The sequence below is a fragment of the Podarcis liolepis genome (assembly GCF_965112155.1).
Source record: "Podarcis liolepis genome assembly, chromosome: 7".
NCBI classification, from domain to species: Eukaryota; Metazoa; Chordata; class Lepidosauria; order Squamata; family Lacertidae; genus Podarcis; species Podarcis liolepis.
In genome coordinates this window covers 48,003,060-48,147,238 of record NC_139561.1, presented here as the reverse complement: position 1 = coordinate 48,147,238, position 144,179 = coordinate 48,003,060, and the positions used below count along the sequence as shown (strand labels likewise).

General features: G+C 41.7%; 1 protein-coding gene across 2 annotated transcripts; it reads right to left on the bottom strand.

Annotated features, from left to right (window-relative positions):
• Nucleotides 1–24,399: 24,399 nt before the first annotated feature.
• Nucleotides 24,400–131,821, bottom strand: CDH11 (cadherin 11). 2 transcript variants are annotated; one of them, XM_083514961.1, is made up of 13 exons: nt 130,880–131,821; nt 90,245–90,365; nt 56,716–57,126; nt 53,347–53,641; nt 52,565–52,684; nt 49,577–49,744; nt 44,194–44,381; nt 42,581–42,834; nt 40,618–40,754; nt 37,074–37,195; nt 36,038–36,155; nt 26,465–26,716; nt 24,400–25,756 (listed from the first exon to the last, which is right to left on the bottom strand). In XM_083514961.1, exons 3-13 carry the CDS (start codon nt 56,941–56,943, stop codon nt 25,260–25,262), a joined length of 2,379 nt encoding a protein of 792 aa, XP_083371087.1. In that variant the 5' UTR covers nt 56,944–57,126; nt 90,245–90,365; nt 130,880–131,821; the 3' UTR covers nt 24,400–25,259. The 2 variants fall into 2 exon arrangements, with proteins under 2 accessions (XP_083371087.1, XP_083371088.1); XM_083514962.1 differs by having other exon boundaries at nt 90,245–90,361; nt 130,880–131,078.
• Between the last annotated feature and the right edge of the window lie 12,358 nt (nt 131,822–144,179).

Here is a 144,179-nt window from a genome sequence, read left to right as displayed (position 1 = left end):
AGGAAAAAAATCTACATGTTATTAGGGAGATGGACCCACTTTGCTTGCCAAACTAAGGGCTGTTTTATGTGCAGGGAATGGGCGAACATTTGATAATGTAGTACACACACACAATAGGAATGGTGTAGAATTTGACTCTATTTGCATTTAAAGGCAAAGCTAACAATATGTGAACCAAAACACAGCCATCCTTTGAATCCTGCACTTCTCTGAATTTCACAATGCAGTTTTTCAGCTAAGTAATGTGTATAGAAAAACACGTTTGTGTAAAATGTGCATTAAAACACACATACTAGTGAATATTCCACACATAACTGTGTTACTTTACAGAAAAAGGCTTTGAAAAATTGTCCAGGTTCGGAGAAATTGACACAAAAATCCTGATTAATTTTCATGAGAAAATAAGGAGAATTGAACTTTACTGGAAAGAGTGAGAAACTGAAAAAACTATATTCACAGATTAGTCCACCCCTAACACACTCATATACATGTTTACAATAGTACAGTCATCAGTTATTACTTCAGTGCAAACCTAGCCAAAGTCTCTGTGTCTGACACTCTCCTGTGTACCAATAGGGAATTCATTCTTTGAGTGCTGGTCCTTCTGGTTAGGGGAAAGTGACATGAAACTGATGTCTCCCAAACCACATCCAGAAACCCCTACCCACCCACAAAGAAACCCGGATGACAAGGAGTCCTTCAGGGTCTTTTACAGGAGTTGGATTTTCTTGCAGAACAAAAAGCTATTGTTTGAGTACATTAAACTTAAAAATGATGATGGGTGGCAACATGCCAAAAAAATACAGAAAACCCCCAGCAACTGTACCACTTTAATATGGGTGTATTAAGCCTACAACTTTTATTATTTTTTGTAATTTCTGCATAGCTTGGGTTTTCTCTGTGCATGTTAATATGTCCCCATGGCCCTACTTACTACTACTACTACTACTAATAATAATATAGGTGGAGATGACGTGCTGGCAATTTCATCAATCTTTCTGGAAAGAAACTTCTGGGAAACTTAAGAAAAAAACTTTTCAAAAATAACTGTGAAGACGGTAGCCATGAAGACACAGTAATTGTTGTAATGGAGCCAAAACCACCTACTTCTCATTATTATCTACCTGTGAATCCTGATAGCGTGATTGGATCCAGTCCTACTTACTATACATCATTTCCATATCCTATTTTTTTTTGCACATTCAAATCTAATCATTTTCCAAAATGAGGTATTTTGAGTGGAACATATTTCATTTTAAAATTACACATCATTTATAAAGAATTTTAAGAGGAAAACTTTGCTCTGAAGGATATGTAATGGTTTCATAATGTTCTCCTTTTTGAACAGACATCCTATAAGAGAGAGAGAGAGAGAGAGAACACTAGCTCATGTCAGCTTGGTAAAAAAATTGAATCACTTCTTATTTGTAGTGTAGTTTCTACATTCAATCACTGTATAATACTTCTTCAGTCATTCAGAGAAGAGACCCAACCATAAGAACATAAGAAGAGTCTGCTGGATCAGGCCAATGACCCACCTAGTCCAGCATCTTGTTCTTCAAGAGGCCCATTGGAAGTCTGCAAGCAGGACTGAGCACAACAACAGTCTTCCCACTTATGATTCCAAGGCACACCACCACTGACGCTGGAGATAATATAGACACCTATCTCTGACAAGGGAAGCAGAACATTGCCATTGTGTCTAGTAGCCTCATCTTCCATTAACTTCTCTAATTCTACACTACATCTTGTGGGAATTACTACATCTTGTGGGAATGAATTCCATAGTTCATGTTGTATGAAAAAAATATCTTCATTTGTTGGCCCTGAATATTCAAGCAGTCAGTTTTGTTAGGTGTACCCAAAGCCCCATATTAGTGGTAGAGTACATATGGAAGATAGGGAACGGCCGTAGCTCAGTGGTAGAGCATCTGCTTTGCATGCAAAGGCCCCAGTTCAGGACTGGGAGAGGCTATTGTCTGAAATCCTGAACAGCCACTGCTAGAAGTTGTAATTATTGCTCTAGATGGACCAATGGGCTGACTCATTATAAGGCATATTCCTATGCTCCATTTGTGGCATCCTCAAGTTAAAGAGATGTGGGGAGCAGGATGGGAAAATATTGCTGCCTCAGACTTTGGTGAGATCTCACATTGGGTGAAATCAGGTCAGTATGTTAGAGGTGTTTAAAATTATGCATGACGTGGGGAAAAGCAGACAGAGATAAGTGTTTCTCCCTCTCATAAATAAACACTAAAACTTCAGTCATCCAATTAAACTTGATTGACAGGAGATTCAGGGTAGAACAAAGAAAGGACTTCCTCACATAATGCGTAATTAATTTTGTGGAATCTGCTGCTGCAAGATACTTTCAAAGGGCATTCAGACAAATTCACAAGTGAGGCATACAACAAAAACATGTTGGGTACATCAGGGGAAGGAATCAAGAATGAAACTGCTACTATCACAATGCTATTATGCAAGTCTGTGATGTGACCACACTTAGAATGCTGTGTGTCCAGGTCACTGCACCTTATAAAGCACAACATAGAGCTGGGAAAGTGCTGCAAGAGGCAGCCAGAAGCCTAAAGGACCTGGATCAGTCCAATAGTTCATTATTTTATCCCAATGGGGGACCAGTAGATTGTAGGACATGTCTGAAGAACTGGTAATATTCTAAGCCAAATGCAACTCATCACCCATATACTTCACCACATCTAGGGTCTCAGTAAGCAGCCTGATGGAATGAGCAGTTTGGCTGAAATTTCCAAACAGATCCATATAATTTCCAATGAAAGTACAACCTTCCCTTGCTTCTAAGTCCAAGGGAAGCAGACAGAAGAAGAAACGCCAGTGCAGGAGACTTACCAGTACCCTGGTGGGTCATTGTGCATAACTGCATTTGCCTTAGGGAGTCTCAAGTTGTATGGGCCTGGTCTGTGATCTCCTGAGAGCAGAGAGTGTCTCATATCATCTGATAGATGTGATTGGTGTAAGAATCCCAGTGTCAGTGGAAGGGAACATGATTACCCTACCCTGATCCACTGGCTCTGTTGCATGAATTTCAGCAGATGATTGCAGTTTGAAATACGACAGTAGTAACTGCAGGACACCAGGAACTGGAAATCCACCAGGGGTCTCTTCCTCTTTCCCCTCTACATAAAATCCAGCCTACTGCATCATTTTACTTTCCCATGAAATGCCCATCAAGTTACTTTTTGGGGAATTAAAACAGTGGATAGGCTCAGCTGATGGTTAACGTTCAGGCTGCGGCTCAGTGTTCTGTTTGCCCACTGCCATGCATTACTACTAGGTAAGAACCCAGTAACAGAGAACTAAAATAAATTTTGCAAAGGACCCTGTCAAACTTGGAGCAGGACCCAAATAGCAGTGTAAAGTTGGAATAGTCCAGTAAATCTGTACTCCATAGCAGACTTGAAAGGAGGCTCCAATGACACCAGTGGGACTAAGAATTCATCTACACATAGAAGATATGACAAACAATAACCATATCATGTAAGTAGAAGCATTCAGGCTTGAATTAACAACTAGGACGGAAGCATCCATCCACTCTGCTGGGCATGTGAACAGCCACTTGACTCCCCAGCCAATGATTGGGATAAGATAATCCCCCCTTGCTAAGCAAGGGCAAAAATCCCCCCCCCCGCATTGAGGGGGTGTGGCATCATTTGACATCACATCTGATGTCATGCACCCCTCAGCGTGCCCCATCCCCCACCCCGTGCATGAGTGTTCGCCCATGGCAGTGGCGGGTAGGCAGTGTGGTCCCAGTGGCGGCGGGCTGTGGGAATAGTGGCTACCTCAATACTGGAGGGAGGGGCTCAACCCCCTACCCACAAATATTGAGGGGACTGAAACCCCTTCCTCCCCCTATAGTTTGTGCTCCTGTTGCTAAGTGAGCCTTGGGTATGTAAACCCAATATGTGTACCCAGACCATTCACCAAGGTGTGCACAACTGGCCCAAAGGGCATTCCCAAGGACCTCATAAACTGAAGGCTGTGGAAGGAGGCTTGAGGGTGCCCTGAACCCAACAGTGCCTCAGGGAGCCTGCCAATTAAGTTTTGACACAGCTAATCCAAAGGATGAAGTTTCACCGATAACAAAACTGTTCCAATTTACTCCAAATGATGAACTCTTTCTGAAAAGGGATGCTTATATAATATTTAACCAGCCTTTCTCACTGAAAGCCCAAACAGATTCTCTATGAATGCAGCCTAGATGTTAATCCCCCGTGGCACCAATTTCCTTTCACTTTAATGGTGCACCATAAAGTTTTTGCCAATCATAAGCATTTTCTTAAAAGCCTGGAAATGCAAATTAATAGTTTGCTAGTGAACCCAAACTGATGTAGGAGAGAAGCAGATGCCATATTAAAAAAGATACTGATGGAGAATGTTAAACTCAATTTAAAAAGTAGCAATGCAATTAAGGAAAAGGGAAATGCTGAATGAAGGTAATTGGTGAAGAAGATTATGTTTCTCAAATCTTGCACATTCTGTGGAGAATTTGTAAGTACTTCTCATTGATCAATAAAGATCAGTTCTTTTACAGCTGAAGGATATTAAGGAAGGATCTAGAAAACAGATAAGTTTGAGGAAAATGGAACTAAAGTTTAGTTCCAGATCACCCACTTATTAAGCACTCATCCTGGTTTGTCTGTGGAAAGGATATAGAACCCTCGAGTGTTTATTGAGAATTCATTCTTATTTTTGCAGGCAATTTTGTGGGGTTATACAACATTGCATCAAGCAATTGTCATCTCAACTTTTCCAGTGCATTCCCTTATCACTTTCTTTGTTGCAAAACATCTCTTCCTCCCCTTTGAAAGTTGGTTTGATCGCAAGTCCTCTGTAATTGCACAACCTGAATTTGTTGGAATGTGATTGAATCCCACCTGCAAAATAGCAACAGTTTGGAAGCAGCCAGTGTAGAGACTGTAACCAACACATATCCAGTGGCCTGTTGTTGTTGTTGTTGTTGTTGTTGTTGTTGTTGTTGTTGTTTTCTGTGTTCACTTTAGACATTACACATTTGGGAGTGGACCATTGCTCAGGAGAGCATGTGCTTCCAGAAGGTCCTAGGTTCAATACATAGTTTATCCAGTTGAAAAGTACTTTAGGTAGAAGATTTCTAAGGCATTGGCTAGCTACTGCCAGTCATAATAGACTGAGAGATACAGAGATTGGCAGATACATAGATCCCAAGTGGGGACAGCCTAGAGGGGAAAAATAAGGGCTGATGGACAAATTGGGGGCTGGGGTGGCACAGTATAAATGTATTGTTGAGAATGGAAAAGGGAAGCCCTCTGAAGGCAATTAGTTCACATTTCTGGAAGAAAAGGAGCAGGAAGAGACAAAATGATGGATCAGTGGAAGGATAAGTGACGGAAAAGCAGGGTATAAATCCTCTACGTACTTACAGATATAAACTAGGGCTGTGCAACCACTATGGATGAATCCCAAATTTCAAACTGAATCAGACACTGAATTCAAGATTCATCAAAAGTGGTTGCACAACCCTGAGATATATGGAGGGAGCCATATGAAAGCAATCAGTTCTTACTTTTGGCAAGATTGATCTATCCCTCCTCCCACAGCCTACTGCAGGAGAAGAAAGAAGATGGAAATTGTCAGAAAGTGAGTACCACCACACACTTGCAGCTCTGGTCCTGCTCACATTTGACTCTGGCCCTACACAAAACAGTCTCAAGCCCTGAATATCACTAGCATTCAGTCTTCAACAGAATAAAGTTCCTTGCCCCTGGAGCAGGCCATACTTGAAAGAATGGGCTGGGAGTCTGGCTCAGTACAAGGTAGTTTCTTGTCAGTGTGCCCCTAAGAATTGTGCTCCTAAATGGCCACCTACAATATGAATGCAGCAAGTATGCTGCTATGTATTATTGACTTTAATCTATTTCATTATGTATAGCTTTTACTTTGTAATCTGCCTTTGAGGCCATTGGTGAGAAGACAATGTATAAATCATGCACCTACATGAGATGTGTGTCTTCCGGGTAGCACTCCCAGGTGAATCATATACTAGGGGAACTGTTCTCATTCACATGGTATGATTTCTCTAGGATGCGTGGGGAAGCTGTGGCCCTCTCAATGTTGCTGGACTCCATCTCCGATCAGCATCAGCCAACCTTGCCAGTGGTCAGGAATGATGGGAGTTAATATCCAGCCATGTCTGGCAGGTGACAGGTTCCCCAACCCTGGCCTAGGAAGTCCTGAATACTTCAGACAAGCACTTGTGTCTACTGTCAAGTTACACTCACCCCCTGCCAATAATACAAAGATAGCTAGAATTTGCTTGATCTGACAGGCTTACTGGAAGTCGTTTACATCCCTGATACATGCAGATGTGAGGGGTATGATTTATAATGCAGGTCTTTCAAAATAGCTTCCAGACAGGAAGAGGGCCTTGATTTATTTGTCCTATATAAATGGTTTCCTGGAAACAGAATTGTGTTATGTGTGCATGAGAGCAAAATGTTTGAAAGAGGGCTTGGGATTCTGGTTGTTGTCTTCCTTCCAGCTGACTCATGCCAAAAAGGCAATTTTCAAAAGGGGCTGAGGTTAGCTACAACTCTCCTCTTGCTGCAGGATGTTGTCATGGCAAAGGGATTCCATGGATATGTACTGAAGACAGAAGGAAAAGCATAGCCAAAGTGTAGTCTCCAGGCTGAGGGACAGTAGCGCTGGCTACAGATGGCAATGATTAACAACAGGGGGAAGATAATGCCTGGTTAGATGAGCAACCAGAATGATCCAGCATGCTGATTTTTATGTCCTTATGGTTTACTGCTGTAGCAGCCATTGCCCAGCATTTTAAAAAATAAAATAAAAGGCCTATAACCTCTTCGCTTTTTTGACCTTCCAAAGAAACAGTGTTCATAGAGGCATGTGAATTTATGCACCATATGGGATTCTACATTGTGCAACAGGGTCCCACATTATCATGGTCTATACATGCAGTAGATGAGGGCACAGAAACCTGACATGGTAGAGGTTTACTTCAGGAGGCTATTAAGGGATGCTAGTTGTTGTATTTCAGGTCCTTCCATATGAAAATAAGCCATCCTGAAAATAGCACATGTGGAAGAAGGAAGCACCACCCAAGCTGGCTCCTGAGACCCCGGGGAGTTGCTATCAGTCAGAGTACATAATATTGTGCTAGATGGACTAACAGTCTGATGCGGCATAAGGCAGTTTCCTATAAACCTGGGGAATGAAGAAGATTGCTTATAATTACTGGCTTCTGGCATATCTTTCTGCATTGTCAACATATTTTCAAATCTAATGGGTGGGAAACAAGGTAGATTCTAATTCCGAATGAGATTATTCACATCAGGGAAAAGGCAAGTCTATTCATTTTGAGGATTATATTTATATTTATCTCTTTCAGTGCTCCTCATTTGTTTTGAGGTGCGGCATCGAAGAAAATAATGTCATCGATACCCTTGGCTCTGTATCCACAGAGGCATGACCCTCTTCTCCTAAGCTGGTTTCTTGGAGGCAGTGACGTTGTTGTGATGGTACTGTACTTCCCAATGTAAACTGAAATTGCATATTTCAATCTCCAGGCTCCTTCTGAGACATAAATGTTTAATTCTCAATCTAGTCATCAGTCATGTTAGTTGATCTATGGAAAGTTATCTCGCCATCGGAAAGCTCCCTCTCGCTCCCTCCAGATGTATTAAGGGTATACAGGAGGCTTCTAAGGAGCTGATGTCAGAACAGGTCTGTTGATTAATGGGTCCCTAGGACATTCTGACACCTTTGTATGGATCGGAAAGATAAGAGACAGCGAGAGTCTGCCAGAGTGCATTGCTTTATAGCACGGAGCCAAAAGGTTAGAAGCATTGTAGAATTCCAGAGAGAAACATTAGACATAGAGTTTCCTCTGGGGCAGGATAATGGCCTGCAAAGGCTACCAATAGAGTGAAAGATCATTTTGTAGTACTCAAGCAAAAACCAGAGACAAGACAGATGATGCTAAAGGGTGAGAGTAAAAACAAGAATAAAGAATCCACAGAGAAATGAAGCTTAACATATGTCAGGAATGGGGGTGGGGTGCTTTCCTGAGTTCCCTGAAAGTATGCCTTAATCTATCAATAGTGGGAAGCAAGGTTAGCTGTAAAAAATGACACATTTTCGGATTTAAAACTGGGATGAGGACCTGTGGTTCTCCAGATACAGGTGAACTCCAGATCCCATCATCCCTGACCATTGGCCATGCTGGCTGAGGCTGATGGGAGTTGTAGTCCATAAGGTACCCTGCTGTTGCCTTTAGAGTGGCTATTTTAAGGGAAATGGTTTGTGTTGATAGTAAGTTAAATCATTCATTGCGGCAAATTTTTATTTGACAGAATGCCTAGTTTTAATAATTATTTTAACTGTGTGATTTGTTTTGTTTTGTTTTATGTATCTTACTTTGCAGTGGTTTCAGCTACACAAATAAATATATAGATGAATAAATATTCAGAATAAGGTAGCTTCATGTGTAACAGCTGTACCAAACTATTTACTCAAGTCTCGAGCCATAAATGGAGGCTTTTAAGTTGCTTGACCCTGTCCTACAAAGCATTTCTGCTGTTTTCACCAGGAAGCAAAACAGGGGTGCTTATCAAAACCTTGGTAGGTTGTCAGGTAGGTGCCAGTCTAGTGGCAGAACTCACATCACGTCAGCACTCCATTAGAGAGCTGCTGAGGGCCCAGCACCTCACAAGTTCACAGCAGAAGTCACAAATACAAAATTCCTCATGCATTCCTATTCACAATGCAACCAAGCATTCAACACTAGGTAAGTTTGTATTCAGAGTGAAGTAGGATGGAATCTCTTTTATCAATGGGTGAGAAATTTGATTCAATTCACATTTAAAGGTGAACTTGACAAATTTGCACTTTCCAAAACAATAGGCAAACCAAAACACAGACATCCTTCAAAATTTGACTTTTTCTGACAGTTGTAATATGTACAAAAAAGCATATACTAAAGTATGCATAGAAATACATATAATTGTGGGGGGAGTAGAAAAATGTATTAGGAAAATCGCTTTGTAAAAATGTGTCTATTAGTCAAAATTGCAAATGAAAATGTATTATCAGGAGAAATTTTCACAAAAATGCTGTTGAATTTTCATAAGGACTTTTAAAATTGAAAACTGACATGGAAATATGAGCTGAATTTAAGGCTGGAAAAATGAGAAACTGAGAAAAGTGAAGTAGATTTGCTCATTTGTATCATATTCACAGTTAACTGGGTGTGTCCCGTTGAATTAAATGGGGGTTATTGCTTAGTATACATATGTAGAATTGTCCCCACTGGCAGTAACCATCTGCTTGTTGCAAGGCTGTTCCTAGATAATGAGATGATGATACTTTATCAAGACAAATAATTTTAAGCTTCAGGACCAATTATATCATATGGATTTTTTTTATTTTTTAAAAAACCATTATGTTCAGTGAAGACCAATAAGGCAAATGGGACACCCTCTCAACATTAAACTGCCCTAAACCCATTCTACTTGCCTGACATCCTTCTTTCAACCTTCTTGGGTCAAGGGGAGTAGCTGCCAGCTTTCCTCTCTTTAGCCTATTTGTTGCCCTTATGGTATTCAACAGGGAGGAGGATGGGGATAAAACTATAAGTAGTTGCTTCTGCCTGTCATGAGTTCTGCCTTTGCATATCACTGGCTCTGATTCCACCTGCAGGTGGGCTTCTTGCCTTCCACCCAGCCAGTCCTTCTGGGCACCAGCCACCACTGATTATATTCATGAAATAAACTGTAAGATTCAGTGACACTTGGCTGGTGCTGTGGTTCTTTTACAAGACAATCTTTCTGGTATGGAAAACACCTATGAAGCTACATTTTGATCTAAGTTTGGAAATAAAGGGGGAAAGCTAATTAGTTTTAATTGGGTCAGACCAGGTAGGCTGATTGCCATAATTAACATCACCTAATGAGCATCCCGAGGGATTGTTCTTCAGGATGCACCAGGTGAAAGTGGGAAGCTTTTTGGTCTCTCACAAAGGAAGAAGGGCAGCTTCACACTAAGGTGAGCATAACATCCAGGGAATATGTGTATGAGGGAGCATTCAAAAGCTCTGTGCAGAAAGCTTAGGGGAAATACAAGACGGTGTGTTGGAAGGGGATTGTGGCTTAAGTTCAAGAAGTTTTGGTCAAGAGGCAAATACATGAGAAAGCATCAGGGGATTTGAAAGCTCTGTGTCAAACCTGCAGCTTGCTGGGCTTAATAAAAGCTGAATTATCTGCAGTGAAGATGTGTTAGGTGTGCACAATATTTGTTGCTTTTTTAACATTGATATTGACGAGCTTTCAGATGGCAGCCACCTGTAAGATGCTGCCAGTGCATTACAGCCTGTTTAATGAGCACTCACCCCAATTTGCTTGTGCAGAGCTTACACAAAGGTTAGACTATGGTCTTTATTTAGCCAATTTGTTTACAGGGAGGCTGCAACCCTGGGCTCCTTCAGGAGAAAGGGTAGGGTATAAATTGAATAAGTCTGCATCTGTATTGGAATTGTGTTTGTTTGTTTTTTAGATTTTTAAATTGTTTTATCTGTTGTGTGTTTGCTACCATCCTGTGGGACGAAGGGTGGTTAATAATAATAATAATAATAATAATAATAATAATAATAATAATAATAATGTGTTAGGGGAAGGGTAGTACTTCTAGTGGGGAACATGCCATGCTAATTCTGGGGTAGTTTGTCCACCTTTGGTCCCCACCCTGCACTCAGCTCTCACCTATGGCTCCTAGAAGCTGTCACTATGCAACAGCAGCCGCACCCTGGGAACAGCTTCAACTGACCAGCTAAACCAGTGAGAGTAGCCAATGGGCCTGAAACCCTTGGTGAGTTAGGGACTTCCACTGCATGCAAAGACAGGCTTCTGTGGATTGAGCAGATGAGACCAATCATGGATCCAATGCTGAAGAAGGCAGTTTCTGCATGTGCTGTAGGGGGAGGTGAAGGGCTGGTGGGGCTCATCAACCTGGGAAGGTAGCCCGTCTAGGAGAAGGAAAACTCTGACCCTAAACCTCCAGTGAGCGCTGGGCCAGAATGTGCTTCCCCTCAAGTTTTGCATCTCCTTTATTCAGTCCACAAAGTTTAGTTGACAGAGGTTTAGTTAGTGAGTTTTGGGGACTGTGTATATCCATACACACAACTCCATGGCTCTGACCTGACCTGGAAAACACTTGATTCAGCCCTGAATAAATGTTTTTGAGTGAACATTTAATTAGGGTTAATTTTATATACCATCTTCACTCAAAATGGTCCCTGGCATCAAAAGCTATATGCAGATTGCCGCTTCCACCTATTGTTGCTAGGTTTGGTGACAATCTCTCAAGAGGCATCCAAGTTGGATGTGTCACACCAAAAATCAGGTGAAGTCATGCCAACATTGCATTTCAGACTGCCATCTTTATTCAAAATAGAATCCAGCTTCCCAACATTGATGAAAGCCACTGTTCCCACCTCAGGAACCCTCCTGCAAAGTTTGGAGATGATATCTCAGGAGGCATCTGAAGAGAACAGAGAACAAGCATAAAAACCATTTTCCAGAATATATGCTAGATACTTGTATAATAATAATAATTGATTATTGATTATTGATACCCCCCCAATCTGGCTGGGTTTCTCCAGCCACTCTGGGCGGCTTCCAACAAAACATTAAAATACACTAATTCATGAAATATCAAAAGCTTCCAAAAACAGGGCTGCCTTCAAATGACTTCTAAAAGTCTGGTAGTTGTTCTTCTCTTTGACATCTGGTAGGAGGGCATTCCACAGGCTGGGTGCCACTACCGAGAAGGCCCTCTGCCTGGTTCCCTGTAACTTGGCTTCTCGCAGTGAAGGAACTGCAGAAGGCCCTCGGCTCTGGACCTCAGTGTCCAGGTAGACCAATGGGGGTGGAGACACTCCTTTAGGTATAGTGGACCGAGGCCATTTAGGGCTTTAAAGGTCAGCAGCAACACTTTGAATTGTGCTTGGCCAATTGTGTATGGCCCATAAAACCCATAGTCTTCACCCATAAGCATAGTTATTGCCCATGAATTCAAAATAACAGCTGCCCTTGGCAGAACAGTTTTGTAGAACTTTGATCAGCCCCATCAAGCATGACCAATGGCCGTGATGGGAGTCATAGTTAACAATAACTGGCAGACACCATGTTGGCTACACCTTTTGTACATTTGCATTATGAGCTTCAGCTGCCGATTTCCTGACCTGGACAACACTAATCACCTCTGGCCCCATCAGAATGATGAATGGCTTCCTCCAGACCCTGAAATCTACACTACCACTTGGGCCTGGCAGATGCTATCAGTGTAAGCTACTTTTTTTAAATAAAAAAAAGCCTTGTGTCAGTCTTGGGTTGTTTGTAGCTCCAGTGTTCAGCCAATTATCAATGTTCTCTATCTCAAGCACAAAATAATCCCAAGACATAACTTTCAGTTTAATTACATCCTCTTTCACATATTTCAATGACATTTTCCAGATCACCGGAATATCCGGGCTGTGCAAAAATATGAAAAGCCAATAGTTCAGTGTGCATGATTTCCATGTTATTGAAATCAAAAGCATATGTTTTTCCTTGTGGGATGCTCTCATTTTACATTGCAGGGCATGGTAGACATACTCTCACACACTCATAGGAATGTATTTTCACCCCCTTGAGTTTTTGTTTTTAAAGCAGCTCCAGCCCTCATTTGCTCCATATGCACAAAACCCTCACTCATTTAAGAAGGGTTTCATGTCAGCAGAGAATCTCTGAGAATCAGGTTGCAGCTCACACCTAACTTAATGATCCACCTGGAAAAGAAATCCCAGATTGTCAAAGAAAAAGCTGCCAATCTAAGCAAGGAGAAACCAAGTGCTATGGCAGGGAGCTATTTGCAATCGTCAGATTAACAGAAGCAATGACCTTTACACACTCCAGAAGAATCCATATGGGCCCCAGAGCACAACAACACTTCGTCAAGCAAAATATCTCAGTCGTATCTAACATGGGAGGAATATCTAATTCTGCAGTCAGCACTGGAACAAACCTGGCACGAAAATCCTGAGCTTTAGCCACCCCTTCGTTGCTAAAAGAGCCACCAAGATTTGTGGTATCCAAGCAGCATTGTTTTCCAGGATTCTTCCTCTCTCTTTTTTGAACAAAATGTTCGCTTAAAATGTTGGCCTATCAGTTTTTGAGGATGGAAAACAGATGGGCTACAGTCAATTCCATCAAGAATCCAAATTAAATCCATTGGCTTGTTCTTAGTTTGAATTAATGAAAGTTGAATAATATGCACTGGCAGCCTGTGAAGCTTCTATGATTTCTGGCAGTGTAAGATCACAGTGCATTAAATCCACATATAGCCAACCTCATCCCTGGTGTAATTCCACTGACTTCAAAGAAGTAACCACATGGATGAGTTTGGCCTGTTGAATTCCACCCACCCACCCACTTCCCTGCTATTTTATTACAAGCTGTCAAGGCCCACGTGAGCCACGTAAATTGTGATATTGCACTTTGACAACACTACATTTAAACAAGGTTTGGGACTGTTTCACACATGCATGCCCCCTTGATTTTCTTTTCCTGCATATGGTGACTTCCAGTTGAATGTGCAAAACCCATAGATGACATTGTAGACTTACACTATTCACTGAGCATAGGTACAAGCTGTCACTACACACGTACTCAAGTGCTTGTGTGACAGAGTGTGCACCTGTTGATTTGTACACAGATGATAACTTGTTGATCATTAAATGTGAATAACTGCACAAGTGTACAGCTCAAATATTTGTGTAAGCATTTATATAAAATGTACACCCGTGGAATGTAACTTGTGAACCCCCTTCTGCTTGCAATAGTAGAAGAGTTCCATCTGTAACCTACCAGAGCAAATTCAAGGTCTCACCATTGGTATATAATGTCATTAACAACTTGGGACCAGTTTCCTTGAGGGGTCAGCTTTACCTCTGTGTGCTTACTTGACTGCTTCAGTCTCTTGAACTTGCACTCTTGCAATTATCATATGAGGTTTGCTCTACACCTGTAAAGTGTGGCAGCGCCTGCACTCTGGAATGCTGTTAATATTAGCCAAACACCCTCAGTGTGTAGACACTGGCTAAAAAACAATTTGTTTTGGCAAGCCTTTCTAGATGTATAAGAAGACAGATAGATAGATTAGATATATTAGATAGAATATATATATATATATATATATATATATATATATATATATATATATATATATATGCTTTCGTAGATTTTCACGGGTACAGGAATGCAGGTTTTGGTGTCTTCGGGTGTCTTCCCGTGTAAGAGTTGGGGTGTCTAGGCGACGTTTCGACGAGGTCTCACTCGTCATCTTCAGGCTGGTGCTTTCGGCTTCTTGTTACTGGAACAGAGCAGGATCTCAGTGTTTGAGTTCCTATAAATACTGTTGAGGGGGTGTGGTGTATAGCCTCCGACGTTCTGGGCAGAGAGGAAGTTCCCAGGTTAGTGTGACTTTTCTTCTTTTGTTCCTTAATTACTTGAGGGATATCTTGAGTGATTTCTTGAGTGATATTCTGAGTACCACTTAGGAGGGTCATTAAGTGTGGATTAGTTGCTAAAGCTTTCGTGTCTTGACCTCTTGAGCTTGTGAAGAGTTTTTCTGAGAAGATGGCTGTACTGCACTTAGTTGTGTTCTGGCTTGGCTTCGTGTATAGGGGCGAGCTGTGGTTTTGTGCCCTGTGCCAGCCAGATCTGTGTAGGGATTGCAGGGGGGTGCAGCATCCGGAGGTGCCACTATGGTTTGGCTACTGGATGGTGTCTGTAATTTATCTGTGGAGAGGGTCTGGGTTTGGGTCTGGTGTGGTTGATTGGTGATGGCGTTCTGTGTGCCTCTGGTTCTGGTGTCGGTTTTTGTGGGGAGGGCTAATTTCCAGATGTCTGGCAGGCGGGACGTGTCGTCACGCTTGTTCATGTTGTGAGGGTGTTTCTCTATCTCGATGGCTTCCATGATTATTCTCTTGTGGTGATGTTCCATGTTAAAGAGCAATTTGGAATCTGCAAAATTAATTTCGTGTCCTGTTTCTTTCATGTGTTGGAAAAGAGAGGACGTTTTTTCTTCTTTTTTGACGGCATTCTTGTGTTCTGCGATACGTGCATTTATTCGTCTGTTTGTTTGTCCAATGTACGTGGCTGGGCAGACTTTGCAGGGTATTTCATAGACCCCTTGGTTTTCCAACTGGATTTTATCTTTGGGGTTTCTGAGGATATTGGCTATTTTTTGGTTGGTGCAAAAGGCTGTTTTGATATTGTGTTTATGGAGGATTTTGCTAATTTTATCTGTAGTGCCCTTGATATAAGGAAGGAGGGCCATGCCATTGTTTTCTTCTGTGTCTTGGTTTTTGGGGGGTGTTTCTTTTTGGATTAGCTTCGTAACCCAAAAAGAAACACCCCCCAAAAACCAAGACACAGAAGAAAACAATGGCATGGCCCTCCTTCCTTATATCAAGGGCACTACAGATAAAATTAGCAAAATCCTCCATAAACACAATATCAAAACAGCCTTTTGCACCAACCAAAAAATAGCCAATATCCTCAGAAACCCCAAAGATAAAATCCAGTTGGAAAACCAAGGGGTCTATGAAATACCCTGCAAAGTCTGCCCAGCCACGTACATTGGACAAACAAACAGACGAATAAATGCACGTATCGCAGAACACAAGAATGCCGTCAAAAAAGAAGAAAAAACGTCCTCTCTTTTCCAACACATGAAAGAAACAGGACACGAAATTAATTTTGCAGATTCCAAATTGCTCTTTAACATGGAACATCACCACAAGAGAATAATCATGGAAGCCATCGAGATAGAGAAACACCCTCACAACATGAACAAGCGTGACGACACGTCCCGCCTGCCAGACATCTGGAAATTAGCCCTCCCCACAAAAACCGACACCAGAACCAGAGGCACACAGAACGCCATCACCAATCAACCACACCAGACCCAAACCCAGACCCTCTCCACAGATAAATTACAGACACCATCCAGTAGCCAAACCATAGTGGCACCTCCGGATGCTGCACCCCCCTGCAATCCCTACACAGATCTGGCTGGCACAGGGCACAAAACCACAGCTCGCCCCTATACACGAAGCCAAGCCAGAACACAACTAAGTGCAGTACAGCCATCTTCTCAGAAAAACTCTTCACAAGCTCAAGAGGTCAAGACACGAAAGCTTTAGCAACTAATCCACACTTAATGACCCTCCTAAGTGGTACTCAGAATATCACTCAAGAAATCACTCAAGATATCCCTCAAGTAATTAAGGAACAAAAGAAGAAAAGTCACACTAACCTGGGAACTTCCTCTCTGCCCAGAACGTCGGAGGCTATACACCACACCCCCTCAACAGTATTTATAGGAACTCAAACACTGAGATCCTGCTCTGTTCCAGTAACAAGAAGCCGAAAGCACCAGCCTGAAGATGACGAGTGAGACCTCGTCGAAACGTCGCCTAGACACCCCAACTCTTACACGGGAAGACACCCGAAGACACCAAAACCTGCATATATATATATATATATATATATATATATATATATATATATATATATATTCTATCTCCTTAAATATACTGATTTTATTATTTTATTTGTATACTAAGAATTCAAAACTGAAGCAGTATTTTTGCAAAGTCTGCAACTCCTCACCCAGAGTCAGTTTTAATTTGTCTGAGGTTATCCCAGTGTAAAAATCACATTTTATAAATATTTATCTCTTCCGCTTCTCTTGGTCTTACAGATCCACAGTGTCACTTTATTAAAATAATTTATGCTGGGCACATTTTTCATTACTCACTCTATTTTATTCATATCCTTCCTTTGCTTTTAATGAAGGGGGGGGGGACTTGAGTTGGCTTAAATGAGGTCTGCAGGCAATGATCCATCCAGGCATAGACCAGATCCAGAGCTGGTGAGGTGCAACAAGATGGTTGCATCATGTACTTTCAGGAAATGAAAGAAATTGTGTGGCAGGTAAAAGCGGCATAGGAAGGGGACAGAGTGCTTGCAGGGCCTTCTTGGTAGTGGAGATCCTGTGCTCTATGGGAAAATGGGGGGAGAGGGGGGGAGCTCCAGACTGACTGCAGTGGCTCTCAAGGGTGCACATATCCTTTGTCTACCTGGAGCTTCCCTGATTTGGGTACTGCCTTGCTCCATCCCAGTGAGCATAGCAGTACCACAGGGAGGTTGCCAGTGCCACTCCACCTCATCCCTGCAGGTGTGGGGATACATCAGAGGCTTTGGGGGAGGGATATGACAAGGTGGCTGAGGGTGTCACCCTCACACCATTTTTATTTTCACTTAAAGCAAAGCTAAGCTGAAAGCAGCATCTTATTGCATAGAAATGTTGTCTACATCATCAGCTCTGGTCCTCCTTTTCAAGTGAACAGTGGCTGCAGCCAAGCTCTGCTTGGGGTGAATCATAGATCAGAGTTGGAATGCAACCCTGAGGACCATCTAGAAATATGCAGCTGAGACCTTGGTGTTATCAGCGCCATGCTCTAAGTCTAACCAACTGAGCTTGCAAACAAAGTGGTGCCTTAGCTTTCTTTTAAGGAAAAAACAGGAATGGCATTGGGGGTGGAGAGAGAGAGAGAGAGAGAGAGAGAGAGAGAGAGAGAGAGAGAGAGAGCCCTCAACTACCTTACTGAATCTAAGCAACTAACCCCCTCATCCAAATGTGGAATGACTTTCACCCTCAGCCAATGGCTTGACAACTTCTGGGAGGGTTTTTTGCCCCTCCACAGAAGTGCTGGATGGAGTGGGGGAACCTCAGCCATATAACTTATTCCACAGCTAGTTTAATCTCTATTCCCTAAATATGCTTTTCGTTTGTTCTTCATGGCCAGTTAGTCTCTGACACCTTTGGAAAGGATGTTAGTGAAGATGCCAGCTTTGATTATGATTTTGGAGGAGAGTCCTTTTCAGTTCTCATAACGTAAGTATCAGACATCAGGTGGCTACAGCTTTGACATATTAGTGAACTGAAATTAATAAATATTAGGAAGTTAGCTGAAGAAGCAACCGGGCTAAAGCCATTTCCAGCAACCCCGTTTTAATTCAAAGGTGAAGCCAACCAGCCAAACAAAAAATAATCCTTAAGAATACAAAAGCCCTGTTGGATCAGGCCAAAAGCCAATCTTGTACAACCTTCTGTTTCCACAGAGGGCAAACAAATGCCTATCAGATGACAACAAGCAGAACATGAATGCAACAATGGTCTCCCTTACACAAAAGGATGTCAGCTAAGTCAACAACCCATGGAAAACGTCATCGTCCCCCCCACCAGAAATGGAGAAAGAAGGAATCAACACTAGCCAGCTACAAAACTTACTCTGATAAGTAAGTCAAAATAAAAATATAAAATGATTTTTTAAAATGTAAGATGAGCATGAGCTAAATATGCATATACTTGATTGATTACTATGTGCCTACTTTCCTGGTAATTGGGAATGGTGGTGCAGAGGCTGAAAAGTTGCATTTGATAGATCAGGGTTTGGGAATCTGATGTAGGTGCCAAATGCAGCCCCCTAGGTCAAGGAATGTGTCCTTGAACTTCAATAATGCTCCTGTCTTGCCTGGTGAGCTCTGGCTAGCAGTAATGGTGGCGGCAGCAGCAATAGCAACAGCTCTGCTTTGATCAGTATCATGCAACTGGGAGATAAGCTTTAAATCACCCCAGACATAGTGTTGCTGATGGGCATTGTGGGAAATAAAAATTGTGGCTCCCAAACTCGTCCACTTGGGAGCCCAGGGCAAGCATCTGCGGTGGGCTGTGCCCATGTTGGCTGTGGTGTATTGATGCCAAGTCTGAGCATTAGTTACTTAAACTGAATATCATCCTTATTGGATCATCTGAGTGAGCAATCTAGTCTAGTGACCTGTATGTTAACCAGGGTGTAAGAGTGTTCCAGATCTCTGATTGCAGTGGTAACTAATCGAATCAGGTTCAGCTTTTCTCTTTGGGCACGAGATTCACCTTCAGTCAGTTGTAAAAAAAAGCAAAGCCTGTTTTTCCCAGAACACTTTTAAGCGATCCTTCCGATAAGAGTTGACAGGCCGTCGTGCGGATGTAGTCAGCATGTATCTTAAGTGGTGAGAAAGAGCTCACAATAAATAATGTATTTGATGAATGTAGCTTCATTTTCTGCCCAGCTATGCGATATGACGTGACAAAAGAGCTAAGCACAGGAAAGGAGGATGTGGATGACACAGTGGAGATGTGTGCTAATGAAGCTCTTTTAAGCCCTAGTCAACTACAAAGAAACACATTTCGTTTTCCAACATAAGGAAGTGAATGCTAGTGATGTTACCGAAGTTGGCTGGGAATACAAATCTTCTGATGGTCTCCTCTGCTCCTAGGTGAGCATCACAGAAGTAGAATTGAAATTCTAATGCCCTTGCCTTTGCAGTGGGATTAGAAAATGGCTCCTAATTCAGCCTGGAATTAGTCAAACTATTTTCCAGTTCTTTAGGAAACTAACTCAGCTAGCCAAACCTAAATCTGAATTAAGCACATCTGGGTATGGAATAATTTGTTAGTTTCCAATCCTAAATCCAGTTCCCCACATTTCTGCAGCAATGCATATTAAGAATAAATCCTAATGCAAATTCATTGTTTTAGTGCCATTTTTTCCTAATACATTTTATGCTGTTTTGACTAACATACAGTGGTACCTCGGGATAATAACTTAATTTGTTCTGGAGGTCCATTCTTAACCTGAAACTGTTCTTAACCTGAGGTACTACTTTAGCTAATGGGGCCTTCTGCTACTGCCATGCCACAGCCACACGATTTCTGTTCTCATCCTGAAACAAAGTTCTTAACCCAAGGTACTATTTCTGGGTTAGCGGTACCCAAGGTACCACTGTACACAGTTTTGCAAGCCATGTCCCACAATACAATGCATTTTATGCAAACTTTCCCCTAAAATAGAGATTTTGCTACACATTGCATAAAAAACAGCATTGAAAAAATCAGAGAAGTGCAAGTTTTGAAGAAAAGTTGTGTTTTGGTTCTATAAGTGGGAACTGGTTAGTTTCTCATTAAAACTGAGTTTCTCCCCCACCCCGGAGACCAACCCAGGGTGTTTTCCCATCACTAGAAACCACTATTTGCTGTTTGACATCTGTTCTTTTTCTTTAGAAAAGTCGGTGGGAATTTTTCTCCCTCTCTCTATAATATTCAGGCTCAGTAGCCTTCTGGTATTTATTCATACACTTCACATTGTGTAGAGGAATAAGTGGGCCTCCCTATCACCACACATGAATTGTGTGTGGGGAAAAATTCTGGCAGCAAGAAGCCCACACAAGTGTAGAACATCTGTTTGGCATGCAGAAGACCCCAGATTAGATTCCTAGCATGTGTAGGTAGGCCTGGGAATACTTCCTGTCTGAAACTCTGGATGGCTGCTGCCTGTCACTGCAGACAATAATAGAATAAGCCCTCCTTATAATTAGAATTTAGGAGGAATGGAATACAGAGTACAGTGAACCAGAGTCACAGTAATGCAATGGATCTGAGAAAATTTCATAGGGAAACATGTGTTAATGGAACAAGCAACAACCCTCAAGTGTTAAATCAAAGCAGAAAATTATTATTATTATTATTATTATTATTATTATTATTATTTTATTTGTACCCCGCCCATCTGGCCGGGTTTCCCCAGCCACTCTGGGCGGCTTCCACAGAAACAAAAAATACACTAAAATCACACATTAAAAACTTCCCTTAAGATGTCTTCTGAATGTCAGGTAATTGTTTATTGCTTTGACATCTGATGGGAGGGCCTTCCACAGTGAGGGCGCCACTACCGAGAAGGCCCTCTGCCTGGTTCCCTGTAACTTGGCTTCTCGCAGTGAGGGAACCGCAAGAAGGCCCTCGGTGCTGGACCTCAGTGTCCGGGTAGAACGATGGGGGTGGAGACGCTCCTTCAGATAAACTCATTACAATACAATGGATATGTGTGAGCCTCTTATTTCCAGCTATAGTAAAAGCCTTATCAGCCCACAGAGCTTATTGCTAGTCATCTGCAGCAATACGTCTCCTTGAATCACCATTTATTTTGGATTAATTTGCACTGATTTTCATTGTCTGTATTCTGAAGTAACGAAAGGGGCCTCTTTACAGTGCCCTGCCTAGTGAGTTGCTCCCATGCAAGTCAGGATCCATATAAAAGCTTCCTTCTATTTCTGATAGTTCAGGTAGGAACTGCAACGGAATGTTACAGTGTGCATTGCTCTTGTTCAGGATTCCAGTCAATCAGCCATGCCATTTTCCAGCACAGTCCATTCCATTTCGTTCCTCTCCCCACTGCCTGCCACATTTCATTCCTCCCTCATTTCACGCCCAACAAGCAAATAGTCCCTATTGGACTGTTTTTGTCCCCATCTACATATTTTTGGTACTTCATCAAGCCTGTAGGGTTTCCACAAGGCTGCTGATCAATGGTGGCTGGCGACCACTGAATGGAAGGCAGGGAAATCAACAGTAGGTGGTACCAGAGTCAATGACAAGCAGAAAAAAATAATTCTAATTTTCATAGAATTATAGAGTTGGAAAAGACCATGAGGGTCATCTAGTCCAGCTCCCTGCAATGAAGGAATATTTTGCTTGACATGAAGCTGGAACCCACAACCTGGAGATTAAGAGTCTCATGCTCTCCTAACTATTTCACTGTCCCCATCTTACTCCTCCTTGCTAATTCTATAAGGGGGAAAGGAGACTAAGGAGGATGGCAACCAATGACATCCCCTGGACTGGTAAGAAGACAGGCAGATGGGGACTGGCTGAGAAGAGACAGAAGTTGGTGGGGCAATTCCCCATTAAACCTAATGGACTCTATGGCAATTGCTACCTCCCTCTCATGGATATTTCTGTTTTTGGCACATAAAGGTCCACACTTGTAGAAGCAGTGGTTGTCAACCTTTAGGACCCCTTGGCATATTTACAGAGGAAAGAAACCATTACGAGCCCCAAACACAGACACACGCACCCTGGACCAAGCATGCACCAGAGCCAAATCTATTAGCCACACCAGAATGCTTCTTTCAACCCTAATTTCAGTTGGGTAGATGGTGGGAGGAGATCCTGCAGGCATCAATAAAGGCCCATGGGTAACAGAGTAGCAATTCTTGGTGTATAGAACATTTAGCATATCCTGCAAGTAACTCTTTTCCCCCTGAAAGGTCAGGAATAGCTTGCATCCTTCATGAAACACAGTAGCAGAGGAAATGGAAGCCTTTACACAGACCCAGACTGCTAGAGAAGGAACCACATGAAGTGGGCAGCCTTCATGTGGGGAAAGGAAGTCTTAGCCTTAAATTCAAACCGAAAGATAAAAGGAAACATGAATGATTCCTGCTGGTCATTGTTGAGATGGCAGCAAGTAGTCCACATAACTCTGGAACGTATAATTAACAATATTATTGGTGAGTGTGTTCTAACATTTTAGCAAGGATTTCAGTGATTTTGTAGGTTTAGGAAGACGGGAATCTTCCTTATACTGAGTCAAATCATTGGTCTATCTAGCTCTTCTTCTCTATACTCACAAGCGCAACTTTCTGGAGCTTCAGACATGAAAATTTCAGCTCTGACTAGAGATGCTGGGGGGTTGAAATTGGGACCTACTGCATGCAAAACACTCAGCTACTGCCTTTCCCCTAGATAGTATCATCACAAATGTGCCTTTTGATTTTGAATGTTTAAAAAGGGGGTTCCTACAAACAGATTTGTTTTCTGACAGCTAAATTTAAAAAAGACAAAACTAGCCGGGAAAGTAAATTTATTTCCAACCTTATAAGTGAGAAAGAGAGAGAACCACAGACAAAAGAAAACCCCCCAAATATTCAAAATTATGAAAAAGTAATTGACAATACTTGTTTCCCTTAAAAATTAAACAGAAGCATATAGAAAAGGTGTTACATTTTTGCCTAACAACGCAGTAAAAAGTACATTATCAAGTAGTGAAAATTATGATGAAAATTATTGTCATTTTGAAGATAAAGGTGGAAATGACAACTTAACAGCAAGTTCACTTTTCCTCTATATGTTAATATAAATTGCGAGCTTTCAAAATTTTAATTCATATCACGGAAATGTGCAAATCTAGCAAAATAGTCTTTGGATTATAAAAATAGGAAAATAATAATAACAATAATCAAAGAACTCTGAACGAAAGAGTGTGAAAGTATATAGAATGTGCATTCTGTTAAAATGCAGTATTGAAATAGGACATGATATAGTAGTTACATTTTTTCCTTACACTCAAGCCTACTAGTGGGGCATCTACTAATCTTAGACCTTTAATGGCAAAAGACAACTATACTGAAGTGATTAAATTTAAATCAACATCTTTAAGTTAAAACAAAAAGTACCATAAGCAATGCATCTCTCGCCAATATTGGCACTCTTCACAGCCAGTTGAAGACAGAAGCAACATTTATCCCCCTGTCCAATTTCTCTGGGACATTAAAAATGGGTTTTGCTGATGATATGGTTGTTTTCTATATTACATTTTCAGACCTCTGACCTTCCCCTACCGGCTATCTAATATCTAGCTTGCTTACATTTGTTTCCAGATGTTAAACAAATAGATGAACATAATCTGGTCTGTTGTCTAAACTAATCCAGAACTAATCTATAGTCCCTTTTAAAAATTGATTAAATCAATACATTGAAAATATTAAATAAAAAAAGCTATGTATTTATTTTTCATTGTTTTATATTCTAAACGTTGAAGCAGCAATACCTGCCCGGCGAACTAAAATAAACAACTACTAAAATATCAAAGCACTAATTAATATATTTCTTAGGTAGAAGTTGGGTAGAAAATTGTTAGTGGGCATGCACCCCCAAATTGGGTCAGGCTGAGATTTAAGTCTCTTGCAGTCCACAGAAGGCTAAAATGGATAGTCAGCTTAAAAAGCACTGAGTAAATTATAAGTACAGTGCATGCCTGCACATTTATAAAGTCATTTGTGAGACTGTCAAGAGGAAAGATAAATGCATATAACAGGGCAAAAATACTTAGGAAAACTGAACTGAATCCAGAGCTGACTCATTTTGCATTTAAGGTGCTACTGCATTCTTGGAGCAGCTGCCAGCTTGCCAGTATTTTGCTAAAAAACAACTTGTAATTGATTTTAAATAATCACTTAACAAGACAACTTGAACTACAAACGCATAATAAATAGGGCTATTAAAAGGTCAAATGGGTAGTGAGGGGAGATATACATATGTAAATGGGCATTAGAAACAACACTTTCCCTTTAAATTTTTAATAAACAAAACCAGAAGTAAAAAAAGAATCATTTTTTTTATTTCAAAGTCTGCTTCATATATTGAAGCGCATATTAAAGCAACAGTACAATGTTCATAAAATATAAGTGTGATGTAACATTTCTTACATGTCAGAATACTGATATTTGTATGTATACTAAAAATAAGAACTTTAAAATTGTACAAATAGATACATTTAAAAATGACATAGAAATAGGGCGCCTCTCACTGCAACAAGACAGAGTTTTATATCTGGCACGTATTAGATTAAGATGAAAGTATAAGCAAAAAGATTTACAAGAGTCAGCAGAAACAAGTCGGATGCTCAAGAGACATTATAATTGTACATTGTCCTGTACATACATCATATGTGTTTAAGCTGGCTGAATATTATATATTTCAAGTTTAAAAATGCACTACATACGGAGTGTCCATAGTTTAAGGCGAAATTACAGCTCAGAACTGTTATCCTTTCTAATTTGTGGAAGCTTCTTTGACATAAAAGACTTAGTTGTTCATCATACATACAAAGATTGCCCGATTGTAGGATGATTTTTTTATTTTTATTTTTTAAAAAGAGTTTCCCTTCACTTAAATATTTTGTATTTCACAAGTGGTTATTTTTGTCCCCCTTCTAGTGAAGTTGATAACCAACTCCTATATTTGCCTTTTGCATGAAAAGGTTCTTCACAGTATTTACCACTTTTTCTTAACATCCGTTTTTAATTTAAGGACTCTCCTGAACCCCACCAAACCAAAAATGCTTTATACGAACCTTTTCTTGTTTTATTTTAAAAAAATACCTGCTTACATTTCTTCTGATTTCTTTTTCTCAGAACATTAGACACAGTTCTTAAGGCCAAATTTTAACTTTATTGTTAAGAATCGTCTTCAAAAGTGTCTTTGGAGCCATATAAGTCTGCTAGTTTCTTAAAACGAGGTCCCCAATTTTGTAGATAGTCATAGTCCAAATCGGAATCTGTCGTTGCTGACTCCAACGAGCTAAGTGAACCAGCCACTGAGCCTCTTCCTTCATAGCCATAGATCTGGATAGAGTCATAGGGAGGAGCTGTTGGGTCATTGTCTGCTTCTTGTATTCTTGTGTTGATAAAGTCATCAACATCAACACTGTTTGGAGCAGGCCGAAGCCCTGGCCGTGGCATGTACTGGTACTCCGGCTTTATGTCTTTGCGAGGAATAAATCCATTGATGCCGTCGGGGTTTTGCAAAGTAGCAATGTCAAAAGCTTCAGTGTCTTCTTCCCCGCCACCTTCATCATCATAAGTAATGATATTCTCTCGAACATCTTCTTCTTCAAAAACAATAAGAGGCTCTTTCTTCTGACGTTTAAGTGTTACAAATAACACTACAATCACTGATGGAGGAAATGAGAAGGTTATTATTATTATTATTATTATTATTATTATTACTACTACTACTAAAAAGCAAGTGAAAGAAACAATCTTCCTGTGCACTGGACAAATCTTAGAATAACAGGCAGAAATACTGGGTTGAATCCAAAGATTCCATTCCATTCACATAATGAGCTTCTGTTCTAAGAAAGTGAGTTCTGCTTATGGAAGGCCTTCTTTTCTCCTTCCATTCACAAAATTCTTCTATGCATGAAAAGCCTTTCTGTGAACAGAACAAAACTTTTGGATCTAATCCATTTTGAACAGAGATGTGCAGAGCTCACTGCAGGGTGAATTTGTATTTTAACAGGTTAATTTCCCATATGCCTGCTGGATGTCTGGAACACAATCTGAGCTCCTTTCTGGATTTGAAACACACCAGGCTCTGACACTCTGATCTGGTGCCTATATGAGCCCTCTCCATCAAGGGGATGGTGGAACTCCTGAGATTATGCTGGGAAATCTTGAGACTCTAGACACTAAAGGCACATGGTGCCTGCTCGGCACTACAAAAAATCGGGATTCACCAAGATGTGGCTGCTGTGCTGTGCTCAGTTTGGTGTATACTGAGTTCAACATATTTTTGTAGGATCACACACCATATTTCGATGGAGAAGGGAGAAGGAGAAGCAAGAAAAGGGAGAGGAAAATAAATGTTAAGATTTCCTTACCTAACAAAATGACAATACAAGCAAGGATGGCAATTAAAGCTCCAGTGCTAAGTCCGGCATTGAGGACGTAGGCTTCTGGGTTGCAAGAGGTTAATTGTCCATTTCCATCACAACCACACACCCGGATTGTGAGTGTGTTGGTACTGCTCTGTGGCGGGTTCCCACCATCACTTATCACGATGGGCAGATAATACAAATCCTTCGTCTGCCGGTTGAAGCTTGTGCGTTTCGCATAGACACTTGCTGTGTTATCTGTTGTAAATAAGATAATGATCATTATAAGGCTTCTTCCAGCACCAACCCCTTTGTAAAAAGAATTTGCATTTGCCCTTTTGTCCAAAATAAACACAGAACTTCGGTCCTAATGGCATGACAACATTTTAACATTATGTCTTCTGCATATTGTTGTGCTCTCATCATTTCAGTTATTTGAGAATAAAATGCAGTGGTGAAAAGAACAGAAAGTGGGTGAAGAAAATAAAACACATAACTTTGCTCATAATATTATGGACACACCCATTTATGGGTATTGATTACTGCACAGAGCTTGTAAAATGTGAGACACGCATCCCTAAATGGCAGGGGTATGAAAGAGACGCATACCAAGAACATGGATAGGTAAATCTGTCAATTTTGGTTCCTTTCCATTTCTATTTAATTCTAATTTTGAATCCCGGGCTCCACATTTCCACATCCATTTGTGAATTTATCTTACTTTGCACATTTTGAAATGCATTTTTTCTAGTACAAACATTTTTGTAAAGCAATTTTCCATAATACAAGGCATTTATGAATGTTATATTCACAAATATGTGCATTTTTGTGCACATTACTTGGCATGAGAACTGTAGTGAAAAAAGAGAGAAGCAGGGATTTTGAAGGGTGGTTCTGTTTTCACATTGTTTGAGACAGTGCAAATTAGTTACATTTGCCACTGAATCAACTTTCTGCCCCATCCCTAGTCAAAAAGCACATGTCCAATGTTAGGAAGTTTCAGTCAGTCATTTTCAGGCAGAAAATACACGTCCCTCCTTTGTAAGTCCTTTAATACATAGTTAAGGTGGGGAGTAGTATAATACTTGGAGGCTCATCCCTGCCCTACACATGTTCACACTCTGTGCAATTTAAAAACCTGAAAAGGTTGGATTTGCAAAGATGTGGAGCAAGTCCCATCTGTCTACAGCTGCATGCAAGTAGGCTATGTTCAACCCTCAAAAAAATGCACATAGATCAGAGAAGAGGCATATTTATTTGAATTGTTTATATGCTGCTTTTAAAAAGAAAACTTTACTCAGGCATCTTCCAATCAGCAGAATAAAAATCTCTTAAATCAGTATATTTAGAAACAAACAGAAACAAAACAAACAAATAAAAGTCATATACAACAATCCCAAATAAGCAGAATGAAACTATTTCTAATCCTGATGGGGGAGAAAATGTTACAATTTAAATAGACAATAATACCAGTTTAAATATCCAGCTCCTAATTTGACCAAAGGCACACGGGCAAAATAATCTTTAACATATGTTCCATAGATATGGGGTCACCACTGAAAAAGCCCTGTGAGCAAGGCATCAGTGGCTGATCTTAAACCCTGGGCAGGGTCAGGCAATCCTTCAAGTAACCAGATCACAAACTCTTCATGGTTCTACAAGTTAAAATCATTACTTTAAACTGCGCAGGGGCACCTCCTTCTCATTTGATCACCCTTTTACCATGTGAGCATCTAAACTATGAGCTTTTTTTTTTTTAAAAAAACCCACAATATTTAATGGTGGGCACTAGATGGCTTTACAAGAGATTTACAAATGATGGGCATGATGGCTGCCCCCAGGATCAGAGGCAGTATGTCTCCATGTACCAGTCATGGAGGTAGGAGTGAGCTTTGTCCTGTTTGTGGGCTTCCCAGAGGGAAGCAACTCGACTTGGCTTTACTTGACTTTACCTTAGCAACTCTGAGAAATTAGATGCTGGACTAGACAGGCTTTTGGTCTGATCCAGCAGGGCATATGCCTGCTGAAGCTTCTGGTTCATCTTTACAGGCAGACTCACAAAAAGTACATTTTAGTAGACTACAGTGGTACCTTGGGTTAAGAACTTAATTTGTTCTGGAGGTCTGTTCTTAACCTGAAACTGTTCTTAACCACTTTAGCTAATGGGGCCTCCCACTGCTGCCGTGCTGCTGCCACGCGATTTCTGTTCTGATCCTGAAGCAAAATTCTTAACCCAAGGTACTATTTCTGGGTTGGCGGAGTCTGTAACCTGAAGTGTCTGTAACCCGAGGTACCATTGTATTCTGTATGTGATCCCCCTCCCATGTCCATTGGCTCACCCCACATTTGTATCTATAGTTTGCATGTCATTTAGGAAATGTACCTCATTTCAAAACATACATTACTAGGTACTCTCTACCACATCAGATTATTTATCACCTACCCACTAGTGTTCTTGTACCTTTATTGGAAGGGTCTCAGGCAGGGGATCTTTTCCATCACGTACCTGATTTCTTTAACTGGAGATGCCAGGGATTTAATTGGGGCTTTCTGTGGAATAGAATCTCCACCTCTTCCTAATACAATCTTTGTTTTTGCTGAGAAACAAAATAGGTGTGGGGAATCTTTGGCCTTCCAAATGTTTCTGAACTACAACTCCCATCATCCCGGTCATTTGCCATGTTTGCCATCTTAAGGCAATCCTGTATAGGGAAGTTTTTTAATGTTTAATAATAATAATAATATTATAATAATAAATTTTATTTATATCCCGCCCTCCCCAGCCGAAGCCGGGCTCAGGGCGGCTAACAACAGTCAAATAATCAGTCAAATGCTTTATTGTGTTTTTATCTATGTTGGAAGCCACCCAGAGAGGCTGGGGCAACCCAGTAAGATTTGTGGGGTATAAATAGTAAAATTATCATTATGGAATGGGGTGTCCCTATTTTCATTGGAGGGTATGTATCAAAGTACTTAAATTTAAATCACCATTTCATGCATATCCCACTGAATAAATGGAATCGTTCAGACTGCATGGCAGTCTGCAGAACTATACCCTTGAATTTAAGCTATGGTGTTGTCCTTTAAGTCATAGTAGTCAAAATGAAAATGACTCATGTGTTATGGCTAAATGGAGCTAAATACCTATCTAAATTTAGCTGTCAAAATAAATATTTTCCCTCTTTATATTTTCAGTGTATTGCCTTTGGCAGACATCATAGTATTCAAGCACTTGAAAGAAATGGCATTTATTCAGACATAATGTCACTGGGCATAATTCCAATAAAGCCAGTCCTGGAACTAAATTTGGCTCGACAAAGAAGCTAATTCGTAATGCTATCATTTCCTCAGACTTTATTTACTATTTAAAAGAGGTGGGTCCAAGCCAAATATTACTGTAATTTTTTCCCACCCTAGACATGTGATTGTAATCAGATGTGGTAAGTTTATCAGTACCAGGATAAATATCTGTGGATTCCTTCTTTAAAAGAGGGCTGCTAATAGTGTGATTTCCGTTTTTCCCTTTTCAAAGGCCATGAAATCCTTATATGCGTACACAGGGGGGAAATAGCAATTCTAAATTTCATGATTGTGTACTGCAAAAGGCATGTGATCCGCACACACAGAGGTGTTAGATCAAGCATAAGTAACCTGCAGCCGTCCAGTTGTTGTAGGGCTCCAACTCCAGTCAGTAAGTACATGTATTACTCCAAGGTCTATAATAATCTTAATTCTTGCATCCCCTAGAATCATGAAGTTGCCACTACTTTTATTATCCACTCTGAATGTACTGTAGGAGAAGAGCGCGCACGCGGGGGGGGGGGGGAATCCATTCCAAACAACTTCAAATTCCATTAATGTTGTTTTCCTTTCAAAAGCACCAGCAGGTGGCTGCTATCTCCTGTTCCGATCCTTCTTCATAGATTGGTTGCAGTTCTTTTATATGTTTATGGTATTTCCAGAAAGACTTATTTCCTCCTCTTTGATGCTTCTCTAGACACCTTGGGAAAAAGTCTGTGGGTTTGTTTATTCATTGAAATGCCCTTTCTTTTTCATTTTAAGCAAGTCAACGGAAGTTTGGTACAGATTATTGAATTTTACCACCTGCTGTACAGCAGACCAAATATCATTGACTGTACTCCAACAACAACAACAAAATGCATTAAAAAAAAAGCTTTCCCGAGCTCAGTAAGATAAGAGTGTGGTGGCCTGGGCATGCATGGAAGTCCACAGCTTGGGGCTGGCAGCTTTAGCACATTCACATCTAGGGTCCACTTCACAAATATCAATCCGTGTTGCAGAAGTGGTCATTGTTGTTCACATATGTCAGGATTCTTACAATGGTTAGATGGATGTGGTTGGATGCAATTATCTGTTAACACTTCTGAAATGTCTAGTTGTAGGCTAGGAATGATGCAGTAGTGGCTTCATAAGAGCAAAGCTATCATTATCTTCAGAAAGCATTTCCATAGTGTAGCTGAACTCCACGCTAAAGTTGTTCAATTAACATGGTGCAATTCATACTTATTCATTCTTTTCCATTTGTTTTCTCTTCTCTTCTTTTCTAGCTTTTGTGTGAATAATTGCCTTCATGCCAGGTAATGGAAGAAGGTAGGACTAGATCTAATGAGCTTACAAGAGCCAAACTTTGGGATGAACTTCTTGCTGGTAAGACCAATAAAGCAACGACCTGGACAGGTGATTGGCTTTTCCTTGATGGAAGTCTTCAAGTAGAGGCTGAATTGGGGATCCAGTGCATTAGTGATGTTCTAGCTCTGGGTTTTCAGCATTGCAACTAGAAGCCAACAAGGACTCCTCCAATTCTACGTTTCTATGAATTTTGCCACTAAACAAATTAGGCCACATTGATAAAAGTAAAAAAACATAGACAATTCATTATGGTACAGTTCTCTAACTATCCTTAAAAGCCTTCCAAAGGAATTCACATGCTTGGTCTGTGTATGAAACAGCATCATATAATACTCTTTGTTTTTTATATAAAAAATCAATAATGCTTGGAAATCATGTAATAACTCTTTATATAATATATTGTGTGTTTGTGTCTGGATAGAGTAGTCACTGTTCCAGGAGAACCTTGACATTATTTGTTTGTTTTGTTGTTGTTTGTAACAGAACAGCAACTCTACATAGCTGCTAGGACTTGCTACCCAGGCAAGACTAATGTTCCAACAGTTTACACCAGATACCTTTAGGTCAAAGAATACCTGATCTCTCTCTCTCTCTCTCTCTCTCTCTCTCTCTCTCTCTCTCTCTCACACACACACACACACACACACACACAGGGGGGGGGAGAGAAAGAGAGCATTTTGCTCATAAGAGTATGCCCATCTAATCCAGGATCCTGTTCCCTTAGTGTCCATTCAGATGTCCATGAGAATCCAACAAGCAGAATTCAAGTGCAACAGTTCCTTCCTCTTCTGCAACTCCCACAAACTGGTGTTCAGAGGCACTCTGCCTCTTAGAGTGCAGGCAGAATATAGCCACCGTGGCTTTTGTCATTCCTGCCTATTGATAAGCATCCCCCCCCACCCCAGCTTGGAATGATGTATGTCCACTCCTGAAGGGTTTGATGGCTGAAGATGGTTATGTACACATTAGATTCCTGAAAAGCTGCAAAACACTTCTGCTGCATGGCAGAGACCCATGCAAGATGATATTATTATTATTTGTTCCTTCTTACAGCATTCCTGGACACACATTTAAGACACAGGGCTAAAAGCACATGTTTTTTCTCATGTAGGCATGCTGACCATTAAAGGCTAAAGGGGCACTGCTACTGCAGTGGAATTTCTGCTACCCATTATCAGTGAGGCCAGTGTCATGTACACAAGAATATGGCCTGACCATAAAACTGGTAAAACTGGAAAAACTGGGAAAACCTAAGCGCACAAGAAGGGATCTGCATGTACAACAACAACAACGTGTGTACAAGGATTGTGTCTGGATGAGAGATGGTGAGGAAAGGGGATGGCAGAAGGTGGCTGGGAAGAGGATGAAAAAGCCAAGGCGATGCATGTTTTGTCTGTACAGTGTGTGCCCTAATGGAAAGTCCTTGCAGACTCTCCCCTGTAGTACATTATTGAATAAAGTCTGACTGATTGGGAATTGGGTATGAGTCTGCATACTTGAACCCCAAAGGGGAAATTTCCGCCACAGTAGAAGGGAGTTCATTTTTGTATGAAGAATCCGTTTCAACTGACTTTTAATGCTGTGCCTCTGATCTTCCTGCAATACTGGTACATTCTGTCCCAAACTGTCATGGGAATTAAAAATGATACCAGATGTATAGAGAGAGTATGAAGTAAGAAGATGGTTGTCTATTAATATGATGCAAAGTGAGTAAACACCCTGAATGAAAGCAGTGTCGTGCTTTATCACAGCATGAAATTACCCATTATCCCATGCTTTCTATAGAACCAAGCTGGGCTTGAGAAAGCCGGTAACGCCACTGACTATTAACAGGATGTAAAATGTGACTTTTTTATTATTTCAATATGTAATTACTTTTGGGAAACGAGTAGAAACTCTATTAAATGATCATTATAGGATGGTATTCACTTTAAAACTTCTGGCAGGGGCCTAAACATAGGAGTTTTCATTAACTGGTTTTGCAGTTAATAAAGCCATTTTTCTTTTAAAGTAGTGAATTCCTTAAGAGTGTGGAGGCATGATACAAAGATTACTCTGATTTACAAATGGCGGGAGGGGAGAAGGAGAAATTTTAAGTTATTTGACTTGCAAATCACAAGACATTCTGTCACCAGGAAAAAAAAGGTTACTCGCTAGAAGCCTTTAGAATTCCTGCTATTCACTTTGACTCTCTAGCTTAACCTTTTAAAAATGCACGCACATACAAAGAATTAAATTAACTACACTGTGGGTCCCCCCCCTCCCGCACACACACACTCATGAAAATGACATGAATATATTAAAGAATTTATCATTTAGCTGGAGAATTGGTAAAGTAAATGAAAAGCTCATACCGCCTCCCCAATCCAGATAAATTCAATTGACTTAAATTGTTGAGTTTTTTTTAATATAAAAAAACCCCAAACTGCCAGAGTGCTGTCTGCTAAAGCTACTCAGTTGAACAGATTATCAAGTATCTGTGTTAGGAATGTTATTCAATTCACTGCTTGTTTTGATTGAAAACAATGAAAAAAAGGAAACCAGTGGTGCCAGCCCAGAGAATGAATAGCAGCTTGACACAGGTTAGCTGTAGTTCAGTTAATACATGACCCAACTAATGGTCCACGCCTCCCATAAACAACCCAGACATTAAGTGATTATTTGGATGGAAGCCAGTTTTTAAAATCTATAACTTCTAATGGGATACTTGCCATTAAACATCCCAAAGGCAACGCTAAATGAAAAAGTTGGACCAAGGTACAGGAGTTCATAACTACATAGTTGAAGGTAGTTGAATATGGTCTTTCCCCTTATTCATTCAAAAGATCACTGCACTCTGAAGGGGAAAGGGGCTTGTGAAGATACCATCTCATCAGGAGGTTCATTCTGTACAGTATAGGAATTGGGCCCTTAGGATGCTGGTGTGTGTGTGTGTGTGTGTGTGTGTGTGTGTGAAATAGCTTTAGGATGTTTATGGGGAGTGAGTTGTAAGAGATCAAGAAAATAAAAGTCAAAAGAAGATGGGGACCTCCTAGACTCTCTGCCTATTATAGGTCCAACCAGCCTGCCTTGAGAGAAGTCATAGCTCAGCAACATATTTGGCATTCTTGTGGCCCCATGTTCAGTCCCTTTCCCTTGTATTTCGACTAGCTGCCTCGGGAAGCAGGATTGGTGTCAGTGGTTCCTGAGATTCTGTGTATCCTGATGTGATACAGTGTAATTGTACACTGTAAGAACAGATTTGTTTTATAGATTTTTATTTACACTGCTTTGATGGTTTCAGGGTTTGAAGCAGTTTTTTTAAAAAAATATGGGGGGGTATTTTAATAATTAAATAAATATGTAATTTTGGGTTATAAGGGACCAGTGCTGTAACTTGGTGGTAAGGTTTTCCTATTTTTGACAAAATCAAGAAGCACAGCTCTAAATTAGTGTTTATGCTTTTCTCTTCCTCTTTAACTGCTTTAACATAGTTAGTCCTTCCCTCTATTCCCCCTAACATTACAGGAAAAACGAATTGCAGGGATTTTTTTCTATAAATGGCTCAGGATCTAGAATCATAGGGTTGGAAGGGACCCCGTGAATCATCGTATCTCAACCCCTGCTGTGCAGGAATACGCACCCATGACCTTGTGACCATGCAATTTTTAAAATATAAAAAGTACAGGTGTGTGCATGGGGAGGGGTGACTGTGGTTGACCCCGCAACACATGAGGAAGCTTAAATCTCCTTCCCCCCAAAAAAACCTGGTAAAAAAACCAATTGCCACCCATGTGCAGCAATTAGGATAAGGAAAATGAAACTTCCAACTGGTGCTAGATTCCCAGAATATTCCACCACACCAGTGATAATAACAATAACAGTAGTGGAAAGAATTGCATAAGAACATAAAAGAAGAGCCCTGTTGTATCAGGCCAAAGGCTCAAGTCCGGCATTCTGTTCACACAGGGACTAACCAGATGCCTTTGGGTAACCCTTAAACAAAACCTGAGCCCAACAGCACTCTCCCCACCTGTGATACCTAACTAGTATTCAGAAGCACACTGCTTCTGACAGTGAAGGTAGAACACGGCCACCATAGCTGGCAGCCATTGAAAGCCTTATCTGCCATGAATTTATCCAATCCTCTTTTCATCATTGCCTCTTTGGGAGGTAAGTACCATAGTTCTTCTGCCCTTTATCATTTTTTTTTTCTTTTAAAATTCATCCTCCCTCCTATTGGAAGCAACAGACCATTCTCCTACAATCTGATAGGCCCCAGCAAATCAGAAGGCTGCCATGTGACCATTTTATTTGTGTTACCAGCCAGTGGCATAGCTAGCCGCTCAGGTGCTGGGTGTGGCCCGTGCATCACGCAGCTGGGGGCAAGACCAGTTGCCCATGGGGGCGGGGCATGCTGCATGCAGCCTCTCCACTGCCTCCCCCTCAGGGTAGGAGACATGTGGCTCAGGCACGCTGCAGGCCCCCGCGGTAAGTGCTGGCCCCCGCTGTGTGACAACCAGTGCTAGCCATGTTTTGTTACATTTGTTGACTGAACTAAAAAGTTTCATGAGCCCATTTTTTAAAAAAAATCTTTTTAGTGTGTGTTATTTTGTCATCCCCCTCAGTGATAACACCCGGAGCGGCCCACACCCCCTACCTCCGCCACTGTTACCAGCTCAGAGATGATGTGCTAGCAGATGTTCCTGAAATCGCTACAGCACTTGCAATCCCAAGGCATTAATCTTATAGATTCTATATTGCATGTATTTATTAGGATAAATGCTGGTGGTGATGCACTAAAGGAATGCCTCTGAACATTGTTTTCACATTTCACCCCACTGCCCATCCTTTGCAACAAGTCTCAGCCCCAGATAGGCGGGCATGGATAACTAAAGTGTTACAGTATGGCATGATAAGAATAATTAGTTTGCTCCTGTCTTCACAAACCTCGGTTATCTCGGAGAGTAAAATTAGGCTTCTGGATCATATCAGGTGGCAACCCAAAGATAAATCTTGGCCCATTAGCTGCATCATCCTTGTCCTCTGCAGTAATTGTTATTAATGGCTGTAAAAGAAAGGCTCTTGTGAGCATGCAATGCATCTAAAAAGTCATTCCTCTTCCCATCCCACCAAATTGGCTCTTGAGTGCAAATTGTGCAGCTTCCTTTAGGGTGTAATCTCATAACTATTGCCCAGCACATCTTACATCATAAGAATGTAAGCAGAGCCCTGCTGGATCAGACCAAAGTCCTTTCCTGTCTAGCAACCAATTTCACAAAGAGGCCCGCAAGCAAGGTGCATGGGCAACTTTCTTCTTGCACTGTTGCTTCCCAGAAATTGGTTGTTCAGTGGCATTCAGCCTCTGAACCTGGATGCAAAATGCAGCCATCATTGCTTGTAGCCATTGATAGACTTTCCCTCCACGAATCTGGCCTGGACCCTTTTAAAGGGGAAAAGGCTACAGCTCAGTGGTAGAACATCTGCTTTGCATGCAGAAGGTCCAATGTCCAATCTTTGGCATCTCCAGATAGAGCTGGGAAAAAACTTTTTGTGAAACCTGGAGAACCATTGCCAGTCAATGTAGACAATACTGAGCTAGAACGAGCTGTGATCTGGTTTAAAACAGCTCTCTATATTCTAAAAGGGGGGATGTGTGTGCTATAATTTTAACTTCCTTGAAAAATATGAATAAAACTTAACCTGAAATATTAACCTCTAAAAAAAAAGCCCTCAGATAGGCAATATTGGCTCTTCTAAGAAACTTGGCAACAGGTTCTTTCCAAAAGGGATAATTTATGAGCTTCAAGTCTGGTATTAGAATACATTAGAGATGCCCTATGTCTTGGAGAACAGGATATTAACCCCCCAGAAGCCAAACCTATGTTGAACTGAATTTTCTTTGCGACTCTGCACTTAAGAAAAATGAACATCCTCATTTAATCTCTCCCACCCACAAATGAGAGGTTTGTGTGGCAGAGGTTACCTCACTGGTCTGTGGTTTCTCACAAACAACTGTTTCATAGGAAGACGCCAATTTTGGAGCATTGTCATTTACATCAAGGACCTTGATCGCTACTGGAACTTTGGCTTCCTGGTGCCGATTATCTACAGCAGTTATTTAGAAGGAAAAAAGTCACAACATGGGGTAAAAACACAAGAAACAAAGTTAGCTGCCCCGCCCACACAAATCCTATCCTTGACCACTGATATCAGGAGTAGAGTAATAAATCTCTTTTCCTGCCTTTCCCCAAAACCAAAAAGCCCTTTGGCTCCTTTAAGACTAATAAGTTTTCTTAAGGCATATGTTTACATAGACTAACATAAAAGCATAATTTCTCAGGAGTCTCTCTCTCTATATATATCTGGGCACTGGTGAAATAGCCATAGTGTTAGCCTGGACATTCAATTCCCTGCAGAGCCGCAAAGCATATTTGATGAGTTTTCTGCTGCAACCTAACCAACTTCAAAGAGCAGATAAAAACCAAATATAACAATAATTCTACCTGGGAATCAAGGAATGCATTAATTCAGGTTGTTAGTCAGGATGTGGAGGTCACCCAACTCTCACAAGTTCAGAATGTCCCATCAGCAGGAACTGTTGGTGAGGAGGGATGGTGCTGTGCACTGGGCCTCCTACCACCAAAGTTGCTGCCAGTTACTAGGACAGGAGCAAACTGGTGAGTGATCAGTGCTTTGTGGGCATATCAACCCACACAGTGCTGAGCTCCTCACTGACATGCCCCTCTCCTAGTAAGCAGCAGTGACTCCATTGCTGGGAGGTCAGGTGCACAGTGCTGTTCCCTTCTCACTGACCACTCCTGCCCTTCAGGAGACATCAATAGGCAACAAGATCTGAATGGGATTAATGATTCTCGGGAGAAACAAAAGTTTGCCCATTCCCCCCCCCTAGAGTTTCCATACATTAGGAAGCTTTTCTTTTTTGATTTTTGTATACATAAAACAGCTTTTCTGTTCATGTGAGACTGTATTGGAGCAGAATAAATACAGGTCAGGTAAAGGTAAAGGGACCCCTGACCATTAGGTCCAGTCGCAGACGACTCTGGGGCTGCGGTGCTCATCTCACTTTATTGGCCGAGGGAGCCGGCTACAGCTTTCAGGTCATGTGGCCAGCATGACCAAGCCGCTTCTGGCGAACCAGAGCAGCGCACAGAAATGCCGTTTACCTTCCCACAGGAGTGGTACCTATTTATCTACTTGCACTTTGACATGCTTTCAAACTGCTAGGTTGGCAGGAGCAGAGACCAAGCAATAGGAGCTCACTCTGTCGTGGGGATTCGAACTGCTGACCTTCTGATCGGCAAGCCCTAGGCTCTGTGGTTTAGACCACAGTGCCACCCACATCCCAAAATACAGATCAACTGGGTTCTAATTAGAGCTATATGCAAATGGCCTCTTAATCTCAAATTTATGCCCTATTCCATGCCCAATAAGCACTCTGGCCCAGAGGAGATTTCACCCCTCCCATATCCAAGAATCTCCTGAGGAGTCTGCTGATTCTCCAGAGAGGAGGAGGCGTGTTCTGCTCTCTACTTATTCTGTGCCAGCACCACATCAAAGAGTCAGTCAGTCAGTGTGTCGGAGAGAGAAAGTGTTAGAGAGAGATTGTGTGTTTAGATAAGGTTGCTGCTAAGAGCAGCTGCAGACACTCAGTGCGGTTCAGCATTCATTTATGCTTAGACCTATTTAGCTCTGTATATAGTTGTATAATAGTTGTAGATAGAATAAAGAAGATATTCTACAGAGCTGCTCTCCGAGTTGTTTATATACTCTGCTAGACTCTGCTATACTCTGCTGTGTGACGACTGTCTTCTTGTGGAAGTGAATCCGGTGCTCACAACTCTAAGCTGTGAGTCCACAGCACTTTGACCTGTTACTGTGCAGAAGGTGGTCTCTGGAAGTGCTACCCAGCTCGCCTAGCCCAGTCGGGGCTGAAGTGGATGAGTCCTGTTGGTGGCACTGGCTCAAGGGCGATGCTGACAGGCCCAAGGTTTTGTCCAGTATCTTCTCTATGTGATGGGCTCATGGGGAAAAGCTGCCCCATGAGTCCTTGCTGCAGAGTGGAGGGGAAGCCTGTATAAGGCTGCTTCCCCTGGAGCTCAGAGCCATTTTGCTTTGATAGCTTCCCACCTGCCCACCCTCGGGTTAGAGCCTTCACTGAGCAATTTTGGGTCACTGGTTGACAGGGCCAGAAAGGATTTTTTTTTCTCTCAATCTACTACAGTGGTACCTCTGGTTACGAACTTAATTCGTTCCAGAGGTCCGTTCTTAAGCTGAAACCGTTCTTATCCTGAGGTGTGCTTTCACTAATGGGGTCTACCGCTGCGTGCACACCTTTGGCAGAATTTTCGCTTGCATCCCAGGACAAAGTTCACAACCAGGAGCAGCTACTTCCGGGTTAGCGGAGCTCGTAACCCGAAGCGTGCATAACCAGAAGTGTTCGTAACCAGAGGTACCACTGTATTGGCACTTGGTCAGGGTTTACTTCACCTTAGTGAAATTACGACTTCCCTTTGTTTGTATGAGGGTGGAGATGGCATTGGTCAGGATCAACATAGTACAGGGGTCCCCCCATAAGGTGCCTGAGGGGAGGATTGACTATGACAAACCCAAGCGGAGGTTCGGTATCTGCCTGGTTGGAATCTGCACCCTGGTCCCCCAGTGAGACCTTACTTGCTTGGCTTGCACCACGGCAAGGTTCAACACTGGCTGACTCCCATCATACCAGTTTGGAGCGATCCAAACCCAGTGGATCCATTCTATCAACATGAGCTTGTGGAATAATGAACTGATCCTGGAACCCAATGCCATGCCAACCCTTGCCCTGCCTGATCCTGTCAATAAAGGTTTGGCCTGATTTGGTTGTACAGTCTGGCTCTCATGGGTCACATAATGAACCTGCCTGGGCAATCATGGACAAAGAAACTGGATAACATTTCACTGAATTTCTCTAAGGGTAAGTTATCCAGCATTTTCTTGTGGGTTAAGGCTCCCCGTTAGTACATTTTCTTTCTCCCCCATTAAGAATGCTCCTCAAAGTTCATTTCTTGCCATAGGCACCAACTTCTATGGCTGAAGCAGTTTCAGCCCCCCAAATATATATTTTTAGGGGGCTGCCCCCCTTAATATTCAGAGGACATTGCACAACGTCACACATGCAACATCAGGATGTCGCACAATGTCACATCACATTCCAATCCTCTTGAAAAGCTGGCACCTCTGTTTCTTTTTGCGCTGGAGGACTGGCTACAATTTTGCATCCTCCACAATGCACAGACCTAAGATGACCAACATGCACACACTACCAAAATGGTGAATAGTATCAAGAAAGAACTCTGCAGGAGTTGGGGGGGGGGGAGGGAATCTCAGAACTTTTCTTAGAAAAGTCTTCCAATAAATTGGCTCAAAATTTACCTGAAATGTACCTTAAATTTTGCTCAAAATGGAGACTGTGGCATTTTAATATAATTTATACAAAAAGTATATATAACTGTTTGATGAATACTTACGGAGTTCATATGCAAACACTGAGATATTATGCCAGGCCATTTCTTCCCTATCCAGTTTCTTTGTGGTTGTAATTGAACCATCTTCTGCGCTGATACTGAAATATCTGTCGAGGTCAGTGTGACGATCAATTATATAACTAAAACGGGATGCAAATGAAGTAATTAGAGAATTATTCAATTCATTTAGTGTCTCCTAGACAGTGTACCACATATTATTTTTTTTGGGGGGGGGATTGTTTGGAGGCACTCTGCTTAGCAAGATAAAAAATAATTAACTAAATCACCAGCATCAAAATGGATTTCCTTTTCTAATACCTACATGAGCACCATTTTTCATATCAGTTTTTTAGCAGAAAGAAACACTTACAAGTGTAGAGCTATGCATTGCCAGAGATACAGGTGGCCTATTGGTGCATTCTGAATCATGTGATTACAGTTGTGTGAAGCAGGAGGCATGTTACTTCAGGGATGCGACTGTTGGCTCCACATCTACCACTGAAACACATTATGGCTCCTTTGCTACCATTTCCATAGGTTGAGGGAATGCCTGAATAATGGACCCTCCTCTATGTACATAGCCACCCCATATTATTTGGAATCTGTGCAACCAGGGTGCCACATTACAGTGGGAACCTACATGAATAAAGCAGATTCCTCTCTTCAAACCTTCACCCAGTATGTGGACAACACGATGATATGAACAGTGCCCCGTTCCCCCATTTCATATGACGATGATCATGTGATTTAGAACACCCAAATAAGATTAGCAGAACTATTGGACTGGAAGCACCAAATGCCTCTTCCATCCATTTGCTTGTTGTGTTCTCTACAAACCCCACATGCTGTTTAGCAACACTCAATCCCGTGACATGACAAATGCTTTGGGTTCTCTTGTCACCTGCTCCACATCATTGTTTACCACTAGTGGAGTTGAGGAAATCAATGATGTGATGACATGACCTCATGGAGGTGTTATTTCGTGTTTTAGCACTTGGGTGAGAGCTGGACAATGGGGTGTGCCATTTTCAGCAGAACCCCAACCCCAATAATGTGTGTTCCCATGCTTAACTATATTGTGTGAAAAGTGAATATATTCCTCAAAGGTGGAGATATTGGGTGGTATCCAATGCTAGTTCTACTTAAAATAGATCCATTTAAGTTAATTGACATGACTAACTTGAGTTTATTAATTTCAATGGGTCTGCTCTGAATAGGACTTATTTGGATGCAACCCATTTTCCCCCACATATGTTTTCAAATTTCCCATGAAGTCATTTTGGAAACAACCAGTGTCAGCTTAATTTACATCATTTTATGCTTCATGGTTTGCCAGTTTATTGAAACATTGCTAGTTCATTAACTGTACATTTATCTATACAGCCTCTTTATTAGCTAAGATAACTGTGTTAAGGTCTTGGGAAACTGTATGCACTCTGACTCCATAGTCTTGGACATTGCAGTTGGCATCTGAACAAGTTGGATATAAAAAGCATAATAAAACTGAAACTTTTATGGAATCTGGCATCTCTTTTGATACTGTTATTATAGCATAAAACAGATGTGCCCTTTATAGTTAACATTGGTACAATGTATGTAGTGTGATGTTATCGAAGGCTGCAATTGCCTGGCTTGTTATGCCATTATGATCAGATTGCAGATCTTGGCTGCACTGAGACCACATCCCTGAGTTATTTTTCAAAGCACCCCCTGGGTAGGGGGTTACTTTCCAGTTGCAAGAATTAATGAAATTGGGGCACAGATTTTTCTTTTCTGGCCCAGATTCTTGTTGATTTTTTTTTTTGGGGGGGGGAGACCAGAGAAGGCAGAGAGGAGAGAAGGATGGCTTAACTCAAACAAGACAATGGAAATATATACAACATGGCTTTACAGGTTTTTAAATTGCCATTTGGGGGATTTCCATAAGGGCATCACTGAAACCATCCTTCCCATTTTGCAAGCATACCTTATAAGGCTGTTTTTTGCATCAGGGTCTTTGGCATGAACCCTCCCAACTGGAGCACCAGGGCCCAAATTCTCTTCTACTTCCAGAATATACGATGGTGCTAAAAATATTGGTGGCTCATCAGCATCCTCCACATTAATTTTCACGGTTACAGTATCCTTGAATGGTCCATTGCTGATGAACTTTGGGTCAATGTGTATATTGGCTGCCTCTACCTTCAAGCTGTAGGTCCTTTTGGTTTCATAATCAAGATGCTGAAAAAGACAGAAACATGGCATATTAGAATCAGTGCTATGGCAATTTTTACAGAAGTCAAGTGTGTGTGTGCGTGCGTACACAGAGTCACAAACAAAAATTCATTTTACTGCTTTTTCATGAATATATGCAGTTTTGTAGAAGTTTTGCTTGGAAAACTGCATTGCAAAATTTGGAGAAGTGCAAATCTCCAAGGATGACTGTGTTTTGGTTTGCGTATTGTTTCGGCAAACACAGACTACATCAAATTTCTCCTCATTCCTAGTACTGATATCCACTTATTTCTGCCCAGGTTTAATCCTGCTTGGAAATCTGTTCTCACAGTGGCCAACCTGATGGCCACGAGAAGCCCACAAGCAGAGGTTGAGAGCAACAGCATGCTCCCCATCTGTGATTCTCAGCAACTGCTATTCAGAGGCATACTGCCTCTGGCAGTGAAAATATAAGATGGTCACCATTGCTTGTAGCCACTGATAGCCATATACTCCATGAGTTTGTCCAATCCTCTTTTAAAGCCATGCAAGTTGGTGGCCTCTTAGGACATCCTGAGAAGCAGTCGGCCCAAGTAAAGTATACTGGGAAACCAGTTTGCAGTGTTGTTAAAAGTTTGTCATTAATGACACTGAGCATAGCTACTTTCATTTGGGATTTAGCATTATTAGATGTTCAGATTGATTTCAGCAGTGACATCAGCTGTACAATAAAAGAATTCATTTTTGAATTGCAAGCAGAAACCAGATAAGTGGCTTAGGCTGGTTGAATCTCTTGATGGGAATATAATGCCGTTCAGCCTAGGCTTCCTTTCTTCCCATCTCCCCCTTTCTTTCTCTCAGCACTGAATGCATTTGGAAGGAATATTGACAGCAGAAATTAAGTTTTCATCAGAAAAGCAGGCACAAAAAGAAATCTCTTGTAATTTTCACATTATCCGAAAATTCACACCGTACTGCCAACTTGAAAATGAATGCTTGATTATAACCAAAGCAATCCTATCATTTATTTCCAAGTTAATACGCAATAGGCTTTGAAGAACGAATGGTGTTGATTTCTCAAGTGGAAGATCAGTAAAAGAAGAATGTACTTTCTTCACTTTAAAAAGATGTTAAGAAGCTTCTATGCATCAATGCTTTCTTCTCATAATCTCTTTCCTTCCATTCTGGCTCCAGGCATTAGCAGATAACAGTAAAATGGGATGCTGGAAGTTAATCATAGCTTCATAAACAAATTATCCAAAACTGCATTTGCTGTGATTTTCTTACCATGAGCAATAATCTATGGCTATTATAGTTTCTGCAAGGCATGGGAAGAAAATGAAGTATATTATCCATTAACAGGAATGAAAGGATCGCATTGCTTACCTTCTTAAGCTTCACAACCCCTTCCTGAGTCTCATAATCGGTTGTAATTTCAAACATCTCTATACCGTCTCCATCAATAATGTTGTAAGTTACTAAGCCATTTTCTCCAATATCTGGATCTTTGGCCTTCACCCTTCCAGCTTCCTCCCCTGGGATGGCTGCTTCTGATATTGACATCTGATAAACACCTAGGCAAATAGCATTTATTAATAAATGAGCCATTATTAGTTTCTTTACGTGCATTCTTTTCACTTGCTTAATCTATATGTGCAAAAGGCAGCACTGAAAGTGCTAAAACTCAAGACATCTCAAAGAGCAGAAGTAGTCAATGTGCTGTCCTCCAGTGGACTACCATATGCCACAGCCAGCATGGCTTATGGCCAGGGGTGATCAGAATCCCACAGCATCTGGAAATAACTTATGTATGTTGGGCACTTCTGTATAGACCTACTGACAGTCTACCTGCCACTACTCATTTTCCTCTGCAATGCACAGTTACATGAAAGTGTTGAGTGTACTTAAGAATGCAGTTTCAGATCACATGGTTTGATGGTGAACTGGAAGTGCCCTCCATAACACATTCAATAATCCTCCCAAATGCATAGGAGTTATTTGGCAGACGTTCAGGGCTTTCTTGGTAGACATGTCAAAACAGATCAAATCTAGTGCAATGCAATAACAATATTATAACCCACACCAGCCCCAAACAGGCAGAGCATGATGACAACAACCTTAAAAACCTTTGGTGCTTCTCAAAGGTATTGTGATTTAGAGTACCCATTACCCGCAAACTACACATTCCATCTGACCTCCAACCTTCATTCTGGCCTTACGAAACCTCAAGGAGTTGGGATGGGTGCTTAGAAATGTCTGGCTTCTACACGATGGTTTACTCGTGAATCCCATTCCTGCACCTAAGGTGGGAGCATATTTGCCGTCACCCGGCTCTCTCTAAAATGAGGCCTGATGACCAATAGGGAAACGGGGGGAGATTGGCTTTATAAGCCTTCTCCTCCCACATTGTCTTGCTCCTTGTGAATTTGCAGCACCCTCCCTCCTTCCCTCTCTCCTTATGGTGGTCATTTGTTGAAGGGACTGAATAAGGATGTTTGTGGGGGGAGGCCTTAGGATCCCTCTATTTTTTGCGGTGGGCACTGAGTACAGAAAGATAAGGAAGTGGAAGAGAAAATTGTAGGGGAAGTGAGACATTATTGGGTTAAGGGATCTACCAGTGTTTTACACCTGACAGGGTTAGAGAGTTTCCCTTAGGCCTGGCATGTGGTTGACCACAAGAAGAGTGACTAGTGGGGTGCCACAGGGTTCTGTCTTGGGCCCGGTCTTATTCAACATCTTTATCAACGACTTGGATGATGGACTCAAGGGCATCCTGATCAAATTTGCAGATGACACCAAACTGGGAGGGGTGGCTAACACCCCAGAGGACAGGATTACACTTCAAAACGACCTTGACAGATTAGAAAACTGGGCCAAAACAAACAAGATGAATTTTAACAGGGAGAAATGTAAAGTATTGCACTTGGGCAAAAAAAATGAGAGGCACAAATACAAGATGGGTGACACCTGGCTTGAGAGCAGTACATGTGAAAAGGATCTAGGAGTCGTGGTTGACCACAAACTTGACATGAGCCAACAGTGTGACGCGGCAGCTAAAAAAGCCAATGCAATTCTGGGCCTCATCAATAGGAGTATAGCATCTAGATCAAGGGAAGTAATAGTGCCACTGTATTCTGCTCTGGTCAGACCTCACCTGGAGTACTGTGTCCAGTTCTGGGCACCACAATTCAAGAAGGACACTGACAAACTGGAACGTGTCCAGAGGAGGGCAACCAAAATGGTCAAAGGCCTGGAAACGATGCCTTATGAGGAACGGCTAAGGGAGCTGGGCATGTTTAGCCTGGAGAAGAGGAGGTTAAGGGGTGATATGATAGCCATGTTCAAATATATTAAAGGATGTCACATAGAGGAGGGAAAAAGGTTGTTTTCTGCTGCTCCAGAGAAGCGGACACGGAGCAATGGAGCCAAACTACAAGAAAGAAGATTCCACCTAAACATTAGGAAGAACTTCCTGACAGTAAGAGCTGTTCGACAGTGGAATTTGCTGCCCAGGAGTGTGGTGGAGTCTCCTTCTTTGGAGGTCTTTAAGCAGAGGCTTGACAACCATATGTCAGGAGTGCTCTGATGGTGTTTCCTGCTTGGCAGGGGGTTGGACTCGATGGCCCTTGTGGTCTCTTCCAACTCTATGATTCTATGATTCTATGATTCTATGTGTATTTTAGGTGAATGCTCAACAACAGAGAATCAGTGGACATGTTGGCTTCATACCCAAGGTTCACCAAGCAAGGATGAAATTATTTCCTCCCCAACCTTTACATGATGACTTCATTGTCTGTGACCTGCTCACCAGTTGCTATATTTATGTGCAGTGGATTAGCAGACCAACTGGAAGGTGTTATTTTATCCTCCCTTCAAAAAATAACTTCAGCTTGACCCTCGTGGTAAGGCTTAGCACAGATTGTCAGCTGCCCAGAGAGGAATTTAAAATGGAACCCATTTGCAGTGTTACTACCAGCGCTAATTTGCATTTGAAAAAAACCACAGTGCATTTGAGCTATACTTCACTTGCCTTCTTTGCTATTTTTTGCCACCATATTTTCAGACTTAAAAATGCAACAGTAAGGTCTGGAGCTAATTTTTCTTAAAATTGGGATATAAAATCATCAATGTGCTTGCCATTTTATTGAGTTCCAAAGGCAAGAATGATGAGCCAAAGAGCTTACCGCCTAAATCCCTGCCCATTAATAAATACTCTCACTGCATTATTTACAGTAGGCAGACAACTACACTACATTATTTTCAGCGTGTGCTAAAACGTTTTCTGTTCCAGAAAACCTAGCTAAGTATGCAAGTTTGGCATGTAATCTGATTTTAGTAGGCATATATGTTTTCAAATTACTGATTCTGTTTTATATTTATATTTCTAATGTTCTTGAAAAGAACCCCCCTCCCTGAGTTTTGCTTAGCCCTTATGAATATATTCAAGTCCAATGAGGTATGCTTTCCAATTTGAGATGAAGATTAAGAAGCTAGCTCTTATTAAGGTTTATTGTTTGTTTGTTTGTTTGGTTGGTTGGTTGGTTGGTTGGTTGGTTAAGTAAATTGTTATCCTACCCCTCAGTACAAGTTCTGTCAGCACAGCTGACACAACCAACAATATACCCTTGTCCTTGCTGTCCTCATAACAACCCTCTGAGGTAAATTAGAATGAGAGAGAGATAGTGATTTTCCCAAGCTTCATAGCTGAGGGGGGATTTGAACCAACATCCCACTGGTTCTAATCTGGTACACTAACCACTACAGCACACTGCATTTCGAGAATTTATTTCCAACAATCCTGACAAGAGCCTGTAAACTACACCTCATTCACCTGTAAACCAATTATAGAAAATTACCTTCCAATTATGCATGTCTTAATCTCAGTCACGAGCACTATAAGACCATGCAGAATATATTGTGACACGAAGGCTGTAATTTATGCTGCAGGTGTTACTGCAGAAATCCAGAGAAAATTACATTAAAAACAAATCACAGAACAACCTTCAACTCCCAGGGTGGTTTCAGAACATTTATTCACACCTTCTTTTTGTGTGCATTTCAAAGAAGGACAGGGCCCAAAAATTATGTTTGCACACTTCATTTTTGACATGCCATACTTTGAGCATAGATATTCACAATCCAAACCAACAACCTAACCCTCAAAAAACTTAAGAAATCAGGGCCTCCAAAAGTCAGATAATTCACAGAAAAACAGCTGATGTAATTGTTGTGCATCACTGGGACAGAAATGAAATCTAAACAGAGATTGCTTTTAAGAACAGTGTCCTTGTCAGTTTCATAGTGTGCACAAACTCATAAATATACAATCTAGAAGAAGTGAGATTCCATTTCTTTCATCCCTCTCTTGTTACAATGGATATTCCCCCCCCCCCCACAAGTATATTTTTATTGCTTTCATCCAGTGCAGTCTCAACTGTCTCATTTAACAGGTTTTTCCAGTGCTTTCCACAAAAGTCTTTGCCACATCCCATTGATCTCAGTGGGAGTATGTTTTTAAAACATCATTGTCCGGTATGTTTTGAAAGTGAGACACAAAGCACAAAACCTCCCCCTGGGTTTTAATCTTGCCTTTGATGGGGAAAACAACAACAATTCACTGTGAGTCACTAGGAAGTGGTTTAATCCTTTTATGACTAAGCTTGCCTCCCCACTTTTTAAAGAGGGTGTCTTGAGAATGACTCCTAAACTCAATTTGATATAGATGTGTCTACATATTTAAGGGTGAGGCAGAGGAGCTCAAGTGATACTGATAAATTCTGCCTAAGCTACCAGGCCAGATTCAAAGTATTAGCACTAACATACAAGCCCTAAACAGCTTGGTACCCAAGTGCTTAAAAGAGTGCTTTCCCCACTATCATGTTTATTGGGCCCTGAAATCAGTCATGGAGGCCCAGTGGGTCTTCTCAGTGTTTGTTCCCTTGTGGAATGCCCTTCTTAGTGAGGTGTGTCAGTCTCACTCACCATTTGTCCTAAACTATTCTGGTTTACCCAGGGACACGATGGCTTAAAGTCATGTCCCTGGCAAACCGGAAATAATTAGTTTGAAAGCAGAGGATTTTTTAAAAATGAGTTTTAAACTGTTTTTAGAATGCCATTTTTTAATTGGTTTTGGATTGGTCTGCAATGATCCCAGAAACTCTTACCTAAATGTAGTCCCCATTAAGATCAACGAGATTTTACTTTTGAGTAGACTTTCTAGGACTGCACTTAGGCAGGATGGCCAAGATACCCAGCTGACATTCCATGTGTTCTTTGATAGTGATTTTCTGAATACCTAACCCACTGCATTATTCTTAAGAAGGCTTGCAACACCAACTTCAGAGTCTGTTCACTACTGAATACTGCTTGCTAAAAGGGAACAGCAAGGGAAATAGATCCCTAAATGGCTATTATCCATGGCGGCTATAAGGAACCTCCTAGTTCATAGGTAGTATGCCACCAAATACTAGTGACTTGTGTGTGTGTTTGTGTAGCAACAGTGGGGAAAAGGTATTGCTTATGGGTTATCCAGAATCATCTCACTGACCATGAGAAAGAGGGTGATGCTGGACTGCACAGGCCAGGCATAGGCAAACTCCGGCCCTCCAGATGTTTGGGACTACAATTCCCATCATCCCTAGCTAACAGGACAAGTGGCCAGGGATGATGGGAACTGTAGTCCCAAGCATTTGGAGGGCCAGAGTTTGCCTATGCCTGGCATAGGCCTTTGGTATGATTCAACAGGGCTCTTCTGATGCTCTTTACTTACTCTGCGGGAACTTTGGCGGGTTGTCATTGACATCAGTAAGTGTAATTGTCACTTTGGTTGTCCCTGAGAGCCCTCCCATGTGTCCTCCCATGTCCTTTGCTTGTATGACAACATGATATTCTTCCTTTGCTTCTCTGTCCATGTTGGGAAGGGCAGTTCTAATAATACCTGCAGGTAAAAGACAGAAGGAGGGTTCAGAAAACATTCTTTAGACATCTGCTCTACACTGAGAACCATACATATTCAGATGCATCAGCACTGGTCCAGATTCCTCATAGCTAGCAACTGCCAGCAAGGGGAGAATGAGCCCAACATGGGCTGGGTAATATTCAGCTGTTCAGATCCTATCCCTTGCATCAGGAGATTTTGGTGAGAGCTTGTGACTGGTATGTCCAGCACAAGATATTATGGGCATTCCTGTGAATCCGCTAGATGAAATAGCGGAAGAACGTTGCCTCAGGAGAGTGAGGAAAATTCTCAGGGATGAGTCACACCCTGGCCGGCACTTTCTTGATCAGCTCCCCTCAGGCAGAAGATATAGAAGCATGATTAGTCACACCAACAGGGTAAAGAACAGCTTCTATCCGTGAGCTGTTAGGCTGCTGAATGAAAAAAATAATAACAACAGGGCAACTGACTTTTGGGTTTGGTGGGTGTATGTCAGTAAACGAGGAGAGTTAAGACTAAGAGAGCTGAGTGGGGGTTGCTCATGTAATCTCACTGTATACAAGTTGTACAAGTGACAATAAAGTATTTCAATGTCAATTTCTGTGCCAACAATTTCTCATTTCCCAGCTATTCTGCACCAGTTAATGAGAAAATAGATTGTATTTGAAGATTACGAAAGGGGAGAGAAAAAATTCAGAGAAATTATGCTGGGTGGGCTACTATCAAGGTGGCCAAGAGGTGTATGTGACTGTCCTTTCTTTCATCCTACAAATCATCTCTCTAGAGTCCTGTACTCTCCCATGATCTAGACTTCCCTTTAAAATAAAACCAGTGACCGCACTGAACTCATGTACTCAGTAGCAAGCCTGCCTGGCTTACGATACTTCAAATAAAGCTCAGGGGAAGACATTATCAGGTAATTTATCCCATGGGGATTTTTTGATATCAGGAAGAATAGGCATCTTGGAAAGCTGCAGAATGCTGGAGAAATGTTTAATGGGAGCACACACACACCCATAGCGACCTGAATATGATAAATCCAATCCAGTGCCCACAAAAAATATTTTTAAAAAGATTGAGTGCCCTGAGAAAGAGGGAGAAAAAATGGAAGTTTCTTTTGTGAAGAAAGAAAACTTTTGAGAAACTGGAAGTCATATATAAACAGCTCTAAACATGATAACAGGGAAGAACAATGATGAAGCCAGGATATGCTACCGGAATAATCCTGGTTAAATATAGACACACTCTCTGTTCCTGTTCTAAATTTGAGTACAGACTTTATTAGAGTACAGTTCTCCATTCAAGAAACAACGAGTACATCTTTAAAATTAAGGAAGTCTGTTAAGAATACATATTTAAAAGTGACTTTTCATGTAGATTTTTATTTAATTTATATATTCAGTATTTTAAGAAAGCAACTCCAAAGTTAAATGTGGAAATGGGATAGACAGAGGTGAAGACATGCAGAAGTGTTACGGACTAGGAAAAATACAGGTCTGCACATCCCAAGCATTTGGCAGGCTAAAATACATTGTTAATAGACGGCTTTTGCTTGGTGAATTGCGTGTTGCACAACCATTGTCTGGAGCCAGTTGTTGATATGAAATGTCAGACTGTATCTACAACTGAAAAGTAATGGTGCTGTCAAAGTTTGTAACTAGGTGGTTCAGAATATGAATGTGCCTCTCTCACAATGCTTGAATGTGTTACATATCAAATGACATTTCCCCTCAGAGATTCTTCTACAGCTCTATAGCAAAATCAGACTGCACATATTCAAAAATGTTTTTAGTTTGGATTTTTAGTCTAAGTCCAGGACATTAATTACTGCTCAGTCAGAACTAAGCAAATGCTCCCAATGGCAGATTTTAAGGTTCCTATAGACAGGCTCCTATAAATTACAAAGATAAATCACATGGTCTTTGGTAATAGGAAGAAGTACCCCCCCCCCATTGTTGGTACTTCATCCTTTCTTCTAAAGCAGCCTTCCCCAGCCTGGTTATCACTAGGTATTTTGGATTCCCATCACATGTAGTCAGTGGTCAATAATTATGGAATCTGTGGTTGAAAGCTTCTGGGAATACAGGATACTATCTTACACTGAGTCAGGCCATTAGTCCATGTAGCTCAGTCTGGAAGCGACTCTCCAGGGCTTCAGACAGAGGACATTCAGAGTCCTTTCTGGAGGTGTTGTTTGTTGTTGTTTAGTCGTTTAGTCATGCCCGACTCTTCGTGACCCCATGGACCAGAGCACACCAGGCACTCCTCTCTTCCACTGCCTCCCACAGTTTGGTCAAACTCATGTTAGTAGCTTCGAGAACACTGTCCAAACATCTTGTCCTCTGTCGTCCCCTTCTCCTTGTGCCCTCAATCTTTCCCAACATCAGGGTCTTTTCCAGGGAGTCGTCTCTTCTCATGAGGTGGCCAAAGTATTGGAGGCTCAGTTTCAGGATCTGTCCTTCCAGTGAGCACTCAGGGCTGATTCCCTTAAGAATGGATAGGTTTGATCTTCTTGCAGTCCATGGGACTCTCTGGAGGTACCAGGGGTTTAATCTGGGGCTTTCTACATGCAAAGCAGATGTGCTACCACTGTTCTATGCCATTATGTTGGTGCAGCTGTTAAAGGGTATCAGGACTTGCCACAGCAATATAAAGAATGATAGACATGCCCATTCTTTTTAAAAAATGAATTAGTATCTGGATTTTCATTTATGCTCAGGTCTGATCACCATATTTCCAGATTTGTAAAGATGCATTGCTCTGGTTACCCTGGGGAGTGCAGGAAGCACCTTTCTCTTGTAGCAAAAAAGAATTGCTCACCTGTCTGTGCTTCCACAGAAAAGTACGGCTGACCTTCAAGGATGCTGTAAACAAGTTTGGCACTATTTCCATAGGTGGGATCATCAGCATCTGAGGCAGTCACCTGAATAACAGATGTACCTGAAAACAGAAAGGTGTGGTGATACATTTCAGGATTTAAGTAAGCATGTTAAAGCTATAAATGTCAGATTTAAGCATGGATAACATTTTCAAAATTCATTTTTATTTAAAAAACAAAACTACATGATTGGGAGATTATGTACTAATTAAGCACTGGAAAACTCCAAACTCTCTAGATGAGGTCTTATTAGTGAACCACCACTGGTTACCCACCAGCTGTGGTATAGGAAATCTCTGTCCAATGAATTATTTGAATTACACTGTTCAGTAAATTATATTGAATCACCTTTTACCTCATTGGCAATTGCTTAATATTACTATTTGGGGTGTTTATTAGAGGCTCCCTCTCATTAAAACAACATTTCATGGTATCTGGCAATTATATGTATAGTAATTGCTAGATTGACTTCTCTTTGACATGAGGTTTAGAACCTAAAATTGGCAATTTCTGCTCCCACTGGTGCTTTCATCAGAATTCTCTGACATCCCTAGTCAAGACACAAGTTTACTCACGGATATCCTATTTGTGAAAAATAAGCATGAATGAAAATTTCATGTCCTAAGCGTAAACCATAATTGATGATCAGGTCAATAGCGATTGTCCTAGAAATTCATTTGTCAGCCTGAGAACTAATTGTTATTTCAAGTTTTCTGTTACTTACCTACATTAGACCTCTCTGGTACATTGGCATGGTAGTTTTCATGTAAAAATTCAGGGGGGTTGTCATTGATATCTTGAACTTTCACAATGAATTCTGAGGGTGGTTCCAGAGGTCGGTTGGTATTCCTGTCCACAGCTTGTGCCGTTAATGTGTACTGAGCTCTTTCTTCCCGATCCAGTGTCTTTGTTGCATGGATGTTCCCTGATTTGTCATCAATGACAAAAATGATTCCCGCTCCTTCACCTGAGAGAATGTATTTTATGTTCCCGTCACCAGAATCGATGTCCGAATGAAGCTGCAAAATGCAAGATATACACACATATTGTTTTCAAAGCCAAGAAAATGTTAAGTACATAAGAGCTTTGATGGATGAGGCTGAAAGCCTACCTAGTCCAGCATTCTGTTCTCAGAGTGAGCAACTAGATGCTTCTGGGAAGTCTGCAAGCAGGACAGGAGTGCAAAAGCAGTTCCAACAACTGGTATTCAGCTACATGTTGCCTCTGATACTGGAGATAATACTGACATTGTGATCTGGAGTCACTGATAGCATTACCCTCCATGGTTTTTTTTTCTTCTAATCCCTTTCTCCGAATCCCTGTAATGGGAAGTTTTTAATGTTTGATGTTTCATTATGTTTTTATTCATGTTGGAAGCTGCCCAGAGTAGCTGGGGCAACCCACAAACATGAGTCGGGCATAAATAAGAAAATTATTACTGTCATCATTACTATTACTATTACTACTCCTACTATTACTATTATTATTATTTGAAGATGCTTTTTATCAACACACTGACTTGAACATATTAATGGCATTTTTTGGGGTTCCCAGATTTCTTTTGCCCATATATTGTAAATTTATTGGGCTGAAACCAGATATGTACTCAGAATTTATTTGTTTCCAGAAACTGATTTTCCGTAGCACGGGCAGAGAGTCTGATAACCCAATGTGTCTTTCTATGGCCCCCTTGGGACTCTCCCTAGGCTACACCTTCTCCTCAGCCTCTTCCTTGTCTGGATGCAGGATAGAGCTCTGTGTGTGTGTGTGTGTGTGTGTGTGTGAGAGAGAGAGAGAGAGAGAGAGAGAGCGCTTACTGTACAAAGTAAAACCTTAACCCTTAGCCCACCACTGCCATGTGGCCTCAGAAAGGTTTGCCCAGAAGGGAATCCTAGGCTGAAAAAGGGTTCTACACTCCTGTTCTATTATGCTTCTGGGCATCTCTGCCATGGATATAATGAGCAAGTAATTTTAAATAGCCTGAAGAAAGAATTCACAAAGTGAATTAAGGATTAGTTCAAAATGTACTTGGGATTTTTTTTGGGGGGGGGGGCAATGTGGAAAGTAAAATTATTAGTTGTTGAGATTAAGAGGCAAAAGCAGAGTATCTTTTATGAAAGGTTTTATATTCATCAGATACTTTTTTTAATCTGAACTTTTTAAAAAATGAGATATGTGAAGCATGGGGCTGCAAAAAATGAACCACCCATTGGCTTCCACCTCATTTCCAATTTCTCAGCTACTTAATGCCCATTGTGATATTTTAATGAATGGGACTAAAGCAATTAAAGTATAAAATGAAATCGGAGCCCCACTTGCCTTCCTTCACTTTCATAATGCTTATAGGCATTGGCTCTGTGAATTGATATGAAAAAAGTAATGTATAAGACTGGGAACCATCTTCGCTTCCTCAAATGTTCAAGCTGGTACAATAGTGAAGAATTGTCACTCAGTGTGGTTAATCCGTTCCTGCTGTTTAATGCTGGTGCTGGTCCTTTGATGTAAGCAGGGCAGCTTACATCATTCTGTTATAACTTGGAAAAATAGGTTGCATTCTGGGTAAGAGCAAATGCAGGCTGCAACCCAAGTATGAACACAGTTTTCTTCTATCAAGGATGACTTTTTAAAGTCTGGTTCTACTGCTTTTGTGATAGAGAAGTCATCTGAGTGCTCTGTCATGTGAGCTGCCACACAAATGTTGATCATCCATCATGCTCATACACACGAAGAACCTTCCCCTGGAAAGGGGAATACAGACAAGCAGAGAAAGACTGAGGAAGGACTATCACTCAATGGTGGGTTGGCTGCTTTGCATGCAGAAGGTTCTAGGTTCAATCCAGGGGTAAATTTAGGATGGGTCAATTTCAGTTAATTTCCGTTTCTCTCATTTTTTCAACTGAAATGCATCAATAGGCATATTTAAATTTAAAAAGTCCTTACAAAGATTTGTCACCATTTTAACACACACTTTTCCAAACAGGGGTGCCAACTTGAATAAAATATGCAGGGGGCAGGAAGTCCCGCCCCACATAATTGATCACATGACACAGTGTATGCATATGATTTGAATGGCAGTGTCCATCAATTTTGGGGGCCCTACACCCTCTAATATTTATTGGGGGGACCAAAGACCACTCAAACCGCAGGAATTGGCTCTCATGTTGCCAAATATGTACATTTTTGTATGTAGTTTTGCCAAATATACACCGTTTTGCAAGCAATTTTACTTGCTATGATGCACTTCTGCATGTTATTTTCACCAATATATGCATTTTTGTGTACTCTTTCCTCTAATGGACACATTATTTGGTTAGAGGACTGCGTTACAAAATACAAAGATGTGCACATTTCAAAAGATAGCTCTGTCTCTGGAGGATATGGTCCTTGGGAGGGCATCAGAGGGACTCTGATGCAAGGCTGGCCCAGCTATGAGGCAAGGTGAGGCAACCGCCTCAGGCAGCAGAATATATAGGGGCAGCAGATAATGGGAACTGACATCCATAGGCGCCGACTCCATGGGGCCTGAGCCCCCTCAAAAATTCGTTTGGGGGGCTCTGCCCCCCCAATAATTTAAGAAAATTATTAGGCACCTTGCCAAAAACCGCGCAGGGGACTCCGGCGCGCGCCTCCCAAAGTGACCGGGAGCTCCTGAGAAGGGGCGGGCAGGTCGGTCAGTCAGAGGAAGACCCCCAGCGGCGGGACTTTAGAAAGGAATGGAGCTGCGGGGCCGAGGAACGGCGTATTCGTCGCCGGCGAGGGACCGGGGTGAGGGGAGAATGGAGGGGACAGGAGTTCCCGCCGCCGGAGCGGGGCTTTTTTTCTGGGTTCGGCTAAGGTGACGTTGGTAGGAGGGGGTGGCCGCCTCCCGGCGCGTAGCCTGGGGAGGGCAGGCCGGTTCTTGCATGCAAAAGCACCACTGCCATCCTGCCGCCAGTATGGACCCCGGTATGGCCCCCCCCCAATATTTTTTATAAGTCGGCGCCCCTGCTGACATCCAACAACATCTGGAGGACCACAGATTTATAGAACTGCAGCTTAATAGTTCCTAAAGAGGTAAAATGCAACAACTGATAAAGAATAAAGGCTTTCTTACCCTTCCCACTAAAACAGGATCAGGTCCCGTATACTCCTCTATTACAAAGAACTGGTTCCATACCCATCCTCTTTTTGAACGGTGGAGAACTTGCCCTTCCTTTCCTTTTTCATGATGACCATGGAGTGATGGCCTGAAATGATTCAATTTCCCGATCTCTATTGCAAGGCTGAAGCACAGCATTCCCAGGCAGATAAGGGTAGCATGTAAACAGTTGTCCACCTTCATTTTTGGTTAATGTATAGGCACCAGAGTATCCACAAATCTAACACTTCTTCTCACAGGGCCACCAGAAGAGTAAAAAGGAATAATATAATCCTCTTGAAATTTCAGGTGTACTTTTCCATAAATGAGATGTAAACACTCCTTAAGCGCATCACTTTAATTCTGGATAGATTCCCAAATTATTTCCTAGAGGGAGGAAAGAGAGAAAAAGAAAGAGGGTGAGAAATGCAGGCTAATTTCGCCCACTGTGTCAATTATAAGTTAATTATCATTTCGAATATGTCATGTGAAGCAAGTTAGCATGGCCAATGTGTCATACATTACAATGACATTCCTCTATTTGGAGTGTTGCCTGGTTCAGAGCTGTTTTAAAGATAAAGAGCCTTAAGAAAGGAGAGATAGACTCTTGGAGATGCCCATCAACTGTTAGCAAACTAAGCAGACACACAAAGTAACCTGGTTATCCTCTTCCTTACTATGGTGAGATGCATTGCATATCTATTTAAATTACAGTAATTATTTCTCAGTGTGCATATATATACATACATATTAAGATGCATGATTTTATGCACATCTATGCCTTCTTTTTTGATGATGTATATCCTTCCTCTCTTTCGATTGCAAGATAATAAATGAAATCGGGTAGAATAGGAAAAGAATATTATAATACTTCTTTAAAACTGCAGGTATGCATTCTAATTATAATGAATGATTTCTTTCCCTGTACTAGATTCACCGGGTTATTAGAAACATTTACAGTTCGTTTCATGATTATTGAAGAGTGGAGTTTGCTTCTGTTTTTGTTTGTTTTTTCTACTAAGAGCGTAGAAAGCTGCCACAGAAAACAGTCCGACCATTGGCCCATCTAGCTCATCATTGTTTACTCTGATTGGCAATGGTTCTCCAGGGATTCAGGCAGAAACCTTTCCCAGCCCTACCTGGACACACCAAGGATTGATGCTGGGACCTTTTGCAAGCAAGGCAGATGCTATTGTCTGTATCAAATGTGCATGACCTAATGTCAGCATTTGCTTTCACCACTTCTCAGTACCTTTTCAAAATGCAAGCATCCAGAGTTAAGGCTGCAGAACCATGATATCAACTCACCAAGTAGAGTGCATAGAAAGTCATATATACAGTGGTACCTCGGGTTACATACGCTTCAGGTTACATATGCTTCAGGTTACACATTCCGCTAACCCAGAAATAGTGCTTCAGGTTAAGAACTTTGCCTCAGGATAAGAACAGAAATCGGGCTCCGGTGGCGCAGTGGCAGCAGGAGGCCCCATTAGCTAAAGTGGTGCTTCAGGTTAAGAACAGTTTCAGGTTAAGAACAGACCTCTGGACCGAATTAAGTACTTAACCCGAGTTACCACTGTATGTGCATATTTATAACACATAGAAGCAAGCAAAGCCAAATATCAACCCACTACTGCCCTTTCCACTTTCACCAGATTACTTTCCAACAAGAATAAAACATTAGCACCCACCCTTTACTGAGTTGCTTTTTACTCCAGTCACACACTCAGCATGTAAAACCCAAATATCAAAGAATGTGACTAGATGACAATACATAGCTGGTGAACTACAGTCAATTTGGCTGAGCACAAGAGCAGGCCTTCTCCTTACACGATCCACATGAGAAAGGTGACTAAATAGGACTATACTGGGGAAGGTCCACATCAAAACTCCTCCCAAGTTTCCTCCAGCCACCACAAGGGAGTATTTCAGGGCATGTGAAAGTACATACAAAGGGAAGCTTTGGGTGTTCTTCTTCATTATCTTTGTTTGATTGGGGAGAGATATAAGAGGAAATTAAAAGAAGACAAATGAAACGTACAAGTGAATTTTCTTCCACAGACCATTAATTTTAAATGATGCCATCAACAAATGGGTTTAAGAAAATCATCAAATATTTCCAATAACAGCCAAGATGTAGTATAACTTTATTACTGGGATTATTATGTAATTACCAAGAAACTCTTTAGAATAATAGAAAAGATGTGTGGATATATGAAAGTGTTTACTATCAGTTGTTCAGGCATGAAGAACCAAACACAAAACATTAACCACATATCTAAGCCATTATCCTTAATTTACTAATTAGGGCTTAATGTGGTAATTGCCTGCAATCCCTTTCTTTGTAAATCTCTCTCTGTTGGGTAAGGAATGGGCCAGAATCTTTTCAAGTCCTGTTGTATCTGGTCTTGTTGACATGACAACAGTACCCTAGGGTTTCTTTCTAGCATGGAACACAGAAGTTTTCAGTCTGGAGAAAGCACACGGGGGTTATTTTCAGCTGACCTACAGAGAAGTGCAATTCCTGTTGGTTTACCTCACCAACTATCTGGGTTTTGCAAACATTTCTATCAAATATCTGGGCAAGAAAACACACCTTATGGGAGCATAGAAAGTTGCCTTACTCAGAGTTTGCCCACTCATCCAGCTAGCCCAGGATATTTTATACTTAATAGAAGTATGGATGCTGAAAGAAACTATTTTTGTGAATTCTAAAACTAGCTGAGCTGATCCACACTTTCCAGAATAATGGGCACAATAGGAATTAGTTATCCACTGGCTTGAACACATCTATGATGTTCTAGTGCACCTATAAACTCATTCATTCATATATGTGTGTGTGTGTGTGTGTGTGTGTGTGTGTATGAAAAATGCACGATTTGAGATAAAATATGTATTTAAGTAAGAATTTTCATCCTGGTTTGTTTAAGCATATTCATGGAGAAACAGAACAGGCTTATGAACAGAAGCATGGCATGTGACACTGACCTGAAAAGAAAATGCTTGGGCTTTATCTAACTGGAATGGCTTTCCAGGGTTTCAAACAGGTTTCCTTCCCATCCCAACTTTGAGATGACTCTGGAACCTTTACATGCTCTATCACTGAGCTGTATCCTTTTCAACAGCAGGTGTTTTTTTAAAAAAATAATAATAATATTTATTAGTAGTTTCAAAGTTATAAAGAAAAAAAATTTAAAAAACAACACTGTAATACATAGAAGGGGAAAAAAGAAACAACAATACAACAAAAAGAAAAAAAAGAAAAATGGAAAACACAAGAAAAAAGAAAACAACATAGATCCCAAGTTACATATCTATAACTTCCATTTGCTTGTTTCATTGACCTCCTCACACCTCCCTTTTTGTATTCTAGTTTAATTAATTATTTCAGCAAATTCTTTCCATCTTTCTCAATTAAAAAAATTATCTTGACAGTTTAACTTAATAATTAGCTCAGCAAATCCTTACCATCTTTCCCCATATTCTGTTATTCAAATTGCCTTAATTTATTTAACCTTATCTTACCCTAAAATACCTTAAAGCTTAAATCTTAGTTTTCAAATATACATAACTCCTGATATCATTTCTGCTAGAGTCATATAGTTTCATTCCAACATTTTCCCTAATATTCATTAATCTTTAGCCAATTCCCTAAATAAAAAGTTTCCTTTATAAATTTTCTTCCAATCTTCATCCAACGTCTCATCTTCCTGGTCTCGGATCGTGTCCAATCCTTACTGTCCAATCCATGTAGTCCATCAACCTGGAAGCCTTATGTCCGAGGCCCTTAAGTCTCTTCCATGTCCCTTCTGCATTTCTTCTTCTTCTTGTTTATACTTGCCCTTTTCCTTGTCTTTTGTTGGTCTCTTTCTTAATTCCTTTCCTTTCTCATTGAGGAGTATTTCTCTGGGGGGTTCCAACCCAGAATTGTCTCCATCTCCCTTCATCAAACCCACCCATTCCCCAAAGTCCCACTCCCCACAGTCCTCGATAAAATCCAAAAAATATTTAAAAACATATTTCAAGGTCTCTCCAAAGTTTGGAACCTCCTCAACACCAGATTCCCCCTGGCCCATTCCAACTTCAATCTTCAATGACAGCGGCTTATGCTCCTGTAGGGCCTCGGGTCTCTCCATTTGTATTATTTGAGGTGCAACCGCATCCTCCTCCATTATCTTCTGTTCTTGCCCAGTCAGTACTGATTCATGAGTTGGTCCCTGAATAATTTCTGTATCAATGTTCCCTGTTTGTCCACAGTGGTTATTAACCACAACAGTCAAATCCATTTTTTTCATTCATCAAGTCCATCTTCTCATGCATCTGTTCCAACAGGGCACTTGTCTTGCATAAGGCAAGCACCCAATCTTCCTCCCAGCTCATCTTTAGGCAAGGTCAGAAAAGACTGTTCCCACGGTCTTAATCTCACAGCTGTTGAATCCTCAAGTATACTGCTGCAACAATTTAACAAGCTCCCTCTAGAGAAGACAATTTCTATTTGTATCCATTTTTTATTTTTTTTAAGGCAAGTCCAACAAAGGAAAATTACTTTCGTTTTTCAGATATTTTCTGGCTATTTTGTTTCTTTAAGATGCAAAAGGCAACATTGGAATCAGCTTGTTTCTCTTCTTTAACTATCTGTCAAAATGTTCCATTCACAGTCAATGAACCTACAATTTCTGTCTCTGACACCCCGTTCCCAGGTTAGAGACGGTGGAAACTCATCCTTCTCGCTCCCTCTCCTGCAGGGGTTAAACAAAATCCCCCCCCCCTTTTCTCCTGCTTCCAAGGGGGTTTCAGTAGTTCTGAATGAAGGAAATTTAGACTTTTTTGACAGCTTTCCAGGCTTTAGCTTACGAAGTTTTTGCTTTAGTCTATATACAAAAAGTGGAAGGCAGACTTCCTGTTTTGAAACTTCCCGCTTCGATGCCAAATTAAGATATTTCTTGATCCAATTTTCCGTTTCTACTCACGGGTACTTGCTTTAAATCCAATTGTCCACAGGGAAAAGTCAGTGCTCTCCGGCAATGGCTGTGCGGCTTCACTCCGTGAAAGTAGCAATCAGTTCACAGCACCGCGCCGCTCACCCCGCTTCAATCCGGCGCCCCAAAAAGGGGTTCCCGGTGAGTAGGGGGGGCGCTTCTGGTGCCCTGCCGAACCCCACGTTCCCCGGCTTCCTCCGCCTGGGATTTCTAGCGGGTCCCCGCCTTTGCCGCGGCGGGAAGACCCAGTTTTCACGGCGCTAGTTCCTCCGGTCGGAGGAACGCCGCCATTCACTGATGGCGCTGACCCAGAAGTCCAACAGCAGGTTTTTGTAAGAGGAGCTGGACCTGGTCCAATTAGGCTTATAGACATCTAAGGACAAAAGCACGTGGATCTATGTTTTCATCAAAAGACATGACCTATAGTTCGATGGACCATGGATGAGCACTGCGATCCAGACTTCATGTGTTGAAATCTGCCCTGATGCATGGATCCTTCTTGCAGGATTGACACGATGTTTCAGTGGGAGTATTTGCCTGTACAAGGAAAGCATTTTTCTATTGTTGTTGTTTTTGTTCGTTACTATATTATGTATTTTTATTTTTTTATATTCTAAGCTACCTTGTGGTCCTTGGATGTAGGGTTGTATGGAAATTTAAACAACAACAAATACTGGTTAAGTGATTGGATTGTATCTTAAAACAATCGATGCATAAATTATTCTAAGTTGTGGAGAGCTGGCCCAATTTTGATTGCTACTATAGAAGTAGGATCCAGCTGAAATACTGATCAAATGTGTGCTGGAAAAACATGCAACTAACTTGAATGAACTTTCCTTTGTTCCTAAGAGTTCAGGGTGGCTTTTTAAAACTGAACATACACAATAAATGGTAAAAGAAATATTAACATATAAGCTGTCAAGGTTAAATCCCCTAAAACTTTGCAAAATCTTTTCCTATTTCCTTCCTATTCAATAAATATCTTTTTCCCCATGTTTCAAATGTTCCATCTTAAATTTCCGTAGAGGGGGTGGAAATTATAACAAATGAATCACAGACAAAAACCCAAAGAGGCAAATGGGATTATTATTTGATGACAAGGCTAGAGTCTAGGAAACCACGTCTGACCAATGGTATTCAAGCATGCTCTCTATATAGCAAATATAATCCCAGTAGGACAAAAAAAGTTTCGAGTGACTGCCTTTATTTGAAACACCATGTGCTGAAGCTCAATAGACTAAACAATCCCTTAGATTTGTCTAACCACCATGTCTGCATGATACATTAAAATAGCAGCTGTTCTGTGGGGATATGTATTTAACAAGACAGATTTCTAGAGTGTGCTATATAATGACATTATGATGGATAGCGTAATTCTGAGACAGTTTGCAGAAATAAGGGAAGTGGGATTTTCTGGCAAACAGACAGAACAAATAACTGAACCTCGTATGTAGCTGGATAAATGACTGAGTGGGAAGTGCACAGAAGACGCAGACCTTCTTCTTCATGCTTATTGGGTTTGTACCAATGGAAGGTTGCCAGACCTCCATTTTGATATTTTGGCTGCCTATAAAATTGTTACACAGCTGGATGGCCGTTCCTTTGATAGTCAAAATGCTGGTGAGAAGCTCAGAACACCCTGGTAATGTATTTTGCTGTGTTTGAATAAAATATCCACTAGAGAATTGACGGGAAACCATTGGCCCTCCAATGACTACCATCATCCCCAAGCACGCTGGCTTGCCCTCATGACTGAAGGGACTGGGGCTGCATGATGTGTGTACAATGTGCGCACACACTGCAGAGAATGCCAACATCACTTGCTCATGCTGCAAGGTAGTGCTGGCATGCCCTGCGGCATGCGCGACTGACATCAGTACTCCCCATGACATGCGTGCATGGCTGCCACAGAATCTTGAGGGAGCCCAATTCCTTCCTTGAAAATGGGAGGGGGGAGAGCTTGGGCCCCTGCTCCCCCATGACACCCCTGATCATCCCTGACCACTTGTCATATGTGATGGGGTTTATGGCAATGCCAGACTTTGGGGTTTAATATTTCAGCAGCACCCTGCACAACACCAAAATTCGGTGTCCCTCCGCCTCTCGCCTTCCATTGTTCATCATTGTTGCCCTCTTGACTTGGCACCCAGTGCACGCAAACCTGTCATACTCCCTAAATCCACCTCTGTTGATGGGAGTTGGAGACCAGTAACATCTGGAGGTTCACCACCTCTACACTAGGACTTTGGGGAAGTGGCACCTGAACTCAGGGATGGAAACATGGGTGGGTGGGTGTGCGTGGGTGTGAGAGAGGATGGTGGTGGTAAAAAGTCATAAAGCAGTTTGGAAGAGGCAGAAAGTGAATGGTGAATTGGCTGAAGGCAAAAGTTACCTAGAGGATTCAGAGAGTCTAGGGATCTAACACCGGGTAGTTTACCTTCTGCTTGTAAAAACACCTGCATTTTCCACTACTGTTTTTCACCACACTTGTGCATTTTAAAATAAAATAATTATTAGAAAAACGTTTCCAGTGTTCTCCACCAAAGAATATCAAGCCTGGTAGTACTGCCTTCCGAACTCCCCAACAGTGTGGGAAATGGGAAGCATGCAACAATACAGCATAGTATGGGTGGGAAACTGTAGGTCTAAGGGCCAAATACAGCCTTTTAGGTCTCTCTATTTGGTCCTCAGAAATCTTCTCTGGCCACATCCCTCTCCACAAGCCACTCCCTCTCCCCAGTCCTTCTTCACACATATGATGTTTTCCCCAGTCTGGAATGTATTTTTAAACTATGATAATACCTCTTGCTTGTCTGGCTGGAGGATAGAAATTAGTCTACTGTAGAGAAGTAAAATTTACATTCATTGCTCTGCCCACTTTTGCCTCTTGCCCCATCAACTGCAGGTATTCCCTTGGTCCCCACTGGAAGCTTGCCCAGAAATGAATGTAGCCCTTAAACTGAAAAAGAGGGAGATGGGTTGAGGAATGGGAATGGTAGGTGATAATAGTTCAGAGAGACAATTTTTCCAGGATTGGTTTGTTGGCCATATCAACATGGTCCCCTGTAGCTGTCATTAATGAGCTCTTTCTAGAGCTCTCAGAGTGTGTGATTTCAAAAGCAATACATTTAATGCAGTACAATCTTAAATTCTGAAGTAAACCTGGCTGAGTTAAATGAAGCTTATTCCCAGGAAAATGGGTGGAGAATTGCAGCTTTACAGTGTAATCCTATGAATCCTATTCATTGGGTGGCATTCCTACTCAGAATAGCCACATTGAAATTAATGTATATGACTAACTTAATGTTCACTTATTTCAGTGAGTCCAATGGGTTACTTACTTCCCAGGTAAGTGTGTGCAGAACTGCAATGTAAATGAATTAATTAAAAGCAAATGTTATTGAATACTGAGGATCTCATCCAGATATATATTTTACATATATTCAACAGTGCCTAGATAAACGACACTATTCTACCGAGGCTCACTGCACTTCAGCATAAACCGTTGTCTTTGTTCCTATCATCTGTCTCAGCGAACTGAAATATTATGGAAAGGTGTTTAAGTACGCTTACCTCCCGCGGAGAATTTTCATGAGATAAAGTAAAAACTGTGGCTTCAATCAGCTTAGCTATTACCAGATTTACATTTCCCTGCTAATTTAAGAATTATTTTACACTTCAAGCAACCTCAGCTTGCATGGAGGCTATATCTACTTACCCAGTGAACTCATTGTGGCTTGATTCTGAGAAGACATGTAAAAAAATAAAAATGGTTGTGACTAAGTTGCTCAAGTATGTAGTTAGCTGAAGCCAGTATGGGGAATCAGTGGCACTTCAGCTTCCACCATTCCTGGCAACTGGCCATGCTGGCTGAGGCTGATGGGAGCTAGGTGTTCAACAACACCTGGAGGGACATAGCTTTCCCCCTCTTTTTAAAAAATAAACCTTCAGTAACAGATTAAGGACACTTTGGGGGCTGTTTCTATTGTGTTTCACATGAGAAAACATAATATGGCACTAATGTGTTAATGGGTTTTTGTTACCTTGTTTTTGCATAGAAGCTCTCTTCTGTGACCTAATAACCTGAAGTTTCCTATCTCCAGTTTCTAATGGATACTTTAAATGCAGGTTGTTTGAGCTGGGAATATGTGTGCCTGTCTGTCTGTAGTGTGTGTGCATGTGTATTTGCCAATTCCTCCCACCCTGTCCACTGCTGCCCCCTCTGCCTCCCAATCTGCTTCAGAAATGAAAGCAGCATGGAGGGCTGTAGGAGAAAGGGGAAATATGTAAAAAGCAACCTCCTTCCCTTATTCATTAACAGAAATGGCTATGAGAATCATAATGATGTTAGTAGTGATGTAATCCCATAGATTATCAGATAAGAATCATGACAACTATAGTCTGTTAAGGGAACTGTAGGTCTGCAAAGGGGAAACTATAGTTCCAGGATTCTTGAGGGAAAGTCATATGCTTTATATGTGCATTGAGTCCTCTTTAAACGTATGGTGTGGCTCTGAATTGTACATAAAATGTTGGAGGGGTGGAGTGAGACTGGGACTTGACGAAAGACCAATTTTGCAAGATGGATTCAAGGCAGGGGGAGAATTAAGTGGGTTAGCACAAAGAAGCAAAAAGGGAATTGACTGGATGGAGTGCATGACCCAAATTTTCAGTTTATCCTGTGCTACTATGGGTAGCTAGAAATCAAAGCAAACACGTCCATGAAATAACTGAAATGTGGACAATCAAGCAGTTGAGTGCCCAAGAGTCACACCCTACCTGCTGCTTAGAGCTTCTCCTAACAACAGGGTGCTCTTTGCTGCTTCAGACCACAATATAATTGTGTGAGTCTAATATGCTCTGCATAAACCTCTGTACGTAAATCTTTGAAGGGATTAGAGTCTTATTCTTTTAATACTCTCCCTTTTACCTTGAAGATCTCTTGGGGCAGCTTTAAAAATTACATTCTGTGCGAAGTTATGAATGAAAATTTTAATCCCTTGCATTTAAGAATTATCTCTCTTGGCTTGGTATTGGATAAACATTTAAATCTGGTAAACTCCAACTGTTCCTAAAAATACCGTATTTTTTGCACCATAACACTCACTTTTTTCCTCCTAAAAAGTAAGGGGAAATGTCTGTGCGTGTTATGGAGGGAATGCCTACAGGTGGCATGCCTACGGATTTTCCTCCTCTAAAAACTACGTGCGTGTTATGGTTGGGTGCGTGTTATAGAGCGAAAAATACGGTAGCTTTTCATACTGTAGTTGCTTTCTCCCTGTGGTCGGTTGGATATTTTGTATATAGAACTGATAGAATAAAGGCTGATTTGAATAAAGTAAAGTGGTACCTCTGGTTACAAATGCTTCTGGTTACAAACGCTTCAGGTTACGAGCTCCGCTAACCCGGAAGTAGCTGCTCCTGGTTGCAAACTTTGCCCCAGGATGCGAACAGAAATCACATGTCAGAGGCGCACGCGCAGCGGGAGGCCCTATTAGCAAAAGCGCGCCTAAGGATATGAATGGTTTCAGCTTAAGAACGGAACTCCAGAATGAATTAAGTTTGTAACCAGAGGTATCACTGTACTATGCTTCCAAATATGAGAAGCATCTTGCAAACGATGTCTATGAGTACCAACTAGGGCTGCCAACTAATGAAGAATGTTTTGTTGCTTAATTGCCAGCCTACTGACCAGTCTTTAACGATTGATTGATTGATGGATGGATGGATGGATGGATGGATGGATTAAGTACTTAGTTAAATGCAAATGTATTTGCATATTAACAAACCCTCAATATATACTCTTTAGAAATACCGGAGAAAGTGTGGAGAGCTTAATTTGAAAAACAAAATTTATCATTTGCTGTCAGACTACTTTTACTGTTGTCTTTTAAATTCTTATTCCAGTAGCACCTCAAAAACCCCTGAAAACCCCTATCTCATAATTTTACTATCTACTTAGCTTAAAATTTCCCTCCACCAATCAACCAAACATTCGGTTGATTTGTATGCTGGTCAAACTAATTAAAGATTAGAAACTGTGGACCATAAGGGAGATGGAGAGAACTGAAGAAGCATGGAGGGAGAGAACAGAGTGATTTCTCACTTGCAAGAGTAGCAGATCTGTGGCAAGCAAGCAAGGAAGGCTATGTGGTTGTAGGGGTTGAGTGCGTGTGCATAAATCCAGAGGATACACTGTGGTTTGTGACAGGCACCTCTGCCTGGCCCCACCTATTTACAAAAGTCTAATTTTTTTGCCCAGTATTGCCACCCTAAGACAAAAGCTGTGCCTTTTGTCCTGTGTTTCAACTTAAATTGTGATATTTTACTTTCTAAATTTGCATTTACACATATTAATAGTTTAACAGAGGTGTCATAGAAATTCTTTTTCTCTGGTTTTGGTTTCATTTTCAAGCACACATAGTGTCTAGTGAAGGCACAATTTGAAAGTACAAACAAACTGAATGATTTCAAAATAGGAGAGAGAGAGAGACTAAAAGGATTGGGAAATGAAAAATGGTTGCAAACTGAGTTTTACATTCTTCAGCTGCCCTGGGGAGATGCACTTGAGATAAATGTGACATAGACTGTCTATTTTTAAGCACACACTCAGCAGGAATAGGAAAACAACCAGCATAAGAAAAGGAGTCTTACTAATGAACACAATGATTGATAGTATCATTTGACATAATGACTATGCTCTTGGAGGAGTTTACTTTAAATAATAATTGTATACTTGTGCGACTTGGAGCTAAGTGGAAAATTCATAATTTACCGTGTGCTCAAAATCCAATATCGCCCTAGCCTTTGCCCATTCCAATAGCCTTTTTTCTATTATATAAGTGAGTGGTTGTAGATGGGGCCCTGAGGGAGAAATAACCTAAGTCAAGAAGCTGCCAATTATTATATGTCACATTCACATTATAAGCCAGTTCAGAGTGCTTTTCATTTACAAGAGGGCTCGTGTTTAAGGAGGTTAAAATTAACCTTAGACCTTTTCTTTTTGTTTGCAGGTATATGCAGAAAAAAGTCTATAAAAATTTCCAGCCCCAATAGCAGCCTAATTTCAACATGCAACAAAATTTGCATGCTTTAGATCTAAACTAGTACAGAGCAAAAGGAGGTAGACTTTGCATAACTGTTTGGAGGCATTTCTTCATTTATTTTCATTTGGAACATTTATTTTTAATTTTGTTTCAGAATTAGGGGGGGGACACACAAGAAGTGATGAAGAAGAAAAAATTGTGTGTGTGCAAGCATATCAAACATATACAGTGGTACCTCGGGTTACAGACGCTTCAGGTTACAGATGCTTCAGGTTACAGACTCCGCTAACCCAGAAATAGTAACTCGGCTTAAGAACTTTGCTTCAGGATGAAAACAGAAATTGCACAGCAGCGGCGCTGCAGCAGCAGGAGGCCCCATTAGCTAAAGTGGTGTTTCAGGTTAAGAACAGTTTCAGGTTAAGAACGGACCTCCAGAATTAATTAAGTTCTTAACCCATGGTACCACTGTATAACCTTCCAAATTATAGCCTTTTCAACAAAGTCTTTTAAAGGGAGCTTGTTATTTTTATCCCACTCTTCATCTATATTGGATTTGAAATTGTTTTCATTAATTATATATTTATATCACTTCTAGCTGTTTCATTGGAAATGATTCATAAACAAGAATAAACAAATAATTAAATGGCACAGACACACAACTGCCACTGACCCTGGGGCTTGTTGGTGGTTCCTTTTTCTAATTAAATTTCTAACTCACTTTTGCTTTCCAATGGAGATGCTCAGAGGGGCTAACAAAGCAGCTAAAAAAAAGCCAATAATCTTATCATTAAAAACAAATGTATAGATACCACAATACAGCACAAAAGCGTTAAAAATAGCACTAGCAAAGATTCAAAAGAGACAGAATTTACAAATAAATAACCTTACAGAGCAAAAGAATCTAGGGATGGGAAAAGGAACATTTGGGGTCAATGATTTAATGTTTATGCAAACATATACAGGGTGAACAGCCACAGCCATTAAGACTGGAAGAGAAAATAGGAAGAGAGAAACCCAAACTGTAATATATTTGTCTGTTTTTCATAGAATTAATAGCTTATTGTCTTCAGAATACTAATAAACAAGATGATGATCTAACCTCTGGTTTCTGAAATTGGTTGACATTGACCCCTCAGGATGAATAGGGCTGGGCTGGGGTTTGAAAAGGGCCCAGGATGGAAAATACATTTGTGAAATACAGAGAAAAAAACTTCAACTAGGAACTGCGATCCTCAGAAATAAAGGCTCTGGGCATGTACAGAGTGTTCCCACACCCAGTGAGGAACCTTCACAATACAACACTATTCTCTTCTTCTTTACACATGGTAATTTTTAGTAATGAAGATTGGTGACTGAAAAATGTTGATTACATATTGGTGTTTCTTGACTTTATTTCATTTATGGTACATTCCTAAGAATTTGGGTTGGTGCTGCTGACAACTTTATAAGCTCAATAAGGGGTCAATGAACACAGAAATTTTGGAAACCCCCAACCCCTACTTCTTGAGGCCAGAAATTGCAGGCTGCAGCTGAATCCCCTGACTTGGAACTGACTGTCTTGATCAAAAGGTGCCAAAAGTCTGTTTAAAAACCCCAAAGATCTTGAATTAATCGAATAGTACCAAAGGTATCCTGCAGATTTGAATTAGGAGCAGTTTCATTCACTGAATGGGCTAGAGCATCACTTTGCATAATTGGGATCTGCAAATTCTACTTTTCAATTGCTTCTGGAGTAATTATGTAATAGGAGAGGTTGCTGCCATTCTGAGTCCTGACCCCCTTCTCTCCAAGATAACCATAAAGAAACAGCAGTTAAACTACACAGAACTATCTTTCTGCTGCGAAAATTGTTCAAGGGGCAAGAGCCTCTATGCATCTCCCATTTTCTCTGAGCTGTACAGCAACAGTCCTTTATACTATGCAGTCCCTTGTACTACAGGAGCGGGGGAAACTTTTTCAGTCCACATTCCTTTCTGGGCAACCTTCCAAGGGTCTCATATCAGTGGTGGGCAAGACCAGAGTAGGTGAAGCAATGAATGCAAATATTGCCTCTGTACAGTAATAATAATAATAATAATAATAATAATAATAATAATAATAATAATAATAATAATTTATTTATACCCAGCCCATGTGGCTGGGTTTTCCAAGCCACTCTGGGCAGCTCCCAGCAGAATATAAATATAAATATTAATAATAAGTGATAAAACATCAAACATTAAAAGCTTCCCTAAACAGGGCTGCCTTCAGATGTCTTGTAAAAGTCAGATTATTGTTTATTTCCTTGACATCTGAAGGGAGGGTGTTCCACAGGGTGGGCACCACTACTGAGAAGGCCCTCTGCCTGGTTCCCTGTAACTTTGCTTCTCACAGTGAGGGAACCGCCAGCGCTGGAACTCAGTGTCCGGGCAAACGACGGGGGTGGAGACACTCCTTCAGGTATACTGGGTTGAGGCCGTTTAGGGATTTAAAGGTCAGCACCAACACTTTGAATTGTGCTTGGAAACATTTCTAGTTTCTACACACACTCATACACCTCTCTCTAGCCTTCATCCTAACAAGCAAGAGGCATTATCAGAGCATATTATTATGACACATTCCAGCCAACCAAAACAAAACAAAACATTCAAGGAGGGTCTGAAGTAGTGCCAGAGAGTGGTATGATCGAGGGAGAGGATGTGTGGCATGTGGAGAGTTTCAAGGATCATTTAAAGAGGCCTCACACATGGACAAGGTGGCAACAAAAGACTGGAGAGGAATGCTACACACCATGGACACCATTTAGTTAGCATGAAGCACTTTTAAATCACTTGATCACCATGAGAGGGGATTAAGCACATGCCTAACTCTCCCATTAACCATACCCCATGGATTTAGATATGAAACAGCTAGATACCGGCAATGTCATGCTATAAAGAAAAAAAACCCACATGCATCATTTTCATATGTGTGAAGATGTGCCAAGATTGCTAAAGTAAACACATGCAGAATGTTTACCTATTAAGTGCAGATTAATTAAACTCTGTGAGAATTAATTGGTTCTCCACAGTCAGGTTAGGCAACCTTTTAAAGATCACACAGCTTGCACATTTTGGATTTTGAAAAGTGCAGCTCTCCTCATCAGCCAAAGCAAAGATACGATTATCATGATCACCTTCTTTGGAGGAAGCTAATTCTATAGGAGGGGAGCATATGTTTGCAAAGGTTACAAACAAAAGCGAGCAACTGAAGGGGTCTAGTGATATTATAACTGTTTGACTGTTTTGTTTTGTTTCTAGACATCTGCTGAAGAAGAGTGCTGTTTGATCCATGGGTCTTTCTTGTGACAATCAGAAGGTGTCATCCAAAATATAATGCTGTTCTACAAAACTATGGTGTGGCCACATTTGGAAAACTACAGTATATACAGATCTGGTTGCCGTACCTCAGAAAAGATATTGTAGAGTTGGAAAAGGTTCAGTAAAGGGCAACCGAAATGACTGAGGTGGTGGAGCAACCCCCTTGTAAAGAAAGGTTGCCACATTTGGGATTTATTGGTTTAGAGAAAAGCTGAGAAAGAGACAACATGGTAAAAGTTTATAAAGTATACATAGCATGGAGAAAGAGGATAGAGATTATTTTGCCCCTCCCTCACTCATTACACCAGAACTCATGGACATTCAATGAAGCTGAATTTTGGAAGATTCAAGACAGATAAAAGAAAGTACTTCTTCATGAACTACATTGTTAAACTGTGGAACTTAAATCCGCAGGGGGCAATGATGGCCGCCAACTTAGATGGCTTTAAAAGAGGATTGGTCAAATGCACGCAGGATAAAGCTAACAATGGCAACTAGCTATAATGGCTATGCTTTGCCTCCACAGTTGGGGGAAGTCATGTATTGAATAGCAGTTGCTGAAGAGTACAGAAGGAAAGAGTGTCCCTTTTGTCAGATGCTGTTTGAAAGTTCCCCACAGGCATCTACGTTGGCCACTAGATGGGACTTTCCTTATGTTTTTATGAAATATGTTTGATTATTCCCTTTGTACCCCACCTTTCCTCTATGGACCTCAAGAAAACATTATTTTTATTTAAATATGAAGTGCACTTTCATAAAGAATATTGCAAGGTGGCATACAACTTAAAAACACAACAAAATAACAACAAAATAATGTAAAAGCTAATTGGCAAAGAATCTCAAGTTTGAAAGGCTTGTCTGAATAATGCACCTTGCAGTAGACATCGAAAAACAAGTGGATATGACTCCTGTTGAACCTCTTTTGGCAAGAAGTTCCACAGGGCATGGCTCATCACACTAAAGGCTTGGTCTTTCGTGAAGGCCAGCCAAACCTCAGGAGAAGGGGGATCACCAAAGATCTCAGCAGTTGAGGTGGATCATAAGAAATTAGATGGCATTTACAGTGCTTTGGGACCAAGTTATTCAAGGCTTTGTGAATTAACACAAGAACCTTGAGCCTTGCCTGACTGCAATTTGGTACTCTCAGCAAAGGAGTAACATGTAGCCAGTAGCCTGCTCTTTTGAGAAGTATGGCCACTTCATTCTGAATTAGCTGCAGCTTTTGGACCAGATACTGTTTTACAGTAATCAAGCATTGAGGTTACCAATGTGTGGACCACTGTGGTCAGGCTATCCAAGTCCAGGAATAGGTGCAGCTGGCATACCATCTGAAGCTGGTGGAAGGCACTGCTGGCCATAGAAGTCACCTGGGCTCTCCTCCTACCCAATTTATCCTCACAATAACCCTATGAGGTAGATTAGGCTGGGAGATAGTGACTGGCCCAAGGTGACCCAAGATTTAAACCCTGGTCTCATGGGTCCTACATGAACATTGTAACAACTGCATCACACTGTATGAGTAAATAATGTGTGTGTCCCCCACTACCTTATTCCCAATGGGTGGGGAGAGCTATGGCAACCCCCATATTTGTACAAGCTATTTTTTTAAAAAAAAACACTAAAAAACTACCACATTTAACTGTATTTTAAAGGCACCTTTGTTAATCCTTCACCAATGATTAATTTCTTTACAGGGGATTCAGAAGATAAAATGAGCTGAGTGTCAACAATTCTTGGCAAGCTCTGGAGCTCTTTAATCAGTTCATTTCCATCCTAGGATAAGTGATCATATAATTATATAGCTGGGATGTAGCATAATACAGGATGCAAGAATCACAACTATGCAATTCTTGAAAGTTAACCATCCAACCTTCTCAAAAAAACATCAACAACTTCCAATGAAGAGAGTCCACCACCTTCCAACATGGTCCTCTTCAACTGTCAAAGAGCTCTAGCAAGTTCATCCTAATGTTTTCTCTGAATCTCCTTGTTGCAATTTTAATCCATTAGTTTGCTTTCTACTCTCTGGAGCAGCAGCTCTAAGTCTTCTCTTCTTCAGGCTAAACACACTAGCTTCCTCAACTGTTCCCTATAAAACTTGCTTCCCAGACCATTTATCATCCTGGTTGCTCTCGTCTGCACATGATCCAGCCTTCTTTAACTTTGGTGCCCACAGAACTGGACACAGAACTCAGAACTGATGCCTTTCATTGTACTGAATTTGCAGTTGTGGAAACAATTATTCAGAAATTGGCTTATAGCTAGACCAAAATATGTCAACCCAGAACAGAAATATTGTTTTTCGGGGCCCAGTGCAAACCTATAAATACAGCTCTGCTCTTAAAAACATCCAATAACCTCATTGTTGTTTTGAAAAACTGGATAATTGCTTGGCTTCCTTTTTGCTTTATTGAATGTGCATTGTTGAAGTGTGGCTGGAAAGGCCATACTACATATTTTGCTCAATGCACAGTGTGCTGTTACATCTCATTTTTATTTTTTTATTGAATATGTAATAATTCCCTATACCCAAGGGTCTCATTTTACTTCTTAATTATTTCAGAGATATTTGATGTGGCCAAGCCATATGTTGTGGACAACAAATCCCACCGGCCGCCGACTAACAGTCAGCAGCCAAGGGTTATGGGTGTGGGATTCTACAACATTTGGAGGGTGTGTCCCATTGACTGCCTCTGCCTTAAGTACAAATGTGGAAGGACAGTTGTTATAGTGCACAGTAGCATGAGACTTGTCCCTTATCTCCTGACCTGCAACTTGCCAACAATCTTGCCACCCATAAAGCTCCAAGGAACGTTTTTACTAACCCTGGTAGCCATGATGGTGGCCATTTGGTGGTGATGGCTGTGCGGCTGGAAAGAGAAATGATGAAGCTTTCCTCCTGATGCACTGCTGTCCTGATAGTTAACAATCCCTCCCCCCACTTGTTATTTAGTAAGGAAGAAAGGGAGAAATAGCTGTATGGTACACATTAAGCATAAGCGCACAGTTTGACCTTGATTTTCTATCCACAGCCAAACATAGCCAAGATTACTGCTGCTTTAGACCGTCAACACAAACACGTTGTTTTGTTTTTTTGTCCTTTTGTAATTCAAAACAGTGTTCTGAAACATCTAGCTGGCATATTAAAAGCCACATATTTCCATACCTCGAGACAGGAGGAGGGAAACTGGATTAATTTATCACTTAAAGGTGAACCTACCTACCTTGTACTTTCTGAAACAGAGCCCCCCATGGAAATCTGCACTTCTCTGAATTTTTCTGTGCCAAGTAATGTGCACCAAAATGATAAACCATGCATTAAAATGCATATATTAGCAATAACAACAAACAGATGCATCGTATTATTCCAACAGGCTTTTGAGCGCTGACTGATTTTAAGGAAAGGGCTGATGCTGTGTTGTTTTTATTGTAATTATCTGTATGTTTTAATACAGATAATTACAATAAACACACATACATGTTTTAATTCTTTTTTAAAAAGATTTCTCCCCCCCCCCAATGTTTTTAGCTGTTCCCATTCTATCTGTAAGCCACCTTGATTCCCTGTGAGGGGAAAGGCAGGATATAATAATAATAATAATAATAATAATAATAATAATAATAATGGCACAATACTAAGGAGAATGGTTTTGCAAAAGTGTGCATGGTAGGCAAATTTGCAGTGGTACCTTGGGTTACAGACACTTCAGGTTACAGACGCTTCAGGTTACAGACTCCGCTAACCCAGAAATAGTACCAGTAGCACCTTAAAGACCAACTAAGTTAGTTCTTGGTATGAGCTTTCGTGTGCATGCACACTTCTTCAGATAAGTGTGCATGCACACGAAAGCTCATACCAAGAACTAACTTAGTTGGTCTTTAAGGTGCTACTGGAAGGAATTTTTTTATTTTGACTATGGCAGACCAACACGGCTACCTATCTACTACTGGAACCAGAAATAGTACCTCGGGTTAAGAACTTTGCTTCAGGTGAGAACAGAAATCGAGCGCTGGCAGTGGCAGCGGGAGGCCCCATTACCTAAAGTGGTACTTCAGGTTAAGAACAGTTTCATGTTAAGAACGGATCTCCAGAACAAATTAAGTTCTTAACCCGAGGTACCACTGTACTGGGATAAATGCTGGTGAATTTTCCTAAGGTCTTAAAAAATGGAAACTCATGTAGAAATGTGGAGAAGTGAACTTTAAATTGGAAAAAGGGTGGGTGGTGGGTGGGACAAAACTGAAATTGATGCATGATAGATGTGGCTCACTGTTCAGAATATTGCATTTTCTGTTGCAGCACTTCTTGACTGGCTTCTGCTTCTGCCTGGTTGTAACAAACTTCACTAGATTTTACAAGCCCTGGATATCCCATATAGTTGCACTGACAGAGTATACCCTCAATTCTGCCACATAACCCTTTTCGCCATCTCAGTACTGCGCTTGTATCCTGGACCAAGATCCTTGAGTCTAGATAATGTGCCCATTTCCCACCCAACCACCATTATTGAGTTCTGACCCAAGCCCATCAGAGACATCAACATGCTGATTCTTACAACCGCCAGGGACCTGGGACCCAAGAGTGCAACATTTCTCTGCAGCAAGCCCATTTTATTGATGAAATATAACCATATATCCTTTGAGGGGGCAGGGGAGACAATGGCTTAGTACAGGGTCACAAACAATCAGGGAAGGAGTGTGATACTCGGCAGGCAAACGTCTTGAACTGGCTTCTGTTGGATCGTTTTGTTTATGCTTCAAGAAAGCAGCAGAAGCAGCAGTCGTGGTTGGCTGTGCTGCACTACAGCATAACAGAATCTTTGTTCAGCTCTGCTTGGTGCCATTTAAACATTGTGATTCATTGAATGGGAGGCTGCTTCCTGTAAGGGTGCCTTTTCTCCTGTGTTTACAGGCTAGTGGGGGCAGGCAGTGGGGAAGGAGAGAAAAACCAGCCCCATTGAAAAATAAAAACGGGGGGGGGATAGAGGAGAGGAAGATTATTAAAGATTAATACAACCTCTGGAAGTTGAAAAAGGTCATTGAACCAAACCATGTCTCTTCCCTGTGCAAAACAACCCTTGTGTATAATAGTGGCAGCAGGCAAAAATAAGGCAAAAATAAGATTTTAATTGATGAAAACCTTTTATGCATCCACTGTTGCAGTTGGGGAATATACTCTTGTGATGTGCAATTAAACAAAGCAACTGAAGATACTTTCAGAGTGCTGGAATGGTGTTCCAGTTAGCTTCAGCTCTGCCTTATTGCAGGGGTACCATTTTAGATGGCAGTGGTTGAGATTGGTGGTGGAGTGGGAAAGCATAGCAATATTTCAGTATGAACATAGGGACATGGGAGAAGTTTGATTCAGGTGAATCTTTCTGCTTCTCATGTGTATTTGTTTATTCATTTGGAGTATTTACTTTGACTTCCCCTGGGGATGCCCAAGCATCTACACACATAACCTGGTCAGCAGACTGAGCAGGAACACAGGTCACCCCATAATGGTGAAATGTTTTGCCTTAAATTATTTCTCAGTTTGCAAACTTCTTTCATTTTATATGCAAATCTGTGCCCTTATGTCTTCATTTTTAGATAGGCAATTTCCTCTTCCATAAGCAGGCATCCTACTAGGCAAGCTACTCACTGGGCAGTCCCATAGAGGCAGGTGGCAAAAATGGACATTTTATTGAGCACTTGAGCAGCCACCAAGCACAGCTGGCTGGCAGCTTGGTGGATCCCAGATTATGCAGGCTTGCTTTTGTCACTGTTAACAAAGATTTTCTCCTTATGCTCATAGCAAGCATTTGGTCTCTGCCAAATTTGTTGGAAACGGCTCTTCATTAGCAGACAGAGAGAGGGGAAGAGAGAGATCATTTTTATTCAGGTATGTGAAAGGCAGAAGGCTGCTACAGGGTAGTCATAATCTGTTATTGTTTCCCTCCAACTTTGTGCTATTTTTTCATTTTCTTTTTAATGAACTGTCCAGTCTGGTTTAGCAATGGGAACTATGATGGAGCTGCAATATAAATGGCTTATTCAGTGCATTTGTTTTCATTGCTGTTATTATTATTGCTGCTGCTGCTATTATTATTATTAATTTAAAGAAACCCTTTCCCACCCGCCCAGCACCAGAGTATAATTGAACAGCATGGAGATGATTGCAAAGGCAAGTTGTCAGGGGTAAAACAGATCCTATATCAGAAATGCATTCTTGACACCACCACACCCAATTATAAATTCTCCTTCAGATTTGAGTTGTACAAAGGCAAACCATCTAGGGAAAAGGATTCAGGGCCATGTATTTTTGACTCCACAGACCAGATCATTAGTGAAATTAGCTTTGTGGGCCAAATTTGACAGGAGGGCAAGGTCACCCACTAGTAAATCCCATGGCACCACATTGAAGTCAGGTGTAAGGTGCTTTGCAGCTTCAAAAGGCTGCTTTTCTCCATATAATGTTGCCAGAGAACTGTCTTTTCTAAGAACATGTGAGAACTGCCTTTTCTAACAACATTTATGCCGTCACCCCCCACCCCAGTAACTTCCTCCCAGCGCTTGGGTCAGAGGGCAGTCAAACATTTCTATTCAGTCAAGCTTCTGTGCCCTAGTTATTTGGACTGCTGTGAGTTTTACAGTTTTCTATAGTTAGTTCATATTTTATGCTGTTTTACTGTGCCACACTGATCTCCTGAGGGCCAAAGAGCAAGATATAAATAATTTTAAATAAATGAATAAATAAAACATTCTTTCTAAGTAACATGGTATCTACACTATTTCCTTGCATACCCAAAGCTAATGAACTCAGAAAATTGACATGTGCTGCCTTCTTTTGATCTCAATTTATGATACTTACGTATATTATTATATTTTCCCTCTGTGATGCAAGCTGCTAAAACCCTTATTTATATGCAAAGAGGCACATACTTTAGAAATTGCTACCACATTCTGGGATTGCTAATACTTCTGATTAGCAATTCATCTATGCAACCCTGAAAAATTGTCTAAATAATTAGTAAATTAATAGAGGCATAATAAGGCTCATCTAGGGAAATCAGCAAAGCTGTTCTCTGGGCTTGTGCACGATTTACCCTAAAATAAGGTTGCTCTCTGTCCTCACATTGCAGCAGAGGTATGCTGCATCTATGCCCACTCCCACCCTGGTAGAGTTTCAATTGCCTATAAGTTTTAGGAAAGCACATAAAACCCCAGGCCTGGGGACAGAATGCAGCCCTCTGTGCCCTACTCCTGCCAAGACTACACCCATAAGAGACTAGGCTTCAGGATAAAATAAAATTAAAAAAATAAAAATCCCCTCCTCTAATCCAAAAGAACATACTGCAGTGGCATTTTTCTACAACGTATCAAGGATCCCAAACACACGTTCATTTAGAACATAAGAAGATCCCTGCTGGATCAGACCAGTGGCCTGTCTATTCCAGCATCCTGTTCTCACCAGTTTCCAGTGGGAAGCTCGCAAACACACCAAACCTGCTGTACCTGGAACTGGAAGTGAGAGTGCAGCCTGAAGAAGCACTATCTACATTGGTGCCTGCCCATAAAATGCAAGCCTATAATGAAAGACTAGGGTGAGGTCAGCTGTTTCCAGGGACCTTCTTTGTGAGGTTTTTTTTTTAAAATGTAAAAGTTTTGGGTTTGCTTGAGCTGAGAGCTGGGGGGTGGAGAGCTGGGTGAAAGCCAGGAAGTTGAGACAGTGCATGTGTCAGCAGGAGAACGAACTGAGATTAGTGTGCATTAGTAACTTTGTATTAAATGTAACATTTAATTTAATGTAACATGCTACATTAAATGTTACATTGCATTAATGTAACCTTTTTATATGTATTTTTTGGAAAAATTGTTGCTGCTTTAGTTTCCATACATCACTTAGATATATATGTTTCAGAAGATTATATATTTTACACCAGGGGTCAGCAAACTTTTTCAGCAGGGAACCGGTCCACTTTCCCTCAGACCTTGTGTGGGGCTGGACTATACTTTGAAAGAAAAAAAAAGGAACAAATTCTTATGCCCCACAAATATCCCAGAGATGCATTTTAAAGAAAAGCACACATTCTACTCATGTAAAAACACGCTGATTCCCGGACCGTCCTCAGGCCGGATTTAGAAGGCAATTGGACCAGATCTGGGCCCCGGGCCTTAGTTTGCCTACCCATGTTTTACACACACACACACACACACACAGGTTTTAGAACAGCTTGCTATATGAACAACTTGGAAATAGAACACTGCAAACCTGGAAGTAGGTGTTCCGGTTTGTGAACTTTGCCTTGGAAGCTGAACATGTTCCGCTTCCTGTTGAGTGTGTTCTGTTTGTAAATTGAGTCCCTGCTGCTAATCAGAGGCTTCCTGTTGAGTCTGTCGGCTGTTGAGTCCCGAGCGGCTGTCGGCTGTTGAGTTTTTTTTGCAAAAAAAACCTTGCATTTTTGTTTGTGTGGCTTTTATGGGACTGACTTGTGAATGTGGCTTGTGACTTCGTTTTTGTGACTGTGAGGAACCCTGTTCAGCTACTGATTGATTGATTGATTGAGTGAGTGCGTGACTGCAGAAATGGATAAAAGCCCCCCCCCCCCAGCCAAACAATAACTATCATCAGTGCACATAAGGGGGGAAAAATGTAATTTTTATCATCTACAATACTCTTATTTATTTTATAGTACAGTACATTGATTACACTGGTCAACAACAAATTTGTTGTCTGCGTTTTTTCAGTTGATTTAGGACGAATCTGATGCGCTGAATCCAAAAATCACATTGGTTTTGCTCAATCAGGTCAAGTTTTTGAGTTACGGACACATGTCATTTTTTTACATTTTTGTTCACATGTACGCTTGCGTGGAGCATTTTAGAAGAAGTTGGTGGGGGTAAAATGCCATGTCAAATAATTGTTTTGATTGGAAATGATTATTTTAATGACAAGAAGTATTCAGGTCCGATCGTTCTGGGTGATTCTGTCGAAAAGGGATCAGTTTGAAGTCATAAAACCTCGAAATCTTCCATAAATTGGTGTGGCAAAGCATAAAGTTATTTTGGTATTAAACTTGGTGACCAGGATAAAGCTTGGGTGCCCCACATGGTGTGCAAGGCATGCACCGAGACTCTACGTGGGTGGACCAATGGCAAGAGGAGTCTGAACTTTGGAATTCCCATGGTTTGGAGGGAGCCAACAAACCATGTCATTGACTGCTGCATTTGCACTGTTGCTGTGACTGGGATCAACAGAAAGAACCGGAGCAGCCTCAAGTATCCTGATCTTCAATCAGCACGTCGTCATGTATCTCATTGTGATGAAATTCCAGTGCCTATCTGCGGAGAACTTCCTGACATTAGTGACGAAGATGCCTCCAGTGTTGAAGGACATGAAGAAGAAGAAGTGGTTCTTGAAGATGATGCTCCACATCCATTTTCCCAAAAGGAGTTGAATGATCTAGTTCACGACCTCAGCTTGTCAAAGGACTCTGCCAAACTGTTGGCATCCAGATTGAAGGGGGAAAAACCTCCTCTCTGACAGTGCTCGCATCAGCTTCTTCCACAACAGGCATCAAGAGTACCTCCGTTTTTTCTCAGAAGAGAAGGGCTTGGTGTACTGTGCAGATATTGCACAGCTTCTGCTCAAGCTTGGAGTGCCACAGTACGAACCCAAAGATTGGAGACTGTTCATTGACAGCAGCAAACGATCACTGAAATGTGTTCTGCTACACAACGGCAACCAGTTTGCCTCTATACCCCTGGCTCACTGAAGTAAACTGAAGGAGAACTATGAAGCGGTGAAGTATGTGCTGGAGAAAATTGGTTATGATCAGCATAAGTGGTTTATTTGTGTTGACCTGAAGATGGTGAACTTTTTGTTGGGACAACAGTCTGGCTTCACCAAGTACCCATGTTTTCTGTGCATGTGGAATAGTAGGGACCGTGCTCAGCATTAAACGAAGAAGGACTGGCCTGTGCGGGAGGAATTGGTGACTTGCAGAAAAAGGAACGTCATCAACGACCCTCTGGTGGACAGAGACAGAATACTCTTCCCACCGCTGCACATCAAGCTCAGCTTAATCAAGCAGTTCACCAAGGCTCTGGACAAGGATGGTGACTACTTCACTTACTTGTGCCAGGCTTTTCCAGGATTGACCATGGAGAAGTTGAAAGCTGGCATCTTTGACGGTCCTCAGATCCGTCAGTTCATCAGAGATCCAGAGTTCGGAAACTCAATGAACGAAGTGGAACTGGAAGCGTGGAAGGCATTTGTTCTGGTAGTGAAGAACTTTCTTGACAACAATAAGGCCAGAAACTACGCAGAACTTGTCAACAACATGCTGACTGCTTTCAGAAACCTGGGCTGCAACATGAGCGTCAAGATGCACTACCTATTTTCACATATGGACCGGTTTCCTGAGAACCTGGGTTCAATGAGTGACGAGCAGGGGGAGAGATTCCATCAGGACATGAAAGAGATGGAGACCAGGTATCAGGGTCGCTGGGACGCAGTCATGAAGGCTGACTACTGTTGGACTCTGAAGAGAGACCTCCATGCCGCTGAGCATTCCAGGAGTTCCAAGAAACAGAAGTTCAAGCCCTGAAGTTTGAAAAATGGTGAAGCGACATGCAATTTACGTGTACTTACCTTTATCAATGCCCACCATTCAGTTTACAGTAATCGATATTTCTATCAGGTAATCAATATATGTTGTTGGAAAAACATTTTTTTCTCTTAAAAACATATTTAGGATGATATGTGTTGACAAAAATCAGCTGATAATGCCACAAAAATGTAATCGGTTTTGTCTCAAGATCTGATTTTTTTCAAATCAACATAACACAAAAACCTGACCTGATGGAGAGAAACGGATGCCATTTCCTGATTCAGCAGTGCAAAAAGACCCTAAATCAGTTGTAGAAATCTAGACAACATTCAAAAAGTAAAAAATTGTTGCCCAGTGTTATTCTCCTTCATGGATCACTGCCTTCCCATGGCGAAGGGGATTGAATAACTCAGAGAAGTAGTAGATAGGTAGCCGTGTTGGTCTGCCATAGTCAAAATAAAAAAATTCCTTCCAGTAGCACCTTAAAGACCAACTAAGTTAGTTCTTGGTATGAGCTTTCGTGTGCATGCACACTTCTTCAGATAGGTATCTGAAGAAGTGTGCATGCACACGAAAGCTCATACCAAGAACTAACTTAGTTGGTCTTTAAGGTGCTACTGGAAGGAATTTTTTTATTTTAACTCAGAGAAGCTATGAGCTATGCCGTGCAGGGCCACCCAAGATGGACAGGTCATGGTGGAGAGTTTTGACCAAACGTGATCCACCTGGAGCAGGAACCGGCAAGCCACTCCAGTATCCCTGCCAAGAATACTCCATGGACAAAGACAGCCTGGTGTGCTCTGGTCCATGGGGTCATGAAAAGTCGGACACGACTAAACGACTAAACAACAACATCATTGATTATTGCTTTCATTTTATGGATCAATGGTCTCGTTAGTAAAATTCATGTTAAATTGCTGTTTTATGGGTTGTTTTTAAAAGTCTGGAGCAGATTAATCCATTTTGCATTACTTTCTATGGGAAAGCATGCCTTGGTTTTAAAACACTTTGGTTTTGGAACAGTCTTCCGGAACGGATTAAGTTTGGGAACCAAGGTACCACTGCACACATATACACACACTTACATTTTTATATTTTAAATAGTATGAATAAATAAAGCAGGACGTGGGTGCAACAGCACTCTCTCCTTTGGCTTCCACCAACTGATACATGTAATGATTTGATTACATTAGCATCTTCTGAATGAACCACCACAAATTAAACACTGCAAATAGAGCATGCTCAAGTGGGAACCGTAACAAAAGTGTGGAGTGCTGCTGCTCAAGATGTCAGCCGCTATATTCCAGCCCCCTCTACTGCCCCCCCTGCAACTGTCACACATCATTCAATGTCTATTGAGAATATACATCTTCATAGGTCTGTTTTTTTGGAGCGAGAGGTTTCTTCCCACCCACTTAGGGTTGTTGTTGTTTTTTACATCCCTAAATATTTTGGACCTTCAAACCACAGGGTTTCCCAAAGTCATAGAATTGTAGAGTTGGAAGGGACCCTAAGGATCATCTGCTCCAACCCCCTGCAATGCAGGGATATGCAGCTGGTCCATATACCTCCTTCTTGTACTATTTTGCCACATAAAGCAATATCACTCCTAACTAAGCATTGGAAACACAATGAGTTATATTAGGCATAGGCAAGCTCGGCCCCTTCAGATGTTTTGGGACTACAACTCCCATCATCACTAGCTAACAGGACCAGTGGTCAGGGATGATGGGAGTTGTAGTCCCAAAACATCTGGAGGGCCGAGTTGGCCTATGCCTGATTTATATTGTCTCTAACACTACATTTCTATGCAGTCTGCTCAGACATTCAGCATTACACATTAAAAAATAATAAGTAGCACTGTGATGAAAAATCGAGACATACATCTCTATAGGAAATGACCCAAGTACAATGGCAGCCAAAAGTTAAATGATATCCTCCAATCTACCACTTAGTAGATTCCAATTTCCTTCTACAAAATTGTCTCTGTGGACTGATTCATTAAACGAGACCTGCACTTACTTAAAATATGAATCAGAAAGTAATTACTGTGATTTATAAAACAATCATCTTCATTTATACAAGCAGGTCATCCCATTGCTGACCATGGAAGCCAAATACACAAACATCTGAACTGTAGCCTACAGCCAGAATTCTAAGATGGAGTATGCACACTAGAGATATGTATGCTCAGTCAAGGATTCTTCCACAGTATTTCCAGCAACAGCACCTACAAGGCTAAATTGTCCTCAAGACCCACCTAGAGTGTGGGATTAGGGAAAAGAAAAGTCCAACAAAGTTGAAACAATCAAATAAGGCCAATCTAAGCCTCACTATAGTCACCAGTTGATGGAACATTTCTATCTGCTATTTTTCATTTTTGCCTCAGCAATCATAACCATTTTTGTATATTTCACCTTTGACTGCTCTTTGATGATTTAGATACAGAAACAGGAAATTTGCATTCTTGAGTGAGCACAGCAGGAATGAAATCATTTCAGGGGAGAACAAAATATGAAGTGAAACAGAGAATGTAAATGCCATATGGACACCCAGGTTTACATGACAATCAACAGAAGTGGTGCTTGTTTGTTCTTCTTTGCAGGAAGACAATTGAAATTCTTAATAGAGTGGACACCTAAAATCAACCAGCAGGGAGTCTTCTCTCAGAAATTATTATAGGCATAGCAGCTTCCTCTGTATTTCAAATTCAAAGCACCTACAAAAATCAATGGAACACTTCTCAAAACTGGATGCTGCTTGACTCAGACCCCCCCCCCAATTCTTGACAAGTCTAAACAACTCCCATCCTTCACACTTTCTCTCGCTTCCTTTCAGAAATTGGATCAGCCCAAAGGCCCACCCAGTCTGTACAGCAGGAGACTCTTAATCCCAGGGTCATGGGTTTGAGCCTCATGTTTGGCAAAATATATACTGCCCTCCATCCATAGATCTTGGGGCAGTTCACACCGGGGACACCCGGATGCCTTTGAGAAGCTGAAAAAGAAGACCTGGATGCAGCTTGTGATTCCTAGCAACTGGTCTTCAAAGACATACTGCTTCTAACACTGGAGATAGAACATAAATAACCATTGGGACTAGACGACTGCCTTATCGTCCATGAATCCGTCTAATCTTATTTTAAAGCCACCCAAGGTGTTTGACATCATCATGACGTCTTGTGAGAGCAAATTCCATAGTTTAATGATGTGTTGGGTGAATAAGTATTCTGAATTTCACAACATTCAATTTCATTGGGTGGCCCCTGGTTCTAGTGACAAAGGGATAAAAAAGCAGCTATCTATTTAGATTATCTACATCATGCATGATCTTGCACATCTCTAGCATGTTTCCCCTTACTTGCTCCCACCCCTAAACTATAATGCTCCAATGTCATAACCATTGCCTCTTTGACCATTTACCAGTTCTGTAATATCCTTTTTGAGATGCTACACCCTGGGCTATACACAGTATTCCATATGTTGCTGCACTATAGATTTTTAGAACTGGATTATGATATTGGCAGCTTTATTTCAATCCCTTTCCTAATAATCCCTAACATGGATTTTGCCTTTTTCGCAGCTGCCACACACTGGGTCAACATCTTCATTGGGTTTCTCACCAAACTCCCAAAGTCTTAGTCTTGCTCTGTCAGCTCAAATCCAATTAGCATATATTTGAAATTAGGATTTTTGAAAAAGTAACTGTTCTTAAGGAACTCAAAAACTGTAGCTGTTCCTGATAAAAAGTTATTGCCTTGCGGTGGCTCTTGGATGTTGTCTCCATAATTTCACCACAATTTCGTGATGGATGTTCATGTACCTATAGAAACCTGATAATCTCCTGCTGTTCCTCATGTATTGACATTTCAAGGTTGTGATCATGCTTCATGAGCTCCCCTGCTGACTAAAATAGATTCTCAACAAGGCCACTGAGGCAAAAGAAAAAAGAAAAATGAATTTGTAGATACAGCTTTGAGTGATGGAGGCACAAAACTTACAATTATCCTTCTATTTTTCCATTGTAACTTCAAGAAATGGACCTTTGTTTACCAAATTAGTAAGCACTCCTCTTACGCCACACTTCCAAAATTAGGATTTCTAGAAGCTCATTCCCCAGCCTCTTTTCCTCAGTTGAGACAGGTGGAAGAAAAATATGGTGTGGAGGTAGTTAAAACAAAAATGAAACAAAAAACTAAACCCACAGGCCTAAGCACACATATGTGGAGACTGACACACTATCGCTCCTGCAAGCATGCACATATACGCACATTAGCAAAAGGGAAACGTTCTCCAGCTTTCACAGCTTTGAGTTTGTCATTAAATGTGTTCAACGACCCCAAGATATCGTAGTTTAAAAAAGGGATAGGGATTCTTTTTCACGGAAAGGGCCACATTCCTTCCTCAATAGCCTTCTGGGGGCCAAATGCCAGTGGCAGGTGTGGCTAGAGGCAAAAGTTGGCAGAGCAGCACTGTGAATTTGTACAGCAGCCCTTTGCACCTTAGGCCAATTTCTACACACACACACACAAAGCTCATCTCTCTACCCACCATCCAGACAAGGAAGAAGCACCAGCAGAGTTCACAGACTTGTTCCAGCCAGGCAAAAATATTCAAGCAGGGTACAAAGGAAGCCTGGTGTGGGATGTAACCTAGGTAGAGTCCCAGGCACCACACAGAGAGACTTGAAGTGCTGTATTTTCCCCTTAGATGACACATAGATGTCGTTGCCAAATTAAATTGATCACTGTCTGTTTAAGCATCAAATCAATGTTACTAACTCTCGAGACTAATTGCTGCAGTCTACCTTAACTGGCAAATGAATGTCACATACGCTGTCCTGTATTGAGGGTTTTTCTTTTTCTTTTTTTAAAGCGATGTCACAGCGCACAGGGCATTTAGCTGCCAGAAATAAGATTATCAACACTCAAGGACATTTTGAGCAGAAATGAAGCAGCTGTCAAGCAGAACATTGCTACCCTGCCTGTAAAACAATATGAATGAGTCAGCTAAGCACTAAGCTGTAATGTCATAGGCCTAAGCACTGTATTATGAGCATTGTAATTCAGTTGGGAACTTAACATCAGATGCAGCTAAGAAGGCTGTTACTGGCATGATATCTATTACAGCCAATGCAGAAAAATGTTTGGGGCAAGTTAAAATGTGAAAATTCTTATGTTTCAACAGCATGCATATTCAATGACAGAAAAAAAGAAAACATGAATCTACAGAGTCTCAGATGGTAAAATAAAAATAAATAACCAACACAACTGAACAGAGAATAGCTGCAAAACAGTGAGAACAGTAGAGATGTGAAATTCCTTATTATCCTATTTGCTTCACACTCCAGCACTGCTCTCCAGATTTTAGGCTGGAACAGTGAGGGGGAAAAACCACATTGACTGATCACATGTAGCAATTCACAAATCTATCAACTGCAGTTTTGCTTAGTTTTCAAATCTTACGTTCAGTTCCCCACATTTTCTCATCAGTTTAAGAATACTAGTCCTCATGAAAATTCATCAGCATTTTAGTGCAAATTTCTCCTAATATACACATTTTTGTATGCAATTTCCCCTAATTTACAATTTTTTTGTGAAGCAATTTCCGTGATATAATGCATTTTAAATGACATTTTCACTAATATATATATTTCCATGCACAATATACCAGAGTGTATCTATTTCTGTACCCATTACTTGGCTGGAAGACTGCATTGCAAAATTTGAAGAAGTCCATATTTCAAAGGATGCCTGTGTTTGGGTTCATGTATTAACTTTTCCTTTTTTCCCTTTTTTTTGCGTTACCTTCACATATTATTTTGGGAAATGCAAAATAGATTGGTTTGCCTTTAAATGTGAACTGAATCAAATTCCTCCTCTATCCACAGTCACATGTGAACAGCAGAGCTATTACAGTTTTGAAATGAGTTGCACTCCATGAAGTAGTTAATGATGAGCCGATGAAATAATGAGATGAAAATAAGCTCCAAAGATAAGCCTTACAGTCAGGAAACTGGGAAATATTTGGGTCACACACAAGAACCATCACTATGGATTAAAACCACAACTGGTTATCAACAAACTCAAAATGTAGTAACTGCACATCAAGTACAAAACATATACGAAGACTAACAAGCTATCTCAAGTCTATGGTCCATTCTAGCTCAGAGGCGGAGAACCTTTTTCACTCCAAGGTTTGCACTTCCTTCTCTGGGCAACCCTTTGGAGGCCACATGCCAGTGATGGGACCAGAGGCAAAAGTGGGCAGATCAATGAATACAAACTGTACCTTCACACAGGAGGCTAGTTTCTATATATACTCACACACCACTCTCTATCCTCCATCCAGGCGAGCAAGAGACATTAATCGGTGTTTAAGGATGTAGTCCATCCTGGCAAAAACAGTCAAGAGCGGTAGAAAGCGGTGCCAGTGAGGAACGTGGCTGAGGAAGGACCCGAGGGTGGCCCTAGCACCTAAATGTGAGGTGCCTCACCCCTGGTCTAGCTCAACGCTATTTCTAACAGCAACAAAAACTTCAAAGAGATTAAAATAATAATAATTATAAAAGAAAAGAAACCTCAAGGAGATTCATGGTTCAGCAATGATGGAGGTACTCCCCCCCCCTTTTTAAGGAAGTGCTGGCATAGCTTGCACTTTTTTGTGCTTTGAGTGAGGTGACTATAGTTCTGACTATTCTTCTGCAACCACTTTCCTACAACCATTCTTCTTGTACAACCACTCACAATTTCGTAGCGCCCTGACAGCTCCCTAACCACTTCCTTACAGCACCATAGGCACCATACTTTAATGCAGAAATACTGTAGGTCACAGTGAAGGCAGGACCAGCAGTGCACAATTTTAAAGGCATATTGGCCCTAACTGGGAAAGCTTCATTGGTATTGGCCTGCATGCTTCCCAATTAGTAGTAAGCTATTGCAGTCACATTCCAACAGGATATACCACAGAGCAGGGAAGGCTGCTGAATACACACTGAGTGGGATGCTGCTGGGCTGAAATTGGTGTGCGCCATTTTGATTCACAGCTGTGCTTATCTTTAGATGAGGGTGCCAGTCATGCCATATTTGGGCACTCTTCCTCTAATGTGATTCCAACAACAGTAAACCAAAGTTATTTGTCTGGTCACAGACAGTAAAAAACATCAATACCGTACATTTTCTAGTATCCACTAAACTGAAATATGCTGGGCTCATATAAAATAAGGACAGAAACCAACCAAGTTACAATTTATTCAGCAAAATCCTTTGCAGGAAGGGGAAAAAAGAAAAGAAATCTAGAAACTATTTCCATTACTATTTTCTTTGTGTCAGTAGGCCAAAGTTATCCAAATGCATACAAATTAACATGTATTAATCTTCTTTGATTACCATCATGTGAGAGAAGCACACAGGTGCTCTTAATAGGGAAGTCATCAGAATCGTGAAGGGTTTCCATATAAGAAATAAATGGAAACGACATCTCTCTCTCTAGAAAAAATAGTATTCCATCCTTGCTTGAAGAGCAAGCTGTTATGATCAGGCATCTTACCTTCAACCACTGGAAACCCATTGCCAATTGAAGTAGCATATTCCACCCATTTCAGCAAGTCAGCAGTCCCAGTGAAGAGTCAAGTTCTGTGATGCCAACGTATCCAGTATCCCAATTCTTTCTGGAAAAGAAAAGAGGGGTGGAGTTCAGTTGAAATTCAGAATGGCAATACAGGCTAAATAAAAGAATAAATAAAGTCTTTAAAGCATTCCCCCTTTCCTGGGACCCTGGGGAATTCTGAAGGAGAGAAGAGCCTCTCGACATCGATATTTAAAAGTAACCAGTACAGACATATTATTAGGGGGTGGGGTGGGAATGTTCCCATAAATAAAGTGCTGGAGGCCGTGTCAATATCCCACATGTTGTTCTCTTTCCCTTCGAGACAAAACAGAGTATCATGTAAGAAAATGGGCTCTGGAATCATTACCATGTGTCAGAGACACTGTTGCAAAAGTAACAGCTAGAGTCTTGTCGCAGCAGCCAATTAGAAAATTCTGCTAGCTAAGGCCTTTCGAAGCACTGTGAGGTAAATTAGAAAGGGAAGAGAAAGAGAAACAGGCTTGATCTTCAGTGTGTGAACTGGATACCTATACAGAAGCTTGAGAGTGAATGTAGTGTTGTAGTTAGAATTCAGAACTTAGTTCCATGGAGATGTGGGCTCAAACCCCAATTTAGGATGAGATTAAAGCCCTAGCCAGGTGTTCTTTGCTAATCGGCATTATGGACAGGGAATGCAGAAGTGCAACTTCAGAACCTATTTTCTTTCTTTCTGAGTGATGATGTCATGGTCCAAACTGCCCGGCTAATTGACCCATCCTCCTTGCTCCAGCAAGTGCATAAGATGAGAATGAAACTTCCAGTTTGGTTCATGGCAGTTTAGCATAGTAGAAGTCAGAGAAGAAGAAAACCAAGCAGAGGTTGGATACCTTCTTCCTGTGGTTTTCTTTCTTCCTTTCTTCCTGGGGGTACTCAATGGAATAAGATATGGCAGAGGTAGCCACTGTGGAACCCTTCAAGTATTGTTGGACTCAGTTCCCATTACCCTGAGTCAGAATGGGCAATGGATTATGAGAACTGTGGTTGGATATTATCTGTAGAGCTATCCCTGGGACAGGGAGTTCCATAGCCTGGGAACTACAGCTGAGGAGGTCATGTCCCATATACCCACCAGTCACACTTCTGATGGTGGTAGAATGCAGAGGATTAAAGTATGGAGGAAAGTTTATTCAGCCCTGAATAACAACAGCAGCAGCAACTATTATTATTATTATTATTAGGATCCTATTATAGAATTGTAAAGACAGAAGGGACATGATCTAGTCCAATCCTATGCAATGCAGGAATCCTGACCACAGCCATTTCTGGGTGGGCTCGAACCACCAACCTTCTGGTTAACAGCCAGACACACTGATCCATTGTCCCACAGGCTATATGCAAGATTTCAGATGACTTACTTTCCCACTGGCTCACAAGAAGATAGATAGATAGATTCTCAGCAAGGGATAGATAGATAGATAGATAGATAGATAGATAGATGATAGATAGATAGATAGATAGATAGATAGATAGATAGATAGATAGATAGGCATATATTTGCATTGGCATCAGAGTTTCTGAATTCTGACATCCCTACTATAATGTGTCATGGGTTTATATCCTGCCTTGGACCTTTGTAACTTATACATTACAGGAAATAATCAATTATGATCCCCCACAAAGGTGGTAAACATGGGAAACTTAAACTGAAAGCTGTATTTTTCTCTCCCAGGGTATTAAAATGGATGCATTATGCATTTTGTCAGTTGTAGGCAGAAATGCCGACTAGCTGATACTTCTTAAGTTATATTTCTTAGGAATAACTCATTAAGAAGAATTATACTTATCTTTTATAACATATTATGGATTAGCATATTTGTCATAAGACAGAACCACGGGCATTGATTATGATTTCCAAGCAACAGATGGAAAATCCATAACAGCCATTTTTGGATTTATTTTTTGACAGGCCAGCTTATTTATTCCAATTTCAGGTTGCAGTGTTCAAAGTTAAAATGCAACAATCAAGGGGAGGGGTGGTGGAAAGTATCATCAATAACTCATCACCAATAAACATGTAATTTGAATGGAAATGATATAATGGTACTTTTAGCCCAACTCATAACAAGATTATTATTTTTTCCTCTTTTTAAGTAAGGCATTTATTGAGGAGTTGGTTTATACTGAGTGGCAACTGTAGGGATTTGGAAACTGTTGGTACTTTGGATGCAAAGAAACGGGGTGTCCAAAAAACCAGCCCATTGTCCCTGTAGTAATTACTTCACAGTGCCTGATGCTAAATGGACAGTCCTGGGTCCCAAGAACCAGCTGAATCCTGTATTGTTCTTGCATGATAAAAAGATTAGAGGCTGAAAAGCAGAGGAACTGAATCTCACAGCTTCTTAGACTGCACAGTGAAAAGACCATTGTAACATCCTCATAAATCCTCAGCTCCCTGGGCTCTTGACAACTAAAGCAATGGACAATAGAATTCTTGTGTTCAACAAAACAATCATTGTCTGCCAAAGGGCTTATCTGCTTAATTTACAAATGTCTTTCATTGTCCCCAAATAATTCCCTATTAGAAAAAAACACCCTATGACGAGGAGAACTAAATAAATATTTGCAGATTTGTAGTATGTTTGCCACCATGACTGCATCAATAGTAACAATAAGAACAAGAACTATAACAAAATATGAGACCATTGCAGTTTCCTTTTCTCAGGCTCACATTTATCATTACTGTATATGCCAGGTGTACATGCATTAACGTGGCACATCACTCTCAGTTTTAGGGGGCTTTCAGATGGGTATTGGTTGTGAGACTGACGGTCCTGATGTTTGCTTTTTTATTTTTTGCTGCATCTTCAAATGCCATTGGCAACAAAATGCTACTGACATTTTTTCCTTATTTAATTGAGATGTACCCTTTCCAGGGAAAATCCAGTGAGTAAAAAAAAGGGGGGACTGGTAAATACCGTAGGTAAGTTTAAAACACTTTTAAAGTTTGAAATAAGAGCATTGTTTGTTTGTTTTTTAAAAAAAGGAAAGCGAGAGAATTCTTAAATATTTAATAAAAGCCTATCAGAAGTTCAGACTAATGCTGCTGAATGATATTTAATTCAAATATCTGGACATTTGTATCCAGTTTCAATGTACAATAAGCAAGCAATCATGCCTATCACTTTTTAAAAACAAATTTTCACATTGTGTGATACCTTAAGCAAGAGAAGCCTTGCAAATTCTTATACGCCTTGACACACAACTGAATCCACAATTTTTACCAATTTCCCCCTTCCTTTTTAAAATCTGCCCCCTGCAATTTATTAAATATTCAGGGCCATGTTCTTGCTTTAGTTTTGCAAATCTCAACAAAACCACTGGGCTGCTTCCAAGCTTGGTGGCAGCAAACTAATTACTTTCAGATGGGCTTGGCTGGGTTGAACAGACCCAGGGCTCAATGAATATCCCCCCAGGACTGTCGATTACAATGGTCAAGGCTGACCTATGTCAATTCTGGGTCAGACAAAATGCATTGTAATTGAGGCCCTGATGCATTTTGACCTGACCATAACAGATCAGCCAAGGAACTCCCTGGGCAAATACAACAGGAGCCATTTTTCTAAATCAGGGCTAAGAAACCTGTGGCAAACAGAAAGGGAAAGCTTTGGCCCAGTAGTGGCTAGTTTAATCCCAAAGGGATTAAAGTGGTATGATACTGCTTTAAATGCATGGTGCAGAAGAGGCCTAGGAGAGAAAGGGGGAAATGTATTTGACACTTCTAGTTACTAGACTTGTCTGAATCCACATAAGCTTCATTCAGCAGAATAAAAATCTATGGCACCTCACAGTTCTCAGATTCTTCAAACATTATTTCAGCCATTGTCAAATATATGCCCCAGCCCATCTTTCAATGTGCATACTTATCTATAGTAAAAAACAAACATACAAATCTGTATCCACATTGCATTTTAGATTTCTCCTTTAACTTTCTGCACATTTTAATGCTTCAATCCTTTCAGAGAGAAAAGAATGTCGGCTTTTGACATACAGCAATATCAGTCAGGGGATGGTGTTTTTTGTGTAAACAATTTGCTCTTTGCCATGGCAGAACTGTTTCTATAAAGAAGGAATATATAAACATTGACTCAACCATTTTCAAGTCTGTCTCCAGTACCTCTTTAAGATGGTACTTTAGGAGCTGCACCCTGGTTCACACTGTTCACCAACCCCCCACCATTCCCCTCAAACAAAACAGCTAGTTTTGACACAGAAAAAATAGCAAAGATGTGTACAATACAGAAGCTGACACTTGAAACCTAACACAGCAGAGCCTTTCCCAACTACTTTCTCGCTGTACTCAAACCTTCCTTTAAGCTGCCACTTCCCCTCCTCCACTGTCTGCCTCTGCTCACTCTACTCAAACCACTGCCATTGTTTAAAATCACCACTTTCCGTATTTCAGTTTTTCTCCAATCCTGCTTCATTCAAACATCTGCTGTTGTTTAAAACCAACATTTTCCACTCAGTGTTTCCCTATCCACGGTCATTGGCCATGCTAGTGGGGCAAGTGGAGTTGGAGTCCAACAGCATTGGGGGGGCCACAAGTTTTAGATTAGTCCTGAAGACCTTCCTCCAGCCACCTTTTGAAATGGAATTTGGTTTTAAAAATGGCTGTTGCCTGTGAGTTTATTGCTGTGTACTGCCTTAAGTGTTTCCATTTATGATGTGGTATTCTGCATTATTTAGTGGTCTTGGCTGATGTCTTTTCAATTCGTTTTCCTAGATCTATTTTATTTGTTTTTCATTTGATGTATTTAATTTTTCACTTTGTAAGCCTGTGTGTGTGTGTGTGTGTGTGTGTGTGTGTAGAAAAGCAACAGAGAAATAATGAATTGACTAATCCCCTCACCCCTGTGCATGCACACGTCATTTACAAACAGTCAGGAATCTCTTGGGACATGGAGTTGTATCCAATTAAGTTGTACTTGGAATAGTAATGGATCAAAGTTAGTCAAGTTATTAATTTCAGTGGGTCAACTCTGTATAGAAGACTGCATTGGATACAACCCATTGACCCTGGCTTATTTCACAGTCAACTGAGTCACAGGTGTAGGTCAGGGCAGCCACTTAAGCATCATCAAAAGAGGACAAAAAACAATTTGCATTAAAATTGCAAATGCTGACACACACACACACACACAATTTTTAAATAGAAATATATCTCATCATACTTGGGGAAACCGTGACAAGGTGACCTGTGTGCAGCGATGCTGTTAGGGCTGAACTTTGGGATATGAGCCCCTTGTCCCTCTCAACAGAATGAACAAGAGCCCACCAAATGCACCAGAGCTATCTTAATACATTCTGAAGTTTGTGAAGCATATGGAGGAGTGACTCTATCTTTGGTCTTGCTCTGTTTCTCGTTTTTCAAATCTTAAATTCAGTTCTTGACATTTCTATACCTGTTTGCAGGTTTATTTGTTTTTTTAAAGTCCTCATGAAAGAATAAAAAAATTCCTTCCAGTAGCACCTTAAAGACCAACTAAGTTAGTTCTTGGTATGAGCTTTCGTGTGCATGCACACTTCTTCAGATACACTCATGAAAGAATGTTGGGCATAAATCCAGACATTTCAGGGTGGTGAGGTTTTGTGGGGGGAGGAGTAAAAGTAGCAAAAACACACACCCTATTTTTGAAAATCCACAATATTCTTGCAATTTAAGCTGACAAAGAGAAATGTTTTTTTTAATAGCATTCTTCACTGAGCAATCCACCCAGACCCCTAGAGCCCTTTCCTGGTGAGTCACTGCCAGCTCAGTCCCTGAAACAAATCATATTGGCCTTACGTTGAACCTACTGCCTGATATTTTTAAACTGGACATGCCAAGATTGAACTTGGGATGCTCTGAATGCAAAGGGTGTGCTGTATCTTCCTTGTCTGCAATTGCCAGGATTGGACCTGGGACCCTCTTTTCATAAAGCATGTCCTCTGCCATTTAGCTACAGACCATTTCCCTTAACATGCAGTGATCAAATGCTGAGAAATCAAAGGGTGTTGACATGAGTGAACCGGGCTCACCCAAATAGGCAGGCTTTCCTCATGGCAACCATGTGAATCAGCCCCCAGATATACAAGTGCCTTGATGACCCTTAAAGGGAAGGGCTCTTTGGTGGAGTGTCCCAATACTGGCTGAATGTTTCTTGCCTTTCTTTCCCTCCAAAATTCCTCTTTAACAGACTGTTTCCTCTCTCCCTCTCTGGTTCTCTCTCCTCCTTCCAGGGTTGTGTCACACTTCCACAGTCATTAAGTGGTTGCTAAAATGAGCTGCAGAGGATGTACATATCTGCCTTTCTGTTATATTTAATTATGTGGCCAATGCAAGGCATCCAATTGCCTTCCTTATGCAAAAGTATTAGGTAGGACTCGTTAGTTTGATTAACAGCACAATGTTTAATGTGAGGCCTTTGTTAAATGGAGATTGCTTTGCAGTCCTTCTAGATATTTATTCCTATGCTCTCTTCTTGAATGCTGATGCCTTCTGACAGGAGAAGATATTCATGGGAGCAAATTCCTGGCAGGCTGAAGAGGCAAAGGGATGTGGTATGCAAGCAACTGGTCCCAGCAATCAGTTATGGTAGATACCTCATCAAGAGCTAATCTAAAGATTCAGGCTATTTTTGATAGGATTTGAAGCATGCAGTAGAATTTTGAATTGAGGCTGCCTTTAAAGTGTGCCTCTCGGGGATGCTAGAGAAAAGAAGATTTATACTAGTTAATCCTGATAGAAATAAAAAAAAGAGGAACAATAAGCATTTCCAAATTGGTTTGGGATAACAATATGCCCAAGCCAAAATTGATTCTAAGATGATCATTTCTGTTGATACATTTGTAATGAATCCATATTAGAGCAGTGTGTCTCAGAAAACAAACAAAAGCTGCAAATAATAGAGAAACTAAAAAGATTATGCATGTTTACCAAGCTGAACTGAGTAAACAAAAAGTTTCAAAGGGATCTTTGCTGTAGCAGAGAAATGAGAAGCCGATTTCCCCAGACCTCATCTCCAAAGCTCCAAAGACTTGTTCACAATGAAGCAATACTTTGTGCCCTGCAGATATTGCTGAACGCCAACTCCCATAAGGCCCAACCAGCAGTGCCAATTGTCAGGGATGCTGATGCTGAGAGTTGTAGTCCATTAATATCAGGAAGACCACAGGATCCCCCAGTCCTGCCATAAGTTCTTCTAAAGATGGTTAAAACATGGTTTTGTTTGTCAAGGGCATGCTGGTGGCAGATAACTCACAGACTGAAAATAAAAGTCTGTTATGGCTCTAGGATTTGGGATTGGGGATTGAGCAAGCTGCCTCCTCCCTTAATAGCCCCCACTGTACCCAGTGCCATTGCTGCTAACTGCTCAACCAGTGGCAGAGGCAGAGCTTCATGCTCCAGCACCGGGGGTGGAGAACAGGTGGGGGTGTGGTGGATGCACCACCCGCAGGGGTGTGACATGCATCCCGGGGCATGGCGCACCTCCTGCAGGGGCATGGCGTGCATCCTGGGGGTGTGGTGCGCTGCCCGCAGGGGCATGGTACACCGCCTGGGGGCATGGCACCCAGTGCAGGGGGGCAGCCACTATGGCACCCCACCGGGATCATGGTGCTGGGGGGGTGCACTTCCCCCGCCCTCCTCTTCCTCTGCCAGTGTGCTCAACAACACAAATAAAAGGCTGTTGAAGGTGTGACAGCAGCTACTGCTCCTTTGCTGCCATCACAGCTCATTCGGACCAGAAAAATGAGTAAACCAGTAGGTGGCAAGTGTGGAAGGGAGTAGCAGCAAAACCAAGGGAAGTCACTGGAACGGCTGCCAAGGTTTCGGCCTCAGGTGTCCAAACATGCTGGCTTTTTCCAAAGTAAGTCCACAATGCTTAGGGTTCCCAGGCTGTTCAACAATATTTGCTGGATATGCCAGCCTGATGGGCAGCTATGTTGATCAAGGAAGCTAATGTGCTTGGTTTTGGATTCATTATTATTGTTTGGGGTGGGAATTGTTTGAAGGTGAAATATGCAAGCAGAATCTGACAGATAAGAATGACTTAGAGTTTAAACATGTAGCAGCAACATTAACATCTGTTGCCAAGTCTATCAAGACCTTCCAAAAGGATTGCTAAATTGTCCCAACAGTCAGTCAGACAGAAGCTGGCCAGTGAGCCAGAGGTGTGTCTGAAAAGCACTTAAACAACAAGGCTAGAGAGATCTAGCCAATTGTAACCACTGCAATTTCCATAAAACAATGTCTGTTGCCCACCACGACTGTGAAGCCAACTATGCTTGCAATACGGAACAGCAGCAGCGATCATTACTTGGTAGATTATAAATAAAAACTTGTTTACTGAAATTTAGCTGGTTTTCTCCCACAATGTGTTGGGTGCTGTTGTTCTGGCAGAATGATTCAGCACTCAAAATAGCAAAACCCAAAATTCACTCTTCCTGCTATTAATGCTAGTTCACAGAGTAAAATGATGCATAAATACCAGTTACTGCATTGCCTACATTTTTACAAGGCATAGCTAAATGGAAGGGAAGCTGTAGGGTTGGGTTCCCACCCTGTGGCTTCAAGACATGTTCCCCCATTGCCTCACTCAGACCTCATCTGTACTAGCAGCTGAAGGAGGTGGCAGTGGTGAAGCTCAATGGTATATCATCTGCTTTGCATGCAGAAAGTCCCATGCATTGACTCCTGCAGGTAAGGTTAAAAAAGACCCCTGCTTTGAAAACCTGGAAAGCCACTGCAAGTCACCAGATTGTAGTGGCAGTGATGGGAATTATTTTTAAGTGCTCTCCCATGTACTAAACCTCCTGCAAATTTACTGGCTAGCCCATCAGGGGGTCAGGGCCGATCCCTGTTCACTCCCTGCTAGTTTTTAAGCTACTAAGTGTCTTATTTTAATGTAGAGTTCTAAATGAAACAGTCTATTATACTACCTCAGAATTCACCTGCCTCATTACTCTCTCATTCTTTTGTATTTATAGAGCAGTTCTTCAATAACACTCTCCCTCTGGAATCAGTGTCTCTACCTGCAGAATTCTGGGTCCGAGTCTAGACATACAGAAGAATGAGAAAAGAATGAAATGGAGGGGTGGACTATACCACTTCAGATGATAAGGGGGAGGGGAATTTCACTTTTGAATAGTTCCCGATATCTTTGGAAGTAGAAAACATGCATACATAGGATCAAACCTCTCCCTGCTATGCTAGTTTTCTATCTTACAGGAATCTCTAACATAGGGGAGTATTTCAAATGGGTATCTTCTTATCCCAGTATATTTCTCTGCACAACTGGTTACCACTACATTTCCAGCACAATTTAAGGCCTTGGTGATTACCTATAAAGTCATAAATGGTTTAGGACCAAGATGGCTGAAGAGATGACCTGTCCACATACAAACTGGCTGCCCATTTGTAACTGGATGCTCTGCTCCCAGCTGATGGCAATAAGACGTCCATTACAATCAGTACTCCAGTTAGCCTTCTCTGGAGTGATGCCCTGCTTGTTAAGCTGCCTCCCCTAGGAAATGTGATGGGTTCCCTCATTACTGACATTGAGAAGGACTGTTAAGACCTATCAGTTCACTTGCAACCTCAGTTTACTGTAGTCCTCCAGTGCCACCTTGTTTCATCTCTACTCTATTTTGTGAAGTTTGTCTATTTTTACTGGTCACTGTATATCACAGGGGGTGGTTTTTAAGTTGATGTTGTGAAGTACCCTGCTGATGCCAGGCCTGTACTTATTATGCCCTACTTATTTCATTGAATGAAACTGAATCAGTAGCAGTATGCATGAGGAGGGTGGAGTGGCCACAGCATCCTCCCAGTGCTTCTGGCACTGCCACTAGCTGGAAGAGGGGTAGGGTGGGGTGGAGTGGGATGAGGTGAAGTGAGGTGAGGTGGCCCAAAGGCAGGGGGCCTCCAGCTTGGTGGAGTTGACTGTCCCACAGATGTGAACACACATGTGGGGCTACCATCATCATCCTAGCCCCTTTGCCTGGCAAATGATGTGCCACCACAGGGAATTCCAGCCCCTTTGTGTGTCACTGCTGCATCTAAGCACACCCTTATCTTCCCTATTGACATCAATGGATCATAACATTTATTTGGTTGGCTCATGGAGCTGTATAGCTGTTGCCAATAATTCGGAAGCAGCAGCTGAGAACTAATAATATGGCCCCGCAGAGTGTTTTGCCTAAATCTAACGTTGATAGATATGGAAAACAAGCCATATTATTAACTGATAACGATGCTGCAGGAGCAGCAAAAATAACATGCACAGAATAAAATAACTTGCTGAAGCTTCAGTAGGGAAACAGCAGTAAAGAACTGAAGTCAGCAGATGATAAGGCTCCACTCTAAAGTGGATAAAGCAGTCCGGTTGCTAGCAAATTAAAAATAACCCTTAAATTCTCAAAGAATTCCATGAGGGATGTTAGTCACACACTTCTCATTGATTTTAATTTAAGTTCCAGAGAAGTTCAGTAAAGCTGGTGTCTCCAGTGATCCTTTGTAGAACAAACAATTGGCAGTTTAATAAGTCATGATTTCTAAATCAGATGCCTACGCAGGCTGTCTCTAATGAAGACTTAGGAGCAAAGCAAGGTAGAACTGGAAGGGGAGGCAGGGAGAAAAGGATTGAAAAGATGCCAACATACTGACCATGATCAAAGTTAATAGTTATGACTCAACATTCATTTCATTATCACAGCTACATTTTATTGAACCTTTTAATTATTATTTTCATCATTATTTAGGAAGCAAAATGATAATAATAGTAATAATGAAATTTCTGGTGCCACTGAAGTCTGAGGTGAGGGAGTGGACTTTCAAAGAGAGGGCTTTCTTAGTGGTAGGAACCCAGGTGTGGAACACTCTGCTCATGGCGGGTTCCCTGAAATTCACTTCCTTGTGTTTTCGAAGCTAGGCAATGACTTTTCACTCCCTCCCCCAGTTTTTAAGATACAATTTTGGATGGCTCCCCATAATAGATGGCTACTCCAGGAGGAAGTAATGTTTCTCAATATCAGCTGCTAGAAACCATAGGAGGGGGGAGTGTTATTGTGCTTGAATCCTGCTTGCAGGTTTCCCAGGTGCATCTGGTTGGCCACTGCAAGAACAGGATACTGGACTAGGTGGCCCAATGCCCTGATCCAACAGGCTTTTCTTACATTTGGATGACTGGTTTAGCAAACATTCATCCTGATTTGTTTGCACAAAGCTTGTGAGAAGGTTATAGTAGGTGGCACCAGAGGCAGTGACAAGCAGAGCCAACTTATTTTGGCTTTGCCCCCAACCTCCTGCTGAGTTCTACAAAGGCAATGCTGAGGAGGAGGGGGGAGCTGACTATCAGTACAACCTCTGGACTACTTGTAAGTAAAAATGCAGGCAGGTGGGGGCTGGCTGAGAGCAGGGAGATGTTGGTCAGGCAATGCCACATTCACCCAGCCTCCACTAGGCACTGGGTGCAGTGAAATGAGTGTATTTTGGATCTGGATGATATACCGTATGTCTGTGGAATGCCCAATTTGCACCACCACAACTGGTGGAACACCACCAATAAGATATTTGTGCTGGTGGAGCTTTCTACCACCAATCCAAGGATGGTTATGTGTTTTTATTTGCCAGTAGTCCTCCCTCTTCAAAGGCACTTAAGCTGTTTCCTGAGGCTCTTTCCATTTTTCTAAAACATTCTCATTCTCTTCACCTTGAGGCAGTAAAAAAGGGCAGTGACTAAAAACAGCTTTAGTGAAATCTCTTATCTCACAGATGTAATCCCGGGGCATAGAAATCCAAGTAAAACCCATTGGAACGTTCATTCTGAAAACACACTAGGATGTCATTGTTTCGTTCCTTGCTGGGAATGTGGAAAGTAAATCCTGACACGGCAGTGAAGCTCTCTAGCCAAAGTCCAGGTAAGTATGGGCTTGCTCTCTTGACACATAATTGTCATGAAGAGAACAAACAAAAGGGCTGTAGAAAACATTTGTATTTTGAGTATTAAATGCATACCACTTAGTCTGGGGGCAAATTTATGTTTTTGTTATTTCATTTCATTGGGTTGTATCCAATTAAGTTCTAACCAAAGCTGACCCATTGGTAAGCCATTGTGACTTAATGGTAAGAGTGTCAGACTAGGACCTGGGAGACCAAGGTTTAAATCCCCACTCAGCTGTGAAGTTCACTGGGTGACCTTGGGCTAATCACTGCCTCTCAGCCTAACCTACTTCATCACAAGTTTGTGGTGGGGATAAAATGAGGATGAGGGAAACAATGTATGCCACCTTGAGCTCCTTGGAGGAAGGGAGGGAAATAAAGTACACATGCTGCCAACATGTGAATATTGTTGGTGGAGCGCATATAAGCATGCCACGCTCTGTTACACTTCATCTCCATTATATCCTCGTCCTTCCCTCTTCTGGGTCCAGAAGGACCTACTACACATTGGCGATCACATGTCATTTGGACGTGCCTAATATTAAAATCAGGGGCATGGGTGGCGCTGTGGTCTAAACCACTGAGCCTAGGGCTTGCCGATCGGAGGGTCGGCGGTTCAAATCCCCACAACGGGGTGAGCTCCCATTGCTCGGTCCCAGTTCCTGCTAATCTAGCAGTTCGAAAGCACGTCAAAGTGCAAGTAGATAAATAGGTACCGCTCCGGCGGGAAGGTAAATGGTGTTTCTGTGCGCTGCTCTGGTTTCGCCAGACGCAGCTTCATCATGCTGGCCACATGACCTGGAAAAACTGTCTGCAGACAAACGCCAGCTCCCTTGGCCAGTAAAGCGAGATGAGCGCTGCAACCCCAGAGTCATTCGTGACTGGACTTAACTGTCAGGGGTCCTTTACCTTTACCTTTACCTTTTAATATTAAAATAAAGTAAGTGGACATTTCTAACTTAGGTTTCAATAGTAATACTCTGAGCAAAAGTTATTTGAACACAATCTCCTCTGAATATAACATGCCTTCATAAGTATTTTATCTACCCACCTTACTTGTATATTCATTCAGAATGGAGCAATTTCAAACAAACAATTTGGAAATAAGCTACAGGCAGTATTTTTTTGACAACAAATCCCCTCATAAAGATGTTGCTTCATTTGAAAAGTTATGGGCATCAATAAATGTAATAGCTGACTTCAAACATTTTGTAGAGATTAAGCTGGTAAATAATGTTCACAGGAATGTGGATAGAAGCATCTATTACTACACATTTTCCAAAAGAAATAAAAAAGTCATTTTCTTTCCAGAGAAGAAGCAGTTCATAATTTCATAACAATAAGCTATTTGTGTTGCTTTGTGCAGAGGTATTACTAGTCCTTATCATTTTGTCTCCATATTAAAAACATAACTTAAAGCGTAAATTAAATAATCATAATATTCCATTTCGTTTATTACACCATCTTAAATGTGTTTTATTAACTAGTTATCACTTTGACTGAAGTATATGCCCTTGGTAATAAAATGTGTTTTTATTTATTTACCATATTTGTGTCTCATTGCTCTCCCAAGGGTTTAAGAAGAGCCGAAGGTTGTTTAATATTCGTAGAATCACAGAGTTGGAAGGTACCTCAAGAATCACCCATTGCAACTCCTTACTGATGGAAGAAATTTACTGCTCCTTTATTCTTGGTGGGTGCTCATCCAACCCCAAATTCTCTAATAAAGGAGAGTCCACCCTCCCCCCCACAAGCTGTCTGTTCCACAGTCCAAGAACTCATGCCATCAGGAAATTCTTCCTGCTGCTTAGTGGAATCCCCTTTCTTGCAATTTGAACCCTTTGACTCAGGTCTTACCATCTGGAGCAACAGAAACAAAACACATTTGCTCATCTATGTGGCAGATATTTGTAGATCTCTATAATATGACCGCTTAAAGCACTATGCAGCCCACGACCCACGTACCTATGGGACCGCCTCTCCTGGTATGCCCCGCAGAGGACCTTAAGGTCCACAAATGACAACACTTTGGAGGTCCCAAGTCGCAAGGTGGTTAGATTGGTCTCAACTAGGGCCAGGGCCTTTTCAGTACTGGCCTCATCTTGGTATAATGCTCTGTCACAAGAGACTAGGGCCCTGCGGGACTTGACATCTTTCCGCAGGGCCTGCAAGACAGAGCTGTTCCACCTGCTCTTTGGTTTGGAGTCAGTTTGACCCTTATGTTCCCCTCCCCTTATGGTTTTGATCTATGGACTACTATTAAAATGAGGCTGCAATTTAAATTGTATTTTAACCGGTATTTTAAATTGGTCCCCCCCATTATGTTTTTATTGTAATTTTACTGGCATTAGTTGCTCTGAGCCCTGCTATTTATTTATTTATTTATTTATTTATTACCATATGCTATCATATCTTCTCCAAAAATACCCAGAGCCATCAACATTTCCTCATAGGATATGGTTTCCAAGCCACTCACCATCTTTGGCCTCTTCTGCACTACACATTGAAAGCAGCACCGTGCCCCTTTAAATAGCCATGACTCCCATCAAAGAATCCTGAGAACTGTAGTGTGTTAGGGGCGCATAGCATGGTTAAGAGACTCCCTCACAGAGCTAGGAGTCCCAGCATTCCTGGGAAGAGGGATTGACTGTTTAACCACCTTAGGGGAATAGGGTTTTTTTTCACAACTCTCAACACCTTTAATGAGCTAAAGCTCCCAGGATTCTTTGGGGAAAAGCCATGGATGTTTCAAGTGGCATTATACTGCTTTAAATGTACCGTATAGTGCAAATGGGGCTTTTATTGTCCTTCTCTGGATAACAAGCCTTTGAGGAGGGTTTGGCTGAGAGACAGGAATTGGACCAAGGTCACCCATTGTACATTTGATGGCTGAACAGAAATTAGAATCCAGTCTTCCTAGCCTCAAACCAATATTTATTCTATAATGGCTCTTACACTAACACAACACACCCGATTCAGTTCAAGTTGAACATCTTTACATCTCACTAATTTTTTCAGTGATGGTGATTTACAATCCCTGCTCACCTATTGCAAACAATGGGACACAGAAATCTTGATTAACTTTGATGAGAACACACACATATTAAAGAATGACACAGACATTTGGAAGGAAAACAGCAAAGTTTGATTCATATTTACAAACAAAACCCCCAAATCATTTACTTTTAACTCAGCTAACAGACATCTTTCTCTTGTTGTTCATTATCTCTTACCGCTCTGAAATGGAATGCCTTGATCTCCAACAAGATAATGAATCAATACAAACTACAGGTGTTCTCTTTTCTTGCTTTGATAACTCTTTTTCATATAATTATTGAAATGTAACTGCTTCCACAGTATGTTCAAAATTCAAAGATCAAACTCATGTTTTGAGCAAGATTTTATTCATACCCGCTAATCATAGAATGTATTTGTGCTTGTTTGAAGAGTAGTACTGAAGAGCAATCTGTATGCTAAGGCATCACTGCGCTCTTTGGGTGTCTGGCACATCTGGAATTTTGAAGAAGCGTTGTGGGTGCCTTTCACAAAATTTCTGGGTTGTTTTTTGGGTGTGTGTTTTTTTGAGAAAATGCCCATTGTCATGGTGTGGCATAACAAAAAATGGCTACCACATCTGAAAGAGTGGGAAAAGAGACCACGTAATAATGCAGGCATGCAGCCCCCATAGGGGAAAAGTGTATACATCAGCTGTGCTGATGCCTGCTCACAGAAAAGCTTTTTGCCCCTTCCCTGTGTTCAGAAAAGGGAAGGTGAGTGTCCAGTAATAGCACTGAATGAAAGGTGGGCATGTTTAAGGAGGTGTGTTCACTGTAGGAGAGGCTGAGCCAGTGCAAAGAGGAACTGAACAGGAAGAGCAAATGGTTTCTTGTGCATAGTGGATTTTGGGGGGAATATTTTAGACACTGCCTATGACACCCATAGGAGGTACAGGTGGACTTATTGATCAGCGCTACATTAGCAAACCCTATGCTTTTGCAGAATTAAAGTATCAGCCACCAAAGCAAGCAGTGTTCACGTAATGAACACTATGGTTTTCTTTCTAACTTTGTGTGTGTGTATATTCTTACTTTATTTCCACAATTCTATTACAGCTCATTTGGAAAATGACCATTTAAATTGTCATAATCATCTGCCTTAATAATGAAAAAGTTAATTCAAAGCACTAATTTTTAAAAAACAAACAAACAAACAAACAAACAAACCTGGAAGTAAAATACATTTCTCAGTCCTCACTATTTTTTTTTAAAAAAAGAACGAAACTTCAAGAAAATAGCTACCTTTTCAGGTGTTTTCGCACATTCCTGCTTGCTACAATCCAGCTACACACATGGCTAGATTTAGCAGAAATTAGCCACAATTAAATCCCACTGAAATCAATGGGACTTTAGGTGGTTGCAACTAAGCTGTGTGCTCCAATGATTTAGTTTAATTAAAGCCAATAATAATAAAAAGACAGAAACATCTCACAAATCATTTCTTAGCAATAATAAACCCAGCTATTATCCACTCCACTCAGTTAAGTCGATTTCATTTGCCCATTCTCCTATGCAAAACAAACCACATTCACTCAAAATATCCAAATATGTACAACCCACAAAGCAGAAAGTTTTGGAGCAAAATATAGTAATGTCACAATACACTCAATTTCCACATTGATTCACATCTGTCATGTTTCAGCTAACCAACATGAGAAAAGTTGCTTCAAATGCACACTGCAATTCCAAACCTGTTTACTTAGAAGTAAGCCACATTCCGTTCACATTGAGTAGTTGGTGGGTATGGTGGGGGAGGAGTAAAGTTGGAGATTGTAACCATCTAACCATCACATGCACCAGTATCCATTATCCCCCACCATCCCCCACATTCTTTGCTTAACATCCAACTGGGAGAAGGATTGTGGTTAACTTGGATAGTGTAGTAGTAAGTAAGTAAGTATATAAAAAAATAATAGTACCCCACCCATCTGACTGGGCTGCCCCAGTCACTCTGGGTGGCTTCCAGCATATATAAAAACCATAATAAAGCATGACATATTAAAAGGCTTCCCTATACAGGGCTGCCTTCAAATGTCTTCTAAAGATTCACAAATCTGATTCCATCCTATAGATCGGCATGGCTACCTGCATTATTAACAGCTACTACTATGACTGTAAGACATGCTTTCCAGCATGAACTGTGCAAAACTATATATTGCCTATCCACTGTAATGTATTCCAAAGGCACCCAAACCACTCACCCTCCATTTCACACATACACATATATACACACACCATGATTGTGAAAGTATTTGGCATTCATATGGTTAATTCTCAGCTACATAAGGGTTTTTTCCCCATTTAGTTAACATCATTGCTGAACTAGCAACATCCCCTATCCAGTTCCTCTATTCTGTCCTATATAGCTGGGTGGTGCAGAGGAAGATAAACAAGCCCAGACTTCAGGGCAGGAAATAACAGTCAGCCTGTTTCCAGGTGTCTCATAGCAATTTTTGAGGGGGATAGAAATATTTTCCCCAAAATGCTTTTGTTCAGTGCCTTTGTCTCATGCACTTGCTTGCTGCTTCAGCACCAGTCCTCACCTCCTCACCCCCCTTCCTGCACTCTCCTTCTTCTTGGCTAACTCAATTGATGATGCAGGAGAATGGCAGTGAGCACCTTCAATGTGGGATTGATCGGGAGTAATTGATCGGGCGTAATAAAGCATGTTCAAACACAACAGAAAAGTGCAAGAGAGCCGGCTGTAATGTCTGTTTTGTGGGTGGCAAGAAGAGACTGAGATATGATTGCCTGAAATCTCTTGTTCGTGCGTCCTTAATATTGGCAGATCAGAGGAGCTAACATATAATCAAGTTGCTCTCCACTCTCTCTGAACTCAGGGCTGTTCTTAAAGTGCATTCGAAAACTGCAGCTGGTGCAAAACACAGCAACCAGAATGTTTTTCTGGTGTGACCATTTCAGGCCATGCTATGCCAGCCTTTCATCAATTGCACTTGCTTCCAATTAGTTTCTGAGCTCTGCTCAAGGTATTCGTCCTTGCCTTTAAGCCCTGTACCAGGGGAACCTGCGGTCCTCTGAATATCATTCAACTCCACTTCCATAAACTCTATTCCAGCATAGGCATGGATGATGGAATGATGGAAAGTGGAGTCCAACAACACCCCTTGTCCTATACAGTTTAGGACCAGGATAGTTCTTTCCATATGAGCTGGCCTAATAAGTTACAATTAGAGGCCCTGACGTCTGTCCCACCACCAAACAGGATGATGAAATGATGAAAATGTTGCAGAAATTGCCCGAAGGAAGATATTGAAAAGGCATGACATGGAGTCTCTTTTTACCTCTAGACTGTTTCTTACTCAAACTTGACAATGATACTCAATGGTCCAGACTGAAGACTTCCTGCACCCAAAAATATTGGAAGGAATGCTTATCTGGCTGTTCAGATATAGACACCAATGCAAATATTTAGGTTCATGTTGTACAAAAGTTGTCCTGTCTTGATCAAGAAGTTAGTCCATGTGTCCCATATCAAACTTTAGAGGACAAGATCACTGCTATTTCAGCCCTTTGGTGAATTTACTTTGAAGATACAGCACACCCTTATGCCTTGCCAACAGAAGTTCCCCAGTATATGAACTAAATAAAAATAAAATAAAATAAATGTGCCTGAGGATCAGCTCAGGTTTTAGTAATTATGCAGCACATAATGGAAAATGTTGGAAAGGCTTTATCTTGATCATTCAGCAATAGGCATTCTTCTGACATCTCCTCGGGTTTAATACCTCTTTAATATTCGTGCATAAATAATTCAAATCTTCTTCATTAACCTTCCTGGCAGCTGCCACTGTCAAGATCCCCAAGAGGCTATGAGAGCTTCCCTTCTTCAGAAGATGACAGCATTAGATCTAAGCTTGTTGCATATTATTATTATTATTATTATTATTATTATTATTATTAGCATTAGCATTAGCATTAGCATTGTTTGCAAATGGAAATGCAGAAGGACACTTCTTAAAAATCAAAACCAGGAGCACTTCGTTCACTGCTGGGGAACCTATGGCTCTCCAGATGTTGTTGGTCTCCAACTCTCCTTAATCCCAACCCACACGGAGCAGTCAAGAAGTTGGTAGCTGTAGTACAATGTCTAGAGGGTCACAGCGTCCTCACCCTTGAGCTAAATTGCACATGAAAAGTCTTTGGGGAGTGTTATGTGCAGGTTACAGTTTGTGCCAAAGTTACAATTTGTGATGAGCAGCCAAGAGCAGAAGACAGCAGGGCTAGGCAGTTCGTCATTTACCAAATAGTAACCCATTACAATATGAGAATAATCATTTGCGCAAATATGCTATATATATATATAATGAGATAAGAATTTTATCTCTCTACTGCTGTGGCTTTCCAAGGTTTCAGGCAAGGGGCATTCTCAGCTCTATCTGAAGATGCCTGGAATCGAACCTTGTTCTTTCTGCTTGCAAAGCAGACATTCTACGCAAAGAGTTCTGCCTTCCCCCCGCCACAGATAGGTTCATTAGAACAGAGGTTTGGCAGGAACCTCAAAGGGCTGTGATGTGGGGAGGCAGACCAGGAACTTGTCTTGGGGATCAAGGTGCTGCTCACGGCCATGCAAAGGGCGTCCTCCAGTTGATGGGAGAGCGGTCATTCTATCACCAAACTATGTCCTAACAAGTTATGGAGGTACTGCACACACAATTGGGAAGCTTCTTGTTGTTTTAAATCAGCCACCTGGTTCAGGATATCATGATAAAAATAAGATATGGTAAGTCAGTTGATAGTTTCCTTTAGGGATTAACTTTCAATTCCAAAGGAAATATGCAGGCTAGCAGGCCCGAACAGACTCCTGATGTAAGCATTGATTCTGCCTTTATCCTGTTTCAATTCAGGAAACATACCAATCTTCAGCATTTAATAGGTTTTCAGGGAGCTGTTGGTTTTAAATCAGAGGAGGATCAAGGATATGGCTTGCAATGCTTATTCTGGAGGAACACAGAGAAATGAAATGTCATGTAACTAAACGAAGCGCTGCAGATCTTTGTAGGACAATTCATATACAGTCTTCGCAGCACACAATTAGATTTCATATAAATGGCTATGGGCAAACAAGGGATGCTCTGTCTTCTCAATCTAGTGACACAGATGGAAGAGTTGTTTTGTGTTCTCCGATCAAGCAACACCAGCAAGCAGAGGCAGCAGCAGCTAACAACAGCTTTGGCATTTGTGGGGTATCTTTTTTATTTTAATGGTGCTGTCTCTGGACTCGCAAGCTCGCTTAGATTTGCTGTGCTTCAGTGAATGCAGGTCAGGGAGCCATGTGAAATGTGCTCCCAATCTGTTTGTGACAACGGTAAATTTCAAAAACAAAGGCGGTGTGGAGGGAATCAAGAACATCTTGCACAGTCAGTAAGACCCAGCTCAGGAAACCAAATTTTACAGCTGCTTTTTGTGGCCATGGTTTGTTTTCATCATCAGAGAATAAGAGGAGCTTTCTGGATCAGGCCAGTGTCCCATCTAGTCCAGCATCCTGTTCTCACAGTGGCCAGCCAGATGCCTGTGGGAAACCTGCAGGCAGAATTTGGGCACAAGAGCGATCTCCCCTTCTGTGGTGTCCAGCAACAGGTATTCAGAAGCACAGCTGCTTCCAATTGTGGAGGCAGATCATAGCCATCATGGCTATTAGTCATTGATATCCCTCTGTTCCATGAATGTGTCTAATTCTCTTTTTGAGGTAGGCAGGGCCAGAGGTAGAAGTGGGTGAAGCAACAGATGTGGCTCTTATCTTTGTGCCATAGGTGGCATTCCAGTCATGCAAAAGTCTGAGGTGTTTGTGCGTGTACACACACAGAGGCAGAGAGAGATCTCCTTCATCCATGCAGGCAATAGACACAATCACAGTTTGAAGACAAAGTCATCTAGGGAAAAGCACCCAAGGGTGTCATGGAGCAGCCCCCAGATCCAAGGTTCGCTGCCTTGCTATATCTGTTCCACATGGACAGCTGGTTGTGTGGTGGCACTGCCAGCTACATTGTTAAGTTGCAGACATTTGGGGCTTAATTGTGTGACCAGTGGTTATGGAATGCCATATCCCCATGAGATACGACTGTCAGTTGCACAACTTTAAGCAGCTACCACATGGCTGAGGGTTTTTTGAGAACATCCATACTTCAGGAATAAATAGATCAGCTCCAGGCTAACAGTGTAATACCATAAAGAGTGGCTATGCTACAAAATAAACAGCCTGTGGAAAATAGATTTTTCTAACATCCTTCAGTTATATTAATCAATAGCAACAGTAAGTACACCATTTTCAGATATAATCATTTTCAAGATGACAGCATCCCTTTAAGTCAGCAGCACTTGCTTAAAGAAAAGAGCTGTGTATGTTTGAATCCAAGAGCACATTTGCACATACTGCAGCTCTAAAATATTGAAATGACCATCGCTCGATCTTTGCAATTAGTTCCTGTTATCTGTCACATTACAGGATGCAGCCTGTTAAGTCATTCCGCTTCTCAATTACAGCCTTAAACTCTTGGTCTTCTCACCCACAGACATTTAGCAACTAGAGAGGCCAATAAATAAATAAATAAATAAATAAATATCTAGTTATTTCTAATTGGGATAGGAGGTAGTACATCTGGGCACTCCCCTGATCTCTGTTGCTCTAGAGCCCAGAGCAGTATCTAATGGGCTTATGTTGGATTTTGGTTGAATGTTAGGAAATTGCTAGATGATAAGGACATCAGAAGCTTCCTTACACTAACTCAAACCATTGGTCCATCTAGCTCAGTGACGTCACATGCACTATGTGCAGGCATGTATGGATGTTGCAAGTCCGTGTTGTGGTGGCCGGTGGTAGCTGCTCCTCTTCTTCCTCCTCTCCACAGCCAGCAAGGACCGCTTTCTGTGGAGAGAGGCTCTGCCTCTGTGTCTGAGCCCCGCTCCCCGAAAAGGGTGCCTTGCTGGCAGTGGCAGAGAGCAGACGGGGTATGGCTGGCATGCATCCTGGGGGGCGTGGCACCCAGCGAGGGGGGAGCAGCCATGATGGCACCCCACCGAGATCGTGGTGCTAGGGGTGGTGCGCTCCCCCGCTCCCCTCTTCCTCCGCCAGTGCTCACCGGCTGGCTGCGGAGGGCAGAGTTGAAATGCTTCTCTCTTGGAAGCACCACCACTGCTGCCTGCTGGCTTTTCTCATTGACTTTGTGGGTGCCCAGCCCACACACTTATATTGTTGTGGGTGTCCAAGCACCCACGGCCCCCAGGAGTTGGCTTCTATGCTGGGGAATGAAACTGGGACCTTCGACATGCAAAGCAGATGCTCTACCACTGAGCTGTAGGCTCTCCCCAAAGAGCAGTTTCATCATCATTTTATTTGTATGCCACCTCTCCATCGTTAACTCAAGGTGGCTTACAAAATAAAGGTATTTAGATAATTATAAACATCGCAAAATTATTTATAAACATTAAGCAAAACACTTCAAAAAGTACACAACCAAACTGAACAATTCCCACATAAACCATAAGATCTAAAACTAAAGATACACAAATAACAACAACAACAACAGCAACAACCCTCCCTAAACAATACCCCAGCCCAACAGTCTGTTCTGCAGCTGCAGCTTTTGTAGCTGGAGTCAGTCATCGCCCCTCCCTCCCAGCCCATGTGGGAAAAGGCCTGCAAGGAAGGGAGCAGGTACCCCAGGACTCACAGCCAATATTGTCTCCATCTTTTCAGTTTGACAACTGACCCAAATATTTAGAAGGGTGGTGGTGGGTATCACTTCAACCAGGGACTGCACAACCATCACTTGGGGATGCTTTAAGTCTGGCTCTACTACATCAAGCACTTGGATTAGATACAGTGGTACCTCGCAAGACAAATGCCTCACAAGACAAAAAACTCGCTAGACGAAAGGGTTTTTTGTTTTTTGAGCTGCTTCACAAGACGTATTTCCCTATGGGCTTGCTTTGCAAGACGGAAACGTCTTGCAAGTTTGTTTCCTTTTTCTTAACACCGTTAATACAGTTGCGACTTGACTTCGAGGAGCAACTCATAGAACGCGGTGGGGTAGCCTTTTTTGAGGTTTTTAAAGACTTTGGTGATTTTTGAAGCTTTTCCAAAACTTTCCTGACACCGTGCTTCGCAAGACGGAAAAAACCGCAAGACGGCAAAACTCGCGGAATGAATTAATTTCGTCTTGCGAGGCACCACTGTAGTCTACAAGGATCCCTCTGATTGAATTTATGATCCTCAGCTGTCTTAAGGACTCTTGTTTTCTGTCTATTGACATTCACTTTCCTCCCTTTTACTCTATTCCTCCTGCACCCATTTATTCAGCACACCTGGCTTAGAACACTCAGTGTGTTGCATTTTCTTTTTGACCATCACTGTATCTTACCTCTCCTTCCATAGGATATTGTGTGTGAGAGCTAATTCTATGGGGATAAGCCATAACCTAGCTGTGGGGCTCAGGATTTGCATGCAGAAGATCCCAGATTTAATTCCCAGCAGCTCCAATTGTAGAGAGGAGCTGGTGTGTCTTCCCATTGGCATTCATCCAATAGTGGTGCATGTGTTGAGCTGGAGCTGTCTTCCATTCTAACACAAGTATCCTTGATGCTTTTCTGAACAGGTCTGGGCTGGAGCAGTGGCAAGATCTGGCCACATGGTCACAAAGGCATGAACAACACTGCTAAGCCAGAGCTGCTGATGTTGCAACCACAGGTCCCAAACCTCATTGCTGCCCTACCCCAGCCCTGTCCAGGCAATCATCAGCACCACCATTGTGGGGAAAGTTGGCTCTGCCCAACCTCATGTGCCACTACTGCTGCTATTCTTTTCCCTGTTCCAGTAAAACAAGTTAGCAATGCCAAAATCATCATCTAGAGAAGGAGCCATAGCTCAGCTGATGAACATCTGCTTTACATATAAATGGTCCTAGTTTCAGTCCCTGGCTTCTCCTATTTTAAAATGATTTAGTATTAGTTGATTACCCTCTGACTAGAGTGCTTCTGCTACCCAGAGTAGGCACCATTGGACTAGAACAGCCTTCCCCAAACTTGTGCCCCCCAGATGTGTTGGACCCTGACTCCCAAGACCATTAGCAATGCTGCATGTGGCAGATGGGGGTTGTATTTCAAAAGATCTGGAGGGCACCAGGTTGAAGAAATATGGGCTGGGTGGATGGCCAAATTGTCTAGCATAGTATAAACAAATCCCATTCCAGAATCCCAGCAGTTTATCCAATGCTAGTCAGAGCCTGTCTCACCCCTCTGTGACATTGGGGAAGATCAGACAATCACTCCAGGTGCTTCACCACCAGCAAAAGCAAATTGGTGCATTCTCAATAGAAATAAATGCAATGCAGTATCTACTGAAGCAATAGTGTAGACTTTAAAAAAATTAAAATGGTGGAGAAATTAAGTTTCCTTCCATTTTATATAGGTAGACACACTTTGGAATTCAAGAGGTAATTCCATATCCTTATTGTTAGTTTTAAATTAGAAATGACCAGACATTTCATTCTCCTTTGGATCCACTTGCAATGCAATTATGGTGCTATTTTCAAACCAAAGAAATGGAAGAACATTCTTGGGTCACCTTTTTATTTATGAAATGTAATAGCAGGAGATGGTAAAAACAACATAATTCTCTTGGAAAGCTCAGTTCAGTAAAGCTTGTTTCACCTTAAGGCTTAGCTCATAAAAGCTTGTTCAGTTTGGAGGAGCTGAAATCACGCCAAGCCTTTCAGGCTTGCTTAGAAATGCAGGCTCTATAAACTCAAACCTCCTGGTTAGATTTAGTAGATATCATCTGCCTCAAAGCCCCTGTATTCTGTGTTTCTTCCTGCCACATTATTTCTAAACTATGGCATTGCTGGAAAGATCCCAGAAGCTTTCTGAAAATGAGTGGGCTTGCCTGGGACAAATGAGAGAGAGCACGGAGAGGTTGCTAGATAATTTCAGAGGCTTGCAGCCTTCTAGAAGTGGAGGAAATTGTAATGGAAAAAGGGCATATCTATTTTCATTGGTAAAGATTATAACTAAATGTGGACAGAGAAATAGGTTGCTGCATTGCCTTATCCAGCATTCCTTTTCTTAGCTCTGAACTTTATGGCAGACAATAGGCTCATGGTCAATACTCTTTCAGGGCCATTGGTTATTCCAGCCCTTTGGAACGTCTTTCACTCACCATATGCCTCTGGAGGTGCTAAAGGAAGCCATTTTGAAGTGTTCAGTCTTGGCAGAAAGACCAAGGATGAATCTGAGTGTGTGAGAAAGACTGAATTTAAAACCTACCATCTTTGTGGTTGCATAATCTTTATTCAATGCATGAAGTGTTATTCTAAGTGGGTAGGTATGCTAGAGTATTTAATACCCCAAGTAAAGAAAGGAGAAAGGTAAATATTTGTGCTTTGTTTTCTTTTACAAAGAGAGGTCAAAACAATGTGTATGAGTGAAGTGGGGGGGGGGGAGAAGCGAAAGAAAGAAAGAAAGAAAGAAAGAAAGAAAGAAAGAAAGAAAGAAAGAAAGAAAGAAAGAAAGATTCAGCCAATAATATTTTGAGAGTATTCACTGCTGTGTGTATAATCTATATGGGAAGAATGGCAACAGAGGAAGAATAATCACCTGTTGGATTGCATTGCTTAAATGGCATCTCTGAGCACAGCTTTGAGCTGGCTGGTTTGAAGAAACAGCTAGGAGCTGTAAAGTTTGCTGGTGTTTCAAGACTAAAGACTAGTATTTCAGTACTGCTTATTCCAACCCTCCAGCATTTTGAAACTGAAAATAGAGACATGCATGTAACACTCTGATTCTGAGCCCAAAGATTACTACAGGAAACCCTCTCCCTTCCAAACACACACACTATTACACATTGCACTATTTATCTATTGCTGGAAGCTCTGCATTATTTATCTATTGGATTTCTTTAGCGTGCAACACACTGCAATCATTTAAAAGTGAAGGGAATGCTTGTTTTCGGTGCTAAAGATATACCTGAAGTGGGAACACACACACAATTGCCCTATAATCAGGGGCGGAGGAAGGGGGTTAAGGTAGTGGCGGTCTGCCCTGGGTGTCACCACTGAGGGGGGGTGTGACAAAATGCCGGGTGGCGCTCACCGCGAGGCCTGCAGCACACCTGAGCCACGCATCTCTCCTGGGAGAGACACAGTGGCTTGGGCGCGCACAGGCTCCAAGTTCTCAAACGGTCCGCCCGCCACTTCCCCCTCAGCTGTAGTGGGAGGAGGCAGGCAGACTCCTCGGAGGCCCCATGGAGCGTCCTGCCCTGGCTCGCTCCACCCCAGACATAGGGCACACATGCCGCCCCAGGCGCCCAATCGGCTTGCTCCACCGCTGCCTATAGTACGTTATCAATGCTTCTAAATGTACCCCAACGGCTGCAGGGCGTGGAATGGCAGGTTAGTGCTTTGCACAGTGCCCTAGTGTTCATGTGATCAAGAAGGGCAATTTAACCCTATTATCTCTGCTATGGTGCTGATTGCAAAGTGCCCCAAATAAACCCAATAGGGAATTACCACCTGGTGCAAACATCACCTTCAGAGAAACATTTTTTGTTAGAAGAACAGCAGGAGAAGAAAGCTATAACTTTTAAAAAAATACTGGTCTTCAAAAATATGTCAGGGAGCAGTGCATCATATGTAAAACCACAATACAAAACACGAAGAAAAATATTATAAAACAATAAATGAAAAATTAACAAGAATTGGCATAATGCATGGATAAGGCAATGGGGTGCCCTCCTGATGATGTCTGTTGTATTGACTGAGGCTGATGGGAGTCCAACAGAATCTGGAGGGCAGCACATTGGTGACTCCTGCCCTGATACATCTTAAAATGCCACAAAAACTCCAGTTGTAGCAGATACAACAAAACATTCAAATAAGAGCCATGGGAACCAAATAAGGTTTAAAACCCTCCTTTAAATCCTGAACTGGTTAGAGCCAGCCATAGAGAAGGAGCCATCATGGAGGATCCACATCTGCTGTGATACCAATATTTGTCATAACCCTCTGATATATTATTTGCATTTAAAAAAACAACACTAATCTTCATATCAAATGCAAGTTTGTGTTTAACACAATATCTACTTTGATTTTCACCCTAAAATCCAGACTGTACCTGGCAAATTAGGACAGTTTGAGAGAATGCTGCATGGGACACAGTCCCCTCAACTTGCCAAGTTATTTTTTAAAAAACAGCTATAAGAGAAACCAGAACTTTCTCATCACAATAAAACTAACAGTGCAATCTTAAGCGTGTCTACTAATAACTAAGCTCTATTAAATTCAATGGGGCTTACTTCTAGGAAAGTGGGGTTAGGATTGCAACCTAAGCCTGTAAAATGGTGTTCTCAGTCATCTTCTTGTTTGGCGGGAAAGGAAGCATAAAATAGTGTTGGGTGTCTCTCCCCCCCCCCCCGTTTCTTCTTAATCACACCTTTTTCCACTCCAGGGAGCACCTCATCCAAGCACTCTCATCCATATAAATCGAAGAGGGAGGAAAACAAACAACCACAAAAAGGTGCATACACAACAAAACAAATCTTGTTCTTACCCACTAAATTATATTTGAAAAACTGACTGCAGTCCTCCTCCATTTCTTTCATACACCATTACGCTGTCAAGAATCATAAATGCCCACTTCTAAGTGCACTGTACATTTGTGACAGCAAGATGCCTAGAAGGGATTTCAATTATTTCAACCAAAAGAAGGACGACTGAACAAAATGTACAAATCTTGTGAGTGCCACATTGGGAAACTATTTGAGCATGGGTAAAACTGCACATCCCAAACACACATCCCTCTCTTCGGAATTGTCTACTGAGTGTGTGAATAAGAACATAAGCAGAGCCCTGTTGGATCAAGCTAAAGGCCTGTCTAGTCCAGCATTGAGGAAGAATGAGGCCGGGGGAAGGCTGGCGCTGCAGCAAAATGCTGCTGAACACGCCCCCACCGTGGCCCCCGGTTGGATGGCCACCGAGGGGGCGTGAGCGCCAGCCAGGTGAGTGGGCAGCAGGGGGTCACGCCCCCTGCTAGCCGGAGCTCGAGCCCCGACCACAACCCCTCCCCTCCCCTTCGGGGAGGAGAGTCTTTCTCTCAGTGGCCTATCTGAAACCCACAAGGAAGAGATGAGTGGACTGGATTGTTGCTGGACTAGATTGGGTGGAGCTCCCTGTTTGGCCAGGAAATAGATTAGGTGACTACGGGCCATTTATTTCCTCACTCTCAGCTAAAGCTACTGTACTACAGTTACAGGATTCTTGTGAGGGTTAAAGGGGATAAATCATGCACATCTTGAAGGCAGGATGCACAATAAATGCATGAATCTCTTATATAGATTAAAATTTATTATATGCTTATGTTTTGTTTTTATTTCATGATGAACTTCAAAGCAAATACTGTACACGTAATTATTTCATCCAGGACCTAGCCTTGATTTGGACCTGCTTAGCTTCAGCAAATTGCCAGCTAACCAAATGTTTGTTGCCAAACCATTGAAGAAAAGGTAAAATATGAAGCAATACAAAATAACAGCCTCAGTAGAACCAATTCGTAATACCTCAGGGTGACAAGTTAGAAACAATCATACACACTCTGAGACAAACTGCAACATTCAGATACATTGTACCTATTTAGTAATATATTTATTTGACCTATTCTGTGCTACATCAGATGCCTTTAGAGCAGACAGGGAGGACCTGTGGCTCTCCAGATGTTGTTGGACTTCCATCAGCCCCAACCAGCATGGCCAATGGTCAAGGATGAAAAGAGCTGGAGTTCAAAAGGAACAGGAGATTCCATTGGTTCCCTATCACTGCAGTAGACCGGGCACCAGGAATTTACCCATGTGTGCTTGGAACACATTATACTGTTCTTTGGCTGGCAATTTGAAAGACACAGCAGGCAGTTTTTCAATTTCTCTAAAAAGCAGTGAGAGAGAGAGAAGGCTAACTAAAGTTCAATGTTCTTATGTATATCTTCACTAATACACAAATGCAAATAGCAAATCTTGGACTCTTGCTGGATTTGTGATTATCTGCAGACTTCGGGCACCCAGGCCCATGGATGGATTATGCTGATCTCTACATGTAGCACTTTCATCCAGGACAGATATTATCAAGATTTTGCATTTTACTTAACTGTAGTGGAAAAGTCTGTCTAAAGTCTTGTTAAGTGCTTGTTATCTTTTAAAAAAGAGAGTTTGACCCTAGTAAGGAAAGCTAGACAAGGGAATTTATATATGTGGTCTTTTGGTTTTATTCTTACTTGAATAAAAAAGGGGAAATGAAGGGAATTGACAGGTGAGCGAAGTACAGTTTCCTGAAACTATGGGTACATCTCTACCAGACATCCAAAGCATTATTCTACCACTTTAACAGTCATGGCTTCTCTTGCCCCCCCCCCCAAGAATACTAGGAACTGTGGTTTGTTAAAAGTGCTGAGGTGTTAGGAGACCCTCTTCGCCTCACAGAGCTGCAATTCCCAGAGTTCCCTGGGAAGAGGAACCTGATTTTTAAACCACTCAGGAAATTGTTATTCTGTCAAGGCAATAAGGGCTTCCTAACCATTCTTAACACTCTGAACAATTAACAGTCCTCAAAATGGTGCTTTAAATGTATAGTGCAGATGGGGCCTAAGATAATAACAAGCCTGGATAATGAGGAATTGTTTTTGCCTCATGCCCAACGGAAGACCATGCTGTCACCAGGAAGATTTCTGTGGGGGAAGTCTTCCCTAACTGGGGAGCCACCTTGAACAGGCTCATTTTCAATGGTGCCGCTGATGCCTATACTTTCAGTCTGATCCACCAGAACTCTTACTATGTTCTTATTAAAAAGGGGGCTGATGATCTGCACTTGCTCGGTTTCCACATTTTATTTTTATTAGCAACTTATTTCTTCATAGCATTAACAGATGCCAATCATGCTAGACCTTGAGGTTTGGAGAAAACATCTACCTTTCATATGATAAGATGAGGTAGGCATAACAGAAAAGGGAAGGTTCATCTCATTGAGACCCACAGGGAAAATTCATCACCATATATAATAAATGTAAACCTTGCACTCTTTAACATTTTGATTATAGTCTACGCACACAATGTATTTTTAAAAACCCACTCTGCTGCTTTTTAAAACATTGAAGGGGAAATTATGCAAATGTTAACACATTAGATTGATTAGGTTGGGATGAAACCTTTTCTACTTTATTTTATATTTTAAGAGAAGAGTCACAATTACAATGATTGAGAAAGTGGGATGTTAATGAAGCATGCTATTGCTAATCAATGCTTCCCCCTCGGGTGCTGGTGGGGGATCAGCCCAGTCACCCTCAAGGCTAACCATTCACCCCACTACACATCTCTTGATACAGTGTATTTAGGAATCTCTAAATACTCTTATAATGATAATAATTTCTGCTTAAGTCAACTGTAGTTGACAAATGGAAACTAGAGCTGAAGAAAGGCCTCCCAGAATTCTTCATGGGCAGTGAAGTTGAAGCTGAAGGGATCATTCTGGATATTCTTGGGAGGTAACATTCTGAGCTCTCGTTCTTCGGTCCCAGCTCCTGCCCACCTAGCAGTTCAAAAGCACGTCAAAGTGCAAGTAGATGAATAGGTACCAGGAAGGTAAACGGCGTTTCCGTGTGCTGTTCTGGTTCATCAGAAGTGGCTTAGTCATGCTGGCCACATGACCTGGAAGCTGTCTGAGGACAAATGCCATCTCCCTCAGCCTATAGAGCGAGACGAGCACGCAACCCCAGAGTTGTCCGCAACTGGACCTAACGGTCAGAGGTACCTTTACCTTTACCTAACATTCTCCAACAGCCTTTCTCTGGAAAGTGTCTTCTCAGGAATTCTGTTCATTTAAGGCTAGTAATGGATGGTACAGAAATTCAGATCAGTTCATATTTAAAGGTGAATCTACCTAATTCACACTTTCCAAAAAAATATGCAAACTGAACACAGCCATCCTTTGAAATACACCCTTCTCTTTTTGCTCCCCAGCCAAGTATTGTTTACAAAAATGCATATACTCAGGTAGCTGGAAGAGGAAGGGGAATGGAATGCAGTAGTCTCTGGAAGGGTATGGCTGGCTAGAAGCACTCAACACTGCAATGTTTTATTGAAGGTCCCACTTGTAAAAATAACATCACATTTACATAGAATACTACAAAACCTTATGCCTGTTATTTTATCACTAACACAGTGATAAAGTCAGAAGTTCACTACTTCCTTGATTCCTTCATGCCTTTCCAAAGTCTCATCTTTTTGCCATAAAAAATTCCTCAAACCCCCATTCCCATTTTACTTCTGCATTCCATAACAAATAACAGTTTGAATCATAGTAATTCTACCATCTCTCTCTCTCTCTCTCTCTCTCTCTCTCTCTCTCTCTCTCTCTCACACACACACACACACACACACACACACAAAATTATTTTACATGAAGCCTTCTTAATAACAGAAATCTGGCCCATTGGTCTCAGTTTAGAGATAAATGAGTGCAGGTGGAGACAGCCTAATGAGTTCATTTATGCCGAGTATGCTCTTACTTTGTTTTCATTTCCAGAGAGCCATTTTTTACTGCACAGAGTAACATTTATATTCTATGACCAATAGCATACCTCCTGCAACTTCCGATGTCTAGTCCATGCTGAGATATATAAACACAAGACCCCAGGTGTCCTCTGTAAAGCAGCCCCACTAAGTGCACTTGTTTGTGTGTGTGGGTGTGGGTGTGGGTGTGGGTGTGTGTGCTTGACAGGCATAGATCAGGGGGAAAAAGAAAAATTACCTTTCCTCATTCCAAGAAACAACACCTCAGTTCCATATAAATTACATGGCGTTAGGAAGAGAGGGGTGAAATGGTAGAAAACCAGCGGGGACAGGGAGGTGAAGACTGAGATCTTACCTGGACAAATAGCTTCCTCCAACCAAACTAACCCCCCACCAAAAAAACCCATATTTCTTCTTCCTATATATAAAAGCACACAGAGTGATATCCAACTCAGTCAGTCTGAAAGCCACAGTCGTTTCCTGGGACCACATGCCACGGGTGGGCAGGACCAGAGGGGAAAGTGGGAGTAGGAACTAGTGTACATTTTACTTTTGTACAGAAGACAAGTTTGCATTCACACACCCCTATATATTTCATCCTGACAAGCAAGAGGCATTGTTAGAGTTCAAGGCAATATCAGACTTCAGGGGCACATTCCAGCCAGGCAAAACCACTCCAGAATGCAAAGCAAGATCAGTGAGTGGGGTGGTCTTAGGAGAGTTTCAAGGGCCAGAAAGATATGGAGGGCCACACACGGTCCCTGGGCCTGAGGTTCCTCACCCATTCATTAAGTCATTCTCATAAAAGATACATTATTACTTCAGATCACTGATCTCAGTGGGTCTACTATGAGCATTACTAACGTTTGATGTCACCTATAAGAAATACGGGTTGGGGCCAAGCTGTTGCAGGTGTTTGAAATACAAGATGGTCTGAAAACCTCCATGGAAGGAACAATTACAGGTTTCCTTTTCAACCTCCAGCAAAGCAGCTTTCAAAGTTCTGGCCATAGTAAAAGGCCTCTGTCTCACTTTTTTGTATGTATCCTTATTCGCATTTCTACTATCTAGTTGATTATTTCCAGCAAGCCTCATTTCTGGTCCAATTTGATCGGAAAATTAAACTTCTATTAGTGCAATTTCTCATATACGCAAGCGTGCAGATTGGATGTTTAATAACATCCATTTCAAAAATCTATTTTGGTGTAAAACGTAGTCCTATACATGGAGGAGGTAGGGCAGTGATATTATTTGAGCTCAACCCAGCTACTATGGCTCGATCAGATTTGCCTGTACCTTGGTGCAGCTATTAAATTAACTAGAAATTCTAGAGAGGTAGCCATGTTCTTAACTAGAATAAATCTGATTAAATTAAGTAGAATAATTCTAATTATGATTAGAATATGGAAGAATTCAGTATCACTTTTGCTTTTCTTAAAAAATGCCTTATTCCTGAAATACACTGCTTCATCTCTTTAAAGTTTTCTTCTCCTGTGCTTAATGGCAGGGGAGAACTATTATATCTATATAATTGGACTTTCCAGGCATGCAGGTATATACAATACATTAAGCTGCCAAGGTGGCAGAGTAGAATTACTTGCAAAATGCATAAAGGCTTTGAGCTGTGGGGCTGACTATACATATTTGAAACTTGAAGTTGATCTCCCTAGCCCTTTTATAACTGCCATTATTATTTTTTCTTATTTTTATTTTTAATCCTATATTTTGGAACTATTCCAGGTCCCATCCCTTTCCTCTACCCTTGGATTTTAAAACTAGGTAGCAATCTTGCTGCGGGAAACAGAGGAGGCACTAGGAAATCGCAGGCAAGGTAGCCCAATCTGGTCCTTGGGACCGTCCCTGAACAAGCCCTCTCCCCAGGTCCCACCACTCACTGGCCCTGCTCTGTGTCCTCCTGGAGTATTTTTTCCTCCTGGTATGTGTCCTTAAACTCTGAAAACACCTATTGCTTGCCTTATTGGAGTGGGTTTATAGACACTTCTGTGCGGCCAGTGAGAGCTCCGTCCATCATTCCAACCACTTTCCCCTTAGGTTCTGCCCACAATGGGAATGTGGCCCCGGAAAGGTTCCCCATAAAGAAATGTGGCTCTCTGTCTGGGAAAAAAATCTCCCCACCACTGGTGAAGTGGCTGCCTTATAAGAGTGGGCCTCAAGTCAGGGACTCTGGATGCTGAACTGCAATTCTTACAGCCCAAGGAATAGACTCCGCCTAGCCTAGAAACTGGCCCTATGTCTGTAATCAGACCTAGGGTTACTTTACAAGGGGCAGCTTCTGTTGGAATGGCTGTGCAGCTGAATTCCAGTCTAAAGATAAAAGCTTCTAAGAAGGGATAGTAGGAACTAAAGTTTCCTATCAAAAGTTTGCAGCTGACCAGGAGACTATGGAAGTTCTGGCATCTCTCTTGTGCAGTGTTTTTTTCTGGGGGGATGCAGGGGTACGCATACCTCTAAACATTCTGTGAATCTTTGCACTTGTCCATTTACAGTACTGCATTTATTTTTCCCGATTTGAACTATAAAATGGTGATTTTCTTGAGTTAAAATGAGAGTACCCCTAAACATTTTTAAAAGAAAAAAAGCACTGCTCTTGTGGGCACCATTGCCATTATAAGAGAACAAGGGAGGTGAGGCATTCATGGTTAGTTTAGGTACCTCCCCCCCCCCCCCCCCCGCTTACAAATATAGCACTGTCTATCAATCTTGTTAGCATATGCACATTTGATGCAAAACATTATCTTCTTGACAATGAGCAAGAGGCCATCCTACACAGATCACAGAGCCTCCTTCAATCACAAAATGGAATAAAGTTCTAGAACACTAGCTCACATGTTTGCTAGGCAACTTATTTATAATAATTCATATTGCTCATTTCGTTTTTCTCACTGCCCTCTTGACAAAGCCAGCCCTCTGGTCCACCAAAGCTTCTGCCACAATGAATGGGTTTGAATCTGCAAAACTGTATCTCTATCCTGCCATACATCTGTTCATATTTCAGGCATGGTGACTTGTGGCCCAGTGTGCAAGTGGACTCCCAACACTGAGCATTTTGTGTCTATGGACCGCAATAAAGCTGTGTGTGTGTGTGTGTGTGTGTAACTCCCAACATAAAGCACTGCCTTTGAGTTGATGTTGGGTGACCTGAAAGCTGTGTCTGTGATGTTTGGTCTGTGACACAGTTAAAGCACACACCTCACCAGTTGACGCTGCATTGAGCCATTAAATGTACAGAGTGAATAAGTCAGCATTTCAAGCAGCCCAACCAAGGAAGTGTGGCCAGGGAAAGACTTTAGCCCGCTTCTGAATTGCAATCTTGTGCCAAGAAGAAGAAAACAGGGATCCCTCACAGTGATACTTCATCACAGATCTGACCTCACTGTCGTCCACCCCCACCAACCCCATTTCTTTACAGGGCCCACTCCCTACATTTGCAACAAACTGGGAGGAGGGCTCTTAGCTCAGTGGTAGAGCGCCTGCTCTGCATGTAGGAAGTCCCAGCTTCTCCACTAGATTACTTAACTTTTCCTGCTATAATCCATACACACAGAGATTTTTTGATATTGAAGCCCAGGATCCCTCCCAGAACAATTAAGTATTTTGATAAACCCTTCTGCAGGAGTTGAAAGAAGCTGCATTTCACTCCTTGGAGAATGTGAGGTTACTAAATCAGCATTTACTTAAGTTGTACTCCTTTCCCCCAGCTAAATCCTGTTGATTGTATCCCATACAGTTCTTTATCATGGGGCAGCCACCATTAGAGAGTATGTTTTATTGCCGGCTCAACCCCCTACACCAAATTCTTTCAGCTTACTTGAGATGCTGAATTTCTTAATTGGAAGTGTGTATGTGTTGTGGGGAGATTGTTCAGAGTATCTTTACTGCTCCAGTTTGTAAATAGCTCAACATTTGCAGTGTACATTCAACGGGCTCCAAGATGGTGGGACCCAAATCATATGTAAGTCCCATTGTCTGTATGTGTCAAAACATAGCAAAGGTTGTGGGCTGACTAGGTCACAGACTGAGTTCCATAAACTCCTGCAGTTCTACCACTGGGCTACTGCCATTCTCCATTACCTGGTCCTTTTAAAACTGGAAATGTCAGGGTCTGAACCACCTTGCAGGCAAAGCATGTGCTCTGTCACTGAGCTATTGTCCCTCCTCTAGGCAATTTCTCCCTGGCCAATAAAACCTGGCCTCAGTTATATCACTAATGCAGGGACTCTGGCCTGGGCTGCAGCATGGAGGATAGCCTCACAGCTAGCCACGCTTGGGGAGATGCTTTCTCTGCAGGAGAGAAAACAATTGAAGGTATTTGTGGGGCTGATGCCTACTTCTTCGTTCTTCAGAGAATCTGGGGTGACAGAATTCCAGAAGTTTGCAGAGAACTGGTAGCATGCGGCTGAAGGTAACACTAGAAAGACCGACTAGAAAGATGTTAATCCTGACAAACTGCCTGAGCATTAGCCTGAACCACAGAGAGATTGAATTCCGTCTCCCCTGAGAGGGCAAGCAATGCCGGTGGTAACAAAACAGCTTTTCACAGTGGCCTAAAAAGCAGATGGGCCACAAGCAAGGACATACTGAAGAGCACCAGCGCCCTCTAGTGCACACAAGGCCCGGCTCTTAGGGAAACAAATTGCTAAATATAGACAGGGCTACAGATTCCCTGCTAATACCGCCTGAAGGCATGGAGGGTCTAGGTCTAGCAATACCTTCCAAAAACACAAGGCCCTTTATTAAAAGCAACTATGGTAGGATTCATAAACAAAGCAGGCACAGTAAAAAATAGATTTAAAAGTGCTTTTAACCCTTGGTGTACATGGAAGTAAAACGGGTTGGTTTTTTTGCTATGCTTTCTGGAGATTAGCTTTCAAGGGACAATATCCTTGATGAAATCATGAGGACTCTGTCACTCTCACAGTGCAATCTTATGCATGCCTGCTCAGAAACTAGCCCCATAGATAGAACTCCCAGTGTACATAGGATTGCAGCTTCTGACAATTTTTAGGCTTCTGTATTTCCGTTGTCATTTACAGCCTGACCCTATGCATGTTTGTTTGTTTGAATGAACTAGATGCTACCCTTTGCACAAGCCAGAGGACAGTTTACAACAAAATGAAATCACATAAAACAAATCACATGTTCACCCAGAAGTTAGTTCCACTGAGCTTGGTGGGACTTACTTTCCAGAACATTACTTAGGATTGTAGCCTTAACAGAGTTTGATGTTTAAATTTGGGATATTTTGCCCCACCGATAGACACACTCATCCATTTCATTTTAATTTGGCTATGGCACTCCAGTATTGATCAACTAATCCATAGTTTTATTGCAGCCTAAAAATCCTATGAGGGTTTGTCTCACTCAGGAATCAGTGGGCATCCAAAGGAATTGTTCACTGAGGCTGGAAATGAAAAGTAAAAGAAGATCAAACAGTGGGATTTTTAAAGCTCGGTGGTATAAACACCAGAGAGAGGCCGTGTGAAGTGTGAATTAACAGCAGTACATAGGCATCTGATTTGACACCAAACTGGCTGTTGTTCTTTTTCTTAAATGACAAAGAACCAATGACATTTATTTAGGTGAAAACATGATTTTCTTTGTCAAGTGCCCCACATACAATTTGTTTAATTGTTTTGAAAATAGAAGACAATGGGTTTTTGTTTTTTGTTTCTTAAAAAACACCTGAATTCTTAGCATTTCCAGAAACTAAAATTCGTTTCATTGTCTTTTCTTTTTTTTTTATTTAAATGTGTTTCTTTTTAATAAATAAATAAAAGAAATTTGCACATCCTTTGCAATTTCACAAAATCTTGTTGCTGAGTTACAAAGTTCCTCTTTCTGCAAGATCCATATTCGACAATGAGTGGAACTGTTTTACAAGAATGGGGGGGCGGGAATCCTCTCCATTTAATTTATCTTATTTGATCAAATTGCATTTGTTTGTAAGAGTGCAGTCCTATGTATATTTGATCAGAAGTAATTGCCGTTGGATTCGATGGCCTTATTTCTCAGGGAAGCGTGTATAAAAATGCAGCCTAAGTTGCCTGGACTCTAAACACGATTCATTAGCGAGGAAGTTGCCCCTCCTATTAGGCTGATGTTAATCATGCTTTGTCAGACAAATGGGGGGAAATACATGGTATTATCAGGTGAAGAAAGAAAAAATCCCAAGATCCACCATCCTCTGTCACCATTCTATATGCATCCCATCTTCCATATATAATTCCACAACATAAATCATTGCACTTTGTCAGATTATCTGTCCACAGACCTCACCCCACCCACCAATGAGAGATCAACTATCAACACTGCAAAGGGAATTTCTTTGCTTCGCTCTTGACAGAGCTTATTGTAATAGTTCCTATGCTAATGAACTCACCCAAATGTGCAAACTTTGTGCATTTCTTTTCTGCAAAGTCAGAACTGATGAGAAGCCTATAAATAGCACATCCCTATCACCCTTTTCCTCTGGTTGCATGATCAGAGGATTGGGTTTTAAATATAAATTATATAAAGCAGAACTGCAACAAGGAAACATCCATCATACGGGTTTTCTTGGGGGCATAGAGGTCTTTGTTTGGGTTTTTTTTAAGCCTGCAGACTGAAATTCTTTCTTCTCTAACTTTATTTGTTCTCAAGAAGCAGCAAGGCAAAATGTTTTCAAACTGTGGTCAGTTTTACATTTCCTAGGGTGCAGCACCTTTTAAAATGTGCTGAAACAGCCTTCTGAGGTTGGAAACAAAAGAAGAACTCTTCCAGGCATTAAGGTCTACTTTACTGCCTTACCATGAAATGTGCTGATGCAATGCTACGGAACCGTGGCGTGCAAGCAAACAGCTTTTATCATCATCACCATCATATTCTGGAGCTTGAAATAATCCTAAGAGTGACATAATTTGCATCTGAAATCCCAAAAAATGGCAGTCACCAAGGCAAACTCCGGCTTAATTGTTGCAGAGAACTTGCTTTGTTGACAAATCTTAACTGAATCTGAGAAGAGGCCAAGTGTTTCAGATCTACCTCCTAATGAGCATTGCATGTTTTCCAAACTCTGACGAAACAGCTTTTAAACCAGAGAAGTGGATACATGAAGCGGGGAAAATACGTACACAAAAAGCCAAGGAAGAAATCCCTCTCCTGCTCATGGCTCAGCCTACCTGAGTAGGTCTATTGCAGCCTTATTACTTTGCAGTTTCATTATTAAGCCATTAAAATTATTTGATTCCTTAACAGTGGGTCAATGGCCCGTGAAATTCTTATTGTGTCATCAAAATGAATCAACAGGAATCATGTGTTTCCTAGCTGAACTATGAGCCATGGGGATGTGAAAGAGAAAGAAGAAAAACACCACTTAGTTCTCCTTTCCCAAATTAAAGGTTGCTGTTTCGCCTGAACTACTGACCTGCATTTTGCTAAAGGGATTCCTTTGTCCTCATAGAGCAAAGAACTCAGTCACATCACTGAGACCTGCCCTTTCTATTTTATTTTGCAAAAGCAACTGTACCAAATACATATAATAAAGGATATCCCCCCATTCCTTGCTCTGTGCCAACTTGGCACCTCTCTGCTTGGGTACTGGCCCAATAAATATTTAAAGGCACTGATGATAAATGGGCATCACTCCAGAAAGGTAAAGTTGCTTGCCTGGTGATGTCAGATTGTAAGATGGGCTCTGGGGAGGATTCCACAGGAAGAGGGTTCTTATTCAAAAAGTGACCGTTATGTAGATGGACTGGCAGCCTCAAAGCCTGATTTATTTCACCTTCCCTGGGGCTGAGATTACCTATACATCAGCCAAAGAGCATAACGGTTTTCCAGTCAAGCCACAGCACCACTCTCTCGCTCCCTCTCCACGGGTACCTTGCGAATGCTGCTGCAAGATGCGAGCGGTTGGCCAAACAAACAACGACAAAAACTCTCTCTGGTAACAACCACGCATTTTCTGAAAGGGAATCTCTGGGATGATGTTTTGAAAGGGGTCTCCTTCCCCACAATTCTTCTACACACACACACACACACAGTCGACTGCTTTCCGCCGCCGCCGCCCGCCCCCCCCCCACAAAAAACACCGCCGAAGGCTCCAGAAGTAACCCAGAGTTAATCACAGTTCCAATCGACCCACTTTATCTCCCCCCCCCCCGCAAAAAAAGAACATTTGCCAATGCATGCGATAGAGCGATATTTGTAAAGAATTTGTAAAGACATGAGAGACGTTTGCACAAACCATAACGAGAGAGATAAAACCTCAAAGATTTGAGGCTGGGGTGCTGTCTAGATTTGAGGGAGAGGAGAACCCGTGAGACTCCTGTAGCCGTTTCTTGTGCAGTGTCCCCCTGCCCGCAGAGCCTCGATTTGTACTGATCTGATTGCCTCAAATTGATGCTCAGCAAGCCAGCTATGGCATTTTGCTCTGGGGTAGCCAGCTGCGCTGCTGGGCTGCTCCGGAGGTTCTGCTTGGGGGAAAAACAACAACACCCATATGGCTCTATCTCCACGCACTTTCACAGCCAGCTAGAGATAAGAGGAGCACAAACAACCCAGAGATCTTGCCTGTCTAGGTGTCTGATCTGCGTGCATAATTTCTTTCTCTCCCCCCCCCCCACTCCCCGCCGCCAGCTACAAACCAACGATCAGCCCTCCAAGCTTCGCCTTTGGCTTCAGGTCAGTTTCCAGCCACCCCCGGGCTTTCAAATCCTTTCCTTGCCCCCCCTCCCCGCGCCGCCCCTGCAATCTCAGATGCTTCGATGGCAGAGGAAACTCTGCGCCCCCATCAAACCCCCTCTTTCCAGCAGCTTCCACTTTGCAGATCTTCACCCTACCCTCAGCCTTTTCCTGATAACCTCCTCCCCCCCCCCAAAAAAAAAATCTCCATGGATGCAGCAAAGAGCTTCGCTCCAATTAAGAATATAAGAAGTCCCCCCCCCCCCACAAAAAATTAATCTAGGACAGGCGGAGGCAGGAGGAGAGTCAGCTCTTACCTGCGAGTCCGGCTGCCTGCTTCTCCCTGGGTCACCTCTGGCAAGAGGAAAGCGAGCCGAGGCAAGTCCCATTCACAACTAGAGGCGCAGGAGGAGCAGCGGCAGCAGCATCCCCAGCCAATTCCACTCCACTGGCAACGGCGGCTGAATGAGGCTTCGAGCTAGTGGAAGGAATTAGAAACAGGAGAGAGTGAGTGAGTGAGAGAGAGAGACAGAGAGGAGGGAGGCAAAGGGGGAGGGAGGGGAGAGAGCAGGGAGGGGGAAGGAGGGAGGGTGGAGGCAGGCAGGATGAAGAAGAGGAAAAGCTAGAGGCTCTGACTTGTCCTCTTTTGGAAGAAAGGGACGGCAAGGCCTCAGATCTTTCCCTTTCCATGGGGCTTCCCTGAAAAGGCAGTGCAGGCTCTGGGAAAAGGCGTTCTTTGCATTTGGGGAAATGCTCACTCTTTAGGAACATGGGACGCTTTATGTACCCAGTCAGAGCACTGGTGCATCTGGTTGAGGAATGGTCTATGTACTGACTGCCAAGCGGCTCTCTGGGGTTACTGGCAGGAGAGCTTCTCAGCCTTACCTACAGACCCTGGGGACTGGACATCAGACCTTCTGCTTGCTGAGCAGATGCTCTGCCACAGAGCAGCGGAGAAGCAGGAGTGGATCAGGATATCTTCAGCCACACAACAAAGCAGGAGCGGAGGCCCTGCTCACTTTTCTTTTCTCCTCCTTTTTGGGAAGCCTCCTTTTCTCTATCCTAAGCCCAGATGCACAAAGGATGGAGGTGGTGTTTCCACTGGGTCAGGCATGTGCAATCTGTGCACGTTCAGAAGCAACTCCCACTCTAGCCCACCTGCAAATAGCCACCTTCACAATGCATGAGATGGACCATTTAATTCAGTGATATAGTGTACATGCATGGTAGGCAGAAGATTCAAGGCTCAATGTCTCAGATCTCAAGCAGGGGTGAAAAAGACCCCCAACTGAAACTCTGTAAAGTCGCTTCCAGTCCATGCAGACTAGGAATGAGAACCTGTGGCCCACCAAATACTGCTGGGGTAATAAAACTCACATCATCCCTCACCATTGGTCTGACCATTGACCATTGGGCTGGGGCTTTTAGTGTCCCACAACACCTGAAGAGCTGAGGGTTTCCTATCTCTCATGTAGACAAACCTTGAGTTACGACAAATGGTCTGACTTGGCTGACATTATCGTATGTTTCTAGTCTCCTGCTTTCTTGGAAATGGGACAGGATGGACTCTCCAATGCATACAGATGAATCTTCATTGGGGTGATGGCTAGCATGAAGGAGTCACCTCTTCCAGAATATTAAGTATGGGAACCAATGCATGTTCCATGACACTGTTGCTATGACTCCCCACCCCACCCCCCAAAAAGAACACACCCACATGCTAAATGTCAACTGGCAGTTTAGCAACCATCCTCCATCTTCACACGGGATGAAGTAAAAAATTTTTAAAAAGGAAAAGTCAGGATAGTGCAGTGTTTTCTTTTCCAGAAGGCTGCGGGCACAATATTGCTTACTCCAGTTCCAGTGTGGTCCCACCACTAGGGTTTGATGTTGAGTACACATGATGTTAGCCACAGACCGTAGTATTCCTTGAGAAATGTTCCTGTTTGATGCACTTTCCCTCAAACCAGCTCCCATTTTCTGATTAGGAAACAGAAGCTGCAGTGAAGCAGAGGTGTGTACATTTCAGGCAGCCATTGCACATGCACTGGTGACAATGTATGCACTGATGACAATTTAAATCTGGTAATTGGGTGAAGACATCTCTCTCCTCTTTCTGGTATGAATAGCACCATTAAAAAATTTGCTTGAAACATTGCAGTGGCGTTGCGGGGGGGGGGGGCACAACTTAATGTATTTCAAGCCACTAATGTGTACATAATTTTATTTTTCTGAGAAGTTTTTTCTTTCATAAGTGACACACAGACATCACTTTTAAAGTGCTGAGAACTAAGAAACAGACTGATATCTTGAGACAGACTGAATTAAAATGAAGAAGCATTCACCCATACCATTCATCTTCCTGGAACCATAGAACTCAGCAACAGAGCAGATATGCCACCAGGCACTGCTGATCATGTAGTTGGGTTCCAAGTTATTTGCATATAATGTCTGAGAATACCCTTGTCAGAACACAGGTGAAAGGGGGTGTGATATAGACACATGGGCGGCAGGGGGGGGGGGAGGTTGCAGTTTGTTGACTCTGCTAAAACAGTTCCTTGTATTCTCCCTTTAACACACCATTCAAAAATACAAATCTCCTGTTCACAGACATATGATCAGACACTCTTATCACAAAATGTCCCTTCTGATTTAGATAAGAAACCAAAGCAAGAAAAGGCAAAGATCCTAAGGAACCTTAGGAGCCAAGGCCACTAGCAACAGCCCCTTGTTCCACTCTAATGAGAGGGGGAGTCCTGGAACAGCAGGGCAGCTGAGTAAGTTGAACCAGTGGGATAAGGCATCCTGAGCTGATAAATGATGTGTTGTTAGCAACATTTCAAATAAACTAATTTGCTGGTGGCACAATCTCTTCCCCTGTCATTCAGAAGTACATAACATCAAGTTCAACAGGGCTTACTCCCAGGACAATGGCTAATAGAATTGTTGCCGGAGTTTGTATTTCAGGATTTCTTCCCAGAGTTTGGAGTGAACAAGAGAACAAAGAATGGAATACTGTGGCAGAACACTACAAACAATAAAGCAAGGGAGAAAGAAAGTAGAGGGAGAATTTACTGAAGCACAGCATTGCATCCAAAAGCAAACAAACCTGATTGCACCCTCACATACAATCATCCTAAGATTGCTTCTTTCGCAGAGCTGTGGCCATGTCAGCAGGGACAAGAAGATACAGATAGAATTGAAGGCACTTAAAGGTTCTGCAAGCGCAATTTATTTCTAGAATTTATTTTAATCTCACTTAGTTAACTCAAAATTTTGTTGACCAGACTGCCTTGGCAGGAGAGAAACACTCCTTTGTTAGAGGCTTTAAAGCAGAAAATGAATGGCCATCTATTAGGGATGCTATAGATTTCTTGCGTCAGGAGTGGGTTGGACTAGATGACCTTTGAGGTGCCCCCAGTTCCTATGATTCTTTGAAATTAGGGTGGAATGCAGGGTGTCAACACACAGTGGGATGTTGGACTGATTCTCCTGTACAAATCTGCTCAAGCCTTGTGATCAGCTGTGGAGGCCCTGTATATAGTTCCACGTGTAAGATCAGCAATATTGGTGTGGGCATGAGAGACCAATGGTGGCTTCAGTATCTGTGGAATTCACTCCCCAGTTATTTGTGTAGGAGCAGACTTTATAATGGGTCTTTAAAAAACACTGGTGTCAGGTTGCACTTTTTTTGTTAAGGATTTATAGCGTTGCTGATCTGAAACTATTTTAAGTTATTTTAGTTCACTGCAATGATGTGTTGCTGACCTCTGATTTTTTTCAGAGTGCAGTTAAAAAAAAAATGAACGGTGACATTGTATTCTATAGTGTTTTTTAATGTAATCTGCTTTGTGAGGGCTTTGTCCTAACAGATGGCCTAGAAAAACTTAAATAAATAGAACAAGGAGACTCTAACAATCACTATGCCTTTTGCATCAGTGAGTTCAGCAGATATCTCCCATGTGCTTTCACAGCTTCCTCCATTGCCTTAAGGACTAGAAACTTCACCAGCTTAGGGGAAAAAGCAATGACTTTAGAAATTCTACATATTGTGAGTGAGCTCCCAGGTTCTGCATGAGCAACATGCCAGTTGTAATTTGGAACTCTAGATGTCCTGGATTCAGTGTCTTTTGGCTGTGATGGAAATATTAGGATATAATGAGAGGGGGAGAAGAACAGAACATACCCAAGAACATTATAGATATAAACAGATATGGGAGGTCCAGATGGTTATTCTTTAAATGAGAGGAATGTGCTTAGGGGAGTTTGCTGGGAAATAAAGGAATGTGTCTGTAAAGCAGTTTTTATGAATGTGAAGAGGGAAGAACTTTACTTTAATCGGAGTTGGTCAGTCAAAGCTTTGGAATATGTGTCCAGGCTCTGCAATGGCTCCTAAAAAAACAAGATTATTCACAAGGCTGCTTGAATATTTCTGCCTTATTGAAAGCAGATAGTGTCTGATGCTTTTCAATCCGATGCCACTGAAATCCAAATGAGTTCTCCCATAACCTCAGTACAAACTAGATTACACACACACACACACACACACACACACCAACCTTAGGCAAAGCCCCATTTCTCAGTGCCAAAAATGAAATAAAATAAACATTCCAAAGTAGTCAGAGGATGGAATAAATTATTCAAATCAAAGACATTTGCATGCATACATCCAATCTGCATGCCGTATTCTGATTTGAGGATTTTGTCCTAAGGATGAAGGGCTGTGCAAGGGAGACAGGAGCAGCGTTGGAGAAGTGAGACAAACATGGGGAAAGAGAACAAAAAGCTGCATTCCCATCATGCCCCTCTGGTAACTGGGGAAGGGCAGTGGCTTAGTGGTAAGGGCTGGGAGAGGCTCCATTGTCTGAAATCTTAGAGAGCTGTTGCCGGTTAGTGTGGACAGTACTGGGGCAAATGGACTGATTCAGTATAAGGCAGCTTCCTCTGTCCCTGATTTTCAAAGAAGGCACTGCTTCCAGATGAATGCACAGCTTATGGCAGAAGTTGGTTGAAGAAGCTCCTTGTAACATTCAAAGGAGAAGTCTTTGTATGTCCATTATGGTGGAAGTGCAAACTTCCAAACAGACGGGCTACACAGAAGACAGCAAAGGAATTGTGCAATCTCAGATTTTGCTCCTCCCCCCAAAGCACCGCCAGGCAACTGTGGAAGCAACTTGGCTGATGAAGCTTCGTAATACATTTTGAAGCTGCTCTGAATGCTGAGCATTTAGGCAGCATTGCCATTAAAAAAAAAGGATTTCCCCTTTTGTTAACCACAAGAAGTAGCTACTTAGAAACCTGTGTTTCTCATGATATATGAGAACTTCTAAATGTCTCGTTCTAGTAAACTTCAGTGTACAACACAAATATCTGCTTTATAGAAGTTTTTTGCTGTCGTTGACATCAGCCAAGGGTGCTTTCTTAACTGTTATTGATTGATTGCATTTATATTTCTGACAAGGCACCCAAGGTGCTTTTCAGTATTATAATAAATTTTACAATAAATATAAAGCAGACAAAGTATTCTCAGGACAGTTTCCTGAATGAGCTTCCAGACCTACTCTTCCTCACTTCCTGCTTTCTCTCAGAGCACACACAAAGTTTTAAATACCCCCAGTGTGTTTGTGGGGCTTCTCTCAGACCACCAATGGTATTTTCAGGAGCTGGTAACTACCTGGGCCTCCCACTCGTATTACCCATGTGCCAAGTTTGTACCACCATGGCATGAAGAGGTTTTTTCAATGGATTTCCCTAAGCTATGGACATCCCTTTCCTTGGAGACTCACCAAAGTTAGATCCTACAGGTTGTAGCCAACAAAGTTCAACTCAAAGCAGACCTATTGAAGTTAATCACAGTTAGTCATACTCATTAACTTCAATAGGCCTTTTTTTTTTTTTTTTGCAGCCTCCTTCCCCTGTTCTCATCATGTGTTCTGCATTTAGAGCAAACACGTTTAACAAAATATGGGACTGTCTTGTTTAAGCTGTTATGACTCCCAGTCCCATACAGGTTTGTGCCTCAAACCAAATGGGCCATTTATAGAAAGTTTCTTGACACAAAGCTAATTCCATTGTCTCCCAGGCCTACTAATATTGCTTCCAGTGAGTTTCACTGCTGAGTGGAACTAATGAGAGATCAGCAAAAACAGAGTCCAGGGACTACAGTAGGGGAAGGGGCACCATTCCAGTGCTAGAGCCTTTCATGCAGATAGACCCAGATTTAACTCCAACTGTTTGGATGCTGAGGAGCTACATGGTTTTCTTAAAACTGCTTTCCTACTCCATTATTCTAAGAGCAAACACATTCTCTAAGTGTTGATTATCATATAGCCAAAAGAACATGATTCACATGTATGCTTAGAATTCACTTTAGGCCTTGCCACTGAATGCAGGGAAATCTGTAGTGGAACTAGGTAGGGAGGCATTGGGGCAGGCCTTGTGTGCACTTCCCTGCTCTCTACCCCATTTTAAGCCAACACACATTCATCCCAAATGCATTAATAGGACTAGCATGTAGTCACATTAGGGAAGTAAGGAAGCACAGTCTTCAGTTCCCCATTGTACTCATTGCATGCCACACCATTTCCATTTCCAGGGCAGTTCATCTTCCATCAGAAACCATGTTATTTGTCTCACTGTCCACTGTAGCTAAATTACATAAGGTACATAATTTATGTAATTATTATGTAACTTAAAGTCAAATAGTTATTGTTTCATTCCATGTGATCCCTGCATTGCATGGGGTGGGACTTCATGAGCCGTGGGGTCTCTTGCAACTCTCCAATTATATGATTCCACTCCATACATTTCAGTGCAAAGGAAACAATGCAAATGGGGGAGGGGTAGCACAATCCATCACGTATTGCCTGTTGATTAAAAGCAGCAACAGCAGCAAATACTGATCTTATTCACTGGATTGATTTCCATTCTGGATATGGGCCAGATAAACAGATACCAGCAATTTCTCCTCCCATTTCTGTTTTCTTTAAAGTATTCTACCATCCCCAATCCACATTACCCTATTTCCCACTGGGTATGAATGCAGGTATGTATATGAACACACATAGCCATCCAGATTTAAATTCATCTAGTCACATGTAACAAACATAATAAGAGATGGGATGGGGAGACAGAAGAAATGCCAAAGCTAACCCAATAGAATTGCACACAGTACAGAAAGCAGCACCTGCTTAATATGCTTAAGTCAAAACCCATTTATTGATGAATTAATGAAACCTTTCATTATACATTTCAAAAGGCATGTTAACAAATGAATACAATAACATTTGATGGGGCGCTAGCAATTGGTCAGAGTTTGCTTCAGCTTCCTAGGCTGGAATCTCAAAGGCAGAATCTAATCAGGTGTCTTCCCTATTACATTTGTCTTGTCATCTCCACTTTCTAAAGGAGTTATAAGTTTGAGGATACAACCCAGGAGATGATACTCAAGCAAAATTTCATTTCAAAATCAATAGACTCTGCTTGAAGAGATGCTTCATGTATGTCCAGCTGAATCAACAATATTCACAAAAACTAAAATACAAACTGACCCGTATTTTGGAACTTGAAAAGCACCAATGCTGATAAAATGTTTCAGCACAATAGAGGTCATGCAATGGGCCTTTCCATGAATGCTACCAAAGCCCTTACAATAAAGCAACAAATAAAAAATGCTTTTTTAGGAGATGTATTATGAAATACCCAATTGTGTTAGCATTACAAACTGCACCTAGGTTTGTAATTGCTAGAAATTGATCTGCCATCTTGCCAAGACCATGTGACAGCCTCAACAAGCTGGGGTGCCCAGGCCAAGGAGCATGTCCCATCATCTCCTGATAACCATTAATGGTCTGAGAGAACTACCTGAGCAGATACTCTCCTACATTCCCTGGGGCAATGACCTGTGTGACTTGAGGGAAGGCAGAAGTGAGGGAGCCCAGGCCAGAATGCACACATGGCATTGGCCCCTGATGAAACCTTCTATAGCAGCCTTTCTCAACATTTGGTCCCCTTATGTTCTTGAACTACAACTCCCATCATCCAGGACCAGTGGTCAGGGATGATGGGGGTTGTAGTCCAACATCATCTGGTGACCCAAGTTTGAGAAAGATTGCTTTACAAGCTGAGGTGCCTTTCAGAGTAGCCCCTCCTACACCTGCCACAACCCCAGAATCAAATTCCTATTCTTTGAGATGAAGACAAGGCCTCGGAAACAGGAAAGGCTTGCAGAATCTGTTCCAGAAGCACTTCCACCAAACAAGTGCCCCTTCAGCCTGAGGGTGAATGTTGCTGCCCTCAGACTCAGAGGACTTTGTTGCAGAGATCCCAGTGAGACTGATGTAGAAGGCTGGGGTCCTTTAATTGAAAAAGCACCTTTCAGAGGGGGTGTGGCAAGAAAATGGGATGCAGCAGCTGTTCTATATAAGGCTCAGACTCAGTTGACTGCATGCTGAAGCAATATTAGAACCCTACTGTACAACAAGTGCAGCCTGAATTTGGCCTCCCCTGCATCGCACCCAACCTGAGTCTTGTTTTGCCTAAGATCACAGCATAAGGCTGCTTATGAAAGATCTGTGTAAGCTAAGGGATAGCAGAAGTGAGGAAGCCCAGGCCTGGATCATGCATAACTCCAGTTCCCCTGGCAGAACCACCACCAACCTGATGTCCTGAACAGCAAGTCAGTATATCATGTCCAAAGTTCCAATTCCGAGGGTCAATTCACACAAGCAAAGTCCAAAGGTCAGGAAACAAGGTTGAGGGCCAATCCAAGTGGCCAAGTCCAAAGTCCAGTAAAATCAGAATACAGTCCAAAGTCAAGCCCAAAGCAGAGTCCCGTGGAGGTCCAGGAGTATCCAAGTCAAGATCCATCAATATGGGCAGTTAAGTAGACACAGCACCTCAGCTCTGCAGCCTTTTTATACTTTGCCTGCTGATTGCAGCATCTGGGCTTGCTGAGGCATGTGACCCTCACCTGTTACAAGCCTACTCCACACACCTCCTCCCAGAGCTAGTGAGCCCCACCTGGCCAGCTAAGGAGCTTGGCTGTGAGCTTGGCTGTGAGCTCTTGCCTGTCTCAGCCTCTTGGAGCACACTGCCCACTGCTCCTTGTGCTTCAGATCCCTCCATGTTTGTGGAGACAGGGGCCCCTATGGCTCTGGTGATGGACCCTGTGGCTCCAGTTCCTATGCACTGATGCCCATCCCCTCATCGTCCTCCATCACCCCAACCTCTCCTTCCCCATCCCAGTCCTAGCTACACCCCTCATTGGATCCTCTTCCTCCTCCCCATTTTCCTGCCAGTTCGTGACACCTGAAAGAAGTGTTGGGGCATACCTTCCCTTTATGAAAATTCATTAGCATTTTTGTGTGGTTTTTTCCTGTCCACATCTCCATATGCCATTTTACCTTAACACACATTTTTGCAAAGCAGTCTTTTCTAATGCATTTTTATACGTTATTTTCACTAATATGTGCATTGTTACACTTTAACCTAGTATATTCATTTATTTCTTGCATTTACAACCTGCCTTTCCTCCAAGGATCTCAAAGCGGCATACGTAGTCCTCCTGCTCCCCAATTTATCACCACCACAACCCTGTGAGGTGTGTTAAGCTGAATATAAGTGACTGTCCCAATGTCACCCAGTGAGTTGCATGGCCATGTGGGGATTTGAACCTTGGTGCAACATTCTAACCACTACCCCACACTGGCTCTCATATGTATACATTGTTGTACATGAGCTGGCAAACTTTGTCCCAAAATCTGGAGAAGCACAAATTTAAGGATGGCTATATTCACTTCGGACCTTATTTCAGAAAGTGGTGTTCAGATTTGCCTTTAAATGTGAACTGAACTGAATTTCTTCCCCATTCCTACAAGGTTCAACTTTTTAATGGGAATCTTTTAATATTACATTTCCTCTCTTGATGGTTCTGTTCTTCCATCAATGCCCTAAGCATAACTAAGGAATAGCTTGCAGTAATTTAGGATCTCCTAGGTTTAAGTAATGCCTGCAACCTATATCCAGTTCAGTGTACCCCTAGCAAAAGAGAGGAAGGAAAACCTACATTGCCCTCCAGCAAAAAAGTTTGCCCAGATGCCCCAGATTCTCTCATGCACTGTTGGAGTGACATACGTTTCAGACATAAACACAGGAAGTTTATACATAGTTTCGACATTATGCAACCATATCTGTCTATATGCTTAAAGTTAGGAACATCTGTGATAACAGATTTGCAAGACTTAAAGAGAAAAGAGGTTGCCAGTTCTGTGCTTTGACATTTGCTCATTTCAGAGATTATTTTAAAGATCCACTGCTCGCTTCCCAAGTTAACACAGTTTATCTATATATATTTAAAATGAAATAAAACAAACAAACCAACATCTGACTGTGTTCTAACAGATGAAAGCCTCAAGGTAGCTGATTTTCCATTTTTTAATCACTGTTCTGTGATACATATAATTTTCCTTGTATTTTTGTAGCTGATTTTTATGTGTAATGTTTACTTTGATGCTAAAGAGGATGTGATATTCTGCTGTTAATTGTGTTTTCTAGAATGTAGATGGTCTCTTTTTATTGGTGTTTAGTTGTGGTTTATTTAAGATATTTCAGCAGCAACAACATGTTCATTCATTCAATTTCACAGGGGGGGAATAAAGATTTCTATACCTATGTTTTATATAAGTGTATATTTATTGTTTACCTCTGTATAAAGTAGGGCTGGGGAAACTGGGGGCTTCCAGATGTTCAACTCCAAATCCCACCAGTCTCAGCCAGAATGGCCAATGATCAGGGATAATGGAAGTTGTAATCCAGCTTCTTAAAGAAGCCCACAGGTTCCTGAGTGGTTCCCAAAATGCCTCACAGTTTTCATTGTTGACTTTCCTCAACAACAGCAACATTGTTGTTACAATTCCCTACTTTCACACATAAGAGAAGTGAGGCTGAGAAGTGAGACAGTGACTATTCCAAGGCCACAGGATAATTCTAATGAGCCCATGAAAGAAGCAGAATGTGACTGCAGACAGAAGTTTTGCTGCCTGAGGCAAATATGGGTTCCCACTCCATGTACAGAAAAAGCCAGCTGGACTGGTCACTGAATCCTACTTCTACTTCCATTACACCTGAGGGTAACAGGGTAGCATAGGGAAAGCCACATGGCACATGCAGTTCTGTCCTCCAACCTGTTGCTACTGCTACCCATCCCCTTTATTCACCACCTGAGGTAGTAATCTACCTCGACCTGATGTTAGGGCTGGCTCTGACTGAGAATAGTCCTGGCAGACCACGTGAGTGCAAAGGGTTGTCAAGGGGGAAAGGTAGGTGCACTGTGATGGCCAGAGAAAATGAGATGCCATTAGACTGCCTGATGTGTTTACCCAAATACAGCTGCAGGAGCCTCCAAACTTGATAAGAACAGTAGTGAAGGAAAGGGTGAGCACTTTCCTGTGCCATTTCCAATTTAAATCCACTCCCTCCCTCCCCCTCCCTCTTGAAAGCTGCTATTAGATCCATAGCAGAGCAAAAGAGGCACGGCATAGTTACCCAGTTCTACTACCACTGTCAGTCTAATAATAACAGGGGAAAATAAAAAAATTCCTTCCAGTAGCACCTTAAAGACCAACTAAGTTAGTTCTTGGTATGAGCTTTCGTGTGCATGCACACTTCTTCAGATCTGAAGAAGTGTGCATGCACACGAAAGCTCATACCAAGAACTAACTTAGTTGGTCTTTAAGGTGCTACTGGAAGGAATTTTTTTATTTTGACTATGGCAGACCAACACAGCTACCTACCTGTAACAATAACAGGGGAAGAGAGTTTAATCAGTTGCATCTTAGTGAGCCATGGGGTAGAAAGCTGCCTGAAATGTTTTTTCTTATGATTCCACGAGTACAAGGGCTAAAGTGAAACCAAACCTTCAGGGAGAGGCATGAAATATCACTGAGAGGATTGGGGCCCTACACAGCCTTCCTTGTCCACTGCTGCACCTCTGCGCCTTTGGGTGGTGAACTATTTCCTTTATATTTTCCTTCTTTAAAAACTGCTTCTAAATTCTTGTGTTTGCATGTAATGTGTAGCTAACCATCCAGAAAAAAAGTGCTTTAATGGTAGGAAGCACTATTAGGCCCAGCTGCTATGAAATCACAAAGACAAATAATGGATTTCTCTCCCCCCCTTTTTTTAAAGGGAAGTGTATTTGGAAAGATAAAATTTATTCCTTGGCTTTAAAAGTTACAACATGTGACCTTGGTTTCAGAGAACAATCTGTAGGTGGGAGAAAGGATGGAAGCTGAAAAAGAGGCAGAGGGCTAAGTAGGAGGGTCCTTTTTAAAGGAGTGTTAGATGTGGGGTGGCGGGGCAGAGAGACAGTGCGGTAATGCAAAATATTTCTCATCTAACAAATCTCATCACACAAGCATCACCTTTTTCGCCTTCTGATTTTACTCTAAAGGCCTTTAGATTTGTAGCAAAATGAAGTGAGCGATGGCCACATTGGGAGAGGGGAAATGTTTGGGTGAGTCACTGATCTGTATCATGTCCGGCACTCCAGCTCTTCCCCAAGCTAGCCCAAGGGCAAATGGTAGACATGTGGCCTCACTCCAATACAACAGTGAGTATGTAGTTCATTTTCATGCTAAGATACTCTGCATTTGTCTTGAATAAACAGCATGCTTAGACTAAAGCAAGGAAGCAAGGGAATGAAAGAGGATGCTGTGGGAATTTGCTGAACAAAGAAATCTAGGGTGCACATATAAGATCATAGCACTTTGAACTGGATGAAGGATGCCAGAATAACTACTAACCACTGATCCACTTTTCGCAAAACTAGACGCGATGTTATTTATGTAGATACAATGTGATTAGTGGCCAAGGAGAGGCAAGGGGCCTTAGGATCACAGGGAATGGAAACATAAGTAGCTGCTTTAAACTGAGTCAGGCCAATGGTCCATTTAGTTCAGAATTGTCTACACTGACTAGCAGTAGCTCTCCAGGATTTCAGCCATACCTAGAGATGCCGGGGTTTGAACCTGGGACTGTCTGCATGAAAAACAGCTGTTTTGCCTCTGAGCTATAGCCCTTTTACCTCCACAACAGGAAGAGAGAGCTTAGATACCCCCCACACACACCAATACCATGGTCCTAGCAAAAATCTCACTCCCTCCCAAGCATGCTATTTGCATCAACAGTAAAGCATTCTTTGATTCCAACTGAAGTTTTGCTCCCAATACAAACTGCAGCCTCAGGAGGACAATTTTCACCAGGAGTATGGCACATGGAAAGGATAAACTCTCCCATTCTATGTTATGCCCTGTGCTCTTATGCCGCTCACCCTATTAATGGATACGTTTCACATTTTGAACAATGTGAACATTAAGCACATTCATATTACATCTAGTTTGGCTCTGATACTATGGAGGATCTTGTTCTGTTTCAGGAGTGGGCGGGCCCTCAGGCCCAGGGGACAAATACAGCTCTGCAGGCCTCTCTGTCTGGCCCTTGAAACTCTTCAAAAACTGCATAAGTAAAGCAGGTTGCCCACTGTAGACCTGCTGTATGGAGGATATATGGAGCTACAATGTATGGAAGGTGGTGGGGAATGTAGTAGAATTGTCAAGG

What these genes read in the sequence shown, in the direction of transcription:
- CDH11 (XM_083514961.1), bottom strand. Translation starts at nt 56,943, where the DNA reads ATGAAGGTGGACAACTGTTTACATGCTACCCTTATCTGCCTGGGAATG. An exon ending in ATCCTGTTTTAGTGGGAAGG is followed by an intron (nt 53,642 to 56,715) that starts GTAAGAAAGCCT and finishes TGCATTTTGCAG; the next exon opens with CTTCATTCGGACATCGATTC. An exon ending in TACTCTCCGAGATAACCGAG is followed by an intron (nt 26,717 to 36,037) that starts GTTTGTGAAGAC and finishes TATTTACAACAG; the next exon opens with ATAACACAGCAAGTGTCTAT.